General features: G+C 38.7%; 1 protein-coding gene and 1 pseudogene across 1 annotated transcript; one reads left to right on the forward strand and one right to left on the reverse strand.

Moving 5' to 3' along the window:
* The first annotated feature begins 11,292 nt into the window (after nt 1–11,292).
* LOC132772145 (leucine--tRNA ligase, cytoplasmic pseudogene) lies at nt 11,293–12,031 on the forward strand (annotated as a pseudogene).
* An 802-nt stretch (nt 12,032–12,833) lies between these two features.
* Nucleotides 12,834–109,813, reverse strand: MICU2 (mitochondrial calcium uptake 2). Its single transcript, XM_060770942.2, has 12 exons — nt 109,574–109,813; nt 58,809–58,956; nt 54,921–54,952; nt 54,734–54,809; nt 47,734–47,781; nt 38,451–38,533; nt 33,050–33,115; nt 28,722–28,819; nt 18,774–18,945; nt 18,431–18,539; nt 15,823–15,980; nt 12,834–13,165 (listed from the first exon to the last, which is right to left on the reverse strand). Exons 1-12 carry the CDS (start codon nt 109,793–109,795, stop codon nt 13,061–13,063), a joined length of 1,317 nt encoding a protein of 438 aa, XP_060626925.2. The 5' UTR covers nt 109,796–109,813; the 3' UTR covers nt 12,834–13,060.
* Nucleotides 109,814–142,112: the final 32,299 nt, after the last annotated feature.

The following is a 142,112-nucleotide window of genomic DNA, read 5'->3' on the forward strand; positions in this document are numbered from 1 at the left end:
ATCTGTTCTCATAGCTCCAGCACTGAAAGCTAAACTGGGCATATGGTCTTAATAGAGAATTGTTATTTAGTTAAAGGTATTCTCCATTAAATAGAAACAATTTAACCATCCTACAGTTGGTTAAAAGATCAACATAAGGTGCATTTTGAACACACTTCTAGTTTCAATTGCAGTGGACACAGTTCTTCCTGTCTGGTAGCTGTGTCCCAAAGATGGATTTGAGCAGAGTTTCTCAAACTGTGCTCCTCCAGATGTTTTGGACGAACACCGTTTGAGAAACACTGCTCAACACCATCTCTGCTCAAAACTCTGCTACCACAATTTCTAACGGTAAGCTGGCTGGAAGAGCACAGTTTGAGAAACACTGGTTTTGAAGGTCTACTGGCCAGCACTATTGTGAAAGTAGCACAGGGATCTTCATGAAGGTGCACAGGGATCTTCATGAAGTAAAGATGTTTGAAAATCATGCCAAGGAAAATATGTGGCATTCTTACAGTCACGGGTCTACTACATCTTCCTTGCTTGAGAAGTCATAGAGGGAAAGTCTATCCAGAAAAAAACTTCAGGCTTTGACTTCCTCCCAAAAAGCTCTGACTGAAATGGAACAAAAACAATAAAACAAGGCAGTTAAATTCCCTTGTTCTATTTGCAGCCACAAAGTGCCTTCATTTGGCTCTGTATCATGTGCTGCATGAGGATATAGACCACTATGTTAGTAGTGTGCAGTGATAATCTCAGGGCGCACCTGTGCTGTCAGGTCAGGCGATAAATTTAGGCATTGCAACAGGCAGAGCATGCCACTTGGGACTAAATTAGATTGCTTTATCTTTTGCTGGAAAATCAGGAAAGGATAACACACGATCCACACTCAATTCAGGATTCCTCAGTCCAGAAGCTAAGCTTGTTGTATTCAGACCCAAAATTATAATCCTCCAAAGGTTCTTCCACTTATATATAGTTGTTCATTCATTCAGTTGCTTCCGATTCTTCATGACCTCATGGACCAGCCCTTGCCAGAGCTCCCTGTTGGCCATGGCCACCCCTAGTTCCTTCGTAGTCAAGCTAGTCACTTCAAGTACAATCACAATATCCATACATTCCTGACCTTACCACAGAAACATAAGAACATTGACAATAGCAAGCCCTATAGAAATGAATGACTACTTCGGGAAGATATAGCATCAAGCTGGAAGACCTAGAAAGTTCCCAGAGGAATGTCCTCTCTAGGAATTTGCCGGCATCTCTGGTAAATTCTGTTGGAAATATACCTTAGAATTTCCCAGAAGACAAAAAATTCCTAGAGAGGACATATTTTGTTAGATACAGATCAGTGAAATGATGGATAGTAGCACTGTGTCCAAGCTTGTGTGTGTGTGTGTGTGTGTGTACCCAAGTTACAAACTAGATAGATTCTATTGGCTTGTTCTTAAGTTGAATTTGTATGTAAGTCAGAACAAGTACATTTTTAAAGTGTGGCTTAACACCCTTGTGGTGTTTGTTTTGCTGTCTGTGCCCCTGTTCAGAAGATTTCACTTCGATTTTGAAAAAATTGACTTGTGGAAACAAGGATTGGTAATAAAGCTTCAGTGCAGCCACTTTCCACCTTTTGTCCCCATGATAACTCTTCCAAAAGCGAATTTTCCTTCCTGGGATAGATTTCTCTCACTTCCTGTTGTCTCACCCCCGTTATTAAGTATGAGTCGTCTGAATGTTTGTAACTGCCTATATATATATATAACTGTTTTTCTCACTCTGCATGTGTGCGTGTGTGTGTGTGTGTATATATACACACACACATGGGCACATACGTACAGACATATACTGTCATATAAATGGCTGTTCACATACACATATATGTGCATGTACATACACAGCTGAAGGATTAGATCAGAAATTGGGATCTATATTTTTATTGTGATTTTGGCCTCTGTCACCAAAGAGATGAGTTTTGGTGTCCTTATTAGCATTGAGGCCAAATGTTAATATTGTGCAGTGGCACAGAAAGGATTCATTCTCTTAGATATTTTTTGCTTTAGCATGACAGCTGGAGAACTGGGAAAAGATATTATGCCTGGGAACAGATTGAGTGAAAAAATGTCCTTTAGCAAACTGCTTGTTCAGCTTGGGCAGGGGAAGAGGGGTATGTTTACTTCTGGACTATGTAAGTCTTGCCTGGCAGCAGGGTGCATCTCAGCTCAGGGGTGCCATGGGTAACCCGATAATCAAACAGAGATTTGTTGTCGAAGGCTTTCATGGCCAGAATCACTGGGTTGTTGTGGGTTTTTTCGGGCTATATGGCCATGTTCTAGAGGCATTCTCTCCTGATGTTTCACCTGCATCCTCACTACCCCTAAATGAAATAAAGATAGATCTCACTACCTCTGAGGATGCTTGCCATAGACACAGGTGAAACATCAAGAGAGAATGCCTCTAGAACATGGCCATATAGCCCAAGGAAACCTACAACAACCCAGAGATTTGTTGTTAGTGTTGTGTAGTTTCTCATCATTTCTGACTTATGGAAACCTGGATGCCAACTTACCACAGGGAACTGAGAGTGTGTGACTTGCCCAGGAGCACCCTGTAGGTTTCCATGGCCAAGTGAGGCTTCAAACTCTAGTCTCTGGAGTCATAGTCCAACACGCAAACCACGATGCCATGCTGGCTCTCCATTCACAGATGGTCCAGCTAAAATTAGTTGTTTAGGGGCTCATTTCCATCATTGGCTTTGAGGAGATGCAGATCCCATCAGCAAAGAGCTAGAAGACATATCTGCTGTATATCATCTGCTACATCATTTACTATCAATAAAACGTATCCTAGAGCAGTAACATGTGTCAACGTTTGCTGCCAAATAAAGTCTTTGGGAGGCTTGGGACCGCAGCCAGGTCCACAACAGAACAAGGTCGCTGTAGTAGGGTTGAATGATAATACTGGACTGAACCAGAGATGCAAAGAATTTAGTTCATGGGTGACTCTAGCTTCGAAGCTACCAAGTGATGTGTTCACTTAATTTCACTGGCTTTCTCTGACAAGGTTTCAGCCTTTACTCAGTGGAATCAATACAAGCTTATCTAATGAAATGTACTTGACTTTGGTGCAAATCCAGAGATCCTCCTTAGTATGCAGAACAGCTATTAATCTTGCTCAGGCAGCTGCTTATGCAGGAACTGGGCTGCCCAAGTTTTTTTTTCCTGCAGGCAGAAGTATATTCACGATAGCTGACTAAGCACATGGCTCTATCCAGCTCCTTGAACACCTATATGAACACTACGGAGTTTATTATTAAACATGATGATATATAACTTGCCAAAGGGCCCAGTTAATAATCTTTATAAGAATATTATTATGCTACAATAGTACAAACTATGGGTTGTTGTGAGTTTTCTGGGCTGTATGGCCATGTTCTAGTAGCATTCTCTTATGACTTTTCTCCCACATCTATGGCAAGCATCCTCAGAGGTTGTAAGGTCTGTTGGAAACTAGGAAAATGGGGTCCAGGGTGGGAGAAAGAACTCTTGTCTGTCTGAGGTAGGTGTGGATGTTGGAATTGGCCACCTTGATTAGCATTTAATGCCCTAGCAGTTTCAAGGTCTGGCTTCTTACTGCCAGAGTGCCAGACCTCACTGGGGGAATCTTTTGTGCAAACAATGCTTTGGCTTTATGTGATTCACCTTAGTATTCCCCCCCCCCCCATAATCTAATTTATATTAATAACAGTATCAATTTAATTGATCAACATACCAGTCTTTGTTATTGGAATTAACAAACAGGAATTAACAAACAGAGATCTCCCATATCATGAAAGATGCAAGATGTCTTGCCTTAAGGGATATAATGCTCTCTTCATCTGTCTTACATTTTTTCTCTGGCTTCACACAGAGAACATAATTAAATTAATTGCTGCTAAATTTAGGTCAAAAGGAAAGTGAGTTGGAAAGCACATACACACAATACAAAGAAGTCATTTCTGCAAAATGTGATGGGAAGTGTATTGACAATTTTCAAAGGGGATTTATCAATGCCTTGAAGATGTGCCCCTTTACACCCAGAAGTCCTGCCAACCAAAATTTGAAGTGTAATTAGAAGTGGTGATAATTGTCCCCATGTCAAGTATTGTGGAATTTAAATATTTAATATGACCTAAGGGGAATATTGATGTTATCCCTACCTGCCGTTGGCCATAGATCTGGAAGCTTCCAGATCTATGCCGTTGGCCATAGATCTGGAAGCTGTTGGACTCCTAAGAAACTCCTAACTGATACAGCTTAATTGACCAACAACAATGGACCTACAAACCTCTCAAATGAAGACATGGAGTGAAGAAATTATGTTGATTTCACCTAGGTTTCCTTTAAAAAGCAAGTAGAGATGTGTTATTTATCCCTTGAATTTCTAAGTTTATGAGATCATTTATGAAGGGCTTATATATTTATCGTGTCAGAAGCAAATTGAGGGTACAGTTATAATGTACTTAAAAACACAAAGTTAAAAACTTGGCATTATATGAAATGTCTTTTGACCAGAAGCTGGCCACGTGGAGTGCCTCTGGTGTCGCTGTAAGAAGGTCCTCCATTGTGCCTGTGGCAGGGCTCAGACTGCATTGTAGTAAGTGGCCTGTGGTTTGCTCTCCTCCACACTTGCATGTCATGGACTCCACTTTGTAGCCCCGTATCAAGGACTGATTAGAACTATCAAAATCTCTTTAAAAAGCAGCAAAAGGAGGAATATTCTCTCCCAAGGTCATACACCTTTACTTTAAAATGTTATTTGTTTTTATTTCTTTACTGTTGCTGCTGACTATATTATGTTTATAACCCAGTGGATTCAAATTATAAGAATTGTGACAACTTTTGGAACAACTGATAATGGTAAGAAATGTTTGACAGTGGAATAGAAGGTCTCGGAAAGCGATAGAACAACAAGTTTTAAATGAAGAATAGATGACTACCTTTCAAGGGTGCTTTAGCGATGGATTTTTGCGCTGGCAACAGCAGGTCTTTGGGGTCTCTTTCAACTCTGCGATTCATTGACAGGCTTTCCTATTATAAGTGCTATTTACTGGAACTTATAATAGGAATTTATAAGTGCTATTTACTGGAACATTAGTTCAACTCCTGGTGGTGAAGCAGATTAAACCGCTGAGCTGCTGAACTTGCTGACCAAAAGGTTGGTGGTTCGAATCTGGGGAATGGGGTGAGCTCCTGCTGTTAGCCCCAGCTTCTGCCAACCTAGCAGTTCAAAAAAATGCAAATGTGAGTAAATCAATAGGTACTGCTTTGGTGGGAAGGTAATAGCACTCCATGCAGTCATGCCAGCCACATGACCTTGGAGGTGTCTACGGACAATGTCGGTTTTTCAGCTTAGAAATGGAGGTGAGAGTCAGACATGACTGGACTTAATATCAAAGGGAAACTCTTACTTTTTTTACCTTTACCTAGTTCTACTCCTCTTATCAAACATGTTAGTAGTTCAGTAGCATAGTTCCCCTGAAAATTAGGGATAGCAAAGGAGCCAAGTGAGAAATAATTTTAGAGTTTGGCCCCCATGTTTATATTGTTTCAATTTTATAACACTAGCTGACTCTTTCATCTGGTGAATAATGCATACAAAAAATACTACTAGTAGCACACTGTAGCAAAAAATTAAATGAGACACAAAATAACACCTACCTTGAGGATGTTGCACCATGTAGCAAGATTCTAGACAGGTCTCCTTGAGGTAAGATACTTTGAGTCAATGAGACATTCCCAGATAAACAGGCATAGATTTGTAGCCTGAAGTCCCATTGAAGTCAAAGAAACACATTTACTTAATTGTTTGTTTATAACCAGAGCCACTGCTCCTAGATTTCGCTGGATTTTATTTATGGGCTAGATTTTCAACATAATTCAGCACATTAAATGTATATTCTCCATTTCAGAAACAGTTTACAGTAATTCATGAATACATGAACTAACAGGGGAATGAATCAAAGGCCTAGGGCTCCACCATGTGGGAATTTGGAATATATTTTTTTCTTCTCATCAAACTCAAGACACATTTTTTCAAAAAGGATCACAGATAGTACTCTGTTCTCTGCGCTTCTTCCAATCCCCTGGCTCTATACTATGCTGTTTTCCACTATCCCATACCCAGTCCTTTTTTATAACCTGATCATGTCCATCTTAGTATTTCTGGCTATTGGTTTTTGTTGTGTATTGTCTGAGTAAGTTTGAAGGTTGCTGTTTGTATACCCCGATTGTTTATTTAATTGTATTTTAGCTGATTGTTATGTTTTTCTATGTTTTATTTTAATTGTATTTTTGTTTTTGATGAGTCGTTTTTGCTTTGATGTTCTGTGGACATTTTGTCCCATGTGTAAATTGCCCTGAGTCCCTTCGGGGAGATGAAGGCGGGGTATAAAAATAAAAGTTATTATTAGTATTATATTCCACACGGTTCATTGTATAAGGACCACTTTGTGAAATGCTTCACTTAAAACATGACTGCTGTCTGCAAAACCCACACTATTTTTAATATGTTTTATTGCATTTATATGTTTTAATTGTTTTATCATTTGATATGTTATATTTATTATTTGTTGTATGATGCGGCATTGAATGTTGCCATAATCTGTAAACCGCTCTGAGTCCCCTTCGGGGTTGAGAAGAGTGGGGTATAAATACAGTAAATAAATAAATAATAAATAAACAAACTGTCAAACTGCTGTGGTACAAAGAAGCCTTCTCTTTCATCATGCACATGTATGTTCCTTGTATATTCTTGCTACTAGGAAAGGAGACCAGGGAGTCCCTATTAGTATAAAATAGTCAAAAGGGTGTATACTTCTGGAGGTTGAATGTGCCAGGGAAGGGAAAGGTGGGATAGGTAATTCAAAGTTGTCCTTTTTTTCAGTCTTTCTATATATCTAAAGATCCAGGTTGCCCTGTCATCCTCTCCTCTGGGGCTGTGCAAGGAGGTCTGGAGTAAAACAACTACCAGCCATGACTTGGTTTTGGGTGAAGGGGGACTTTGTTACCGACATGTTGGTGGATTGGTACTTAGCACCCCTTTCAGCACACCCTTTCCTTTCCTGTCACAGTATACTGGGGCATGGCTCTCATTTCCCTGGGGCTATGCCCATCCTAAATGTAGCATTTCTTTCTCTCTTGTTCTTTTAATCTCCAAACGTATGAAAGCTAGTGGCCATTTTCTCATTTATAAACAATATCTCAACACTGCAGGTTTGGGCATCAGCAAAAGCCTTCTTGCTTCTGTCTGTTCGACAATACTTTTTAGTATATCATTTTTATTCAATATCATTTACACTCGCTGTAGTTCCAGAACCATGCCCTGGAAAAACCTTAACCTACAGCAGATGCTGGTAATCTGCATTTAAGAGGCCTGACCAATCCTCTGGCAGTCACTAGAAAGGATGACATTGCTTGAGGAATTGACATGACCTCACTACCTCTGAGGATGCTTGCCATAGATGCAGGCGAAACGTCAGGAGAAATGCCTCTAGAACATGGCTCTATAGCCCAAAAAAACCCACAAGAACCTAGTGATTCCAGCCATGAAAGCCTTCGACAATAAATTGACATGATGTTTGTCAGATTGGGCAGTCAGATAGCTGCATGTACGAACAACCCTTGGAGGCCTCTCATCTCCTCCTTCAGCAATCCTCAAGGGTAACAGTCATTTCTGCATGCCCTCTTTCATTTCAATTTGGGTAGGCCATTAATGTACTCATGTACATTACCTGCCTTGTGACATTGAATGTATTATTATTATTGTGACATTGAATGTATTATTATTATTATTATTATTATTATTATTATTATTATTATTATTATATTTCTATCTTGATTCACCTATCACTATGCAAGCAATTAACCAACCTGGATTTACAGATATTTACCAGTTGGTTCAGAATCTAGCAGGACAAACAGACCACTCAGATACAGTAATCTCTATCCTTCTGCCTACATTATTGCCTCCTGGGAGAAATTATGTTGTTTCTTTAGCAGCACTCACTGCTGCTGGCTTGCCAGCACTTATGACAAGTGCAGCAGCGACACCTGAAGCCTTATGTATGGCATTGCAGCAGTCATGACACACATTCCCCCCTGCTCTGGTTTCTGTGTAAGTCATCATTGCAGCATCCAACAGCAGCCTCTAGTGCAGGGTTTCTCAACCTTCCTAATGCTGTGGCTCCTTAAAACAGTTCCTCATGTTGTGATGACCCCCAACCATAACATTTTCGTTGCTACTTCCTAACTGTAATTTATGAACCATAAAATTAATTTTGTTGCTACTTCATAACTGTAATTTTGCTAATGTTATGAATTGCAATGTAAATATCTGATATGTAGAATGTATTCCAGCTTATCAATATCTCTCTTCCACTGTGGTGCTCAGAATTGGACACAGTAACGCTGTTGTTGTCTAACCAAGGCAGAATACAGGGGTAACACAGCTTCCCTGGATCTAGATACTATACTCCTATTTATGCAGGCTGCGCATCCCCCATTCCATATCTTTGGATTTCATTTTTTCTGCCTAAGTGGAATATCTTGCATTTGTCACTGTTGAACTTCATTTTGTTAGCTTTGGCTCATCTCTCTAATCTGTTAAGATCGTTTTGAATTCTGCTCCTGTCTTCTGGAGTATTGGCTATCCCTCCCAATTTGGTTTCGTCTGTAAATGTTCCAGTTGTGATTGATTGAATCTGTGGGAGACAAACCCATGGAAATGGAAGCCAACTGCATTTCTGGTGACTACTGTGAGCTTAATATTAGGATCAATTAATTAAAAAAAAATGAAACCTGAAGCAATTGCTTAGTCTTTTTCCTCTCTAACTCCCATCTCTTCTGTGGAATTTGTCAGGACATTTATATTTACCCACCAATCTACCTAATAGTCAACTACCTACCATGAATTTACAGGCAGAGTTGTTTTTCCTTTAGCATACCTTCCCAAAATACGCTTTCTGGCATAGATGGAAGGAAACTGAGGTACTGCAGATCTGCTCCCTCAAAAATGTTCTCAATTAGCAAATGCAGAAAAATCACCAAAGGTAAAACAAGAAATGTGTTTCGAAGGCCCCTTCTACACTGTCCTTATATCCCAGGAACTGATCCAAGATTCTGCTTATTCCAGATTATATGGCAGTGGAGAATCATATAATCCAGTTCAAAGCAGATCACCTAGGATCAGATCCTGGTATATAAGTGTTGAAGGAGCTTAATTTAAGGACACAGTTGAGCTACAGTACCTGTTTGATCAGAATATTAGGATTCTACAACAATAACAAGCTAGCTAGGACTAACCCAAAGTTGTGCAGCATGCAGTATTTTAGAAGAGTCTCCTCATCCTGCATATCGAGAAGTATTAAATATGTTGAGCAGACCTGGTCTTACATGAAGGAATACAATACAGTAGAGTTTCAATTCAGACAAAGCTGCTTCTGTCAGTGGAACTGAAAGGGTGGAGTAAACCCATTATGCATACTTTCAAAACCAATTCTAAAGGGTTTGGTGATCAATGTGTTGTCAAAGGTGTTCATGGCCAGAATCACTGGGTTGCTGTGAGTTTTCCAGGCTGTATAGCCATGCTCCAGAGGCATTCTCTCCTGACATTTTGCCCACATCTATGGCAGGCATCCTCAGAGGTTGTGAGGTCTGTTAGAAACTAGGTAAGTGAGGTTTATATATGTCTGGAATGTCCAGGGTGGGAGAAGAACTCATGTCTGTTTGAGGCAAGTGTGAATGTTGCAACTGACTACCTTGATTAGAATTTAATGGACTTGCTGCAACCAGCCAGGCTTTGAAGCTGCAAGGCCATTAAATGCTAATTCAGTGCTTGATTAAATGCTAATCAATGTGGCCAATTGCAACACTCACACTTGCCATTTAATTAGCATTTAATGGCCAGGCTTTGAAGCTGCAAAGCCATTAAATGCTAATTAAATGTTTGATTAAATGCTAATCAAGGTGGTCAAGTGTTCTTTCTCCCAGACTGGACATTCCACAGATATATAAACCTCACTTGCTTAGTTTCCATTAGAGCTCACAACCTCTGAGGATACCTGCCATAGATGTGAGTGAAACATCAGGAGAGACTGCTTCTGGAACATGGCCATACAGCCCGGAAAACTCACAGCAACCCAGATTGGCAATCCTCTGGATCATAATTTCAAAGGGTGAGTGTAGGGCTGCAGATTGTATAAGAGGAGAACTCCCACAGTATGAATAGACTTCTGCTTGTGTGTTGTTCAATTTTACTCTAGGTCAGCAGTTCTTTTTATTAGGCTACATTTTGCTGGTGAGTTTGTGCAACCTTGGTTCCCGTAAAACCCAACAATCAACTGAATGTTAAGTCTCCAGTTTTTTGCACAGTAAAATTTGGATTTATAGTTTGCAGTCTTTTACTTGCAGTGAAGTAACACCTCTCCCCCACATTCCAGTTTATGGTATTTTGAAGTCCTTCTTTCTCCTGACACCCACTCCTGAGATAACCAGGCTGTGATGAGGTAAAATGCATACTGTAGTAGTAAGCCAAGGCAGAAATGTATACATTTAATCCTGATGGAAGCGTAGGAGTAAGCAAGGCCAGAAGCAGTTTCATTTATATACACAGGAAGACTTGCTTTATTTAATTTCGGAGCTGTATTTGAACTCCTAGTTTATACATTTTCACACAATTTGCACATTTGAAGTTTATGTAAACATTTTTGCATTTCCAGATTGGAGTGAGAGATGCAAACCCTATTGCAAACAAAGCTCAAAAAATGTACGATTATAAGAATGTAAGCAGGATACAATGATGATGGTGATAACAGGATTTCCTAGACCACAGAGATTTCAAAAATCCACTCGTTAATGTATTGGAAGCTCGGCCTGTCATTGAACATTGAGAAAACCAAAGTGCTCTTCCAGTGGGCACCAGCCAAACCGTCTGCAATGCCAGAAATACAGCTTAATGGTGTAACATTAGAAAATGTTGACCATTTCTGCTACCTTGGCAGCCACCTTTCCACAAAAGTCAACTTTGACATTGAAATACAACACTGCCTGAGCTCTGCAAGTGCAGCATTCTTCCAAACGAAGCAGAGACTGTATGATGACTGGGACATCCATAGGGAGACCAAGGTGCTTGTTTATAAAGCCAATGTCCCCCCAACCCTGCTAGAAGTCTGCGAAATGTGGACTGTCTAAAAAGATCACACTCAACTCCTGGAACGATTCTATCAGTAATCCTGCAAATCTTTTGGGAAGACAGGTGTTGCAATGACACGATAAAGGAAGAGAAGAGTGAGCAGCTGTCGGCAGACGGAGTGTCAAGGCGCGATGACGGAGCGGAAGGGAACGGCTAAAGTAGACTTCTTGAAGAAGATTGAAAAGGAAATCCAACAGAAATGGGAGGATGAGGGAGTGTTTGAGGTTAATGCTTCAGATGCTGCTAGCCGAAAAAGCAATGGGAAATACTTTGCCACCTTTCCGTACCCATATATGAATGGCTGGCTTCACCTAGGACACACATTTTCTTTAAGTGTGAGTTTGCAATTGGATTCCAGAAGCTAAAAGGAAAAGCTTGCCTCTTCCCTTTTGGGTTGCATTGTACTGGGATGCCCATTAAGGCATGTGCAGATAAACTGAAAAGAGAAATGGAGCTGTATGGCTGCCCACCAGAATTCCCCGATGAAGAAGAAGAAGAGGAGGACGACTCCAAGGAGGAAGAAGTTGTCATCAAAGACAAGGCTAAAGGCAAAAAGAGTAAGGCTGCTGCCAAAACTGGCTCTTCAAAGTACCAGTGGGGAATCATGAAATCTTTAGGCCTTTCTGATGAAGAAATAGTGAAGTTCTCAGAAGCTGAGCATTGGCTTGATTATTTCCCGCCTTTAGCCATTCAAGATTTAAAGAGTATGGGGCTCAAGGTTGATTGGAGGCGTTCTTTTGTTACCACTGATGTCAACCCTTATTATGATTCCTTTGTACGATGGCAGTTTCTCACTCGGAGAGAAAGAAATAAAATAAAATTTGGGAAGACAGGTGGACAAATGTCAGTGTGCTGGAAGAAGCAAAGACCACCAGCACTGAAGCGATGCACCTATGTCATCAACATGTTGGCCAAATGCCCGATCACCATCTCACAAAGCAGTTACTATATTCCCAACTCAAGAACAGCAAACGTAACATTGGTGGATAGGAAAAGAGATTTATAGATGGGCATAAAACCAAGCTTAAAAACTGGCATGGACACCAAGAACTGGGAAGCCCTGGCCCTTGAGTGCTATAAGTGGAGGTCAGCTGTGACTAGCAGTGCTGCTGAATTCGAAGAGGCATGAATGGAGAGCAAAAGGGAGAAATGTGCCAAGAGGAAGGCGCTTAAAGCCAACCCTGGCCAGGACCGCCTTCCACCTGGAAACTGATGTCCTCACTATGGGAGAATAGGGATCCACAGCCACCTATGGACCCACTGCCAAGACCTTACACTTGGAGGACCATCATCCTCGGGCTATGAGGGATCGCCTAAGTAAAGTAAATCTAAAAGTTGAAAACCACTTCTAAAATTCATTATGTGCATGATATTTACAGTAAAAGTGGATGTCTTGCAGTCATTCCAGTGCTAGTGAATCCTACGAGGCCAGTAATCCATGGTTTGAGAATTACAGTCTCAAAATGGTTTTGGCATTACAACATTCATTCTGACATTGGAGGTTTCATGCTTTTCTTCTCTTTAAATGCTTAAGGGACGGAAAGGCATTTTGAGTCATCTGGTGCTGTTAACAAGACTTGCCACCTTTAAGAACAGACTCGTAATAATCTTAAAATACCCGTTTGTTAGAATTTCAATACTACCTGAAATTCAAACTCTTTTAATGAAAGCTATAAATCACAAAACCCTTCATCTTCCCTTCATTATACTGATGGATACAGTGAAATTATATTGAGAAAAACAAATATTCAACATTTAACAGTATTATAAAATGATTGCTTTGCATATAAACATAATACAGAAAAGAGAGGCAAATCCAGACATTCATAGTAGCAAAATGACATTGTTATGGACGTATTTAAAAAGGACTTTTCCCTGTTCGCTTCCAGACTTCCTTTGCTCCTTTAATGGTCTCTCTTTTCACACATTTCCAGTAACCCTCGACTCCTTGCTGCTGAGGTACCTGTTTTTTTAAAAAAGCAATGGTTATCACTTTGGATTTAAGTTGTATTTTTATAGCTGAATACATGGGATGAAGCAAATCTACTGATTTGGCTGACACAACATTCCTAGTTCTGACTCCAATATAGCTCTGTTCTCTGGAATGAAGAGGTCTCTGTGTGGTCTTCAGCATCAGTATCTACAGACGTGTATACACATAATTTCTTGTGGTTCGTTTATAGCTCTTTTATAGTTGTTGCAGAATCCCACAAAACTGCTAGGTTCTGCTTATTTGTCATTGCTGCTCATTAAGGCTGGACCTACATTGCCCAATATCCCTGGATTATATGTTTATCCCAGATTATCTGGCCGTGTAGACTCACGTAATCCAGTTCAAAGCAGATAATCTAGGATCAGATTCTGGGACAGAGGGCAGTGCAGATCCAGCCTAAGTCAGTCTTCCTTAAGGCCGTAACCACAGTGAGAAGAGACAGTGAACTCTATGCTTTAATAAGAGTACACGGTGAATTTTGTCCTTAGAACTGAACTTTAAAAAACAAACAAACCAAAGATAATTTATAACTTGCCTAAAGATAACAATAAGAAACACTCTTACTGATCTTCTAATTCAAACCTTCAACTTCTTTCTAATGAATCCTGCACTCCTTGACCTGTTTCTTGTATGCAGACTTCATTTCCTGCTCTAGAAATATGCAGCTGTTTTTCAACTAAGATTCTGGGTCAACAAAAAGATGAACCAGTTTATTCTCCTTGTTTTTTCCCAAGTGGGCTGTGAAAACTATCTCCTTTGACTTATTATTTAGTTAGCTGATGCAGCAATTTAGTAGACATTGTACACGAGGGATGGTTGCCAGTGGGATATTTCAGAGAAGCCTTATCATTTTAAGGCATCTATTGGTCAAAAACATCAACATTCTAAAAGTATGAAAATTTTTGAGCTATTGGACAACACGGGCAGGCTTCCCCAGGCTCCCCTTCCACTCAGTTTTAGGGCTAAGGTGGTGAAAATCACCACACATGGAGGGCATATCGGCCACGTTTAGCCCACCAAGTTTTATAACAGCACAGCAGCAGGGCAGTATTCCTTCCTGCCAAATGTAAAAGATGCTCCACACACACAGGCCAATGCCCAGCCCTACTATTTCTCTTCTTCTTTAATTGGCGCCAATGTGTGTGTGTGTGTGTGTGGGAGGCGAACTCTCTTCCCCTTCCCATCATTTTGGCAATGGCATTGTTTGTCCTTATTTCTTTCATTACGATCTGGATTAAAACGATCAGAGTTACTTAAGATACCACTCCTCCTGTGATGCTTTTCTCTCTGTCTGTAGAAAAGAACTGGGGTTAAATACAGGGCTTAAGCTACTCCTCCTCCTGTGAAGCTTTCCTCTCTGTCTGCAGGAGAGAACTGGGGTTAAAGACAGGGCTTAAGCTACCATTTCTCCTCTGATGCTTTTCCTCTCCATCTGCAGAGGAGATGAGCGGTGGGTGGGTGAGGCAAGGCAGGCAGCAGGCGAGGAGGATAGTATTATTGCCCCCCAATTGGCCCAACAGGCAGGGCTCAGAGGGAAATAGCACCAGCAATTCTCTGTCAGCTGTGTGGGAGGAGCACCACATGGGCCGAAAAGCAGGCAAGGAAACGGTACCCATTCCTGCTTTCTTTTGTGTCGAGGTTATTTTCATACTGGAGGGGAGCGGGACTGTTTTGTGCCCCCCAATGAAACAAACAGAACGAAAACACGAATAAAATGGCACAAATGGTTACCGCACACATGACTAGAAGATACTTTGGGAAAAGTGGTACTTTAATCTCTTCTGTTCTGATGTGTCCCCCCCCCCCAATCTGCCAATAGGCATACTTGCTATTCATAGCACTCCTAAGTGAGTAGCACACACAACCATGAAGGACATGTAGCTAAGCTGTGATTCTTTACATCAGTGGTTCTCAACCTGTGGGTCCCCAGGTGTTTTGGCCTACAACTTCCAGAAATCCCAGCCAGTTTACCAGCTGTTAGGATTTCTGGGAGTTGAAGACCAAAACATCTGGGGACCCACAGGTTGAGAACCACTGCTTTAAGTGATATTTATGCCTTTTACACAACTGACCTTCTTCTCTATGGCACATCTGTGTTATTTTTTTTTATTTAGGAAGGTGACTTTTCCACTAAATGGAGAAACTGTTTTGTGTTCCTCTCTGGAATTGTGTTACTAATCCCAGTTTTGGTCTAGCATTGGTTTCCGTTTGTAGCAGAGTGAACTGAAGCCTAAATACAACATCACACCTCTTTTGAGTAGGCCCTTTGAAATAAATGAGAATGTCAGATACTCCTAATCTCATTGCCCTTTGATCTACTAAGAATACCGGATTTAGCCTTGAATTATGCAGACTAATCTCAGAGTGTCGCTTTATATTTCTAAGCATTTTAACAGAAGAATATTGATATGGCTGGGTGGATCCACATTGAAGATTAACTAACAACTATAGAAAACAATGTAATGTGCTAAGAAACTGACAAAAACATTGGCTTTCATTAGAAAACTCTTCAAATATCTATTTTCACAATTGTGATTATATGGTCTGTACATTTTCTCTCTATTTGATTAAGTATACATACAGCTAAACATTTTTCCTGAACATTTTAGGGAAAAAGTTTCTGTTACCCTTAATCCTCGATGCATTCTGTTCTTCAGAACGCCAAGGAACTCTGTGTGGCTGAGGCAATTGTCTCCATCTAAATCAAAGATTTTAAAGATGGTGTCCAAAATATTTTCTGAGAGTTCCAGCCCTGTAACCACTTTCACAGCTCTCTTGAATTCAGCTAGCAAAAGGAAAAAAAATAACAATAAAGTAACAACTGAGATTATTGGTCAATTTTATGGCACTACTCAGTGGAAAGGTGCCCTATAAGTAAGAAATAAATTATTCCTCCCGAACATATACAACATTAATATGAGCTGTGATAGCCAATAAATTATTAAAATATAAATCCATGAGGGCTACTGAAATCGCTTTACTGCAGACTATGAGCATTGCATGAGGACTTTGAAGAAGTAGGAATGCTTTTTACAGAAGAAGAAAGATTATTAGGTTTGAATAGTCCTTTTTTCAAATGAATTTGCATTTAGGTTACAGTGACTTGTTCAACAAGTCTTTAAAATTGCTGTAATATCACAATGAACTACTTGTCTTCTTTATAATGTCTTTCTGAATGACATGGCTGTTTTTTTTTTCTAGAGTGTCTGCAGTATTCAAAAGACCTGAAATTTGCTTCCCCCCCCCCCACTTCCCCCTTATTTTATCTTTGTCTGGAGCTCCAGGACTCCTTTTTCAGCACAAAGTTTTGCAATACCAAGTTATCTGTACATTTTTCTCGCATTTTGTAAAAAACAGTACATAGAATATAAAAACAACAAAATGGAAAGAAGTATAAAGCTTACATCCAGCACATTATACATATTTAATAATACAAATCAAATTCAAATGGGGTTTATGAAACCCCATTTAAAACCATCAGGATAATTCAGTATCCAGCATCAATGTAGCTAACATCTTCTTCCCCTTCTCTCCTGTTGCAAAGCAAAAGCCCCCCAAAATCTAGTCTAGATCATGTTTTAGAGCACATGGGGAATTGCCAGGAAAGGGACATGGCAGTTCTAAGGCAATGAGATCCTAAGGAAATACACAATCAGATCTTGGCGTACATGTGCATAACCAGAAGGACAGGTATGGCAGAAGAGATTAGAACAGTAGCTCAACATGCTGCCTGTGGAGCCTGAGGATGTTGACAGGAACCCTGGAAAGGGGAGAGTCATTCCATGTATTCTGAATCCTTGCCCTTCCTGACTTCCAGGCCAGAAAGAGATTGAATGAGTGGGTGAAGGGGGTAGTCCATGGCTTCTTAGAAAAGCTCCAGCTTGCCTAAAGAAGGCAGATGTGAGGCCTGTATTTAAAAGGCCATCCCTGAACATTTCTGTAATGGATGATTATCAGCCAGTGTCCAACTTTTTGTTTTTGAGCAAGGTTTTAGAGTGTTTTACAGCAACTCCAGTCCTTCCCGGAAGGGCAAACCCAAAAAGTGGTGCTGGGGGACTCCTGTTTGAACCCCTGGCCATTGACCTGTGGGGTCCCTCAGGACTCTATCTTGTTCCCCGTGCTATTCAACATATACATGAAACGACTGGAAGATATGATCTGGAGTTTTGAGGTACGGTACCGTCTACACCCTATAAGCTTTGGATCCAACCTATCTTCAAGACCGCATCTCCTTCTATGAACTGGCACAGGCTCTGAGATCTGCTGGGGAAGCCCTCCTCTCAGTCCCACCACCGTCCCAAGTAAGATTGGTGGGGATGAGAGAGAAGTCCTTCTCAGGTGGCCCCCCAGCTCTGAAATGCCCTCCCTCGAGAGATTGGGTTAGCCCCAACCCTCCAAACTAGTCTAAAAACATGGCTTTTTAGACAGCCTTTGACCTCGAGTAGATTTCAATGGTTAGACTTAGTGAATGCTTCACTCTGACACTTTGGATCATTAATTTGATGACAGCCAACTTTATCCACAGGGCTTGCTGCATTTTATTAATTTTACAAATTTTATTATATGATGTTTTATGTGTGTTCGCTGTTGTAAATTTATGTTGTCATAATTTATATACTTATGTATTGTTTATTTTATGTGTGGCAATTGGAGTGCTTTTGTGAGCCGCCGCGAACCCCTTCAGGAAGATGATGACAGGGTATAAATAAAGTTTATTATTATTTATTATATGCAGATAACTCAATTTTATTATTCCTTTCCACCCAAACCCAGGAGGCTGTCCTGGTCCTAAACTAGTGTCTGCCATCATAATAAACTGGATGAGGCCAAACAAACTAAAACTTAAACCAGACAATACAGAGGTGTTCCCGGTCAACTGGAAAGCACATCAGGGAACAGGGATTCCGTCTGCACTGGATGGAGTTACACTCCCCTTGAAGACACAGGTTCGCATTTTGGGTGTGGTCCTGGACTCCATGTTGAACCAAAAGGCTCAGGTTTTTTCAGTAGCCAAAAGTGCCTTTGCACATTTAAAACTTGTGCACTAACTGCTACATTCCTTGAGGGACAAGATCTGGTCATGGTAGTACATGCCTTAAGAGTTTGGTAGTCACTGACTAAAAAGAACTAAGAGGTAGTGGCACAAAAGAATTATATACAACATGGTATGAGAAGGGGCTTCCAATGCCATTTTCTTTCTTTGTAGATTTAGAGCTGCGAGGTTCATGTGCTTACCCTGTTTAACTGGACGGCTAGCTACTGTAAACATTTTCAAGGCAATTGAAAAGTCTTCTAAGCGGTTTGTAAACTGGCAGAATGTTTTAAATTCCTCCATACTGATACTCTGGAAGAAAAGAAACAGATTTAACTTGTGATTTGTAGGCAATAGATAAAATAATCTTAAGGATTTAACAGACTAATACACGATTAGGCAAATCAAAAAGATTGTAACAAAAAAATCATAAATATTGCAACAACAAACTGAGAATAATAGTTTTATTATGCTTTAGAATTGATTAAAATGCTCTTCAACAGGACTTTAAATAAATTAATTTAAGTTTAGGTACACTATACAAACCTCCCCTGCCTGGATTCTTTCCTTCACATTTTGCCAGTAAATTTCATTATTCTCCTCTTCGGTGAAATACAGCAGCCACTCTACGAAATCTTCCTTTCTCATGCAGGTTAGACCTTTAGCAAACTGAATGAATTCCATTTCTTGCACCTCTGTTTGTAAATTCTGCATAAACCTAACAAATAAGAATTACATCATAATTCAACATATACCAAAGAATATAAATGACTTTAGTGGGAGGATTCAAAGCAAACTCGCACATTTCAGGTGTATAATGATATCACTATATACAGAAATAACATCAGGTTGCTTCACTATTTAAACAAAGTCAAACAAGATCCGAAATCCACAAAAAATATATCATTATATTGAGGATTCTTCTGTTGTAGCAAAACGTGGATTAGAGTAATGCAAGAAATGCTGTATACAAAGTGCTGGCTCCTAAGTATGTAGAAATGCCAACTTCTATAACGTAAAACACATTAGAGAGCACCAGAAATTATATAAGGCAAAGTAAGAAATTTATTATTTACTGATTCATGTAAGGTGAGTTTTTTAAATATAAAAAGCAGTAAGAGCAAGGATGTGCGGTTATTAACTTTTGTACTGTAGTTCTGTACATATTTTCCATTGAGTAAATACATTTAGAGCTGAACTGTTAATAATGTAGTTTTACTTTTATGAAAAAAAAGGGTTCTCGCTGTGTTTTTAGCAGTTCTGCCACTAGGGTGCTCTAAATCCACATATATGTAATAGATGTTGTAGATATGGGCTGAAAAATACTACTTAGGTAAATGGCTATTTGCTGAGAATTCCTTGATAAAACAAAAGCCTATGACATTAGTAGGGTTGCCATTAGTTGACAGGCAATTTGAAGGCACATAGACATGAATGTATGTTCAAGTATTACTTGAATGACAATGTGAAAAATGAAGGTCAGCATAAGACCTATTTAACTAACTAAGCAGACATCACACAGAACCATAAAACAAGTCAGGTGGTCTTAAAATACAGATTATTTGGGAAATGCTATCAACAAAAAACTTAGGACATTATGAGCCAATTTTATTTTTTCCAAGGTCACCAAGCTCAGTTTTAAGACTCAACTGAAATGTGGACCTTTCAAATCCCAGACCATCTTCTATGCCCCATTAGCTTCCATTTCAAACAAAGCTAATTGTTACAGAAGCACTCTATATTATATTTTTTATTTTATTTTTATATCTAATATTACGTATACCTAGGAACTTTACAAAATGAATACCGTGCAAAGGCCATACATATTTTAGAAAAATCATTTTATTTATTCATTTCTAGAGTGAAGATAAAGTTTCTTTCAGTTTCATCTATGCTGAGGATTGTGCCATCACCGCTTAAGTAGGGAGCTTTGAAATGGTTCAACAAAAGCTCTCTGAAGCTCTAGGTGCTCTTACTGCCTATTACAGGGAAAACCACATGATTCCTATTCCATCTAAAACACAGACGTGTGCCTTTCATCTCAAGAACAGACAAGCATCCTGAGCCCTGAGGATTACCTGGGAAGGAATTCCATTGGAACATTGCAGCACACCAAAATACTTGGGAGTTACTCTGGACCATGCTCTGCCTTACAACAAGCACTGCTTGAATATCAAGCAAAAAGTGGGTGCTAGAAATAATATCATATGAAAGCTGACTGGCACAATCTGGGGATCGCAACCAGACACAGTGAAGACACCTGCCCTTACGCTTTGCTACTCTGCTGTTGAGTATGCCTGCCCAGTGTGGAATATATCTCACCACATTAAAACAGTGGACGTGGCTCTTAATGAGACATGCCGCATTATCACAGGATGTCTACTCCCTACACAACTGGAGAAAATATGCTGTTTAGCCAGTATTGCACCACCTGACATCCATCAGGAAGTAGCAGCCTGTAATGAAAGGACCAAGGGACTGACATCTCCAGCTCATCCTCTGTTCAGGTATCAGCTGGAAAGCCAATGCCTTAAATCAAGAAATAGCTTCCTAAGATCCACAGAGACACTCAGAGGTACACCTCAGTAAGTGAGAGTCCAAAAGCGGCAGAATAAAATCCAGAATCTCAATCAGTAGCTGATGCCAAATGAGAAACTTCCACCTTAGCACACAGAAGACTAGGCAACTTGGAAGACATTGAACAGACTGTACTCTGGCACCACGAAATGCAGAGCCAACCTCAAGAAATGGGGCCACAAAGTGGAGTCCACAATATGCGAGTGTGGAGAAGAGCAAACCACAGACCACCTACGACAATGCGGGCTGACCCCTGCCACATGCACATTCTTACAGCGATACCAGAGGCACTCCAGGTAGCCAGGTTCTGGCAAAAGGAAATCTATCATCAAGTTTTAAAACTTTTGTTTGTGTCCTTTAAAATATATTATAATTGTACCACTTCTGACACGATAAATACATGACTTTATCATTTTTCAAATTCTTGCAAACTGTTTTTAAAACTTTGCATATATGCAAGTGTGTCCCCAAGTCCATGGACCCTCACATAAAACAACTAAGCAGCTTTGCTTTCTCAAACTCACCACATAACTTGAACACCAGCTAGAACTTACTCAAAATTAGCTGAACAAGAAATGACATTCCTCATTTCCATCAATATGCATTTTTAATATAGAGAGTTTTGTGTATCATTCTGCCAAATATGATTTATTGGCGTAGTTGTGATTTACTGTGTATTTGTGCTGCCTTTCCACTAAACGAAAGGTTTTTATGGTGCACTTACTGTTTATGTTAATGCATTTTAATATCGTAATTGCTGTGAGCTGCTCAAAGAACATAACATTTGTGGATTGCATATGCACATTCAATAAAGGACAATTTTAATCATTGTATTCTGGTAAGGTGCCTTGTTAGACAGAAAGATGAGTTATCAGAATACATCAGAACACTACATTTAGTTTTCTAGCAGGTATCTGCTTTGGAAGCTACTAAGAAAAAAGTGCAAAGAACAAGCTATTTATTTAAAGATTAATTTCAGATCAGTTTGAATAGCATTAACAAAGAGAAAGGTAACATTTGCACATAAAAGCAGTATTTAAAAGTACATGTAGTAAATGTAGATAATGCAGAAGAGATTTATCTCTTTACAACACCCCTATTAAAACAGCTCCACTGGCTGTCAATAAGTGTCTGGTCCCAATTCAAGATGCAGGTAATGACTTACAAAGCCCTAAACGGTTCAGGCCCTGCCTATCTTCATGACTGCGTTGTTGTTGTTGTTGTTGTTGTTGTTGTTGTTAGTAACATTTGCAATGCTTTCCACAATCTGATGACAGGTTAAAAAGTTCCAAGAGATGGAAATAGTGGTGAGGTACTTGATCTGGATCTAACTTTTTCCACCAAAACTGGCAACTGCCTTCTATCCTGGATCCTATCCTGTTGCTTTTCAAAATGCACTGTGGATGGCTGGGAGATTGGGTTGTTGTAGGTTCTTCTGGGCTATATGGCCATCTTCTAGAGGCATTTTCTCCTGACGTTTCGCCTGCATCTATGGCAAGTATCCTCAGAGGTAGTGAGGTCTGTTGGAAGTAGGAAAATGGCTGGGAGATTCTTGGGAACAATGTTTTAGAGTGTAAATCTATTTTTCATATTTTCTTTAAATTCTAACGGGATATTCTTTAGGTTATATTTTAGTACAATTATTGATTTAATGTCCTTCTTCAGCTTTATTGTAATTTTTGATATTAGCAGTTCATGGCCTGTGCCACAATGTGCTTGTGATCTTGTTTTTCAAAAGAAGAGCTTCTTTCATCATCAAATGATGTAATCTCTTTGGTTCATTGAAGAATGTGCTTGAAATTAAAAGACTGTTGGTCTTACAAAATTTAATCAGCCACTTTCCAGCTTCATTTCTTAATCTACAATCTTCAATTCGGCTCTGTTTCTGATTTCACTGCTAACATGTCCTGTTTTAGTGTATGGTCCATTTCCTCCAGGATATAGGTGTTGGCTCTTTCGGTTTCTTCCACTTCAGCCTCAGTAGTTGGAGCATAAACTTGGATTATGGTTATATTAATAGGTTGACAGAGAGACTGAGCTCAGGAAGCAAATGCTACTATTGCCTTTTGGAGAGGAAGCCAGCAAGAAAGGCGAAGGGCGAAGCCTCCAAAAGCATTGCTTCCCTGGGATAGAAAGGGTCCATGCATGACAAATGGAGAAATTTTGAGGACTGGACAGCGAATAGGGCACAGGTGCCCCAAGTCTGCTGATGGACCAGAAGCACCCAGTTTGCTAACTTCACCATGGCTGCCCACTCAAGCTTGTATAATGAACAGAGGAATTTGCTCTGCATCCAAGCAAAAGAGAGAAGGAATCAGGAAGCTCACCAAGAAAGTGAGATATTCCCTGGAACCATTCCCCTATTTGAAAAACCTTACAAGATACACAGAGCAGACGAGCTATCCAATCGAATTCAACTGTTTAGTCATATTAATACATTTTTCCTGAAGTCTCATTGGTATTATTTGGCCAGGATTTGTGTTATATTACTTGACTGCTTTTGCTATCTCTCTCTTCGCTATTAATGAATGCCACCCCACTTGTTCTTAGTTACTTGAAGTTACCTCAATTTGTCTCTCTTGTCCAATGTTACAAATAAATGTGAGTTTAAAAGACTGCTTAACCTTTCTAAAAAAATATTAATAAGCTATTCCCACTCCACACATTTTAGCTTGGCTATTTTTTTTTTTTTTTGTAAAATAACCATGATAGCAGACAAATGTCACTTCAGTGGAGTACTCAAGAGAATTATGGTGATAAGACCCAAACTCTATAAAGTGATTTGACTTTTGCCTCAAATCTGCCTTTGTGTGAAATTAATTACACCTTGAGCTTTTTGTTTTTAATTATAAAGCATAGTTTTTTATGTAGGGATTTTGCAAGCAAAGAGGACGGTGGAGAATGCAAGATTCAGTTGTGGAATGGATCCACCTATTAGTAATTTCCCTGCCAAGCTCCAAAGGGCACCAGCCACTACTGTGGCATGATTTACAGTGGCAAAAAACTGAACACTAGCCTAGAGTTATGTGTTGCAAACAACAAATCAGTCTATGAATTAGGAGACGCAATACTAGGCAATTTTATTTTAGCATTTTGGAAAAAAGGGAGAATTTATTAACCACACATAAAAGCCATTAAGCCTTATGAATGAATCCTTCCCCCCACCTTGCCTTCATGTGAAGGAATGTAAATTACACAGGTAACTATATCTAAAGCTTGTGTGACAGGTTTTAAAGCAGCCTAATCAAACGTAATCACTCCTGCTTTCTCTCGCTACTCCACTGATCAATGGAAAACCTTTCTAACAAGAACTTGGAAAATGATAAAAGCATTCACCATCATTTTCCCCCTGCCTTGACAATGATCTATGTCTGTACAGCTCATCAGTCATCTCTTGTAAAAACATCGTTGCACTTTGATCAAAAAGCCAACAATGGCTTCCCATGTGAGGTAAAAATGTTGTGAAAAGCCATCAGATAGAAATCACATTTTCCCTGAACAATAGAAAGCCAGAAATGATGTGCTTGAGTTACTTGCAAATAAAATAATGTGAAAAGTGATATCTCCACAGAGGGAGACACTGATCCTTTCATTCACCTTTCTGTGCATTAAAACAAACTTTACTGCCATGTCACAATGCAGATGGAATGGGTATAAACGGGAAGTGATAAGGAGACACATTCCAAGTGCACGAAAAGCAAATGCCACTGTTGAAAAATTACCTGTATTAAACCCTATGCTTATCCCAACACTTTAAAAGCAAAATGTGGGAGTCCAATTTTGATTACATGCTTCTATCTGTGAGGTAGGCAAAGGTCTTTAACCTACATTTGTTGAATGTAGTAGGTACACAGTATTATCAGTGTTATGCCTCACTGGGTCAATGCAGGATTTTATCTAATTACCCGAGACATTCCAGTTCACACTATAAACGCAAACAACCTTTTATGGGTGCACTCTGGCCTTTCCTTTGTTAAGGGGCCCTACTGTATTTACAGAAAGGCAAGCAAAAGGAGTGTTAAACTTATTTAGAGTTCTCCAAAGAACTTCAAAGGCTTATTTCCTTAAAGGCTGGCATGCACCTGAACCACAAGAAGAAAATCATTTTCACAGAATTTGAAGGAAAAAAACCAAAACAAAAAATCCTCTGTTTTGTTTTGGCTGGATGAAGATAGATAGCTATATTGATCTATAAGGGGGATTAGGACCTTAGGTAAATAAGGGGTAATATTTTTTAAAAAAATAAGTTTTATTGAAAACCAAACACATTTTCAAAGATAATTAAAACATTCGGGTAAGGGGAGAGGTAGTCGGGTAAGGGGAGAGGTAGGGGAAAAATGTAGGGAAGGAAAAGAAGAAAAGAAAAAAAGGAATAAAGGATTGTTGAAACTTCCATATACTTCGTTTAGGTCTATTCACTGTCCATTTGAAAAAGAAATAAAAATATAAGTTCTCAATTTCCTCCATCCCCCTTTTCTCAAATGTCCTGTGAAAACAGCTGTTCTATTGGTCTTTTCTATAATTATATTATTATCTTTAACTTATCTTGCTTCAAATAATCTTTTGATAGGTTTCTATCCGGGTTGTTGTAGGTTTTTTTCAGGCTATATGGTCATGTTCTACAGGCATTCTCTCCTGATGTTTCGCCTGCATCTATGGCAAGCATCCTCAGAGGTAGTGAGGTTTCCCCCAGTTTGGGTCTTTAATTTTCCTTGATTTTATGTCATCAATCAAGTTAATTTGTCCATATTCATAATTTCAGTTATTTTAACTAGCCATTGTTCAGTTGAAGGTATTTCTTTTATTCTCCAGTTCCTGGCATATATTATTCTTGTTGCTGTGACCAAATAATTGAAAAGTATCTCTTTATTTCTCTCTTTTCTATATCCAGCATTCCTAGACAAAAATATTCTGGCCCCAATTTCCCTTTCATATTTAACATTTTCTGTATCATCTCCTGAACCTGTCTCCAAAATGTTCTCGCCACTCCACAGGCCTACCACATATGGAAGAATGCGCCAACGTGCGACTCTCATTTCCAACACTTATTTTGTAACACTTAGCCAGTTTCTGTGGAGTGATGTACCACTAGTACATCATTTTATACCAATTTTCCTTTAAGTCATATGCATAGGTATATTTTAATTAGTGATTCCACATTTTCCCCCTATCTTCCATCTTTATTGTATGACCTATATTTTTTTGCCCATTTTGTCATACTTTTGTTCTGTGGCCCATTCTAACAATTTCTTATACATTTTTGTAATTACTTGTAATTTTTACAATAAATTAAAACCCTAAAATAGTAAGGATTTTCTTGAATTTTCCAGAACTTCAATTTGAGGACAAAAGGGTTTCAGTGGTGGAAAGAAATTTGTTTTTGGGAATAGTGCAAAAGACAGTTGGGAAGAATCTACAAAACAACTGCTTCCTGATAAAGGAAGGAGCCACATACTTCAAAAGGTCCTGTGCTCTACTTGCCCTTGGCCTTATGATCTCATTAGATTGGAGCCAGAGTCTAAGTGGACAGATGCCTCCACTCACCCAGGGATAGATTCTGTTCCCAAGGGTTTGCCCACCCATCAAAATATAAAGAAAAGATAATCTTACTAGCTGTACCCGCTATGCATTGCTGTGGCCAACCTTCCCTCCCTCTTTCTCAACTTCTTTCCTTCTATCCTTCCTTCCCTCCCTCTTTCCTTCCTTCCCTTTTTGCCTTTCCTTCTCTCCTTCCTTCTCTACCTCTTTCCTTCCATCCTTCGCTCTTTGCTTCCTTCCTTCTCTTTTCCCTTCTTTCCCTCTTTCTCTCCTTCTTTCCTTCTCTCCTTTCTTCCCTCCTTCTTTCCTTCCATCCCTGGTGGCGGATGAGGCTCCCCTCCATCAGACTCACCATTGTGCCATCAGTTCCTAGCTCCTGCTCTGGCTGGAAGAGGGAGGATGGTTGGTGGTGCTTCTCGTGCTTGCTGTGTCCTTGCACAGGAGGCAGCGGGGTCATGGAATGCATTTGCAAACATGTGCTGTGTCAGTTTCTAACTTTTTTTTTTGATTTTAAAGTTATTTTCACTGTGTTTTTGGTGATTTTTGAGTGATGTCACTTCTTGGGATAGTAGGTGTCTTGTGGCCAAATTTTGGTGTCATTTCATCCAGTAGTTTTTCAGTTATGTGAGTCCCACAAGTGAACATTACATTTATATATATATAGACTAGCCGCCCCCTGCCATGCGTTGCTGTGGCCCAGTCTGTGTATATGTGTTTTGTGTGTGTATATATGTGTGTATATGTGGCTTTGCGCATGAGCTGTAGTGTTGTTTTGCATTTTTGGCTTTTTAAGTCTCTTCCACAGTGTTTTTCAGTGTTTTTATGAGTGATGGTCACTCGTTGGCCTGATAGGTGTCTTGGGTCCAAATTTGGTGTCAATTCATCCAGTGGTTCTTGAGTTATGTTAATCCCACAAACAAACATTACATTTTTATTTATATAGATATGGATTGTCACCTTGTCATGGGGAGGAGGCTTGCATGTTCCAATGATCCTGAAGGTGTAACCACCACAGTCATGCACTGCCGTGGGGGGGGGGGGCAGGGGAGGTTCCAGACCGAGCACAATCTGAAGACCTCCAAGGCAGATAAGGTGGAAGATAACATGGTACATGTTACAATGGCTGTGAAGGCAGAAGAAGGCTGCAACAGACTGAGAAGCCACTGTCCTTGTGTTAACCACGCCACTGGTTGGGACCCTCAATCTGTGAAGACTGTGTGTTGATTGGCTGTGCATTGATCCCAACACTTAAAAAAACCTCACACACAGGTGTCTTCCAAAAATTTGGAAGGCCATCATACTCAGACAATGAGGGATCACCTAAGGGAATTTGTATTTACGTCTGAGCATACAGAAAAACACCACCTAGTCTTTGCTTCTCAGTAAAATACATATAGGAGAATACACACATATAAAAACTAAAGAGATCAGGTTGGCCCCCTCCCTCTTGTCCTTTCGAAGGATGGTAAAAACTTGGCTGTGAGACCAAGCTTTTGGGACAGGGCAATAAAGCAGCAATGGGAAAAATTATCAGGCCAATTAGATTTCTGTTTCTTAGGGAATTTTCTTTGCTTAAGTAACTGCCTAGAAAGATGAATAGCTTCAAATCAGTTTCCCTCCATTTGGTAAATACATGATTTTTAAATGTGTTTTTTAACAGTGTTGAAAAACTGTTTGAAGGGCTTTTGAATACCAAATTATGCTAATTCAACCCTACATAGCCTGGGTAAAATCCCTTTAAGCCCCTCTTTTCATGGAACGACTTCTTCTCATCAAAACGAAGGTGGAATTGATTGGGTGGTTTCCTCGCCAGCCCTCCCTCTTTGATTTCTCAATATATGCTCTAGAGAATAAGGAAACTCTCTGGAGCCATTTTTTTGTGGGGAGGACCTAGGTAGCTGCAAGATGAGAACTATGTTTACGTAATATTGCATTACACCCTTTCTACTAAATATTTTACTTAAAGGGAATAGCATGACAATTCTTCATTTCTGAAAGCAGCATAGAACATGAAATAAAAATACAGGTTGAGTACCCTTTATGCACAATGTTATTTAAAATATTGTGTATAAAATTATAGCTAAATATCAAAGGTCTTATTGAAATTTAAGAACGAGATATTGAGCAGGTTCTTCTGGGGAAGATATTCATGGCTGCAAGTACCAAAGATGTGAACACATAAAGAACACATCTTACATGAAGATATAGTATTCAGCTGTGCTATCTGTCTGGATATTAGAAGAATAAGAAAACTATATTTAAAAAATCAGTAAGACTTTATTCATGTGGGTTACACACACTCCATAGACTCTAATATCTCACAACATAGACAAAACAAAATGAGAGGTAGGTATTAAATAACAGCTTTTATAACTCTACCTGTGGAATTCACAATAATGAAGCTTTTCTTTTCCTCGTCTTCCAAAGAAATGAACCAGTAACATGGTATTAATACCACAATCTTCCAATTCTGGCTCCTGAAAAACACATATATGAACCAGCCTTTAAAAAAGCGATTTCACAATTTAATAATAGGATTATTCTACTTGCAGCTAACAATGAAGATTCCACAAAGGAAAACAAAAATGCTTGAACAACTTTTGACTAAGGATCTAACCAGAATTTAAGAACTGAATTAATGTATTTGTGATCTAAAGTGCAACTTGGCACGCATCTGGAAACACCTATGGTATTTAGTACTTCTTATGGGCTACTAAAATCCTTCTCCAATATGATATATGATTTATTAGAACATGGTCTTTAGTCCTTTTCATCAGATACAATCAAATGTAGGCAAAATCTATCTAGGACAGATAAAATCCTTCCAACTAAATGTAAACAGTAGGATTTTTGTAAGAGACACCAGGGATTAATTTTATGAAGTGCGCCTTAGTTCGGTGCTACTAAACCAATCCATGGACTGGTGACAGCCTGTGCACCACTGATTGTGATCTGCGGTGAGTTTTCAAGAAAGAAAGAAACAACTGTAGCCAGTGAGCAGAAAGATGGTATCAATTCCATGAAACATTGGAATGTCTACCATATCAGATAGCACTGTCTAAAACCCATTATGGTGTCTCTAACGTTAGCCTGTTTCTGGGTATATTTGATCTGGGTATATTTGACCCGGTCAGCTCTACTTTTTGAGATACAGAACATATGGCATCTACCAGTTGCCATCTGCCCACCCATAGAAAACCATAACCATATCTAAGAAACTAGAGCTGATGTGGTCTATCCAATGCAATTTTCTGAACCAGTGCCCCAAATAACACCAGGAACAGGCCTAAAAACCAAGCCACCAAGATGTTGTTGTTGTTGGCTGTATAGCACTTGCCACAGTTCATGGAAACTCATGCTATAAAAACGATTTAGTCTTCAAAATGTCAGAGGAGTCTGTTTTTGTGGCAATGGTTAGCAAGTATTTAAAAGTTGTGAACCTTGGTTAAGATCCCATAGACAAATGTAGTTATCATCTAATGACCAGAAGTAGAAAGTCCAGCTTTCTTCACATCAGCAGACTTCCATGTCATTGAGAGATATGACCAACATACAAATATCATTGTGGGGAGTATCTCTTTAAAAAGTATATTGGAATATAAATACTGAAGAAATTTTATCTAACTTAAGGTCATTCCCATGAATGATATGGGAGACAGCAACTTTATTTACTATTGTTACTCCCCATCTCCCCTTCTGCTATCCTCTCTGGAGTTTTCCATTCTGGTGGACATCAGCAGCCATTAGTGGTGTGAACCACAAGAGACAGCAAAGAACAAGAGGGAGGGAGAAGCAGTAATAAAAAGAAGCCTTCAGCATGTTGTCTTGTGTAGTGTAGTGTTCCAGAAGCATTCTCTCCTGATATTTCACTGACATCTATGGCAGGCATTTTCAGATGTGATATATAACCTCACCTGCCTAGTTTCCAACAGATCTCATACCTCTGAGGATGCCTGCCATAGATGTGGGTGAAACATCAGGAAAGAATGCTTCTGGAACATGGCCATGCAGCCCAGAAAACTCACAGCAACCAAGTGATTCCAGCCATGAAAGCCTTCGACAACACACTGAGTGGATATATCTCACAGTTTAATTTTTTTTACTACCAGAAAAGATAGATCTATTTAAAACAAAACATGTATTTTACTTATCCCAGTTATTAATTTACCCATTCAGAAGCCTAAAACCTAAGTGCAAGATTTCAATGTTTCTAGATATGTCTTTCATCACTTAGGACTAAGTGGTATTTCTGTTAATATAGTTACCCACTAAGCAACATGGAATTCAGAGGAATCTCAGCAGTACTGTACTTACGATAACTAAATAGCTCCTACATCTTTTATTCTGCTATAGAGGCAAGACGAAAGACAACCATCTACTCATAACATAAAATATTAATGTTGGTTTAGTTTCAGTAGTATGCACAAGATGAATTATGATCACCGAAAGAGAACACTTTTAAAGCCCAGGTTGCACTCTTGATTTGTTGCATGTCATTACTGATGTTTATAATACTGAATGACTGGATCTATTTTTACAAAGATTTGGAGGAATAAGAACTTTCAATTACTGTTTCCTAAGGCGGTACTGAAAATGTTAAACAGAATGAAACACAGAATCAGCCGACCCCGCTGGACAGGTGATTTGTGCAGGCTGGAGCTGAACATTGTGTCTGTGATTATTGTTTATAGTTTTAATGGTTTTAATCTATTATCATATGCTGTTGAGTTTATATGTGATGTTTTTATATATGTGAGACATTGAATTTTGCCATTGATTATGTTGTGAATTGCTTTGAATCCCCACAGGGGTGAGAAAAGCAGTATATAAATGCAATAAATAAATAAATCTTCCAAATACGGTTATGACTTAATTAATTTATTCAATGAGGTTTCAGGCTGAAATCTGAGGTACAGTAGAAAACATATTACCTCAAGAATTAGAATAATTTAAGTCTACAGCACATAGAGAAGTTGTGGGCCTTCAGATATGGGTGGAACCCAGTTTCTATCAGCAACAGACTTTTTTTATCAATACGGAGGGATGAGAAAAACAGTAGTTCATCCACCAGCTGAAGGTTCCTCACCCATGAACTATAGATTTGGTATTTCAGACATGCAGTCTTGTGTTTGTTTGGGAATAAGTTCCACTGAATTCAACATTGTGCAAAACAGAAGGCTTTAACGGGAATCCTGTTGGCGAATTACATTGATGGTTGTACATTTTTTTCTGACAGTATTATGTAATTTACAGTGGTGGCAAAGGCAGACACAACATTTCTCCAATTGCTTAGTCCCTTCACAGTTATTGCACCCACAGTCTTTTTCCTCCTGCCACCATTGCTTATGTTGGTGTTGTTGCACTAACACAGTGCACGATCAGCACTCCAATTTTTGGTTGGCATTCTGTTTGAAATGAATTAAAGCATGTAACTTAATTTAATATACAGTTACATATATTTACAAATATTGATGCACCACTTACATGAATATGTCTGAGTAATGCACAAATGACACTGAATAAGAGCATAACAAATATTGCATACAGCTTAAATTTAAAACAGCATGGCAATGGGGAAAGAACGGAAAAGATAAACTGTCCTCCCAACAAAAGTTTTTGAAACAAGTGAATACAATGAAACATATTTTCTTAAATGCTGCTAATATTTTTACATTACATGGTGAAAGTACTTTAAAAACGCTTTATAAAATAACTTAAAATAATATTTAAAATGAAAGGCACTCCTTACTGTATTTTATCTATGTAGTATTCATGTGAATTTCAGGAATGCTGATAAGGAGTGAAAAAAACCAAAACATTTTGACACTATAGTTTTGAGTCAGCAGTTCAAATATTTCTTAGAAAGTTTTTGATGGCTCAACTGGCATTTGAAAAGTGGAAGAACATTCGTGTATTGCACTGTAGCTTTCAAAGAAATACTCCCGTAACTGGCCTAGTTCAGTTTTTTTGTGTCAGGAGCGACTTGAGAAACTGCAAGTCGCTTCCGGTGTGAGAGAATTGGTTGTCTGCAAGGATGTTGCCCAGGGGACGCCCAGATGTTTTACCATTCTGTGGGAGGCTTCTCTCATGTCCCTGCATGGGAAGCTGGAGCTGACAGATGGGAGCTCACTTCACTCCCCGGATTTGAACCGCCGATCTTTCAGTCAGCAGTTCTGCCCGCACAGGGTTTAACCCATTGTGCCACCGGGGGTTCGGTTAAGCATAATCTTAGAGAGTTTATTCAACAAATGCTTATGAATACTAAGGTGGTGTGACTACTTATTAAGTAAATGAAATCAATGTGGCTCTCTTAAAAACCAGAACATGAACAAAAGCCAAATATAACTTTTTATGTCATGAAAATGCAAATGTAAAGTCAAAAGTTCAGTCACTATTATTTGATTAATCAGAATAGGTAATATGACAATTGACTATAAGCCAGTTGTTGTTGTTGTTGTTGTTGTTGTTGTGTGCCTTCGATACATTCCCAACCCTAAGACCAACATATTATGGGATTTCTTTGCAAACTTTGTTTAGAGGGGATTTACTATTTCCTTTCTTTGAGGCTGAGACAATATGAATTGTTCAAGGTTTCCCAGTGGGTTTTCCAAGACTGAATAGGGATACGAATGCTGGTCTCCTAAGTGATACTCTTCTTTAAAAAAATTCCTTTTTAGAAGGAAATCAATGGTTTTCTAGAGACTTACCAAAGTTAGTGCCTCCTCTCCTGAAACTTGGTTAAATTCATCTTGTTTTCCAATTATTTTTTGAAGCTGAAACAAAAAATATTCAGTCAATTGTCATCTTGCTTTTTATTTCAGAGTACACATCTCTTAAAGCTACCTCATAATTATCAAAGTCTCCACACATAGAGAGAATAAAAATGCATGTAAGTGTATACATGCATCCCACATAGAGATGGTAATATGGGACAACTGTATACGGACATAAAAGCTGTTGTTAGTCCCAATCAGTCGATGACAACAACTTGATAAGTAAACACTGTTTTCCAGTGTTTAGCAGGTCTAACTCTTTGTGGGACTAAGAATAGAGTTCATATGTCATGGTTTGTACATACGAACTGTAAACTTCTCAGCACAAACTACAAGTGAAGAGACGACATATAGGCTCATGTAATGAATGATGATGGGTGTTCACATTAACCCAGTATCTTCCTTACAGTAGGAAGTGGAATGCAAGATGGGAATCAACTTTAAGATCATATATATTACTTCTGATTATACTTCTGATACAGGCTTCCAATTGAGTAACCAGGAGTTGGATCATGTGGTTATAGGAAATGGTTGCTTGTCCACTTTCCTCACATTTCTTCACTAAATGTTTCCCAGATCTCCTTGTACCATTGCAATAAACAGCCTAGGCTGAACAGGAGTACTGCCACCCCACTGAAGATCTACTGTATGGCGATCCTCTTGTTTTTAATCAGAAGTCTTGCAGGTTTTCGGAAATAACCAAATAAGTGGATGAACTATGAAGGAAACCAATAAGGAGTCTTCCCCAATGTTTACTGTGAACTAGTGAAACACAGTATGGCTAAAGAGACAATACAGGAGTCCCTGTGTCAAAACTTGCTTTTGCTATGAGATCTTATTTGGTGAAGATCTCTGTTGAAACCTTAGGCAAGGTCCCTTTTGTTCCATTTCTGCCTTCCAGTCCATGCCTTGGTTACACCCAGATTGGATTACTGTAATGCACTCTATGTGGGGCTGCCTTTGAAGATGGCCCGAAAAATGCAATTGGTACAAAGGTTGGCGGCCAGGCTACTAACTGGAGATAATTATAAGGAGTGCATGACGCCCCTATTAAAGCAGCTCCACTGACTGCTGATAATTTTCCGGTCCCAATTCAAAGTGTAGATGTTTTTATACTTCAATGTTATATTGTTTATTTTATTGTAATTTTGTATTTTTTCTTTGTATTGTAATTTGTTGTTTGGGCTTGGCCCCATGTAAGCCGCTCCAAGTCCCCATTGGGGGAGATGGTGGCGGGGTATAAATAAAGATTATTATTATTATTATTATTATTATTATTATTATTATTATTATTATTATAGGTTATGACCAAAAAAGCCCTAAAAGGGTTGGGCTCTGCCTATCTTCATGACCGCATTTTCCCCTATGAGCCAGCAAGGGCTCTAAGATCTGCTTGGAAGCCCTACTCTCACTTCTACCACCATCACAAGCATGGTTGGTGGAGACAAGGGAGAAGGCTTTCTCAGTGGTGCCCCCCCCCCCGACTTAGATTAGGCAAGCTCCCACACTGACTATCTTTCGTAGGGACCTAAAAACCTGGATGTTCCAGTAGGTTTTCAAGAATGATTAATCCCTAGGCCCAGTCCCAAAGTCTTCAGTTAGTACTCTGTTCTGCACTTTCTCCACTTCCTTGGCCCTATGATGTGTTGTTGCACTATCCCTTGCCCAGTCCTTCTATAACTGACATGCCCATTTTTTAGTTCTGGCCACAGGTTCTATTCCACCTCATCTGATTGAGTTATAATTGCAATCTGTTTAAACTTTTATTCTTATGTTTTAACAGGATTTTTGTGTTTTATGATTATTTTTTTAATCAGCCTGTATGATTTTCTTCTTGGCAATTGAATGTTTTGCCTTATATGTTGGAAACTGCCCTGAGTCCCTTTGGGGAGATAGGACAGTATACAAACAAACAAACTATTATTATTATTATTATTATTATTATTATTATTATACCATTTTCATATAATTCTTCCTATATGTCTACAGGGCTCAGTGCAATAAAGTTACATGCTTTATTCATGCAGAAAGACTTATGTTGAACCTTTCTTTGGCATCTCTGATTAAAGCAGGTAGGATACAGTTATCCCCCTTCCCCCAATAATTTGGTCTTAAAGCTCTCATAATACTTCACCAATGGCTAGAGTTCATGTAATTTGTAAGCCAGAAAATAAAATAAAAATCTGGAAGATCACACTTGCACACGTAATTTACAGGGTGTCAGACCTCAGAACTGGAGGGAGCTGAGACTGCAGCTAGGCAGTACTGAATTAAAGTAGTTTGGCTCTGGACAAAGCAGCTTTATGACATTACTGTAAGGATTATACAGACAGTGCATGTTAATAATTGTGAATGGAGAAACAGCCCCGTTTTAAAAAAAATCAGAATATGATCTAGTAAATCTGTACTCTACTGCCATTTAACACGTTCAGATCCAGAAAAAGATCTCTGGCAAATTTACCCATTTGCAGCTTACTCTAAATCTCTCGCAAATCATTCTGCAGACTCCTGGCATCAACCTCTCTTACTGAAACGTTTGTAATTACTCACAGATCTGTGTGTGTCTAACAAGAGATTTAGCATAGCACACTGCAAAGCTCACCTACCTCTTAGAGATGTTAGCACCAGTCCTCAAATGGACAGCAAAAATGAAAGAACAAGGGAATTTATTATTTACGACAACAGCATGGATTCAGACCGAAAGCAGAGCATTTAGAGCTGCTTAGGAGAAGTGCTTTTAAAAGAATGTTTATCACAGTGAGACAAGCAGAACATGGTTTTCCTTTTTGAATAATGAAACTGTGCAAGGCTCACAAAGCCTCCTAGTTAAACCTCCACTCTAATTCCTCATGCCATGATAAGATCATGTTTTGGACAGGTTAGGAAAGATGTGGCAGTACAGTATTCTCACTGCACAGCCTGAATCTGGTCATACTAATAGAGTGGTACACACTGAATCTCAAGACGATCAAAATTATCCACCTGATTTGTTATTCTAAGAAAGGCAGGTTGGGTTAGGACATTCTTTCCAGTGTTCCTCCCAATTTTCTAGTCCTATTAAAAAAATAGCTCATCAAAGTAAGAGGAGATAAATGTGCCTGTGGAAAAGCTACCACCATATATTACTGGGAAAAATTAATACATTAAAAGTAGTGTGATGGGACATGATTTGTCGCCCAAGGAATGCATTTCCAGAGGAGTATCCACACTGTAGAATTAATGCAGTTTGACACCACTTTAACTGTCATGACACAATGCTATGGAATCATGGGAGCTGCAGATTTAAAGTGTTTTAATCTTCTTTATCAAAGGGTGTTAGTACCTCAACAAATGACAAATCTCAGGATTCCATAGCATTAAGCGATGGAAGTTAATAGTGGTCTCAAACTGCATTCATTCTACAGTGTAGATCCACCCTAAGTCAGTTGTGTACAACTATCATGTGAACCTGCTTCCAAGCGTAGGTTTAATTATTGTATATACAAGTGTACAAGTAAAAACATTTTTTTCACAAAGACATGACTTATATAGTGGTCAATGTAAGTACTTAATCAGCAGTGCCTTTTTTCAATGTCTGGGCATAGTGTGTGTGGATGTAGTGGGTGACACCAAAATGACTGCCACTGTTTCAATCTCCAGAATCCCCAACCCATGTATGATACATGGTGTCATCCCCAAGGATAACCATTTGCACCATAATTCCTCCACCGTCTTTGCTTCTTGGTGGTTTACTCATAAGTAAGCTAGTGCCCAGGCTGCCTCTCATCCTATCCACTGCTATGGCCCCAACGGGTCTCCTCCTCAGCTGACAAGACTGCAAGCTCATACTCCCACTCTGGCACATTCTCTGGCTCCAGGGCTGATAGTGATGTTGCAGAACTGCTCCTGAGCTGCCTTGGCCACTGCTGTCATTAGCCTTCAGGCCCTCTGTGGTCATCCTGCTGCCCAGGAGCGAGAAGAGAGAAGCATGGCTCCCTCACTTTAGAAGTTCTTCCTTCTCCTTTCTTTATGTCCCATACTTAATCCTCATTCTACCCTTTCTCTTCTCCCACCCTGCCCCCTTTACTCTCTTCTATCTTTCCTTTATCCAACTGCATACATGCCTGATGCAAATTTGAAACTGGAATTATATATAACTATAGATATTTGTGTGTATATATGTATCTGTATCTGAGAGAAACAGAGAGAGCAAGCACGGGTGGAGAAAGGTCCCTCAGGTGGGAAAAAGACAGGGGACAGTGCTGGGAGATAAGCAGAATTTGCTGGTGGGACTGGTCTTCTGAGGCAGCACTTGTGCTTTCCCCTCTCCACAGAATGATCCTGGACTTATCCATAAGTCATATATAATTATCACCTCATATCTTGCCCTGAACTGTTACATGAGTAGGTTGAAGGATAAGCTCATCCTGAGAGCCGCTACTCTCAGCCTCACCTCCCTTGCAGGTGTGATTGGTGGGTACGAGAGACAGGGCCTTCTCAGTGGTGACTCCTCGACTATGGAACTCCCTCCCCAATGAAATTAGATCAGCGCCCTCCCTCCTGGCCTTCAGAAAAAAGGTAAAGACTTGGCTATGGGACTAAGCGTTTGAGCAGTAAGCAATACAAGGAATGATCAGGGATTATGTGCAACTAATATTTGACATCTGGAGCAGCCTTGGACCATGATGTCTGGATTGTGTGATTTTAACGTCTATATTGAAATGCTTTTAACTCCACATTTTAATAAGCACATTTGTTATGCTTCATTTCTTTCACACTAAAATTGAAGTAGTTTTATCTCCGCAGAAAGTCTTAAAAGCAGAATACAAATTACATGCAAGCTAACTGATGGTATTTTGTTTTGAAATGAAGCATGTATGTTGTATCATTAACAAAAACATAAAAATGGGCATTTAAGAAATAGAAACAACAAAAAGCTTCTGTTCATTCTGTGTGTGCCCAACTGTGCATAAATTCCACATACATATGATCAAAAATCTGAGGACCTTTAAATTAAATACACTTTTCACCTTAGCTTGTGATACTAAAGCACCACCCTTGACTAAATTAAGCAAAAGGAAGGGCAGGTTTTGTCATACATTCTTTGTCACCTGTGACCAAATGCAAAAATACCTTATCTGGTTTACAGTTAAAAGAGTGATCTCAGCTTAACTCAGAACTTTTTAAAATGCAGGAGGTTTTAATTTCCTTGGTAATTCTATCAAGGATGTGATCTTTGTGAGTAAAGCAGATGAGGAAGGGATATTCTTCAAATGGCCGCACCTTTCATTTGGTAGTGAGATGGAATTCCAAACACACGAAATGAAAAGGTTGTTTTAAAAAAAGATGGTCATACCTTAAAGAATTCCTTTTTCTCCACTTGTTCATTCCCATCTGCATCCAACATTTTAAAAGCAATATGAAATCCAGTCTGTGGTTCTGCAATGAATCATAGCATACAGATTAGTTCAGAAATATTTTATATGCAAGGCAATACCACTTGCTACTCAACTTCCACATAAATAAGCAGATGCCTCAGTTTCATATAAAGGCAGAGGGGTCACAACCAGCTATATAGGGAAATCTTCTGAAATCTTTGAGAAGTATTGAGAACTTAAAACAAGTTTGTTCTTTATTATTATGAACAGGAATTAAAATGCAAATGGCTTGCAGCAAATAAAAGCAGACATTTGAAACATGTCTTAGAGGAGCAGAGCATTCAAACTTAACCAGTCTATATCAACAATATGCCAGTACTTCAGCTAAAACACAACATCTTTACTGGTGAAGCGTACAGGGAACATACAATCTCATGTTACATCAGCTCCACTGGCTGCCAGTCTGATACCAAGCACAATTCAAAGTGCTGGCTTTAGCCTATAAATCTCTAAATGGTTCTAGCCCAGTTTATCTGTCCGAACGCATCTCCCTCTATGAGCCACTATGGGCATTAAGATCTTCTGGGGAGGCCCTCCTCTCGGTCCCGCCTCCTTTGCAGGTACGGTTGGTGGGAACGAGAGGCAGGGCCTTCTCAGTGGTGACCCCTCAGCTGTGGAATTTCCTCCCCAGTGAAATTAGATCAGCCCCTCCCTCTTAGTCTACAGAAAAAAAAGCAAAGACATGGCTGTGAGACCAAGCCTTTGGTCAGTAAAGTGATGCAGTGCAAAAAATGAATAAAGAATATGTACAATTGACAAATGAAATGGCTTTGGATTACAATTTTGGATTGTGTGATTTTAATGTTTATACTAAGTTTTAATTTTTTTTGTCTTAATGCCGAAATGTTTGTTATGTCTCAAGTTTTAATATGGTCAATGGTTTTAATTCACAGTGTTTAGATATTAAGTTTTGGTTTTCACGTGTATGTTTGGCATTGAATTTTGCCAGTATAATGTTGGAAACCGCTTTGAGTCCCCCGGGGTGAGAAAAGTGGTATAGAAATGCAGCAAATAAATAAATAAATAAGTAAATAGGCTGCATTTTAAAAAGTAGCATAAAGGTATATGGGAAGAAATAAGGTACTGATGTAGACTTTTGGTATTAGATATACATATCGAGCATCCCTTATCTGAAATTCCAAATTCCGAAATCCTCCAAAATCCGAAATTGTCCATCTGGCAGATGAGATAGTCACATCTTTGTTTTCTGATAGTTTGATGTACCATCAGAACACTATTTCATGAAAAAAATATTAAAATTATTGTATACAATTATCCTCAAATTATGTGTACCAAATGTGTGTGAAACATAAATGAATTTCGTATTCAGGCTTGGGTTCAATTTCAAACATATCTCATTATTTATGTATATGCAAATTACACACAATACAATTTTTTAAAATTCCAAAATCCAAAACACTTCTGGTATCAAGCATTTTGGATAACGGATACTCAACCTGTAAGTATTTGAACCAAATCATATTGCACATAGTTTTTACGTAGTTTTCCAGTATTACATACAGTTGCTACAATTAAACATGCTATAAACTGTTAGTCCTTTTAAGAGGATTAATAAGACGATTTTCAGTTGGGAATACATAATGTTCAGAATCTATCTGAAAATATTTCAGAAAGAGGACTGTCACAGGCTGGAGAATCCATTCAGAAGGACTGAGGATGATAGCTAATTTATTTTCAACTGAATGTTTCATTCTAAACATTTTAAGTCAGTAAAACTATGTATGCGGTCTATATTACAAGAGAATAAAAGCAGAATGATTTGTTCTAAAGTGATACATACCATCTGTTGCAACAAACTGATAAGGAGGTAGCCCCACGTAATACATAGGAGCTAAAGCTGTTCATACAGCTCACAAGATGGCATTCTTATCTGATATGATGCAACTCCAGTGATATGTATTTATAAAATAAGTGGGGTTCAAAGAAAAGCGCTGCACACTTGCAGTTAATTACCCAGACAATAACTAATGTTGAAAACCGTGCTGGTTGTTAATAGGAGCTAGATTTGGATACTATCTATGAAAAGAATGCTTCCCTTTTCCAAAGGAAAAAAAACCCCTCTCAAATGTGATTACTGAATCGACAAGGCAATCCAAATTAACTTAAAAGCTACACAGCATTTCTTTTAGAGCAGAAAACATCTTAATCATTCTTTAATACAGAAATGAAACAGGTATCTTAAGGAAGGGATCTTTCTCATTTGTTTTAATAGGTGCTGGAAAGCATATCTTGTGGGAACAGAACTTTTCGTGATAACAGAAAGGATCCTCAAGCGAATGGCAACCACTTCAAGGATAAGCTCATGCTCTCTTCAGATCATTCTAGAGCAGTGCAAAGAAACCCTCTATATTTAAATCCCTGCACAAAAGTAAAAAGGTTTATTTTAAATACAAGCAAGAATGCTAAGAGGGGGAAAAAATCAGGAAAAATGAAAGGGATCAAATTGGGAAGAGAGGAACCAGAATCATAGAGTTGAAAGAGACCTCATGAGCCATCCAGTCCAACCCCCTGCCAAGAAGCAGGAAAATCAAATTCAAAGCACCCCCGACAGATGGCTATCCAGCCTCTGTTTAAAAGCTTCCAAAGAAGGAGCCTCCATCATACTCTAGGGCAGAGAGTTCCACTGCTGAATGGCTCTCATAGTCAGGAAGTTCTTCCAAATGTTCAGGTGGAATCTCCTTTCTTGCAGTTTGAGGCTATTGTTCTGCATACTAGTCTCCAGGGCAGCAGAAAACAAGCCTGCTCCCTCCTCCCTGTGACTTCCTCTCATGTATTTATACATGGCTATCATGTCTCCTCTCAGCCTTTTCTTCTTCAGGCTAAACATGCCCAGCTCTTTAAGCTGCTCCTCATTGGGCTTGTTCTCCAGACCCTTGATCATTTTAGTCAGCCTCCTCTGGACACATTCCAGCTTGTCAATATCTCCCTTCAATTGTGGTGCCCAGAATTGGACACAATATTCCAGATGTGGTCTAACCAAGGTAGAAAGAGGGGTAGCATGACTTCCCTGGATCTACACACTATATTCCTATCGATGCAGGCCAAAATCCCATTGGCTTTTTTTTTGCTGCCGCATCACATTGTTAGCTCATGTTTAACTTGTTGTTCATGAGGACCCCAAGATATTTTTACACGTACTGCTTTCGAGCCATGTGTCCCCCATTCTGTATCTTTGCATTTCATTTTTTTCTGTTTAAGTGGAGTATCTTGCTTTTGTCACTGTTGAACTTCATTTTCTTAGTTTTGGCCCATCTCTCCAATCTGTTAAGATCGTTTTGAATTCTGCTCCTCTCTTCTGGGGTATTTTTACATAAATATTTGCCCACATCATATCTACAGTGCTTTAATACAATCAGCAAGATTGCCCATCATTCACTAAGAAAACAAAAATATATTAATAAGTTGGGGTGAGAAGGCTGGAAAATAAATATTGTAAATAAATAAATAACAACTTCATTCAGCTACTGTAGTAGTTAAATCTTTACACAATAAGCCAAAAAAGAAATCGAAAAGGAAGGTATTAGTGTGGAAAAGTTCACAGAATTGAGGAGGTATGTTCTTCACTGTCATTGCTGACGTTATGGTCACTCCCCTGACCACTTTCCACAATCAAAGATGGAAAAGCCATGTTTGCTGGTGCTCCCAGGATTGCACTGCTAGCTTACAATGCATTTCCTTCATTAAGTGATATGCTGAGAGGATGGGAGGAAAAGCAAAGACATTGTCATTTAGAGTACCTAAAAGCAGGACTCTTTTCCCGCGACCAACCTAGGCCCACATCTGCCTTATCTTCTTCACCGTTGACAGGGGGGAGAAACACATTAGTGCCTGATCAAGGAAATGGAAATTGCTGAATGCTCTACTCCTAATGGACAAGATTCATTGAATTTCAAGTTATGTACTGGTTACCTTTTTGAAGAGAGGTACTGGGATTCAAGTCTGCCTCAAATAAATCTATTTTATAGTTCCATGGGAGTAGAGGAGGAGAAATAGCAGCAGCACAGCTACTAAGGCAGCTGCTTTGAATGATCTAGTGGCGTCTAATAAACTAATAGGATTTCATAAATATAAACTTCAAAACTATGGTGTATCAAGAAAGGAACATGAAACCTGTTAGATGCAGATGGAGATACTAGCACCTGTTGACATTTTCTTTCAAAATGATTGATATGATAACTCAAAACAATAGGGGCACTGGATTTTTCTCCACAGACAGAGTCTTCTTTGTTTTTGGACATTCAATCAATTTCAAATACCAAAGAAATAATCCCACCCAGTTCTTTTTTAAAAAAAAAAATGCGAAAGAGATTGTCTGGGTGCCACTTAAAGTTCCTCCTTTTCAGTGTATGAATATTGGTTACTTTATTGCACTGACCCTAAAAATTCCAAAGCTTCAATGTCATTAACCAATCCATTTTGAATTCAAATTATGGTATAGGTAAATTAATCTGAAATAGGCTGTTCATATTTAGCACACAAAAATGAGAGAAAAGAATCGCAATCCCATCAAGGATGCTATGATAATGGGAACCGGTGAACTAAGTGAGTGTAAGGGAGGCCAGGCGTCTTTGTGCTGTCACTAATTCTGCCTTGAAGCTCTGAGAACTCCAACAGTTTAACTGCAGATTGCTTCCATGCCCAACAGTGCTGCTGTTGAATATCAAGATAGTAAATAGAAAGACAATGACCTAAGACTGAGTATGTATTCTAGTATACATACTATGTGTACCTGAAACCTGGCTTCACGAAGAAAAAGGCACAATTCTCAGATGCATATATCTGGTTACCAGGCAAAACATCAATCCCAGCTTAGTGGAGGTTTCATCTTCTTCTAGGCCTAAATATGGTGGAGCTGTGTCTGCATCATCCATAATCAGGGCAGTGGCAGTTAGGATGGATGAAGAGCCTTTCATATGCTTCTGGGCCTAGATATTGTGGAAGTCTGCCAGGGTTGGAGCATATTTATTTATTTATTGCTCTCATATACTGCTTTTCTCAGTCCTGGGGGGGACTCAAAGTGATGTACATCAAGTAATGGCAAGATTCAATGCCAACATATATACAAAACCAAAGCATAATAACTAAGATGATAACATAACTATAAATTATGTTAGAAATATGGGTTTACCACAGGCATGGGCAAAATTCAGCCCTCCATGTGTTTTGGACTTCAACTGCTACAAGTTGAAATCCAAAACACCTGGAGGGTCGAAGTTTGCCCATGCCTGGCTTACCATATGGAAGGAAGATGTAGTCCCCACTGTAACTAACGAGACCCATTGATGTTAAAATCCTTTTAGGATTTGATTCTAAGCAGATTTTCCCCTTCATCAAGTATACTCAGGTTGAAATTTTTTCAAAGAGGTTAGTGTGTTGTAGCAAAATAAAGAGACTTCTGTGGCACCTGTTATACACAAAGGTGCCACAACACTCTTTTTTACTCCAGAGTAACAGAAGGAGAAAGCCAGGTCTTCTGTGATTGATACTGATCAGCTTGATCCACTTGTATTTGAATTCTGGCCTATTTTGTTTGCCAAGCTTACTTATCTTTAAGAGAGCCATGGGATACAACTATTATTCCTTCTGGATTCCTGAGGGACTATGAATCATGATATCCCCTGGGCTGCCTGGCCAGAGTAGGACTGGGACAAGGCCATCGCGTTATGATGGCTTTCAACAAGGACATATCTAAAACTTGGTGCTTCTGTTCTATGTCTCAGTGGATGCCTCCAGTTTGTATTCTATTACCCCACCTCCAAACATTGGTCATGCTCTTTAACATCTAAATAAAACCAACAAATAAGTCATTTGAAGGTTTGGCTATAGTATTACAACTACTACATAATTCTGCCTCTCTTTTTTGACAACTGATTCCAGGGAGGCTGAAAAAATCTTGGAAAAGGATTGTGTCTGGGGCAGATGAGGACAAGTAACGTTGTTAATTATATGGAGATTCCCAAGATTCAAACCCAACTTCAATCGACACATTCTCCCCCAACCACATCCTGAACAAGGAGTTAGTGTTTAAGACATCTAGTTCAAAGATCAGAAAATAAGTTTAGTGTAAAGGTTTAGTTTGACATGACACAGAAGAGGATTCTCTTAATGCAAGATTGAGCAGTCCTGGAGAGTCTACATTATTTAGGCAAATGGAAAATATTTCTTACATACATTGGCTTTATAGACTCTTGTAAAACATGTTTGTGTGGTCGCATATTTCCTCCACATTTTGGTTTGACGAGTCTCCAAAATACCAGCTTTCATTTTTTTAAAAGCCAACAAAAACATGATCCTTAGCTTTTATAACTACTTAGCTAACCTTCAAAACATGACTCAGGAGTAATTAAAATCACGGTCTAAGTCTAAGAAAGCTTAGAAAGAATAGCTTTTAGGAGCCTGTACTACAGTGGTTCTCAACCTGGGGGTCTCCAGATGTTTTGGCCTTCAAGTCCCAGAAATCCTAACAGCTGGTACACTTGCTAGGTTTTCTGGGAGTTGTAGGCCAAAACACCTGGGGACTCACAGGTTGAGAACCATTGCTTTCCCAATATTTCATTTCAGAAGCACTCACAGACACAACTCACCAGACACTAAACCATGTATCTGATTAAGATTACATTCATCAACAGGCCTGGATATGCTATGCACGATGTTAATGCAAAGTAGCTGATGGCTTAACAATACAGGGGAAATCAAAGAGGTGGACTAAAGAGAGACTTTACCTGATTAACACATTACCCACAGATATGGCTACCACCACATCTATACTTATTGACACTCAAGTATCTTAACATTTAACACGTCCTTCCACTCATGTGGTTTATGACAGAAGCTTTATACTTGGTGGACTTATAAGTGGAAGCAAGAGGCATAGTAACTACCTCATGGTTTCAAATTATTTGTCTATCTAGTCCTCCATTAATCTTGTCCATTTATTGTAATTATTTACACTGCTGCTCTAGGGTCTCACACAGAGAAACTTTTCCATTACTTTCTAACTGCTATTTTTGACTGGCTTAAGACAAAACCTGGGATCCTCTGCCACTGAGTTGTGGCTTTCCCCCTAAATTTTGTCAAAAAATGTTCAAATCAGGTTTAGCTGGTCCTAATTCACAGTATCAGTTTACATTGATGAATTCTTACACAAAAGAAGGTTGAGGTACAAATAGTTAAAAAAAAATCGAACATTTGCTTCTTGAATCCTGTAGTTGGACTATTTTTCTCTTATCTGCTGTCAGTTTAAAGTGGTCTTGATAAAGACTGATGGTGTTCATCCATTTGTGGAGGAAAGAAACACACCTCCAGGTTAAAATGTTGTAAAGCAGTGGTTCTCAACTTGTGGGTCCCCAGGTATTTTGGCCTTCAACTCTCAGAAATCCCAACAGCTGGTAAACCAGCTGGGATTTCTGGGAGATGTTGGCAAAAACATTTGGGCACCCACAGGTTGAGAACTACTGTTGTAAAGCAGTAATTTTGGGTTGGAATGATTAGCCGTTTATAAGAAACGTTGCCCAGGGAATGCCCGACTGTATTTACTCAAGTTTGAGGAGGCTCTTTCCATGTTTTTTCTGTCTATTTTTTTTGTCTAAAACTGTTCACCTGCTTTTGCTCCCTTTATTTTATCACTTTTATACTTATTTATTTGTGCAGTGCTTTTGATATGAAATAAATAAATAAAATCTGCTATCAGTTGCAATAATTCATGGTATATCCTAAGAATAAGCAGTAAGAAGTGATGATTAACTATCAGTAAGTAGAACTACACCTGTAGGTTCTATTTGTTGAGACTGGAGTGGGCAATTTGTGGCCCTCCAAATGCTGCCGAATTGCAACTTGGTCTCTTTTAGCTCTATGATTAATATATGACTTCTGAGAGATCCAGAGGTCTTTGGACTAGCAATCCTATGAAATGTTGACAAACCAAACCAAACAAACCAATTACATAAAGGAAAAGAAGTCTTTAATGGCAACTTTTTTTCTTCAATTCCCTCAATAACAACCTTGAGTAAGCTATACACAATAGGGAATCACTACAGTACTTTGTTATAGGACCTTAATTGTTCAACGTGATAGGTTACTCATGTAGTTATGAACTTCAGCAGGGTCATCAAATTTAAGATATTGGTCTATACATACCTGATACTCCTTCAGTTTGAAAATATTTGTAAAATTTGGAGACACAGACCATTTTAACTCTTTCCCACAACACATGTGCTTCAAGGATATATGGATTATTGAATGTAGTGTCATAAGAAAACATATTCATGATGTAGACAACATCAGTTGCTGTACTGGGTAACAGATGACATGCTCTCATTTATATAGCCCATATATTATAAATCTCTTCAGTGCTCTTTGGTCATCTCATTCATTTACTTCCACAAAATGAGGAAGCATCCGCATGCATAGAAATATGTTTATTCAATGCAACGTACTTAAAATATTTTCTTCAGGAGGACTCTTAGCATCCAAGAACACCTCCTTATCAGAGAAATGTATTTGCCACAAGTATTCTACAAACTTCAATTGAGCAGGAACATCTATTCAATTGTGATTGCCTTTGTTCTAAAGCTTGTCATGACTGTTCAACCACATCATTACCTACTGACATGCTAAAACCAAACTTTTGTCAAGTGACACAAGATCCATTTACTTTACATTTTTCTTGTAACTCAAGATGCAGCTGGATGCCGCCCTAGGCTTGGATTATGAATACTGGTAGCTCATAGTGTGCAGTTCATATGGAAAATAAGCATTATGATCCTAAGCCCTTTCGAACTGGGAACTTCTCATTCTCACTTGCTTCCATACCTCCTTCGTGTCAGCGTCAAATCCCCCTCCATCAATTTGTTAGCGCTACTGTAACAGGGCAAGATCCTGGGAAAATTGCCGGAGGGACAGGAAATTCCCTCTTCTTCATGCTTCTGAGTTAAATCTGTATTTACTAAATAACATAAATTGTCTTGGAAGAACATGAGTTATTTTCCAGCTTCAGGGGAAATAGTTCAACACAGTTAAGGCTGATTTCAGGAGAACTATTTCATGTATGCATTGCCAATTACTATGCTAACAGCTTTGTTTCTTCATTAACTGAACTCTGAAATTGTAATATGTTGTTATATTTTTTTCAAGCAAACTGAATTTATACGCTACAGTGTATGAATACTACAATATACTTACTTGTGAGTATTGTCAGCAAAAACAGGTACTCTGTGTAGGATATCAACCCTGAAGAAAACAATAAACAGTGAATGTTGTTAACTATAAACATTATAAGCTCTATTTAAAGCACAGGTTGCACAATATGACTTCCTTGTAACAATTCTTTATCTCAATGTAATGTATCAGCTAAAGCAGCATTTCTCAACCTAGGGGTCGGGATGCCTGTGAGGGGGAGGTCACAAGGATATGTTAGAGGGATTGCCAAAGATACAAGTATTTTTGCTGTTGATCACGGGGGTTCTTTGTGGAAAGTTTGGCCCAATTCTATCGTTGGTGGGGTTCAGAATGCTTTTTGATTGTAGAGGAATTATAAATGCCAGCAACTACAATTCCCAAATGTCAAGGTCTATTTTCCCCAAACTCCACCAGTGTTCGCATTTGGGCATAAGGAGGATTTGTGCCAAGTTTGGTCCAGATCCATTATTGTCTGAGTCCACAGTGCTCTCTGGATGTAAGTGAACTAAATGTAAAGGTGAAGGTTTCCCCCTGACATTAAGTCCAGTCATGTCTGACTCTGGGGTGTGGTGCTTATCTCCATTTCTAAGCCTAAGTCTATAGACACCTCCAAGGTCATGTGACCGGCATGACTGCATGGAGCACCGTTACCTTCCCGCCGAAGCAGTACCTATTGATCTACTCACATTTGCATGTTTTCGAACTGCTAGGTTGGCAGAAACTAAGACTGATAGCGGAATCTCACACCGCTCCCCGGAATTGAACCTGCAACCTTTCGGTCAGCAAGCTCAGCAGCTCAGCACTTTAACCCACTGTGCCACCAGGGGCTCCTGTAAGTGAACTACAACTCCAAAATTCAAGGACCATGCCCACCAAACCCTTCCAGTATTTTCTGTTGATCATGGGAATTGTGTGCCAAGTTTGGTTCAATTCCACCATTGGTGGTGTTCAAAATGCTGTTTTATTATAGGTCAACTATAAATCCCAGCAACTACAACTTTCAAATGACAAAATCAATCCTCCCCCAACCCCAACAGTGTTCAAATTTGGGCTTATCGGGTATTTGTGCCAAATTTGGTCCAATGAATGAAAATACATCCTGCGAATCAGATATTTACATTTTGATTCATAAGAGTACCAAAATTACAGTTATGAAGTAGCAACAAAAATAATGTTCTGGTTTGGGATCACCACGACATGAAGAACTCTATTAAGTGGTCATGGTATTAGGAAGGTAGAGAAATACTGATCTAAAGGAAGTAATAGGTATTATTTATCAGTCAAGTCAGACTTCCCTGTTTCCATTTCTATCTTTCTGACAATGAACTGCTTCCACAATGCCTTTTACGTTGATGTCTCATTAGGAGACTTGGGTTTATTTGGTATTAATAAAAGGTCTGCACTAAATCTTTCAATTTTTACAGAAAATATTCAGTGTTTATACAAAGGATGAATAAATTAAGTGTGCTTTGTCATATTTAGTACCTGGGAGGAGAGCTACTCTAAAGTTACTCTGAAGGATCAAAGTATTTCATCCTTTGGCGGTCTCAGAAAAGTGAAGACCAGATTTTCTCTCCGTCTCAAGGGGGATATGGCAACACAAAGCTGCCAAGCTGCTAGATTGTGCTGATAGGGCTGCTGGGCCCGAAGCCAAGAAGAGGCTACACTTAGGGAAGGAAAAAAAGAAATCTGAACACGTCCTTTCTGCAAGGTGAAAGTGTTTTTTTCTCTTCCTTTTTGAAGGAAAATTCCAGCATTTCCCTTTGAAAGGCCGACTTAGACAAAGGGGCTCAGCAAACACAAAGATGCAACAGTGTCAAAATAGCAAAATGCCAGCTAAAGATAGAGAAGTATATAAGGAAGATCGTTCAAACAAAAAGAATCTGAAGTATGCCTCCCAGAAGAGCACTTTGAGGATTGGTGGGGGCAGGGGAAAGTCTTTAAAAAGTAACAAAAGAAATGCAAGCTACTTTTAACATGTGAACGAAAATCCATTGTGCATAATGGAAGAAATGGTTGAAAGCAGATGTTTGAACTCCCCTATCCACAGGGAAACAATTTCTATGATTTACATTTAGCTAACTGATAGGCAGAGTGTTCCCCAGACAGTAGTTTGCCAGAGGTGATTCAGAATTGATTTGAAAATATCTACTACATTCAGAAATATTTCCTACATTAATTGGAAGAGGTGTAAATACTCTGCCACTAAAATCCGCTTATCAGTTTAGATTTGTAAGATAAACACTAAGACAGTGGTTCCCAACTTTCCTAATGCTATGACCCCTTAATACAATTCCTCATGTTGTGGTGACCCCCAAACATAAAATTATTTTCGTTGCAATTTCATAACTGTAATTTTGCTATTGTTATGGATTATAATGTAAATATCTGATATACAGGATGTATTTTCATTCACTAGACCAAATATGGCACAAATACCTGATATGCCCACATTTGAATATTGGTGAGGTTGGGGACGACGACTGATTTTGTCATTTGGGAGTTGTTGCTGCTGGGATTTATAGTTCATCTACAATCAAGGAGCATTCACAACCCCACCAACGATAGAACTGGGCCAAACTTGGCACACAGAACACCATGACCAACAGAAAAGAATGTGTTTTCTGATGGGCTTTGGCGACCCCTCTGACATCCCCTCGTGACCCTCCCAGGAACCCTGACCCCAGGTTGAGAAACGCTGCACTAGGACCTTCATCCCCATCCTGAACAACCCTCTGTACAGTATGCAGCAAGACATTTTTCAGTCTGTCTCAGCCACCTCATATGTCAGGATAAATAAAAGTGGTCACATGTGTGTATGACTGCAGCATATATTCAACTTTAAATTAATGTTCAAGGCACTTTTTTGTGTGATCCTCCCGCAGAGCTTCTGAAACATTTCTAAGCTCAGAACTCAATGGGCACTTCAGAAAATGATATTCTTGCTGAGATATATATATATATATTCTATTTCAAAGGCAGAAAAGTAACTAAGAAGGAAGTTGGACTACTGGATGTCAATCAAGTTAAAGAAGTATAGGATAAGGAAAGGTAAGAGACAAGTTAAACGAATGATCAGTCTGTTTCTAATGAAGACAGTGCAGGTAAAAGGTACTGCTACACATGCCTGAAATGACATTTTTATGAAAAGACATTCAGGAACTGATGCAAAGAATAGCAAATATACATATATATGAGATTTTAGACTTAGAACAGACACATCTCTAGGTCAAATTGGGTTATTTTCTAAATTGGTGTATGATGTTTTTAGTTGATTATGTCTTTTATGTATTGATGTATATGTAATTATATCTTTTAATACTTTGTATGCCGTTTTGAATCCCACACACGGGAAAAAGAGGGATAGAAATGAATAAATAATAATAATAATAATAATAATAATAATAATATCAACAACAACTATAGGTCTAGGTTGTTGTAGGTTTATTGGGCTATATGGCCATGTTCTAGAAGCATTCTCTCCTGACGTTTCACACCTAGCTCCAACAGACAAGAGTTCTTTCTCTCACCCTGGACATTTCACAGATATATAAATCCAATTTTCTTAGTTTCCAACAGATTTCACAACCTCTGGGGATGCTTGCCATAGATGCAGGTGAAATGCCAGGAGAGAATGCTTCTAGCACATGGCCATATAGACCAAAAAACCTACAACAACCCAGTGATTCCAGCCAGGAAAGCCTTCGACAATACAATAATAGGTCTAGATTGTTTCAGATAAATTGATTGAAAGCATCATATGAGTCAAAATTACTGTGCATGTAGAAGGATAAACCTCTCTGAAGCATAATCGACATTGCTTCTGCAAAGGTAAGTTCTGTCTTACAAATCTTCAATGATTCATTGAAAATGTCAGTAAACATGGCCTCTAGGGTCATCATTCGATCATTTATTGGATCTTTAGTTTACCTTTCTCCCTGAAAGTGGAATTTGAGATTTTGTTTAGTCTGATAACTAACTAAAAGAATTGGAAGCAGAGAGCGAGAAATAAAAGGCAATTCTCAGAATGGAGGAATGTAAACTACAGGATTAATCTGAGATTGTATTGAGATCAGTGCTTTTTAATCTGTTCATAAATGATATGGACTGCTGGATCAGAAGCTCAGCAGCTCAATTTGCTGATGACAAAGAATTGTTTACCGCAATTAAAAGAAAAACAGAAAATATCCAGAATCAACTGAGATCTGAAAATCAAAATGGCTAATCAAGTTCAGTGAAAACAATTTTTAAAAGATGCAAATTGAAACAAAAAAAATATATTCCCAAATTCATAATATTTACTTATGGTCTGACCTGGCTGTGAGTGACAAGCATGGGTCTCGGGAGTTATAGGGAATAGCTGAATATGGAAAAGGGATGCAGGAGATGTTTAGAAAAGGAATATTAAGTAGACTCCGGCTATTGCATATCAAAACTGGATACTGGAAGATTAGAAGAATGGTAGTCATCATAAGTATAGGTTACTCTCCAGTGTTAGGGGACAGCGCTTCGTAGTGCCAGTTGCTATGCCTATCAGCTCCTCATAAGTATATTATTGGCCAATAAAAATGGATTAAATAGAAAAAAAAACGTGTCAGACCAAGGAAGATCTGATCTAGAAAGGCTATTCTTATTTTTCTCATGATCAAGTCACAAAATTCAGCATTTTCTGCAAGCTGCTGTGTGGTAACAGGCCTTTAAACATTACATAACCACTGCCATGTGAACTCATGGTATTCCTATAATGTTAATTTTTTAATTTAGTTTGGGATTTTCAGCCAGTTTGATACCCTAAGAATCCTAACATTTCCTTACCTCATTCTGCTACACATGGCTTTCACTTACACTGCATAGGATTGAATGTGAACACTGATAGTCATGTGGTTACTGTTGAGCTAGAACACAAACTTGTATCTCAGTTCAAGCTGAATACACCTCCAGACCATTTTGGAAATAATTTCAGTGGAAGACAGATTTTTATAAGCCTCATATAGCAAAGCAGTGTGGAAAGGTGTACTCTTGGGTAATACTGCTCCTGAATTCATCTCCTTCCAATGAAATAATACCATCTTATACTTAAAATGATGAACTCCCTGGCTATTTGCAGTTTCACATTGCAATACAGTAAGAAGCCAGTGTGCAGTAGCATATTTTACATTTTTCTTGTTTCTAGCTGATCATATTAGGGTCAACATACACCTGGCTGATTCAAAACACATTTTTATTGTGGAATCAGTTCCATAACAGATCATCTCACTTTTACTTAGCTATACCACAGACTCAGCAGATATTTTTAACCAAAGTTAAACTGAATTCCTTTTTGGAATGTGTTTTAATTCCAAAATGGATAATATTAATTTTATATATAGGCAAAAGGAGAAAACTGAAAAAAGGAGAAAAGAAATCACATATACATGTAACTTTTATTTACAACTCGTTTGCATACAGTAAGATAACATCATTACACATATGAACTGGGCAATCTTTTAAAGCAAATGCATCTAGCAACTCCAAAATATATGCATTCTAATATCCCAGGTTCAATATCCCTTATCTGAAATGCTTGGGAACATTTTTTTAAAGATTTTGGATTTTTTTCCTCATATTGGAATACTTGTGTTTGCATATATGTATATAATAAGATATCTTGGAGATGGGACCCAAGTCTAAACACGAAATTCATTTTTGTTTCACTTCCATCTTGTACACAGAGCCAAAGGTAAATATTTTAAATAATTTTGTGCATGAAACTAAGTCTGTATATAATGAATCATCAGAAAGCAAAGCCATCCATGTGGACAATTTCAGATTTTGGAGAAGTTTGAACTTCAGAATTCCACATAAGGAATGTTCAACCTGTATATAAATCAATAATTGTAGATACTATTATGAAATGGAGTTAAAGAGAACCCACTAGGAGGCACAATTGTCTTCAACCCAAAGCTAGTGAATGTTCACTCTTTACACAATGAACTGGGATGGGAAGGAAGCAACATGAACAGCATATTTATTTAAAAAGTGTGGACTCAAAATCAGCTTCTGCTTCTACATCTGTAATGCACAAATCATGAAAATAAACTATGAAGTAAAAGTGAAGTGTTGTGATGAAATCCAAGTTATAGGCAGTCCCCGAGTTACAAACATCTGACTTACAAATTATTCATAGTTAAGAACAGGGGGAGACAACAGAAAAATCTATCTCTTGGAAGGGAAATTCACTCCTGAAAAAGTTATCATGGGGGAAAGGTGTCTCAACTGAAGCTTTATCACCAATCCTTGTTTCAACAACAAGTCAAATTTGTCAAAATACAATTATCACAGAGGCAGATAGTGAGGTGAAATCTTTTGACCAGGGGTACAGACACCAAAACAAACACCAGAGGGGTGTTAACCCTTCCCTATGCTATTCAAAGCCTATATATCTATATCTATATGGCTGGAGTTACACTGAAAAAATGTATCGTACCTGTTCTGACTTACAAACTTAAGAACCTACAGAACCAATCTTGTTCATAACTTGGGGACTGCCTGTATATTCAAACAGCCTGAGAAAATTAAGCACACATGTGAGAAACTAGGTGATTCCATGCTTCTACCTGTCAAATCAGCAGCTCTATAAAATGGAGATCCATCGACATCATCCTGCCTATACAAAGATCACAGATTCACAAAAACATTTTAAGAGAACAGAAAATGGAATTAAAAAGTACCCGTGGCTGAATGTTCTGTCGACTGGCAATGGGACTAGTTTTCTAGTAAGGCATATTACTTTCCCCTCTGCTTCTGTCTTCATTTTGAATGGCCTTTTATATGTGTGCCATACCTTTTGTGTAGGTGTTCAAGCAGCTTTACCTCATTACTGGGAATATCCCCTTTGTGATTAATTTAATTCAATTCAATTCCATAAAGCCTTAAAATTAAGCAAAGGTTCCATAAATTGAAGCTTCCTCTTTAAGAGTGAACAGAATTTTCCAAGAATTCTACTAATGGCATAAACCATTACCTTTATCTCCGAGGTCTCTAAAAAATGTTGGCCCTGGTTTAGCTTTTGCAACGTTTGCAAGTGCAGAATCTCTCTCCTTTAAAAAAGCCAAATAAACAGCAAGTCAGTTGTGAGAAAGGAATCCATTAAAACAAGTAGCAGAAAGAACAAGAGTTCTCTTGAAAATCAGCAGAAGCACTTTGCTTACCTTTTTTGACAGTTTCTTGGCCAAAGTTTTACCTGTTAAATAAAAAAAATGCTACTCAATAATTTTACAAGTCAAAACCTTGATCAAATTCTTTGAATTTTTAAAAATAAGGAGAATGCAAGTAATGCAAAGCAGAACAAAACTACCAGCTTCAAAACAGTCTAATCCCCACAATGCACAGGAAAGCAATAGTCAAATCTAATATGAATAGCCTGTACAAGTGATCCTGCAACAAAAAGAACAAAAGAATGAGCTCTTTTAATTACTTCTGAACCTTTGTTTGATGTAACCTCATAGTACTTTACATGTTTTGCCTAAAATCATGAAAATTAAAACAAGTCATAAGGTAATAAGAAGTGATAGTGAAAGACTATCCCTCTCCTGAAGGAGGAGGGTTGTATACCAATGAAGTAGTGGCCAATGGGCCTTTCTATATCTTTCTTTTCAATTTGTGCTTTCCATCTACGTAATTGTGAAACTGGAAGCTACCTGGGAAGGCCAAGAGGTTGAACTCTGTTCCCGCCCTAAATATCTTGGCGTCACCTTAGATTGAACACTAACATTTAGAAAACACTGTGCAAACACCAAGCACAAAGTAGCTACACACAATAACATCCTGCGGAAACTTACTGATAGTGCATGGGGTAAAGACTCAAAATTAATAACAAGATTAACCCTGGCCTTGTCTTACTCAACTGTGGAGTATGCCTGCCCCATCTGGCATAAATGTGCCCATGAGAAGCAAGTGAATAGCACTGAATGAGACATGCAGTATAATCAGATGATGTCTTAAACCTACGCTGGTTGATAGACTCTATAAGCTAGCTGGCAGTGTCCCTCCTGATATGCAATGGGAAGTTGCTGCCAACTGTGAGAGAAATAAGGTTGAACACTATGAAAGCCAACCACTGCATGGCTATTGGCCTCCTCCCAGTAGATTTATTTATTTATGCAATGTTTTTGACACAAAATATATATATGCAGGGGGAGCTCTTCTCTTTCTCTTCCTCTTGCTACAGCAGAGACCAAATCAATACTGTCTAAAAATATAAATCAAGTTTGACTGTGCATTTAATTGAACACTGCTTCTTTGCAAATTTTGTATTACCATCCCATATCCTTTGACTGTCATTTTGCTTTCTAAAGCTTCGCTTGGACTTGATGATCCAACCAACGCCCATAATAGAATCCTATCTGGGCTGAGAAAGGCGGTATACAAATATGGTAAATAAATAAATCTACATCATCTTATATAACAAACTAATCTCTAGTGGGAAGTAGGAAAGACTCTATGTTGAGGAAGAGTAAATGATTCATCTGAACCTCAAATAATTTTGTCTTCGTCTGAATATAGTATTTTCCACTCCAAGAAATAAGTGAAGTGTGGACAAAAAGACATTTCTACAAGAAAAAAGTTGGGAATCTGTCCTTCCTTTTTCAAAGGATTATAAGCACTTTGAAGTCATCTTAACAAGAGCAGTGCCACTGAATTAGTGCAATCTGCAACATGAAGCTTTCAATCTGTGCAGCTCTTGGAAGAGTACAACAAATAGAGATTTATTGTACAATATTCCAGTTTTCTGAAAGTGTGAAATCTATCTGGACTGCCATTTTATAATGGAATTCTACCACACCCTGATTGAGAGGCAACTTATATACTTCTGGGGATACTAGGTTTTTTCTACTATTTTATTGTTTTCACTCCATCTACTTTCACTCATGCAAATTGAAGGGAAAATATGAGAAAACTTACTAACCGCAATAAAATGTAGCTTTAAAATGTAATTTGATTTTTTAAAAAATGTTTTAAACATGAAAGAATGGAAACTTCAATCCTCAGCTCTTCCAAGCCTGCAATGGAATTTTGGCTCAGTGAATAAACAGAATGTTTTTCAGAATATCTCCACCTCTCTTGGACATCCCATTATACAGATTTCAAAATAATATACAGCCGACCCATGAAGTAGCAACCAAATGGATGCATATCATGTTACTGTTGAAAGAATCAAGAGATGGCTGCATTCTGGCTTTTTTCCTCACCAGAAAAAGTAACTGTTTCTGTCTTGACTTTGCTGTAGGCAGGTATGGTATATTTAGCAACTTTATTTTTAAAAACCCAGACATTTCTATCCTCTCCCTGCACAAAGATTCAAAATTATTCTGATCCCAGGTTCAATATTCTTTGTATTGTCACTTGAGAACATCAACATTGGAGTGAATGAGAATATATCTTATAATTAATGTTTATATCACTTCATCAGCAGGACAGGGCACTGTTTTGGTTCCCAGGAGAAATTTGGCAGCTGACATGATGTCAGAGAGTGGTCTTATCCCCAAGCTCTTATCTTTCCCCTGAAACCAGGGCCCATTTCATATTTCCTCTCACATGGAGAGAAGGCTTCAACTTACATGTCCTTGTCCAAGCACCAGCTAATTCCCTTTACGTGGTATGTTCTCTTCCAAGTGGCATACTGCACACTGTTCTGTCTAATCACAATGGGAAGAACAATGATCTTTGGCCATTTCTGATTTTTATCCTTTCTGGATGTTTCCTGCCCTGGTGCAGTTGTAGTAGAGTCTGTAAGTAACGTTGCAAGTGGTAGTATGGATGCCAGAAGGGGGAAAAGGGGTGTTCGTGAGCAGGAGTCAGATGAGGAACAGCAAAGGAATAGGATCCGGGATATACTTATGGCACCTACCGATGAAGACTCATTCAAAGGGTTCTCTGGTGACGAAGTGTCAATGAGCGAGGGAGAGGAAGAAGATACAATGGATGGCAATCAGGGAACAAAGAGGGTTACTCGGGAGCAAGAATCGGATGAGGAGCGTCAGAGGAAGAAGATCCAGGATATACTTACTACTCCCACAGAGGAAGAATCATTTCAGGGTTTCTCTGGGAGTGATGGATCTGGGAGTGATGAGGATGGGGATGACACATTGGATTGGACCAAGGTAAAGGAGGTTCAAGATGTATGTGCAGCGCCAAAGTCTAGTGACACATTTATGGGGTTTTCGGGTAATGAGGACTGGCAACCGGGAGATACATCTGAGTCTTGGGGAGATCTATGTCTTGACAGAAGATGGCGAAGTTGGAGGGATGGAAGCAGACGTTCACGTGTGGAATCAAGTACAGCTGCAAGAGTTAATGATGGGGCGGAGGTCAGCTCATCTTCAGATGATGATGTGCAAGATAAAAGTAGGCTCTGAAATGGGGACTCTTTGCAGAAGGCAAAGTGTCGGTTACGTTTGTGTATCGTGTGGATTTGTCGCTGCCTGTTTTCGTATTGGGCTGTGGGTCCGGGTTCTGCAGCCTGGAGTTCCTGTTCCTGTGTGTTTCGACTTGGATTGACTTCTCGTGAGTGCGGATTTCTCCCTTCCTGAATCTTGGACTGACTTGACGACGGCGCTTCTTGACGGACTTGGAGACGACGCTTCTTTGGACTACTTCTACGATGACTTTTGGACTTCGTCTGGCTTCGGTTTCTTTTCCTGCGGTTTCTGCTTGCTGTTAACTGTTTGAGTGCTGCGCTGTTTGTTTGCTGCTAAGTACTGTACTTTAATCCGGATTTTTTCCTCTGGTTAATCTGGATTATATTTCCGTTTGCTTTTTGAACCAAGTTTGGTTAGTTTTTTTAGTTTTGGCCAGAGACACTGAAGGTTAAGTGTTTCTGAGCTTCTGTTTTTGTTGCAATAAACTTTACTTTGGGACTTATACAATGTGTGGCCCTTTAAAGCGTCTGTGTCTCGACAGGTGCATCCAACAAATTTCTTATATTCCTGTTACACACACACAATCTACATACATACATACATGCACACAAGAGTATATTAAATAGATATGCATACATGCACCTTTATATTATAAGTGAATAACACAGTAGCACTTACGCCCTGATTTGTCAAACATTACTGAAAAAAGGAAGTCTCTTGGAGTCATGTAATATTCTCCTTCATACTCCAACGAAGCAAACTCCATAAAACGTTTTTTCCGTATGGAGAGCTTTTCTGCCATCTCTTCATCTATACTCTCTTCCTTCTAAAAGAAATAAAGAAAGGAAGAGAAAAAAAGAGAGAAAAGGCAGAGATCGAATTAACTTTGTAGACTTTCACAACTGTCATTTAGGATTCAATAACATAGGTAGTAACAAAACAGACTTTCACACATTGTTTTTGAGACTGCCCATCTTTGTTTTTTTAAAAACAACAACAACAACAAAAGTTTATGTTTTGGAGTTTGACCCACAGCAGCTACCATTTTGGTGGAAGTAATTACAGAAGTAAAGTTGTTCTTGGAAAGTTCCTTGATATTCAGGGGTTTGGATGCTCTTTTACATTATTTAGCTATTTCATGGAAATTAACAAATAGAAACAGGAGTGAATTTTCCACACTCTTTTGAATGCTAAAAGATTGACACTATTTTATTGGAAAGATAATCCTTCTCTATCTATTATCCAATGGATAACAAATCTAACAACACTTGCAACATTTGAAAGAACGAAACACAGATAAAACTTTTACACAGACTTATATTTGGTCAGGTTTTATATTGTGGTTATTATTCCTCCTTTTGCATTGTTGTTTTCCTGCTTTTTTATACCAGAATATTTTTCTGCATGCATGCATTCCTCAGTCCCATTTTTACTTGTGCATGGAGACTGCACCTGCAATTTAAGACACTGTGGAAGGGCAATGGGTTCTACTCCTAACCCAGTTTTACTCATACGAAAGCTGACGGGGTATAGTCATGTTTAAATATTGGAATGATGCCATACTGAAGGGGGTGGGCACATTATTTCAGCTGCTCTGGAGACTAGGACATAGAGCAATGGATTCAAATGGCAGGAAAAAAAAGATTCCACCTAAACATTAGGAAGAATTTCTTGACAGTAAGAGCTGTTTGGCAATGGAATAGGCTGCTTCCTTGGAGAATGGTGGAGTCTCCATCTCTGGAGGTTTTTAAGCAGTGATAGGATGGCCATCTGTCAAGGATAATTTGATTGTGTGTTCCTGCATGGCAGGAGGTTGGACTGGATGGCTCTTGGGGTCTCTTCCAACTCTATGATTATATGAGCTGGAATGAATTGAGAATTAATATCATATGATAATTCACGAAAGCTCATACCTTTACTACAAAGATAGATTTACTCAGAAGTCCGATCGCAAAATATGTATTACAAAATCTACTTTCCTAAGGCACCGATATGACTGAACATACACAGATTTCAATACGATGCTAGTATACAGTTCTAGGCTAAAACATGTCAGCTATAATGAAATGTGTTCAGTTAATGTTAAGTGTAAATTTTCACGGAAAGAATTCAGAAAGAATTTTATTATGTGTAGATCACATGGGTGTTTCCAAATATCATGAGTTCCATGGTGGCAAAGCATCACAGATGGGGTTTCAGACCATAACTTTGAACTGTAGCTGTTTTGTGGTTTTAATCAGTATCAACCAGTAATGTTAATAGAACATTGTATAATGCCTAATGGTGAATTAGACCTGAATGACTTCAAAGAAATCTCCAGTGACGCAAGAGTCTTCCCCTTCCATTGACGTGTCAACTGATCAGCTGGTAAGGAGCAATTTATGCCTGAGCACTATTTGAACTTCCATACAACCTGGGGCTTTTCTCTGTGAGCTAATTTTTAATTTGGGCTATAAATCTTCTTCAGTTAATTGATTTTATGTGAAAAACACACACAATGTTTTTCTTCCATGTTTAGGTTTGCGTAGGAAATCTAGCCTGAGGCAGCTAGATGTTTGCCCCCTGCAAAATCTCCTGTTAGGCCTATTTAATTTACCTCTGGGGAGAACAATGGTTCTTAATCATAGGCCATTTAGTGAGAGCAAAGCAACAAAATAAAAAGGCGTCCCACTTAAAAAAAATTAACCTGAACCATAAGTAACGTATTTCATTGTTAGCTATTAAGAATGTAGCATTTGTAAATATTTTCCAGTTTTGCAAGAATGCATTTTACACAAACCTGTATAATCCATGTTCAAACAACAATGGAAAATATCTAGTATTCATTCTTTTCATTCTCTCTATATCCACACACTTCCCAACAAGAATACCAGAATGAAATGAGAGTTTGCACATATTCCCTTGACTCATGTTAATCTGCATCTCTATTGCTTCTTTTTCCTTCTTTTCTAATACCATTTTATTAAGTTTCGAATTATATTCATTACCCATTCCTAGTAACTTCTGATCAGTTTAAAACACTTTAACATTCATGCTTACTGCCAAAATGCAGCATGATGCCACATTTACACTCATATACAGGCAGCAGTCCTGGAGTTACAAACATCCGACTTACAAATTACTAATAGTTAAGAACGAGAGTGAGACAACAGGAAGTAAGAGAAATCTCCTCCTAGGAAGGGAAATTTACTTCTGAAAGAGTTATCATGGAAAAAAAGATGTCTCCACTCAGGCCCGTAGCCAGGATTTTGTTTCGGGGGGGAGCTGAGTTTGATTCGGGGGAGGGGGGGGGGGCGGGTCTGAGTGAAAGAGAGTCTACCTTAGCAAACCTTTTGTATCGTTATCCCAATACCCCCATGTATATGGGATATATTGAGCATGGTGATCAGATCATGATATGAATAAACATAACTGTTTAAATAATGTACCAGTAAGGCCTTCTCGCAGACCACCATGAGTATTTCGGGGGGGGGGGGGGGCTGAAGCCCCCAAGCCCCCCTCCTGGCTACATGCCTGTCTCCATTTAAGCATTACCATCAATCCTTGTTTCCACAACAAACCAATTTTTTACAAAATCCAATTATCACAGGAATAGAAAGTGAGGTGAAATCTTCTGCAGAAGGGGAGAGATAGCAAAATAGACACCACAGGGGCATTAACCCTCTCCAATGCTATTCAAAGCTTACAAATATATATATATTGGCTGGAGTTACACTAAAAAACGGACCTGTTCTGACTTGCATATAAATTCAACTTAAGAACACATTTACAGAACTTATCATGTTTGTAAATTGGGGACTGCATGTATTTGAAAATACAGTTTTCTTCTACTCATTGTTGAAAAAGAATTACATCTGGTGATTGCAGGCAACTGATTGTGTAAGACCCAGTATGTTTTACTGCCTTTTAAAACTCCCTACTCCCACAAAACATTTCATCTCATAACTTAATCCACTGGCATGGGTTGTTTACCAAAGGCTGCCACTGCCAGGGTCTTGCAGGTCCTCTGGATGATATAAAAACCAAATTGCAGGAAGCTATGGTAAAGAAGTGCTGCTATTTACTCTAGGACATCCAATTTTTTTCAGATGCTTTTAAGAAAGCATGTTGATCTATATACTGTACAAAAGTTCCACAGTATGGATGTATGTATGTTTGCTTGTTTGATCCACAAAGGCTCCTACACGGCTTCATGGATTTGGATTGCACTTGGAACACACCCCCTTCATTCCTTAATTTAAAATACAGGTGGGGCTTCAGCTAAAAAAAACAACCCTAAATAATAAAGGGGTATGCATGTATTATGTGGCACTCAGTTGTAAACACAAGAGGGCAGTGTGTGTGTGTGTGTGTATAGAGAGAGAGAGAGAGAGCAAGAGCGCAACCCTTCAGGCAACCATAGTCTCTCCAAGTTTCAGTAACCATCAATGTTTCAACCCCTGTAATTTATATCTTTTAAAAACACACTTAAGAGGAGGGTAGGCCTAATAATGCTGTTGGTGGCGGGAGCACCCCAAAATAGCAAATAAATAAATAAATAAAAGCCACCAGGAATGACATGAAATCACTTCTGTTCACCAAAATGGCAGCTGAAGATGTGAGGTGGTACTCCAGAGGACTTAGTAGACAAAGCAGAACAACCAACAACAGCTTTTTCAAATGGAATGTCCTTCTCAAGTTCTCCAATGTAATTTCTAGTAAACTGGGGTCCCAGGAAAACGACAGATTTCTAATGAAACTGAAAAGACAGGTGAAGAAAACAACTGTCCCACTTCTGTAACCTTCCAAGGACATTAAACCCTGAAACTACGCCTTTCCTCTATAGCGAAGGCTGGAGATACAGACTGACATGGAAGCCCTCTATTATGAGCCCAATAGCTTATCTTCTTCCGAAGCCCCTTCCCCAAACAGAGAAACTCGTATTGGTGGTATACCACTCCTGCCTTTGGGGGTAATGAGGGCTATTATGCTCTGTACCAGACCTTGATGTCTCAGCCCCTATCAAGCCTGTCCCATGTCCATTTGCACGTTTTTAGCTTTCTGGCCTGGTAGGGCATAGAATCAAGTTGTCGGGAAGATTTTAGCTTTATCTCTTCCTAGGTTACTTGGCTGGGTATGTGTGACAAACAGGATTAGGAACTGTAAAACATACAAGCACTGCCTCGAGAACTCTTAAAACAGAGCACAAAATACAAGCACTTTTGCAAATTATCTTTCCTTCAAGCAATTTCACATTTTTCAATATAGATACAAGCCAATTTTCTCTCTTCTGCTCTTTCTTTCAATGTAGGGCATGTGTGGGCAACTGAAAATGGTCTGGAGGCAGGAGGGGGACACAACGATTGCCAACAAAACTGGAAATTGACTAGAACTCTACTTCTTGTTTTGAACAACAACAACACAACCCAGGTATTACTAGCATGTTGAACAATATGAAGTTATTTGATATATGGACGAAGACAATGGCTTCATGGCCCCATTACATGTATTAAATCACAAGGAATTTTCTAAGAGTGTTTTGAGCACAAGTAAACTGTTTTTGTGGACTTATTGTCTACAACACCAACAGTAACTGAACACTGTAAGGATCTAGAAAGACTATATACAAGGTTGGGCAAACTTTGGCCCTCCGGGTGTTTTGAACTTTAACTCTCACAAGTCCACAAAACCTGGAGGGCCAAAGTTTGCCCAAGCCTGATGTATACCTTGCCCAGCTCTTTGAAAATTTGGAGCAAATGACATGATTTGCATCTTTCTGGGTCCTACTATATATGATTCCAAACCTTCAACTGTATATTTTACACTGGAGGCCTTAATTTCATTCTATACTGCGTCTGAAACATTTTAGTCACCAAAGCATATGCTAAAATAATTTAAAAAACAGTCTTAAAAGTTGCCATATTCCTTTTCCCCCTCACATTCCTTCCTCTTCTTTACACTGCAAGAAATGAACACAACTACGTATCTGAAACCTACCACAAATGAAAGAAGGAACCCTCTATGATTAACAGAAAATATTAGAAGTGATGCTAATCTATATGAGAAAGGGAACCACGTGTTCTATAACATTCAAGTTTCCAATTACCACCATAATGTTCAGTCTGTATTCTGGAAGCTATTGAATCAGGAATAAATGTCTGTGTCATTAGTATTATATTTTTACTGCTAAAAAGCTTTACATAGTTATTTTGTTTTGTTTTGTTTTTTTAATCCAGCAAGCTCTGGCTTGGTTCAGATTCTTCCTGAAATATAAACCAGAGGAGGTGAGGAACAAGAGACATCCAAAGAGAAGACAAAGGCAGAGAAGCTTTACAAGTTCTAACAAGCCAGGAGCGGAGTTCTTTAACAAGCCATAAATTTACACCCCAGTCTGTAAGTTATCACTGAACTACTTCAAAACAACATTACAATAATCACTATTTGCACATACTTATTTTAAAAACCTTACACATACATCCACGGCAAGGAAACAAATGTTTTGTTTGTTCTTGAGGCGTGAGCCAGATTTGCTTAGGGCCATTTTGCAGAGCGAGAAATGTGTGTATATGACAATGGAAAAGGGAACTGAGCTCTCCTCTGGGTATGTTTCTTTTCTCTTGTGCACACACACCTTCTAGGAAGTGTCTATTTGAGGAAAGCCGCCAAGACATAAGCCTATGTGGAAGTTACAGCATCTGAAAAGAAATGTTTTCCCCAACGGGGAAAAAAGAATTCCGGTGGCACCTTGAAGACAAGTATTTATCATGGCATAGGATTCTGTGCACACACCATCCATCTGATGAAATATTGTGGTTAGCTAACATATAGGAATAGGAATAGCCAGAAGGAGAAGGCTTTACCTTCTGTGCTTTGTTGTTTCTAGACATTGAATGTTTGCCTTTGTGTGTGTGTGTATGCTGGAATTCTCCCTGAACAAATAAATTATTATTATTATTATTATTATTATTATTATTATGACCTATAATGAAGCACTTTCATTGCTCATGGCCTGATTATTTATATTCTGTGTTCCAGTATGTATGAACACATATGCATACAATGACTGCTATCTTACTGTAACAGGAGCTTTTGACAATGAATGCTTCTGCCTCAATAAATCCTGCTTCTTTTAAGATATCTTAAGACTTTTGTTTGCTGCTATTACCTCTTGAAAATAAGCTACTTCAGTGCCAACATGGACCTAGATGGGCAAGTCAGTAATTTATTATGTTGATCATTAACATGTTACATACAGTATTTTATTCCCTCACCACCACCCATTTTAAGCTTTGAAGAATAAAAACAGCTCCATTTAAAAAAACAACACCTTGATTTGGGAGACATCTCACCAAAAAACCTTCTTTTACATTCCTTTTTATCCCTCTTTTATATTCTCAGCTTCGCAGTCCTTCCTTTAGCTTACTGAAGCCCAAGTGAATGTCAGGGGAAAGACCAGAGTTAAGAGCTTGTGAATTCAGTTCCATGTGGTGAATGTGGGGCCTCTTTGTAGTGGAGGATCATCTGAAAATAAGTAATACCAGACCTTTGGAAGCTGTCCTTAGTGGAATCATAGTGTTAGAAGGGGCTACATAGGTCATCAATCCACAATTCGTACAGGGACCCCATTGGCATCCTTCTTTTTTTTCCCTGTCAGGAGAACTTGAGAAACTGCAAGTTACTTCTGGTGTGAGAGAATTGGCTATCTGCAAGGATGTTGCCCAGGGGATGCCTGGATGTTTTACTATCATGTGGGAGGCTTCTCTCATGTCACTGCATGAGAAGCTGGAACTGACAGAAGTAAGCTCACCCTGCTTCCTGGATTTGAACCACCGATCTTTTGGTCAGCAGTCCTGCTGGCACAAAGGTTTAACCTATTGTGCCACCGGGGGCTCCACCACTACTGGGGGCTCCTCCACTAGCATCTTTATTGGGTATCGATTCAACCTCCTTCGAGCCAATATTTAGAATCATAGAATCATTGAGATCAAAGGGGCAATCCAGTCCTTGTGGGTTTGAAACCTTTTAGGCTTGGGATCAACGAAAGCAGGGGTCCTCAAACTAAGGCCCGGAGGCCGGATACGGCCCTCCAAGGTCATTTACTGGCCGTCGCTCAGGGTCAACCTAAGTCTAAAATGACTTGAAAGCACACAACAACAATCCGATCTCATCAGCTAAAAGTAGGCCCACACTTCCCATTGAAATACTAATAAGTTTATATTTGTTAAAATTCTTCTTCATTAAACCGCTCCAAACCTTCGGGGAGTGGTGGTATATAAAATTGATAAATAAATAAATAAAAAAACTGAACATTTAACATCTTTCAGGTTTTTTGTCCAGACCTGGGGAAAATTCTTTCTTTTTCATTCTAATCTTTCAGGGCAACACTCATACAAGCACATATCAACCAGAATTTATTTCAATTTTTGTGTAACCCCCCCCCCCTTTTTTTTTTGCACAATTCAATTTTACTAATTCAGGAAAGCTGATGAGCTGCATATTAACAAAAATGAGTTTTTAAGTGAGGAGAAAGTTGTATGAAATTATGTATTAAGGTATTTAGTCTCCTTTTTGGTATTTAATTTCATATGCACTGCAAGAGAATCTACAACTTTCTGAAGCTCTCCTAATTTTACATATATAAACAACAGAGCACCACAACCCAATTCTCCTTGTGGCAACCACCCTGAAGTGGATTTAATCTTGTAATTTGGCATAGTCAAGTCATTAATTTATTGATGACTCGATTACTATTGACACACTAGCATTTTATTTAAGCCAGGAGACTGTCTGATTAATGCAGATGTCAATTCCATGATGTAACCCAGTGGTCCTCAATCTGTAGGTCCCCAGGTGTTTTGACCTACAACTCCCAGAAATCCCAGCCAGTTTATCAGCTGTCAGGATTTCTGGGAGTTGAAAGCCAACATATCTAGGATGTACAGGTTGAGAACCACTGCTGTAATCAATTAATTTGTATTAAAATTCATTAGAGAAGGTGGGTCCTCCTTTGACCAATCCAGTAATACAGAATGTCCTGAGAAAGAGGGCTAAGACTGGAGAAAATGCACCGGTCTGATTCTGTTGTTAGCTGTTTGCTGTATCATTATCGTATCCAATACTGGACATTTATAATGTTTTTACTCATTCTTTGGATGCCTTCTGCTTATTTACAGAACTCTTATCTGAAAGCCTGGTTTTTGTAAGCAGTACAAGCTAATGTTCACACAAATAAAATATTTTCAACAGTGTCTGAATATGCAGAATTCCTCACAAAATGTGTTAACTATGAAAAGTCTTGCATTTTCATACCCATACACTTTACACATTAATATTCAAAACGCAACTATTACAAATATAAAATGTTTTAAATTAAGAATTTAACTTTGATTTTTTCTTTCTTGGTTTGACTAGGATTTTATTTAAACATGATTCCAAAGCATTATGCTTTCTTTAGGGGAAAAATCTTAATATGAAAGCTGTTGGTTTCTTGGAAACATTCAGCTTATCTATTTCTCCAACTATAGGTTTGTGTACCAAAGTTTTGCTTATAATTACATGAACGAACATGTGTTTTTAAGTGTACATTAGACAGACATGTGCAAATACATGGTGGAAAAACAGTATTCTTAATTTTCAGGAAACCACTTCACATTACAATGTGAAAAACAAGTGGAAGACTTAAAAGAAAAAGAAAAAACCAGAGCTGAGAATTCAGACTTTTGTCTTAGACATTTATACATTTTTAGTGCACAGTAGTTCTGGGAATGTGGTTCAGTCCTTACCAAAGAAAACTCAATCAATAAAAGCTATCATATTACCAGCTTGGTCCCTTTAGTATTCTGGTTAAAAGCCCCAATTACACTAGTTATTTTTTGTCTCTAAGGAAACATTATCTTTTGCAACTATAGTAGGCAAGGGCAATGATAAATCCAATCCTTATTTTTACCTATACTGTAAGTTATCCTTCTCACTGCATCAGACATGAACATTTCACTTGGAAAGTCAATTTTAACAATTAAAAATGTAGTCATAAGCTTCACACTATATCATTATAAGTATAATCTTAAAGTCCACCTGAGCTCTGCGAGTGCAGTGTTTTTCTGAATGAAGCAGAGAGTGTTTGCGGATCGGGACATCCTCAGGGATACCAAAGTGCTTGTTTATAAAGCTATTGTCCTCCCAATTCTATTATATGCTTGTGAAATGTGGACCATCTATAGACGTCACACTCAATTCCTGTAATGATTCCATCAGTATTGTCTCCAAAAAATCCTGGAAGAAGACAAGTGGACAAATGTCAGCGTGCTGGAAGAAGCAAAGACCACCAGCATTGAAGTGATGCTCCTACGTCATCAACTCTGCTGGACTGGCCACATTGTGTGAATGCCCGATCACCATCTCCCAAAGCAGTTACTCTACTCCCAACTCAAGAGCAGAAAATGGAATGTTGGGGGACAGGAAAAAAGATTTAAAGATGGGCTTAAAGTTAACCTTAAAAACTGTGACATAGACACCAAGAACGGAGAACCCCTGGCCCTTGAGCACTCTAACTGGAGGTCAGCTGTGACCAGCAGTGATGCAGAATTAAAAGACACATGAATAGAGGGTGGAAGGGAGAAACATGTCAAGAGGAAGGCACATCAAGCCAACCCTGACCGAAACCATCTTCCACCTGGAAACCTATGCCCTCACTGTGGAAGAACATCCAGATCCAGAATAGGGCTTCACAGTCACCTACGTATCCACTGTCAAGATATTGCCCTTGGAAGGCCATCATACTCAGAGAACGAGGATTGCCTAAGTAAGTAGCAACTCACGATGTTAGCACTTCATGAATCTAACAGTTTTGATTCCAGAGGTTCTGGAACAATTTGAAATCAGGGTAAATAAATATAATGAAGTTGAAAAGCATTCCAAAGATTCCTCTCCTAAGAAAGATGGACCATCACATTGCAGTACAATCTATATTAAAGGCAGACTAACTTTATGAATCAGCACATTCTTAGGATTTTGCTAAAAAGACTGCCCTCTTAATTACTTTCCCTTTTAAAATTGACCTCAGGTTTGCATTACTGCCTCATTTTAAATGTGAAAGTTTTCAGCTGCAGAAAAGTTGTTATTTCAACTTTAAAAAATGGTGCCTGTAAAATTGTAACTTCAAGCCAATAAAAAACAAGGGACGTACTCTTTCTCAAATGAGAGCAGTAAAGCTGCTGCTTCATCCACATCTTGACGGGAAGTGGATTTCCTGTCCTGTGTCTTTGATCCATGATAGAACATTTTTCGAGAGTAGATCATTGGATTGCACAGCATACAAATGAATATATATGTAAATGAAAATTTCACTGAACATTTCAAAATAATTTTCTATATTTAAAATAATCTTTATTAATGTTTCATAAAAACATACAGTAGCTGGGTAGAAGGGGGGGGGGTATAAAAGAATAGGAAGGGTAGAAGCATAGAAAGGATAGAGTAGTCTGATTTATGGCTACTGGAAATATATAGTGTGCCGGGTGTAGAAACAGAAATTTGGAGAGAAAAGGAAAGAAGGAAAGAAAGAAAAAGGGGAGATTGTGGGGGAAAGTGGGGGAGGTGGGGTGTGCATGTTTTGGATCTGGTGTTGACTTCCCGGTATCTTTTGGAGGTTCTTCCTATTCCTTCATTCTTTCCCTCTTTTTACTTTTCCTCTTTCGTCTTTTTTCTGCTCTCCCCTTGTTTATCTTTTCTTTCGGGTCTTTCATGTGATTATTTCCATATTTTTTTCCTCTGCTAAGTATATTGTTACTTGTTTCCGGTCTATTCATTTCAAAATAATTTTCTGACGCTGTTTCCTTATGTCATTTAGCGATGAACAAGCCATATCCAGAATAGTACAAATCCTACTCTGGCCTAGAGTAAGGCTGGTGGACAGGGCTGTGAAAACTGATCAGTGTTGACTTTGTTGAGTTTCTTGGAATTCCAATAGCATTCTCATTATATCTTAGTTATATATTTATTGTGCTTCCTACAAGTTATTGTGCACATGTTGGTTTGCATTCTTCTTGATGTATACTTTAAACTTCATTTCCTCACATTAAATAAAGCAGGTTGATGGGCATCTTTCAAACATTTTTATTTGCGGGTACAATCCAGTCATGCACATGGATTGTACCTATTTGCTCTATGCAATAATAATAATAATTTTATTAACGATCTCACGATCGTGTTAAAAAACAAAGTATGGATCATTGATGTTGCAATCTCAGGTGACAGCAGGACTGAAGAGAAACAGCTGGAAAAGCTGACATGATATGAGGATTTAAAGATTGAACTGCAAAGACTCTGGCACAAGCCAGTCAAGGTGGTCCCAGTGGTGATCGGCACACTGGGTGTAGTGCCTAAAGACCTTGGCCTGCACTTAAACACAATCGGCGCTGACAAAATTACCATCTGCCAGCTGCTAAAGGCCACCTTACTGGGATCTGCACGCATTATTCGCCGATACATCACACAGTCCTAGACATTTGGGAAGTGTCCGACGTGTGATCCAATACAACAGCCAGCAGACTCATCTTGTTGTGTTTCAAATAATAATAATAATAATAATAATAATAATAATAATAATAATAATAACAACCTGCCTCTTTTGATGGCTTGAGACATGATACAATTAAAACATATATACATAAAATATATACAATAAATTACATAGATAAAAACATTAAAAAATAGAACTGGACTACATGTTTCAGAAACATAGGGATTGCCAAGGAAATATATTTTTGTGTTGTTGCTAGTCTCAGGTTAAAACAGATATTCTGGTAAAAAAGGGGGAACCCAATAACTTTGTTTTTTCTATTTCTGAGATCCATTTCCCAATTGAGGAGTGCTCCAAAGCAATTTGTGTCCTGTAAGACAAAGGCAGCTTTGTTGGATCTAGCCCACCTAATCTTGTATTTTATTTTCAAAAACTGTATGATTGATGTTTCTAGGAAACACCCAAGCAGGACATGAAGCAGCGGCTTGTCCTATTTGTCCCACAGTAAAAACGTATGTTATTAAGAACACATCTTGAAAATTGCTTTTTTGGGGTGTGTGTGTGGATTACTACTGATACATTAACTAAAGTGATACAACCCTTGACATTCACTGGGGTTGTGTCACAAGTCCTCTACGAAAGTGGAAAGACAGTGAATTAAAAACACACTATTGTTTTGTCAAAAGTTGTACACAGAATTGTGCCAGAGGATCTTGGGATTCCTAGAAAGAAGAGAAAAACTATAGGAGGACCTAAAGATTCCTAGACATAACATTTTTTAACCATGTCCATGAATAATTAAATATGCAAAAGTAAAACCTGCAAATGTAGAGAGCTAACTATTCCAAAAACCGATTGAGATTGAGTCCCATTTAGTTATACTAAAAGGATGTGAGACATCTATACTCCAGGTATTTTTTCAAGTCTTCAAAACCTTTCTAAGTATCTGGTCATCACTATAACTTTGAATCAGAGAATAATAAGAGTTGGAAGAGACCACATGAATAATCTAGTCCAACTTTCCAGCTTGTCAATATCTCTTTTGAACTGTCGTGAGGTCTAACCAAAGGTGAGGTCTAACCCAAGCAGAATACAAAGGCACAATGACTTCCCTCACTCTAGACATTATACTCCTTTTGATGCAATCCAAAATCCCATTGGCTTTTTAAACAGCTGCATCACACTGTTGGCTCATGTTTAACTTGCTGTCCATGAAGACTCCAAGATCTTTCTCACATGGACTGTTGTTGAGACAGGCATCACCCATCCTGTATCTTTGAATTTCATTTTTTTCTACTTAAGTGTAGTATCTTCCATTTATCCTTGTTGAAATCATTTTGTTAGTTTTGGCCCAGCTCTCTAATCTGTTAAGGTCATTTTGAATTCTGATCCTGTCCTCTGGAGTATTAGCTATCCCTCCTAATTTATGTCATCTGTAAACTTGATAAGCATGCCTTCTAAACCCTCATCTAAGACATTAATAAAGATGTCGAACAGAACTGGGCCCAGGACCGAACTTTGCAGCACTTCCACTAGTCACTTCTTTTCAGGACAAAGAGGAACCATTGGTAAGCACCCTTTGGGTTCAGTTGCTTAACCCATTACAGATCTACCTAATAGTAATATTGCCTAGCCCACCATTGACTAGTTTGCTTGCAAGAAGGTCAAGGGGGACTTTGTTGAAGGTCTTACTGAAATGAAGATATGCTATATCCACAGCATTCCCTGCATCTACCAAGCTTGGAACTATACCGAAAAAAGAGATAAAATTAGTCTGGCATGACTTGTTTTTGAGAAATCCATGTTGACTTTTAGTAATCACAGCATTCCTTTCTAAGTGATTGCAGACTGCCTCCTTAATGATCTGCTCCAGGATTTTTCCTGGTATTGATGTCAGGCTGACTGGATGGTCATTGTGGAAATTCTGGAAATGAATTTGGGGAAATCCATAATCCTGTTTGTTTTAGATTGCTGATCAATTTCACTGGATCAAAATCAATTTTTTTTGGTAAAAAGTTCTTTCAACGTTATTCATAATTTGTATACAAATGCAAGGGTTTCATCTTTAATTAATTAAAAATTAATATGAAATCTTTACTATTTAACTACCATTCCCTTCCCTTCCCTCTGCACTTGCATATAGCCCAGTGGTTCCCAATCTTCTTTTGACCAGGGACCACTTGACTAGGGACAACTCTGACCAGGGACCACGTGAACAGGGAGCACTTTCACCAGGGCCCACTCTCCAACATTAGTACCAAAGGGTTGCGAATCAGGTTTTGGTCAACTTTAGATTTTGTTTGGTTATTTTGAATGCTGATTCAGAAAATTGCACTGGATAGACCACATCAGCTCTACTTTCTTATACAGAACTTATGTCATCCAGTAGTCACAATCTGCTCACCCACAGAAAACCATATTTAATAATCTAGAGCTGATATGGTAGTAGTAATTTTTCGTGGGTAGTCAGCCTCTCCCCTCCTGACATTCCCGTTGCCTTGGCACCATAAGAGGATTTCATGAGACCAGTCGCTCTTGCTGCTATGTGGTTATGAGGCAACAGTGTAGTCATGGTAAGGCCGTGGACCATATTTTGTTCTTGGGGACCACTGGTGGTCCATGGATCACAGGTTTGGAATCACTGATATAGCCCAAATGCTTCCATGTTCTTCTGCAGTCCTCCTCAAAATGGCGACGCATCAAATCATGCTGATTTTCTTACAAAATAATTTGGGAGATTGGTGTAGGATTTCAGGGACCATGAAAGTAGGGGTCACACTGTGCTCACCTTCACTCGGTACATTACTATTTCATATATTTAAAAATGAAAACATTTTGATAGTTCACAAGTAGAAAGAAGAAATACTCCTAATAATTTAGAGGCATAGTCACACACATATACCAGCCTGCCGTTTCTTCCCCTTTTAATGAAAATGTAAAAACAAGGGCTTAAGCTGGGCAGCACTATAGAACAATTCAACCTCTTCTTGTTAGAAGAAACATACTTATGTTACTGTTTGAGGGCATAATAGTAATGTTAAGTTTTAATTCAACCTAATGGACTGTTTTTGAGGAAGAATGTGTAACTTCTCCCTTTTTAGGCCTCCAGATTTTTAGCACTGAAGTTGTTCTTATCAGGAGCTCCTGTATTCTTGGAAGTGAACTGATAATACTCCATTAAACTTCCTTGGGAGGTCCAGAATTCAAAGCAAAGCAATGCTTTTCACCTCCTGCTAAAGGTTTTCAACACTATTCACATCTCGGTATCTTTTTTCCTCAAAAATAGTTGCTGTATAATGTTTATTTGAAGAAGGATAACGTTATGCATGAAACAGGTTTAGTCAAGTTACACATAAATTGGTGCCATCTCCTCCTGCTCAATAAATGTATCCAAACATCCCAAGACTTCAGGTATTCCTTCATTTCTCAAAGCTGTCAAACTATTTAGTTATAAATGGCGGTAGTATTTTTAGCTTTTACCATAAAGAATGTTTCTGCTTTACTCTTCCTGGAGCAATTTTGACCAAGAAAAAAAATTGTTGTGAAGAAGTTGCATTCTCTTCTGTGTCACATTTCCATTATGCGATAATTGTAGACATAATAAAATATAAAGTGGCAGAACTGCAGCATGATTTCATTTTGATAGTGATGCCCTTAAAAATACCAAACCATTCTTAAGTTTCAGCATCTCTATTTCTTCTGGCATATTTGGAAATAAGCTGTTATTCCCATCCTTGAAGTATAAATGAGAGTTACTACCTATTTTCCATGCCGCCAATTTTCTAGTTCTGCTTGTAACCAAAGTTAACAGCTGCTATTACCATTATACAGTTTGTAGATGAAGTATGGAAACTATATATATATACACACACACATGTATGGCATGTTAACAAAGCCTCTCACAAAGAAGATCCTTTTTATAAAGGCTTTTTGCATCTGTCCGACCTTCTCTTAATATCCTGGTTTTCTTGCTAGCTGGAAGGTTTTTTATGCAGCATCAGTTCTGCAGGATTATGATAACTGAACAAACAAATGTTGTGTTAGGCTGTAGCAGCATGTCTATAGCAATCAATTAAATAAAGCTTGAGCTGAAAAAATAATGGGCCAATTCTACTTCAGTTTTGTGTGCCCTGCCTAAAGCAGGCAAGGTAAACAGCAGCTGACTCTAGAACTGTGATTCTCAACCTATGGGTCCCCAGATGTTTTGGCCTTCAACTCCCAGAAATCCTAACAGGTGGTAAATGACTGGGATTTCTGGGATTTGTAGACCAAAACACCTGGGGACCACAAGTTGCGAACAATTGGTCTAGAACCTCTTACTGAACATTATGCCAACAGCAAAAGAGAAAGGAAAAAGATCTGCCAAGCATAGGCTTGCATGAGTTGCCGTGAGTTTTCCGGGCTGCATGGCCATGTTCCAGAAGCATTATCTCCTGATGTTTCACCCACATCTATGGCAGGCATCCTCATAAGAGTGAGGTCTGTTGAAAACTAGGCAAGTTGGGTTTATATATAATCTCTGAAGATGCCTGCCATTAATGTCAGGAGAGAATGCTTCTGAAACATGGCCATACAGCACAGAAAACTCACAGCAACCCAGTGATTCTGGCCATGAAAGCCTTCAACAACACATAGACTTGCATGTTTGACATCAACAACAAAAATAAGAAATGTAAAAGGTGTTGAAAGAAACAATCATATCTTGAAGCAATAAACAAACAGAAGCAAAAAACCCTACCAATCCTAGTTTTAACAATGTGCATGTTTAATTCATAGGATTTACAGACAGATAAGTATTTTTTTTATGGGAGGCATTGTATGTCTATCTGTAATGGATTATGCAAATCACATAATTAAAAAATGACACAGGGGTGATAGTACAGATATAACAAGATGCAGAGAATTGTGTTTTCCACCACAGTTCTATCATACTGTTACACTGTTGGTTCCACAAATACTACCAAGTCAACAATATACCCATTTCCTATATGTGTAGCAGGAGAAAGCCAAAGCATCTGCTATTATAGCTTTCAAGAAAGTATTTTAGCAGACACTGGCAACACTGAAGTTTTTTAAAACACCCATATCATTATTTTTGGTCTCAAATATTTTTATATAGAAGATATGTTTCCTTTATTGCACAACCTGTTTGTTCAATACATACTATTTTCCCAATTGATTATCATGCTAAATTGTTACTACTTTATACTAAATGGTACATTAGATGTGGTTTTCTATCTCATTCTCCAAACTACCTTCAGATTTTTTACCACAGTTAATTTTTAAAAGTTTGACTAGTTAAAAGCTGGTGTGATTTTATTGCCACCTTCAAGATCTCAGGTGCTTTTTCTTAAAGTCCCAGCTGCTAAAAAGCTTGAGTTTTCATTAACATTCCCTCCCCCTCAAACTCATAGGTGTTAAAGACAAACATAGTCCTGCTGTATGCCATAAATTCAACCCCTTCCCTTCTCAGCTATTTTTCAAAAGTAATGCAAGCGAATCACATGACTTTAAAAGTCAGACAAGTTATTTTCTGCTCATTTGTGGTTGGCACCTATTTATACTGTGGTATGGGATCTTCTGTCTTAAAGGATTTCAGTTAAACATTTTAAGGTCACATACATAACATATATATTTTTCCCCAAGTAGAAATAGAAACTTGATAAAAATAGTAACAGATCTAACCCATCTTTTTTTTTAAAATCTTTACAGTTTAATGTTGTTTTGGAGAGTGCATCAACACTTGTAAGTTTTCAATATAACAGCATTAATACTGGTTTGTACATTAATACACGGCCTGCTGTACATGAAGGTACCCCAAAGAAAGCTATTCAGTCCAATTAATGTGAGTTGCAGGAACTCTCAAAGATCCCAAATCTGTTTTATTAGCAACACTTGGGATTAAACCCAGGATTTCCTTGCATTCATCTCCAAATTTGAGCCTCTGCTGCCGTCAAAGAGCCAACATAAAGCTTACCCCTGAAACTCCACTGAAAATATTTGAATGCCACCTGTTAACATCTAAATTGGCTGTTATTCTGTTAACATAAATATTAATCTACAACTTCACCTTGTAATATATTTAAGTCGTCATTCCTTATGGCACACCAATGAAATGTTAATATGACAAATGTTTAGGCAAAAAACTTTATAGACCATTTCTAGATAATTGTATCCTACTGAATTATTCAGTTATATACACTGCCATATTTTAGCTCAAAAATTAAGAGTGAGTCCACTCTGGAGCTACAGATGCATCTGTGAAAGCTACTTTTCCTACATAGATGTGGGAGAAACTGGAGAAGCCAAGTACGTTAAAGCTGAACTAGTTTCTGATCAATGTAGATCAGGATTATAATTTCAATTTTTGCAACCAAGCTGTTTTAAGAGTTGTTCAAATCAGTGGGATCCAGTGATGGCTTTTTCAACAGACGTTTTATCACAACCCTTTTTAGGCTCGTTGGAATTTTGCCTTCCCTTTTACACCTGCTCACCCTTTATATCTTGGTTCTCAATCTAAAAGGTTTTTTAGCCGCATCACTTTGGGAGGATGAAGAACCAGGACTGCGTATACAGACACTGTGAGTCTGGTTGTAGCAGCATGTCTGCGACAATCTATTTCATTTCACTCACACACACACACACACACTTGCTAGTTTTAATTATTTTTGTTGAAACATATTGATTATTATTTCCATGTTATTTTGCCTTTTGTACCAACTTTTCTGTTAAAGAAATTTTGTCCACTTCATTAACTGAGGTATACTTGTAATTCAGCAAGTCTGCAAATGAAAACAGCAACATAAAAACTACTGCCATAGTCTCAATGAATTGGATGGGTTGTCAAGAAGTATGTTACAGTGCTTATTTCTACTGAAGTCAAATTTTAAATGTTGCCCAAAGGGCATATACACCAACCTAAAACAATTACCTGGCACACAAGTCTTATCAGTGACAGACATCTTAAGTTTTTCATGTATAAACCATTTATGTAATGTAAGAATGCGATGAAACAATGATGTGAGCTATCTCATCTCTTTCCCCCATAAAAACATTGAGAACTGAGTCTATGGAAGTCCTTGTCATAAGACTGTCTCAAATACACAAAATTTAATTGCTGCCACAGAAGGGAAAACCTCTGTACCTTTTCAATACTCAATTGTTTCTGCAATTTAGGTATGAGATTTAATTCACCAGTAGAGAAAAAGATGAAGATTTTTTATTATGGGTATTCTTCACAAAAGTGAATAAACTATCATTCTTTAAACAAGATGAAACTGCTTAAATATAATTAGCTATTTAATGTTGAAAATCTCTGGGAACACGAACACAAACTGTTTCTCTACTAGTCATTTTCAAGCTCAGCCTTACTTCTCAGCAACCATAATGAAGGTATAAACTAAGGCTGGATCTACACTGTCATACAAACCAGTTTCAGAATGGAGGTTAAATGCATTGAACTGGATTATATGAATCTACTCTGCCATATAATCCAGTTCAATGCAGTTAACCTGCATTCTGAAACTGGATTATATGGCAGTGTAGATCAAGACTAAAACACAATACAGAGCAGCAAAGCTACGCTTCTGCAATGTTAATGCTCAGCTACTGCCTTTATATGTATTTTAGCTCAGTTTGGCCAGTCTGGTCAACATTGGTAATTGAGACAACAGCTGGTGCCAAGTCCAAGTCAAGCTTTCTGAGGGAATTCTAGTTTCATATCTTTGTTCCTGTTTCATGCTTTCAGGTTTGAAGGATTGTTCCTGGAGTTTTGTATTGGATTTTATGCTGCCTTATATTTCCTGGTTTCTTTGCATTCCTATACTGGATGTTCTGTTGCTTTGGGATTCTGGATTATTCTTGTACCTTGAATCTTGTGGACTATTTTACACATATAGACTTTGAAGTTTTTGCTATTTTTGCTGAAGTGTTTTTTATATAATCTTCAATAAACTGCTTTGCTGATTTAACTTGGACTGGAGCAGGGTGGTTAAGTACAGAGGTGTTTCCTGGCCTGGAGTGCAACAGTCCTCTATAAAAATATGCATGGTCAAGAGCCTGATATCTTCCACATCAAGATTTTCACATACAAATAACCTACTGTTTGTAACATCTTCCCTGAAAAGATTTGAAGATTCCCAAAATGCATAGATATTTGATTGGCCCTACTAAAACTAATGACTGCCTATGGGTTAGGCAGTTTTCCTCATAAGATAGCACTGTTTGCTACATAATCAAAATCAATTCCATATCCTCACCAAAACAAGAGCATGAAGATATCTATGTAAGAGTGTGCCAGACAGAAAAAGGTTCCATAATTACACAGGGTTAAATGCCAGGGAAGTAGAATTGGATAGAAGCATCTTTGACTGGAGTTTCATCCACAGAAAGTCTGATCTCCCCATTGCCTTGCTTCAGAGTCTATCCCAGCATTTATATGGGGTGAAGGAACTCTCCTGGGGAAAAGGGATAGGGGAATTTCCTGTTGTCCTGGGTGGTTTTTAAATGAAGATCCTGCTCATGAAGACAATTTGGATAAGGATACAGTATAAGAGTTCATTTCCCACCAGTCTGCATGCTGCATATGTCAAAGAAAAGTCTTAATATGTTTCAGCATTTCGCTCTGCCTCTTGACCCCAATGTAGTTCTCTTCAGTTCCATTTATTTTAGCAAGTCATTCATAATAACAGAAGCAAATTTGTGAGCCCACACAGCTGGTTCATCAAGGACAAAATTTCTTGGAAGAATAAAGCGACGGAGCTCTCCTTTCAATTCACCCAGATTTCTGGGGAGCACTTATTTCAATACCCTACAGCAACGTAGCTGCTTTCAAGAGACCCTCATTTCATTGTTTCGACACATATGGCAAGAGGTTTGTTTTTCAAACAAGAGCCTTTATAGCGATTTTGCAGACATCAAAGCCACTGCTAAGTATACATACACACTCCACTCACACACAAGCCATTAGCCACAGAAGGTAACAACTAAAGATTGCTGCTTCTGTCATCTATTACAGCAGACAAATGAGTTTTCTAAGAAAAACACCTGGTAAAAAGACTTACCAATGCCCAAAAAAAGGGTCTTGAAATTTAACATTAGATATAATTCTTCTGAAATAAAGATACAAGGTACTTGAGTATCCCTTACGGATAAACTAAACTCCCTTTCTGATCTCTTTTGTTAAAATGGAGGACTGGTGGCTAAAAAACCCCAGACCATTTCACTTCCTATTTATTTATTTGTGAGAAATTTCTTTATTGTCTTTCTCCAACGGACTCAAGGTTTACAACAGCATTAAAACATACAGTATAGAATAGACCAAATAGCATTAAAACATACAATTAAAATTATCCTACTATGAATAAAACCATTCTAAACATTCCCCAAGGAGATAAAATATACTTATAAAGTACTTGTTTTATTCTAAAAAGTACAAATATACACAAATCAAAGCAAAGAGAGAGTGACACCCCCGTCTTTTCCTATGGTCCCTGGTCACAGGTCAAAGTCTCATCCGAGTCTTGCATTAAAGTCCCCCAAGAAGATGATTTTGTCCTCCTTAGGTATCTCCGATAGGTCGGTGTCCAGCTGACAATAATTTTTTCCTTGATGTCTTCATTAGCATCTAGCGTTGGTGCATAGGCACTTACGATGGTTGCCTGTTTCATTTTTGGCAAGAGTAATTCGGAGGCTTGAGAGTCGTTCGTTAATGCCAGTGGCTGCTTTGGTCAGGTGCTTCACCAGATCACTTCTGATAGCAAAGCCAACTCCGTACATTCTTCGTTCTTCTTCAGGCAGTCCCTTCCAGAAGAAGGTGTAGCCTCCTTTTTCTTCCTTCAGCTGTCCTTCTCCTACTCTCTGTGTCTCCTTAAGTGCTGACATGTTGATGTTAAAGCGTCCCGGGTCCCTTGCAATGATGGCAGTTCTGCGTTCAGGGAGTTCGCTAATCAGCATTGTCTATCAGTGTCTGTACATTCCATGTTCCAAAGTTCATTTTTTCTTTTTTGGCCTCAGGGTGGTGACCCCACTGGACACGGAAGTCCAGTCAGGGATAATAGAGGCAGACTATGTTTAGGGCACCTTTTCTAGCCCCTTCCCCATGTGGGGTGAGCAGAGTGGATCCTAAAAAGGGCTGCTCGGTCATGGATACGGCTGCCGAACTGCTCAACTGCCTCGGACCTTGAGATAAAATGAATGAGTCCGTATCCACCGCCCATGTGCCAGTCTGTGACTAGGGGCTTCCAGATTTCACAGACCTGCCCCTGTCGCCACTCACTGATTGTCATGGGACATTTTGTTGGTTTGTTTTATTTTTCTTGGAAGGCTTAATTAAATATACTCACTCTTCTTAAAAAGAGTGTGCAATTTTTATGTAGGCTACTATGTGTTATACCATGTTGAGTCAGGTTGTGTTTGGGTGCATATATATAACACTGAATGCACATGCCTTCTTTTCTGTAAAAAGCCACCAGGTATTATTCCATAACAATTGTGAACTTGGCTGCATTATGAAAAACTGCACAATCAGTTGGCAATATTAATTGTTTTTATCAAATCTCTATACATTTATGATAGTGCCATGTTAGTATGAATTCCTTCTGGACACACAAAAATACACACTGCTTGCTCTCCACCTATTTGGGAGGAAAGGGAGCGGGCCATTTGTTTAGCTGTGGAAAAATATTGCAATTTTTAACAGTCCTTTAAAAAGTTTTATTTGAGAAGATTCAATCAAATCTTTTAAACTCATGCAGCAAAATGGAACAAGCCAAGTACACATTATAAATCAAACATATGGTTTGAAAATATTTAAGAGAAATGTACCACTTAATCTTAAAAAAAAAGGATTTACTTATCTAAGACAGGATTGTTGGCAGCACAATAAAAAGAACCTTTGTGATGGAATCCAGCTTGAAAATTCATAGTTTTTCTCAGACTTATCAAATTTTCTACTACTGTTTATCTATCTAAACCGAATGGGTTGGATCCAAATTTTTCACCTCACTCATGGAAGGATTTGTCATAATATCTTCCTATATTCTTTTAAATATTGATAACAAGATGTAGCCATGAGAAGCTATTTTTTTCAATACAGGCCCAGTCTGTGCGGGTATGGCAGTAGGTTCAAAGGAGTTACAAAAAGAACATAATAGGGTTCAGACTTCAATATTGTTCTGAATATTTTCTGACATCATTCCTTGACATCAGTAGAATTTTCATTAACTGACAGCTAAACATTTGATATACCGTATATACTCGAGTATAAGTCGAGGCTGAAAAAAGCACACACACCCCCAGCTTATACTCGAGTCAAAGAGATTTATTATTTTACTCTGTTGTTGTTGTTGTTATTATTACATTTATTATTTTACTCTATTTATGATTATTATTACATTTACATTATTTTACTCTATTATTTTGATTTCATGTATTATTTTACTCTATTTATTATTATTATTACATTAATTATTATACTCTATTATTACTGTTATTATTACATTTCCATTATTTTATTATTATTTCCATTATTATTATTATTATTATTACATTTATTATTTTACTGTATTATTATTGGAAGGATACGTAAGCACATTTACATTGAAGAAGATTAGAATAATGGTTTAATCAGAGTTAGACAGTCTTATCTTAAATTACAGTTTTATGAAAATATTCAAAAACATTTAACCTACTGATACTTCAATTAATGTAATTTTATTGGTATCTATTTTTATTTTGAAATTTACCAGTAGTTGCTGCATTTTCCACCCTCGGCTTATACTCGAGTCAATATGCTTTCCCAGTTTTTTAGTAGCAAAATTAGGTACCTCGACTTATATTCATGTCGGCTTATATTTGAGTATATACGGGTAATTGCAGAAATACTTGGCTCAAAATACTTGTAAGATATTAACAGTACAACCTTGTGAACTATACTGCATCTTACTGTACAGCCTGTATTTCAAATCTTTACTGAATATTGTGCCTTTTTCCTGCTTTGTCTTGCACTTACAAATAGTCAACAAAATAAATGATGAACTTTGATTTATGTGCAAAATGTTTGTAGTAAATAGCATAATAAAGAGTCGAGTAAAGGAAGCAAATGCAGCCGTCATATATTGGAGAGATGCACGTACTTGATTAATGGTTATCACCACATCCCTAAAATAATGAATATATGGTAAACTGAACCTAAGTAAATTTCATGTGCAATTTCATTAATATCGCTGCTCCGATTATCGACTGTTAGATTTAAAGAGTTTTCGCTGATTTCTGTGCGCTAGACCCACTGCACTGACATATTTTAAGAAAGACAGGATTATGTAAAAAGATAGGTAGTCATATCATATGATTTCTATTCTGCCACAATAAGAACAGTTTAAAGACATTCTAAATCTCCTTTTAGATTTTAAATGCAGCATACTTTCTAAAGCCATCCGTAAAACAAAGGTTGCAAGGAATAAGCTAATTGTAGCTGTTTTTAAAAGGAATGTGTTTTTTTTTATCTAGATATCTCCAAATGGGTGTCCCAGATTCCCAACACCAACTGTTGTTTGCAAATCAAATCTGATCTGAGAAAACAATGTAAAGTAGTGATAAATATTGTATGAAGTTACAAAATTCAGCTTTATTTTGAAGGGTTCATTTAAAGCACATCTTGTTTTTACAGGGTCTGAATCTTCTTTAGCCATAGGGATCAAAATCCTGCTTGCATAACACCCTGAAATTTAATATGATGATGAGTGATATGAAAATGTTTCTAATATGAGGAGGGCTAATATAAAAATGTTTAGAGTAAATTATATGGACAAAGCAACCATACATGTGTAATATTACATGCAGGACAAAAGGGGTCATTCATAATCGCATCCTTCAATAGCAAAACTTTTAAAAAAAAACCTACAGGTAAACCCTAGTTAATGAACTTGATATACTCCTGGGTATTGCGATATTTCTTTGGTACCAGGTAAAATGGGGAAAGAGGGATAGGTATGTTCCCAATGAGGGGAAAAAAGTATTTCTGAAAATTGATTCAAAATTATTGATGTGCACATGGGAAGTGAAACAAGATCAGTAAGACTAGTATCATAAACAAAAATATTTTTGTTTATGATATGCCACCACAAAAAGGCTTCTTCCAAAATAGTTCCAGGAAAGATTTTTTCTTTCACTAGTCCCAACTTTTCTTATGACAGCAATTTCTTTTTGCAGCCAGGTGTATAGATCTATGCATTTCTTTTTTTTTCTTAATCGATAATTTTTGTTGTAATTTTCAAATGGGCAAGTTTACATAAAATAGGGGTAGAACTATTGAGCAGAATTATGAGGAAAACTAGAATTTCTAATGTATTGAAGGTAAGCTTGAGGTGGTAAGATACACTACTTAACCAACCTCCCCTCTTCTCTTCATGCACAATCAGTAAGGAATTCTGGAGGCTGCTGCTTTCTATCTTGCCCACTTGTTTTGGCCACAGCAGAATCCATTCTTTCCGAGCTCAAGGTTTCTTGCTATTTTTTTTTTTCAAATAATTTTTATTAAACATTTTATAAATCAACACAGGGAAAGAGGGGGAACAATAACAAGAGGATAGGAAAGAAGGAAGGGTAGCACAAAAACACAACAGAAAAAAAAAAACACCTAAACTAATCTAAAATGACTTCCACTCCAACCTCAGGATCTTCTCACTCTACTTCTCCAACCTACTTATCTATTCTTATCCTCTAATACTTTTATCTTTAAGTTTCTTTTCGTAGTCATAGAAAAGGGTCCAGTCTGTTCTCTTTAGCGATTTTCCAGTATTTCTTCTCATCAAAAAAATTAATTCGTCCATGTCTCTTATTTCTTTAACTTTCTCCAACCATTCTTCGATGGTCGGTGTTTGATCATTCTTCCAGTATTTGGCAAAAACAGTCCTTGCCGCTGTAGTGTAGTATGTAAATAATTTGTCTTCATTCTCATCCAGTTTAAAATCCAAATCTGTAAATCCCAATAAGTAATATTCAGGTTTCTTTTTGAACCTCTTCTTCAACATCTTTTGTGTTTCTTCATGGATAGAAGCCCAGAACTTAGTTGTATCCTTACAGGTCCACCACATATGGTAGAATGTACCTGTTTGTTCCCCACATTTCCAACATTTATCTGAGACATTTTGATACATATGGCTAAGTTTATTCGGTGTCAAATACCATCTATAAAACATTTTATACCAATTTTCTTTCAGGTCCATGGCATACGTATATTTCAACTTTTTGTTCCATATTTGCTCCCATTCTCTAAACTGAATGGGTCGTCTTAAGTTTTCGGCCCACTTAATCATACATGTTTTCACCTGTTCAGTTTCCGTTTGCCATTGGACCAATTTATTATAGAGTATTGTCACTATTTTCTTTTGTATTTTTAATACTTTATCCCATGTGTTTTCTTCCCAGTCAAAACCAATTTTTTGATCTTGTTTGAAATATTCTTTAATTTGTAAGTAATGTAACCAAGTTATATTGCCATAAGAGTTCTTGAGTTGTTCAAAAGATTTAATCTCCATTTTCCCTTTTACCAGGATGTCCTTATATCTTGGCCAAACCCTCCATCCTAACAATCTTCTTTGATGTGCCTCCATTGCTGAGACCCATAGTGGTGTGTTTTTATAAAAGAGGGCTTTGTACCTCAGCCATGTCCTCAGTAGGGAGGCTCGCACAAAATGATTACCGAAGTTTTTTTCTTTTAGTTCTCTGTTATACCAAACATATGCGTGCCATCCTACTCTCAGGTCATGACCTTCTAAATTTAAACATTTTTCTTTGTCTAACGTCATCCAGTCTCTTATCCATGACAGAGCACATGCCTCATGATAAGTCTTCAAATCAGGAAATCCCAACCCTCCTCTAGATTTTTTATCTATCAGGTTTATATAGTTTATTCTTGGCCTTTTTCCTTTCCAGACAAATTTCAATAAGTCCTTCTTCCATTTTTTGAATAGGGTTTGATTTCTTATTATCGGAATATTTTGAAATAGAAATATAAGTTTTGGTAAAACATTCATCTTTATTAAAGATATCCGGCCAAGAAGTGATAGGTTTAAAGAATTCCATTTTTGTACATCTTTTTGAATTTTCTTCCAAACTATTTCGTAATTATTCTTCAGAAGTTGACCATTTCTCGCTGTAATCCAAACTCCGAGGTATCTAATTTTCTTAACACTCTCTATCCCCACTTGTTGTTGTATCTTTACTTGTTTCTCCTTTTCCACATTCTTAAATAAGAGTTTTGTTTTCTTCATATTCATTTTAAAACCTGCCACTTTTCCAAATTGTTCTATTTTGGTTATCCAATTTTGTAAATTTTTCTCTGGGTCCTCAATTGTTCCTAATAAATCGTCCGCAAACGCTCGTATCTTATATTCAAATTTTCCAATTTTCGCTCCTTTTATCTTTTCATCTTCTCTGATTTTCTTCATTAGGATCTCCACTGCCATTATGAAAATCAATGGGGATAGTGGGCACCCTTGCCTGGTACCCTTTGCTATTTCAAATTCTTGTGTCATTTGGCCATTTATTTTCACTTTGGCTTTTTGGAATTCGTAGATCGCATTAATTGCATTATTAATTTTTTCCCCCATGTCCAATTCTTGTATTAGTATTTTGAAGAAATCCCAATTCAAATTATCAAAAGCTTTCTCTGCATCTATTGATAGAATGGCGAATTCTTTTTGATGGTTCATCTCATAATATTCCAAAAGATCTAGGACGTTGCGTATGTTTTCTTTCATGTGTCTATTTGGCAGAAAACCTGTTTGCTCTTCTCCAATCCATTTGTTTAAAAATAATTTTAATCTTGTGGCCATGATGTTTGCAAATATTTTATAATCCGTGTTTAAGAGAGAAATTGGCCTATAATTTTTAATATCCGTTTCCGGGGAGCCTTCTTTGTGTATCACTGTGATCTCCGCTTCCTTCCAAGACTCTGGTACCTTCTGATATTTCATCGCTTCATTTGCAATAACTTTAAGTGTTGGTAGTAGCTGTTGTTTAAAGGATTTATAAAATCCCGCCGTAAACCCGTCAGGTCCAGGGGCCTTATCTGCATCCATTTTATTGATTTTCAATTTCTTCCTCAGATATCTCTTTATTCAGTGCTTCTCTATCTTCATCCGTTATTTTATCTAGCTTCATTTGGCCTATGTACTCCATAATGTCTTCTTTCATTATATTGTCCTTTGTATATAATTGAGTATAAAATCTCCTGAACTCCTCTATGATTTCTTTATCCGTCCTCAAATCCTTATCTGCAGTTGTTATTTTAGATATATAATTTATTTGTCTTTTTTTCCGGATTTGATTTGCTAACCATTTACCGGGTTTATTCGCATTTTCAAAAGTGTGTTGTTTTAAAAATTTCATTTGTCTTGACTGGAGTTCTAACTCCATATGGTTTTTCTCTTGTTTTAGTGCCAACAGTTGTCTCTCTATTTTCTTCGATGGTTTTCGTTTTAATTCCATTTCCTTGGCTGCTATTTCTGCTGCCAATTCAGTTATTCTTTTATTCCTTTCTCTATTCTTCCTTGATCCTTGTTGTATAAAATGTCCTCTCAAAACAGCTTTAAATGCATCCCACACCACTCGTGGCTCCATTTCATCCAATTTGTTTATTTGCAAAAAGTCTTGGATTATTTTATTGTAGTATTCTTTATCTTCTTCTGTTTTTATCAGGTTCTCATTTAGTCTCCATTTTCTGAAACAGTTTTTGTGATTGATAACAATTTCTAGAGGGCAGTGGTCTGACAGATCTCGTGGTAGTATATTGATCTCCTTGACTTTTGCGGAGAGATTCCTAGTTATCCAAGCCATGTCTATCCTCGACCAAGATTGATGTCTATTCGAGAAGAAGGTATAGTCTTTTTTTTCTTTATTTCTGTTTCTCCATATATCTTCTAAATCAAATTCTTTCTGAAGGTCTGTAAATTTTTGTGGAAGTTTGCCTTCCTTAGACTTTCTAGTCTTCAAACTTTTGTCCATTTGGGAATCCATTACCCCATTAAAATCTCCTACCAGAATCAATTCATCAAATTCCACTTCTTTCAATTTAACATTTAAAAATTCAACAAATTTTGTCTTTGAACCGTTAGGCGCGTAGATGTTACAAATCAAAATTTTAGAATCTCCAATTATCATCTTTACTGCAACACATCTTCCTTCTAAGTCTCTAAAAGCCAGTTCTGATTCTATTGTTTCCTTTACATATGTAACTACTCCTCTCTTCTTTTTCTCGTATGACGAATGATATTCTTTTCCTAATTTTTTGTTCGGGAGGTGTGCTGTATGTTTATCACAGATGTGTGTCTCCTGGAGGGCTATTACGTCATAACTAGATTTCTTCAAACTATTCCAGACTTTCTTACGTTTTTGGGGGGAATTCAATCCATTAATATTGTTAGAAAAACATTTTATTTGTCGCTCCATCTTGTTATTCGTTCTGATCTAATCCCAGTCCTATGTCGCCTAAAGCCGTTTCCGCTATTCCAGTTGTTGGTTGTTCCATACTCTGTCCTTCTTTTCCTTCTTTTTTTCGTGGTGTCATTCTCTGTGGTTTTGGATCTTTCGAGAAGTAGCTATAATCCTTTGGTGATTTATATCTTGCTTTTTTAGCTTTAATTCCTTTTCTGGGGGTGGATAATCTTCTTTCTTCAGCTCCTTCTGTCTCTTCTTCTTCTTCTTCTTCTTCTTCTTCTTCTTCTTCTTCCCCCCCTTCTCCCATCTCTTCTTCTCCCTCCTTTTGACTCATAAGTTTATCATAAAATACCTTTGCCTTATGTTCAGATGTCAACCAGAGTCTTTCTTCATTGTAAGTCACCATTATTCCTTCTCTTCTTTCCCACCTGAATCTTATCTCCCTCTTTTTCAACTCCTCTGTTAGGAAAAAATATTTTCTTCTTCTTGCTAAAGTCATCTGCGGAAATTCCTTCAAGACCACAACTTTCTTTCCTTTATAAAGGATTGGGTTTCTATTACTATTATACAAAATGTCATCCCGTACCTTCTTTCTTGTAAACTTCACAATCACATCCCTATCTGTCTTATTTCTCCTGGAATAGAATGATGAAATCCTGTAAATTTGATCCACCTCTTGTTCCAATTCATCTACCTCACACTCCAAGCAACTTGCCAGCATTTTAATTACCATTTGTCTTATATCTTCTTTCTCCTCCTCCGCTATATTTCTGAATCTTAATTGGAAGTCCATTTGCATTTGCAGCAGTCTCTCTTGTTCTAATTCCATTTTCTCTCTTTGTTTATCCAGTCCTTTTATCTTCTGCACCATTTCTAATTGAGTTCCCTCAATTTTCTCTTTAGAAACTTTTAATTCCTTCACTTCCCCCTGTAATTGTGATATATCTTTTTTGATCTGGCCAAATTCTTCTTTTATTTCGGTTTTCATTGCCTTAAATTCCTCTGTCATCTTCGTAATAATTCCCTCTTGTTTCTTATAGTATTCCTCATGCTTAGTCTTGACCTCCTCCTTCAATTCCACCTTCAATGCATCTTGTTTTTCTGATATCTTTTTTATTTCTTTTAGAAGATTGTCCATTTTTGGGTTTATGTCCAAAGATCCCCTCCGGGACTCTGGTTTTCCTTGAGTTGTCATCTCGGATCCCTTCTCCCTAAAAAAAAAGGAGAGAATCTACTTTCTTCTTCTGCTTCTCCCCTCTACTTTATCCTTTGTACTCGTCTACTTCTCGTCCTCGATTAATCAGGTTTCGTCTGCTTCTCGTCCTAGTCTTTGATGCCCTTCGCCCTTCGTCTACTTCTCTTCCTCGTCACCGCCGTCGTCGTCTACTTCTCGTCCTCGTTTCGTCTGCTTCTCGTCCTTGTTCTGTCTCCTCCTGTCCTCTACTCCTCTTCTCTTCCAAATTTATCAAAATTTTGTTTCAGAATAATCCTTTTATTACAGATTTATTCTCAATTTTATTTCTGGCCGCTCTGTATCGGACTTTCTCTATGGTTTCCAAAATGGCGTCTTCCCTCCTTCCGCCCCGTCACTTCCGTCACTTCCGCCCTTCCTTCCTTTCTTTGTTTCTGTATCGGACTTTCTCTATGGTTTCCAAAATGGCGTCTTCCCTCCTTCCGCCCCGTCACTTCCGCCCTTCCTTCCTTTCTTTGTTTCTTCCGGTTTCTCGTTCGTCCCTGCAATCAACCTTCCGTTTCGTCACTTCCTTCTCCTCCACTCAGCCTGCTTGTTTATGAAGAAGGTTGGAGCTAGACACAACAATTATGGCGTCAAGGTCGGGCACACTATCGCTTTTTCCCTTTGCTTCCCCAGCGGGGGGGGGGGGGGTGGTGGTGGTGGGGGAAATATCCCGTCTTCTTATACTTTAAATTTAATTTAGGTTTTATTTAGGTTAAACAGAGCGGCCACGTTCACTATTTGCTAATTTAGAAAATCATTCAAATTGTCCCAATTGCCAAAATATCGTATTTAATCTTAAGTAGGTCTTAATTCAGTCACTCTACTCCTTTAATTCCTTAATTTATCTATCGGAAAGCCAATTAATACAATTGCTTCTTTGTTAATTTCTACGACTTCTTCTTTGATTCTTTATCTTTCCATATTCTCCCCAGCTATTTCTAGCTTGGCTTTTTCTTCTTTAAAATTTGGGAACAAGTTCCCGTTACCTGAAGATGGGGTCTTTCTTGTGTCTCTCCCCAGACTGGGGCTTCTTAATTCTTCTTTCTTCTTCAATTTGTGAATGGATTGGCGGCAGTTAAACAAGCCTTGCGGCTCGATCCTTGTGGGGTGGCTCGCTTTCCCCTGTGCTGCTCGAACCCTCCCGACCTCTCCTCCTTGAGGGGGGAGAGATCTCTGGGGTCTCAAGCCCACTCTGGGATTCGCGACACCTTTGCAAACTCAATCCGGCAAAAGGGGGGAGCATTCAGCTCAACCCAGCCACCACAACACAGGTCCTCGTCGGGAGCTCCCTCTCGACGAGGCTATCCCGTCGCCATGTCCACCGGAAGTCTCCAAGGTTTTTTGTTGCAGAAACCTGCCAGTACCGAAAGCCTATATTTCTCTACCCATTCTTCATCATCCTCCCAGTGCCAATCTGGGTAAAATAAACTCCAGGCTAGACAGAGCATGGTAAAGAGGAGAATAAAAGGAGTTTAATTGTCAGAGGCTTGCTGATAGAATTATGTCTCTTCAGGGGATCACCATAAGTTGAAAGGCGACTTAAACAGAGGCTGGATGGCCATCTATTGGGAGTGCTTTGAACACGATTTTCCTGCTTCTTGGCAGGGGGTTGGACTGGATGGACCACGAGGTCTCTTCCAACTCTATGATTCTATCACTCTAAAAGCACACACACCCACATTATCCCATAAGTTTGGGCATCATGGCCAATTTCTGCCTAGATTTCCACAATTAGAAATACAGTTGGCTCTCCATACCAATGGATTATTCATCCATGGATTCAACCATCCATGATTTGAAAATATTTTTTTTAATCCTCAAAGATTTGATATTCATTGGGGATCCTAGAACCAAACTCAAGGAGATACCAATGGCCTGTTATTATTGTTGTTGTTGTGTTGTTATTGCCACTTTGTTTCTATTTTACAACAACAACAACAAACAACTTTTTATCTATTAAAAGAGAAACGAGGCGGCTAACAATGCTAAAAGTAATACTCAACTCACCTTTTCCAAGTTCTAAAGGAAAAGTTGTTACCAGATTTCTCTATCCAAAGTACCTCTGACTTATCTGATTAAGTTTCAATTACTTTATCCTCATTCATTCCAATAGTGTTTTTACAGACCTATTCAGGAGTCCCATAGTCTCCCTAGGGACTAGTAGTTGGAAAGCAAAGGAAGTGGTGCATGACAACATAGATGAAATTACATTTCTTAGTGGTTTTATGTAGGAGTTAAATAGCATGGGGGATTTTGAACCCAATAGTACTCTATAGGCCAAAGCCACAGAGTTAAGAGGAAATAACCCCTAAGACTATTTTTGAGGCTGACCAACTAGGGAGGGCAGAAGCCTCCATTGTGTATGCAGATAAAAACATTCCAACAAACTGGGAACATACTGTGATCAATGGTATTATACTTACAAAGAGTTCTATGAGAACGAATAGGGTTGATCTCACCCTGTCTATTTCCTGGTATAAGTAAGTCATGAGTTGATCAAGGCATCTGTCCTCAAACCAGGAGTGAATGCCAAAACTACTGTTTCACAACCATAAGATAAGTTAGGAGACGAGACACAGGGTGACAATTAGTACGGATTGTAGAAAATGTGCATTTTTATTTTTCAGGAGCTATCTAGATACTGCTTCTTTACTCAGAATAGGCACCATTCCTTTATTCAAAGAAGCATTTGCAATCGGCCCTCCACTTTTGTGGGGGTGACCGATTGCTCACTGTTTTTCTCGTGCCCAGAAGAGGAAGGCTATAGCACAGGGCATTCCTTTCTTCTCCTGTTGATATCTCAATGCAGCCAGGATATCTACGGACCACACAACTGGAGAAAATATACTGTTTAGCCAGTATTGCACCACCTGATATACACGGAAAGTAGCAGCCAATAATGAAATGACCAATAACAACAACAACAACTTTATTTATATTCTGCTTTATCTCTCTGGAAACATAAAAGGCAAACATTCAATGCCCGAATATAACAACAATACATCCATGCTAGCAAAATTTAGCAACCTAACATATAAACACAAATTATGACTTAACAACTAAAATTAAATTAAAAATACAGCCTGTTTTAACAGACATAAGACAAAACAGCAAACATCGAACAGAAGCAACAATTTCCCAAGGAAGTGACATCTATGGCCCATCCTCTGTTTGGATATCAGGCAAAATGCTAATCGGCACCTTAAATCAAGAAATAGCTTTCTAAGTAAGATCTACAGATATACTCGCAGAAACACCTCAGCAAGCGAGAGTCCAAAAGTGGCAGGCTAAAACCTGGAACCTCAATCCATGTCTGATACCAGATGAGAGACTCCGCCCTGGGCACACAGAAAACTGGGTGACTTGGAAGGCGCTGAACAAACTGCACCCTGGCACCAAGAGGTGTAGAGCCTATCTTCAGTAATGGGGCTACAAAGTGGAGTTCACGACATGCCAGGGTGGAGAAGAGCAAACCACAGACCACTTACTACAATGCATCCTGAGCCTGCCACTTGCACAATGGAGAACCTCCTTACAGCAACACCAGAGGCACTCCAAGCGGCCAGCTTCTAGTCAAAGGACATTTAGTATAATGACAATTTTTTAGCTTTGTGTAAATACATTATAACTGTACCCTCAGTTCGCTTCTGACACGATAAATAAATAAGTAACACAGCCAGAATTTCAAGCATTCATCTCTTTTAAGTTTCTGTTCAATTAAAGCATTTTTAACTATTTGACACATACATCCCACGAGCTTTTAGCCAATTATTTTTTAAAACTGCAAGAACGCAAATCAATGTCTTCACCAGAGGTAGACCCACATGGTACAGATTAGGTGACTGACCGCGAAGAAAAGTTTGGCAAACATTTAACTAACACTTAAGCAGTTCATATCTAGAAGTGTTGAAATATTGCAAAGCACTCACTCTAGGGGCTACTTCTTAGCTGTGAGCACACACTTTTGCTGAATTTTAACAGAGCCAGTACAATTTTCTGTAGGGCATTTCCAAATATTTTGTCATGCACTGAAGCATTGGTTCTTAATATCTGTAGAGAGGCCAAGAACACTTCTTCAGGTAGGAGAAATTTAGTTCCTGAATTGTTGTCCCTCCACATTTTTGGTTCTGACTTTTGCAGATTTAATTATTCACGGGATTTGATTAAAATGTTCTCTCTAGAAATCTAGGTCTTCCTTTGTGACTCTATAGTCAATTTCTTCCAGTCATATTGGAAGACCTAGATATTTCTACAGAGAACACCTCTCTAGAAATCTCTAGGTCCTTCTGTGCTATCCTAAGCAATTTCCAAGAGAAGTCAACCATAGGATCATGTGGGAAGATACATACATTCTGAGTGAGGTATTCTCTCAGGTAAAAAACCCAGCAATTTCTTTATTTGCAGGTTTTCATTGTCATGTGCCCCAAACTCCAGTAAAAATGGAGGGTTGATTGTACTGAACCGGATACATCTGGTTCTATTTCTAACAGGGATAAACAGTGGCAGTTCTAGATAGTCTGTTTTCCTTTTAATTAGCTACTTACTATGATTATTTAGTCCATATGTTGCACAGCAGGACTAAGCCAATATTTACAGATTCTGACCACAAGAAATAGTTCTCTCCTCTTTGCATAATCACACAAGCATAAGCAAACACACTAGTCCTATGCTCAAATGCTCCTTAAAATGCTGGTGCTATTAACTAAAAAGTAGGAAATGTTCTGACCAGTATCACTAAGCCCATAAATAGGGATCTATTAAAATATGTTCTTTTATTAATAAGTGAAGTTTTGGGGGGAAAAAAGTAAAGATTTAATAGATATAATAAAAATGAGATACCAGTTGTTAGATTTTTTTAAAAAAATCTTCAGTCGTTTCAGTATTTAAATTGGATACCAATGCTTTTATGTCAAGCTGCTTTGAGTACCCTTTGGGGAGATAAAGCAGGGTATAAATAAATAAATAAATAAATAAACAAACAAACAAACAAATAAATAAATAAACAGTGGTTCTTAACCTGTGAGCGGCGGACCACCAGTGGGCCGTGGGGACGAAAATCTGGTCTGCGAGTTTCCTTCCTCTTTATTTATTTATTTTATTCATTTTATTTCCAATCTCTCTGCGCTGCCTGCCACTCCTTCCCTGTCACTGATCATGACATATGTTCTGTATCAGAAACTAGAGCTGATGTGGTCTATTCAATGCAATGTTCTGAATCAGCATCCCAACTGGAACCAAAGTTGACCAAAAACTGATTTGTAGCCCTTTTGGTACTAATGTTGGAGAGTGTTCCTTGTCAAAGTGGTCCTTGGTTGGGAACGACTGCTGTATAAGTTGATCTCAGGCCAGGTTTTAAGGGCAAAATTAGTGATTTTGATATGATCCATGGATAACTTGAGGGTCATTTTGCAAAGAGGGAAAGCACCAATACTGCTTCAGACGCCCCTGGTTGCTGGCTTTTCCGCACCCAGATTCAAGAAGGCCAGAAATGGCACCACAACAGAGAGAGTAGTGGAAGTTTTGACTTCTTTTAGGTTCTTTCAGGCATGGGCAAACTTTGGCCTTTCAGGTGTTTTGGACCAACTCCCACACTTCCTAACTGACTAATACATAGCCAGTATAAATCACATTGCATATAGCTACTTTGAAATCCTGATCAGACAGCATTTATGAAGCTCTTAAACATGAAAGATCACAAAATTATTTAATTAGTTTGTTCAATTATTCTCTTGTCTGTGTGGACAACTCATAGTACCTCTGTGGTTACAACTTATGTCAGAAAGCTAAAATGTGGTTTTCCTGTATTTCATTAGCCTGCGCAAACTACTGCTGCAATCTTTTCTACTTAAATATTTGCATTTAGTGAAGCTGTTGCTTTGTGTGTTTCTCCCCTCTCCTTAAAACTATGTATCTACAAGTCAGGCGTCACAAGGAGGGGGGTGGTGTTGTCAAATACTTTTTAAAAAAAAGCTGAACATGTTTAAGTAGATGTGTCAGTACTGTAATTCTATTATACAAGCAAAGAAAATGTAAGACAGCCTCTCATTCATACAGGACAAATAACTGTGCCAAAAGCACAAATTACACCTAATTACAGGGTATAACTCTGTCATCTCTCTTTTTATAACCTAGCCGTTTACACACTTTGATTTTTTACTTCCATTTGGGTTTATTAACATCAAAGCTTTGTCATCACTTATCTGTTTCCACAGAGTTTTTACTTGGGGCAATAAAGAATAAAAACTTCTTTGCATTCCAGCTTTTCGGATGCAAGAATGGTTTAGTCTGCATTGTTCTTATGATGTTTCATACAAAGATTTTAATAACCATGTTGTTAAGTTTATTGCCCTTGGTGGAAAAGTCTTAAACTGCACTATAATTTAACCTCCTGTTGCATTTAAATATATTAGTACAGTACTCTGAAATTATATTCTTATTGTTAATATTATTTTCATAAACACGGCTATGTATGTAATTAATACAGATTTGAACGGGAGTGTAATAGTTTAATTTTAGATGTTTTGTAGGCTTTTGTAAATACTACCTGCCAAGATGTTGCTTATATTCTTCTGGCAGATTGGTCAGTCATAATGTAGAACATCTCACAGTTAGGAAGATATGGGGGCTATAATGGGTTTACCCTGCAGGCATTTCCTCAGTCTTGTGTGAGAGCCAAACCATTTGGCTCTCAATTCATGTCTGTATTGGAGAGCAACACATTACTTTTCATGGTTTCTGAAGCTACAGCCTCAATTATTTTGTTTAAGCATTATATTGACAATAATTTATTTTCAGCAAATCCAAATTTGATGCCATAGTTAGCTGCTGTCTTATAAATCTTGGCTTGCTTTAATCATAATTTATTGGCCCAGGCAGTCCTGGGATTCTGGACCATTTCTTGTTTGTTTGGCGGCCCTACCCTTCTGCTTACTAAGCAGAGGCATTCAGCATATGATGAGGGATGGAAGAAGAGACTGAAATACTTAATATTTAGGTGGAATCTGTTTTCCTGTATCCGCTGCTCCCTTTTCTGATCTCTGGAGCAGCAGAAAATATGCTTGCTCCATCTTCAAAATTTCAAATATTTCAAATATTTATTTATTTATTTAGTACACTTGTATACCGCTAATATCTCAGCCTGTGCGGCGACTCATTGCGGTTTACAACATATTTAAAAATACAATATTCACTTTAAAAATATAAAATAAAATATAAAAATACATACATATACATACATAGTATTGGGCCACCAATACAGACCGGAACATCTCATAGTTAAAGTTGTAATCCAATTCGTTATCCTTGATTGCTAGTCCATGATCAAAACATCATCACATCGGAATTAGTTGAAAACTTGCTCGAACATCCAAGTTTTCAGTTTTTTCCGAAATGCCATTAGCGAGGTGGCTGATCTTATTTCAGTAGGGAGGGCATTCCAAAGCCGGGGGGCCACCACAGAAAAGGCCCTATCTCTCGTTAAAACATGGTTATCATGTCACCTCTTAACCATCTCTTCTCCAGGCTAAACCTAGTCAGCTCCCTAAGCTGCACTGCATAAGGTATGGTTTTCCGATCTTGGACACTTTTGGTTGCCCTTTTCTGGACATGTTCCAGCTTGACAATATCCTGCATCACGATATGCAGAGCTAACCTTAAGAAATTAGATGACAAAGTGGAGTCCACAACATGTGAGTGTGGAGAAGAACAAACCACAGACCACCTACTACAATGCAACCTGAGCCCTGCCACATGCACAATTGAGGCCCTTCTTGCAGCGTTACCAGAGGCATTCCAAGTAGCCAGCTTATGGTCAAAGGACATTTAGCATAACGCCAAGTTTTTAAATACATGTTAAACTGTACTCTCAACTTGCTTCTGACATGATAAATAAATATCCTAACTGAATAGTGGTGCCCAGAATTGGACACAGGTCTGACAAATGCAGAATACAGTAGTACTATTACTTCTCCAATCCAGTCACTGTGCTCCTATCGATGAAGCAAAGAACCTTGTTGGCTTTTTCAGTATTTGCATAACACCGTAGACTTATGTTGTTGTTGTTGTTTTTGTTATGTTTATTTATATCCCACTTTATCTCTCCTGAAGGAGACTCATGTTCCACTTATAGCCTACTAAAACTCCTTGATTTTTTTATATGTACTGTTGTCAAGTCATTCTATATCTGTGTATTTCATTCTTTTCTGCCCAAGTGAAGTCCCTTACATTTCTTCTTGCAAAATTCAGTAATTTCTTCCTAATGTTAACATGAAATCTCCTTTCCTGTACTTTGAAGCCATTGTTCCGCGTCCTAGTCTCCAGGGCAGTAGAAAACAAGCCTGCTTTCTCCTCCCTATGACTTCCCCTCACATATTTATACATGGCTATAATGTCTCTTAATACTCTTAATTCTTCCTGCTAACAGGTGGTTTGCAAATTCTGAGAAAGTAGTGTTCAACAGTTTTAAAGATACTTCTGTGTAATAATGTTCTTTACCCTGGGATATCTGCCTTTCTTCTCTTTCTTCACCGCTTGGTGTGTTGAACATACAACCTGAAGGTCTAATCTCTATAACAGTTCTTTGTTGGAACAATCCTTGAAAACCTCATACTATCCCTCTGCCTTAAGGAGGTTATCAGTACTTTTTGAAACACCAAGAATAGCTAGCTATTATTTCTTCTCCATCTCATCTCTGACCTCTATAACTTCTGTGTGATTTGTCAGTACCTTTACCTTCAAGTTTAGTCTTCCATTGTTAACAGTTGCCTCATTTCCTATTAGACCTAGCAGCAAACTCAGTTGAGTGAGCCAGAGACGATGGAGCTTACAGACCTCACACACTGCTGTTAGCACCTCATTTTTGTCTTATTAAAACACCAGCCTGTTTTAATAGCTGGATATTCCCTTCCCTCATTCAGATTAATGTACTCATATTAGATAAGTCCGCACCTCCCAATCTGCAACAAAACAAGCAATTCTGGTAAAGCCAGCTATAAGCAACAGTAACAATTTTAAAACAATTGAGTTTTTATAACTCTTTTTCTTGGGTAGTTGCTGCTGTTGTGGGCCTTCAAAACATTTCCCGTTTAGGATAAGAAGGAAAAAATTCTTCAGATCTAAGGATGGATTCAAATAATATACGGAGTATGCCAATTTTTGCTTCTGGCCAGGCTGAAAATCCCTATGTGTTTTAAGTCAGGTAACTATTGTTATTGTGTTTCTTCAAGTCATTGCTGACATATGGTAATCCTAAGGCAAACCTATCATTCCTAAAAGAAAAAGTTTCCCCGCCCCTACCATATCTTATCAACATTACTTTCTTCTGAGTTGGAAAGGAACAGATATGATTCATGCATCAGTGTCTTATGCATAGCAAAACACAGCATTGTTCATGTTTTACTATTGAATGAGGAAGAAGGTTAATGTAAAAATGACAATATTTTAACTTGGTATTTTAACTTTGCTTTCCCTTTCAGTTAGATGCCTAACTACTTAAGAACAAGTTGACTGCACCATCCTTTATATTATACTGTATTTATTTTTTTAATATTTTGTGGGAAAAGTACTTGGGAAGGCAAAAACAAATCCGTCAACGGATAAACAAGAGAGGTAATCCTTGTAACTAACTATTGTGATACATGCTTGAAAAGGCTTCCCTGAATTTCCGCATGACATTGGATAAAGTGAAAATACGTTCCAAGATTTCTATCACTTTGAAATGTTACTGCATGCGTTCTTTCATAGGATAAGGGTATGTTAGTAGTAAACTTAAAGCTTCGGTTGGAAATAGCCCTTTCTTCTGGTATGCCAATGCCTTGATTGTTGCACAGCAGGATACCTGGTCTACCTTCCCAACTTTACAGGAGATTTCTAGTAAATAGCTGTCAACAAGCCTGTGCATGACTGAAGTCAAATTACTACTACTATAGGAATAAGTGTTTGAACTTCGTGCCAACAAAATATCATGTATCTAATCTATGGAGGAATTACAGGCCTCAAGACTGCTATTATTTTATTAGCCATACCACCTTCATTTTGATCTGTTCCAGTAATTTTGTTTGAACCTGCTTGTCAGTAGGACCTTTCTTTGCCATTTAAAGCACACTGCATTTTATGCTCCAGAGAAGCTGTGATCCCATTCTGACATTTATGGATTTTATAAAGGCTGGCATAATTTCTTACATTTAGACACATCCTATCATCAGAGGCATAGAAAAGATGTTTTCAAATGACTAAAATACTGTCTGTCCTACAGCTAAGTAAACACTTTCTTAATGATAAACTCAGATTGAATTTAATGGATACTAGTTCAAGGAATACCTTTCCTTATATTTAAAAATATTAAGGGGAAAATTTTGTCAACGAAGATATACTATAATCCCAGATTCACAGTTTTAGCAATGCAGACAAGAATACACTTCTGATGTTATTTATTGAAATGTCCATTTTCCCAAAGTTCAGAACAGAATTCAATGAAAGGAATTAAGGACCGATTTTTCAACAACAGAGTGCATAACTTTGGATAGACGACCAGAATGCATGTGTGACAACCAGAAACACACACATTATGAAAAATAATTTTACGTCCTGATAACTATCATACCATGTTTTCAGTTTTTGCAGTTTGAGTCCTTATTTGGCCCATGTTCATATTTCTTGAGATGTGTTATGTAAACTTAGTTTCATAAAATAAGGGTAAAGGTTTCCCCTTGATATTAAGTCTAGTCGTGTCTGACTCTGGGGAGTGGTACTCATCTCCATTTCTAAGCCAAAGAACCAGTGTTATTCATAGACACCTCCAAGGTCATGTGGCTGGCATGACTGCATGGAGCGCCATTACCTTTCTGCTGAGGTGGTACCTATTGATCTACTCACATTTGCATATTTTCAAACTAAGTTGGCAGAAGCTGGAATTAATAGAGGGAGCTTACTCCGCACCCCAGATTTGAACTGCCGACCTTTCAGTCAGCAAATTCAGCAGCTAAGCGGTTTAATCTGCTGCGTCAGCACAGCGGGTTATAATATTGAGTTTCATACTCAGTATTATTAAAGTAAATATGTGCAAACTGATGAACCTGTGGTTCACTCAACATAGAATCCGACACTGTTGACACCAACACCTCAGTCATTTTACTGCTATGGCTTTATGCCTTTGGGATCACTAACTATATGCCACATCCTCATGTTGTTTCTGCTATAAAATCACCACAGCAGATCCCCACCACGTTGTCTCAGGGAAAGGTAATATACTGCCGGGGGAGAAATTGATCTGTAGATCAAATTACTTATTAGGTTGCTAAATAACAAACTACAAGGAGGGACACCCAACTATTTGACTGATGCTGGGTTTACTGGGACACAATCATTTTGAGGATTTAGGATAACTTTCTTTTCACTACTGGAAAGGCTTAGGCCATATCATGTTCCTCCCTAAAGGGAGTTAAAGTGTTCAAGCACATTTTATGGGAGCATGGGCCTTTTTGGTGGCTGTTCTCAGACTATGGGACTCCGTCTCAAGAGAGACCAGGGTGGCCCCATCCCTGCTGGCCTTCTGCAAGCAGGTCAAGACCCTCCTCTGTCAGCAGGTCTTTGGGGAAGGATAAGGGGCACACTACTGTTGTGAGGGGATTTGGAGGGGGATTGTGTGTTATAAAATGCATTTTATTGTATTTATTTATTGTATTTTAATCTAGGTTTTTTTTTGCCTTAATCCACACTGTATTATTTAATTGTTTTTAATGTTTGTATTGCATTTTTAAAACTATGCCCAAAGTGTGGGATTTCTAGCTGCATTCTGTCCCCATGGGGAGAAAGACAAGGTATATATAAAGTAAGTAAGTAAGTAAGTAAGTAAGTAAAGTTTTGTGAGAGTAAGTCCAGCCACCATATGACAATTCGGTTAACAATACTAGTACACAGAGACCTGTAACCATATATGCAATTTGCGGATATACATGAGAACTTAATGCCTGTTTATACAACAAACACAACTCTTTCTTAAGTGATGTTTCTATCATGAGCACACAGAGCTCTGTAACCATATATACAATTTGCGGATATACGCAAGAACTTAATGCCTGTTTATACAACAAACACAACTCTTTCTTAAGTGATGTTTCTATCACTATATTCCCCACACAACACCTATCAGCTCATTACGGTCTAAAAGGACCAAATCATTGACAGGGTACTGACTGCACTTGACAGTACACAGCTGACTACTACAAACATCAACAATGGTCACATAGCATCTCTCAAGAAGGAGCCCCTGGTGGCACAGTGGGTTAAACCCCTGTGCTGGCAGGACTGAAGACCGACAGGTCGCAGGTTTGAATCCGGGGAGAGCGCGGATGAGCTCCCTCTATCAGCTCCAGCTCCTTATGCGGGGATATGAGAGAAGCCTCCCACAAGGATGATAAAACATAAAATTATCCGGGCATCCCCTGGGCAACGTCCTTGCAGACGGCCAATTCTCTCACACCAGAAGCGACTTGCAGTTTCTCAGGTCGCTCCTGACACGACAAAAAAAAATCTGGGTTGTTGTAGGTTTTTCCGGGCTATATGGCCATGTTCTGGAGGCAATTTTTCTCCTGACATTTCACCTGCATCTATGGCAAGCATCCTCAGAGGTAGTGAGGACCTCACTACCTCTGAGGATGCTTGCCATAAATGCAGGCAAAACGTCAGGAGAAAAATTGCCTCCAGAACATGGCCATATAGCCCGGAAAAACCTACAACAACCCAGTGATCCCGGCCATGAAAGCCTTCAACAATACAAAAAAAAATCTCTCAAGAATACCAGGTCTCAAGGTAGATATCTCTAAGAATGCCCATAATTAACTTAGTCCAGTACCCCAGTAATAGCCTGGTGTAACACTAATTTGTTTTGATGTGGAGCAAAATAATTAATGACCAAAGTTACCAAACCCATGCCATATAGACCAGGGCTTCCTAAACTTTTACACTAATGACCGTTTTTCACCTGAGAAATTTCTACATGACTCTGGGTGTACAGGTATATAAAATAAGGATTAAAACAAGCATTTACTGATAGGGAATCAGCATTTGCAAGGCTTACTAAATAGGTTGATTTTCCTTTTTATGAAGTCCATTTGAAGCATCTTCTTCAAAGTTCACTGTAAAAACTGCACAACAAAGTCATGCAAATGTCTAACACAGCTACCAAGCAAAATTTAAAAAATGTTTACTGTTGCCAAATTGAGCTAATGGCCCCTCATTTCAGGTTGGAACCCACAGTTTAAGAAGCAGTAATATAGACTATTTATTTACATCAAATAAATTTCTACAGAGAGACAGAAAAACCAATACCCTTAAATATACTAACGATAAAGACCAGAAAATCCTATCAGTGACAAACCACAGTAGAATAATTTTTGTACCAGAGATTGAAAGGAACATCAAGCATGATGAGTACTGTGTGGTATTTCCAAAGTTAAAGATTCATGTTATTTATATCTTGCATTCAAAAAGCTGTAAGTGATACTACATTGTGAAACAAGTGCAAAGTAAAATATATTCCTAAAATTAAACTTAACAGTATGACCTTACAGATTCCATACTTGCTATATTATTGACTGTTTTGGTTGCTTAGCACAATTTTCCTATATCAGTAATGCAAGCTATGACCAAGTTATTCAAACTCCATGACTATCTGAAACTTGAATAACCTGCTAAACACTTTTTGATAAAATGCAAACAATACATACTTCAGTTATAATGTACAATAAGCAAACATTTGACAAAGATTTCAGCCGCTTTTCAGTTTAAAAGGAAACAATCTGTGTTAACATTACTACTGAAATACTGTACTTAAAAACTAGAGAACATGGCTTGCAACGGAGAATACTGCTCACATGAATAACTAGATAATGATAGATAATTCCTAGAAAGAAAATGTTAACAAAGCTATAGTACTATAAGAAAATACAAGGTATGCACGCAGATCATTATGATATAGTTTGCACATAGTTGGGAATTTTGTTCATTTTGGTCAACAGCGTATGCAAATTGGCTTGAAAAAAATAATGAATTTTATTTCCCATGATGTGGACTAAATGGGAACTCTGAACTTTTCTCTCATTGGTTGATGTTTTATGGGGTTCAAATGGAACATCTGAGCTTTCCCATCATGTCAATTCATTCATCAATCAGTTGGAAGATGTTGGCAGTGTATCAAGCACTTGTTCAGACTTCACAAATATACTCTCTAGTTCTGTGAAGCATAATATTGCTTTGTGCCATAGAATATACAGGGAGAAATAATTTGGTTAATGCAACAGTTATTACATTGCTTTGAAAACTTACTGTTGAAATTAAATGCTTTAATAGCAGCTTTTCAGGAGACATCTTTATAGTTGTAACAATCTGGCTCCAGTCAATAATCTTATGAATATATGCTAATCATGTTCCCTGCCCCAGTTCAAAACAGATAGTGTGAGATTGTCTGCCCTGATATTTTGGGTTATATGGCTGCGTGGAAGGGCTCCGAATGTTGTTTGGGAACTTGTAACTTAGGTCTCTTCCACACAGCTATACAACCCAGAATATCAAGACAGAAAATCCCACTATATCTGCTTTGAACTGAGTTATCTGAGACCACACATATTCCAGACCAAAGCAAATAATGTGGGATTTTATACAGCAGTGTGGAAGGGGCCTTAGATACAACTAAAAAAATAATGTTCTGCATATTAGCTGAAATTCATTTGCAATATAATATTTTAACTGTACCATATTTCTTTGATTCTAAAAAGCCCACTCATTTCAGTACTACCAACAGAAAAAAAAACTTTATATATATTAAAAACACTTGTGGTTCTAAGGTGCACCCCATTTTAGATATTTTATATGGATAAAAGTGATTTAGAATTGACAAATGCAGGATTTTCACTGCCCAAAGTGCTCTATCATCTCTGAATCATGTGATTTTGTAATATGATGGAGACAGTACTTTTAAAAACTTTAGAAAGCAAACTGAGAACATCTGACCTTTTCTTATCCAGAAGCAAGAGTGCATATAGAACACTTAGAAGAAGCATTAAATGCAAAATAAATCACACTGCCAAAAAACCCTGGCTGAGTTCAAGGCTGCAGGCCACAAAAATAAACCCTTAAAAGCAAGACACCCAAATTGCAGTAGTTTGTTTATTTTATTTATTAAAATATTTATATCCCACCCTATATCTCAGTATCTATACGGTAGTAAAGATCTCAGTGTTAATGACAGAAGAATGGCAAGTTAATGCTGAGGATTGCACGTTGCCTGAAAATAAACATTAAGTCAAAGCAGCAACAGATGTTTGCTAGAAGCATGTCGTCTCTAAGCCTTCTGCAGTACATTGGAAATACAGTGCTAAAGATACACAACTATGCAGTATCACTATGTCCAGTATTCAATACTGGAAAAATGACTGTGCTAATTGCTACACAATGCCCACACAGAATAAGAAAGTTTATTTCAAGCACTTTAGAAGTCTGCTTCACAGTTGGTCCTTTGTGTCTGTAGATTCTACATCCATGGGTTGAAAATATTCAAAATAATAATAACAGTACCACAAACTGCAGAGCTTGATTTTGTCATTTTATATAAGATTTTGGTGTCCCCAGGGGATCCTGGAACCAAATGCCAGTTGACATCAAAGGAACACTGTTTTATCTTCATGCTAAATTCTAAAAAAAGAATGATGTAGCATAAAGAAAAGCAAACCATCAGTAAAATTGTTTATAATTTGAAACACTCACATTTAACAGCATTTTAAAATTCCAGAAAGAAAATGAAGAAAGTTGTAAAATTGGTTTTGGAGGTGGATATCACTGTGTCTTAACAGCACGGCATTTATATAGATCAGCATAGTTTAAACATGCACAATGTTTTGCTGATTCTTATAAGAACCACAGGGAAATACATGCTTAGCATATTCTAGATTTAGCAGAGACAGGTGCTTGGTTTGAGAAACAATAGATTTTCTGAGGTTTGTTCGCCAACTCATGGTTAAAATTCCAACCATGAACATCCCATCACCCGACTCTTAGGTGTTATGCTACCAACTCTTTTATTGTTGTGTTGCTAAAAACAGATGCAGTGCTCCTGGAGAAGTAGGGCATCTTACCTTGCTTTTGGCAAGAAACAGGAAGTAAATCCAGGCACCAACCACAAAATCGTGGCTTTGTAAGTCCAGGGACAGGCAGAGAAGCTTCTCAACGATTTTTAATTTTAAAAATCATTTTAAAAGAAAATGATTTTTTTCATACTTATTTTTAAATTTTTATATAGAAGTGCTGGACTGACCTTGAAGGAGCTGGGGGTGGTGACGGCTGACAGGGAGCTCTGGCGTGGGCTGGTCCATGAGGTCACGAAGAGTCGGAGACGACTGAACGAATGAACAACAACAATATATACTGTGCTGAGAGATCAGACAAGATATTTACAAATAATAGAAGCTCATGGCATTTATATTCTTCTATAATGCAAATGAGAACAGGCACTGTCCAACAAAGAAATATAAGAAAAAGCTCAAGTACTTTCCTGGTACTTCGTTTAACACATATATATGAAACATGTTTTCTGTATCTAAAAAGGGAAGTCTCTCTCATGGCATACCTATATAAATAATACATGCCTACCTGGAAGTCTGTCTCATTACGTTCTATGTGAATGTCTACTCTGACCATCTAGGTCAGTTTCAAACAGGTACTGAAGAAAACAGTTTTGCTGTACAGATGTTTCCACAGGAAATCCTGGAACCGGTCTGAAGCCCAGATGGCCTTGCACCAGTTTTAGAATCTGTGGCATCCAGAGCTTGACAGAGAATGCGTTTTCACCCTACCTCACTTGTGGTGGTGAGAATCACATGGTGGAGAACAGAATAGCCTCACACTTATAGGAAAACAACTACCCCCATGCTCATCCCACTAAAACAACTGCACTGCTTCTGGGCACAATTCAAAGTGCTGGTCTTAACTTATAAAGCCCTAGACAACTTGGGCCCAGTCTACTTAAAAGACCACATCTCCCTCTATGAACCTGCATGAACCCTGAGATCAACAGGAGAGGCCCTTCTCTCAGTCCCACCATCATTGCAAATATGATTGGTGGGAACGAGAAAGAGGGCCTTCTCGGTGGTTGTTCCACGGCTCTGGAACTCCCTTCCAAAAGACATCAGAATGGCCCCCTCCCTACTAACTTTCAGGAACCAGATAAAAACTTTTCTTTGGAATCAGACCTTTAATGAAGATTATTACAAGAGTGATAGGCGCCATAATAACATCTGGGGCTGACCTTTTCTGTGCAATACCTTATGGACAAGTAGCAATGGGAAAGATAAAGGCTTCTGTTTATGTTTATTTAGTTTTAACTATACCTAAAGTGCTAGTTGTATTTTAATCTGTAATGTGTTTTATTATGGTTTAATTGTCTTGTTGTGTTTTAATTGTTCTTATTGGCTATGTTTATTTCCTTTTTGTCCTAATGGACCTGTAAGTTATATACCTTGTTGTTAGTTGCTTTGATATAAATTAATAAATAATAATACTAATCATCATCATCATCATCATCATAAATTAGACCCACTGGAGACTTTGCAAGTTGCTGCAAGGGGTCATATTTTGCAAGCTACTGCTCTAGTAGAGCTGGGCATTTCTCCTGACCTGGAACTGCATCCACCAAAAATAAAGAACTGGTATCTTTCTCTCCTGTTTGCTAGAGCCACTATGGTGTAGTGATTTGAGCACTGGACTACAGCTGCATTTACACTGTAGAATTAATGCAGTTTGTCATCACTTGAACTGCCATGGCTCACTGTTATGAAATCATGAGGCTTGTAGTTTTACAAGCTAGTCCCTCACCAAGCTACAACTCCCAAGGATCTCACAGCATTGAGCCATGGTAGTTTCTAACTGTATTGTGTCTACAGTGTAGATGCACCCAGAGAAAACAACTTGAAGGTTCTGGCAAAGCTTATTTGCAAAACCACATCTCTGTTAACAAACCAACATGGGCACTGGGGTCAGTGGAGGATGCCCTGTTCTCAGCCCAACCCCATCTCAAGTGCAACTGGTGGGGACAAGAGATGGGCCCTTCTTTGTGATTGCCCCCCCCCCCCCAACCTCTGGATCTCCCTCTCTAAAGAATTAAAAACACTCCCCTCTCTCCTCTCCTTTTAAGAAGTTTTTAAAAATCCAGTTATGCACTTTAGCTTACAGAGAGGAAGAGGAATAGTACATCTTTATACATCTTATTGTTTACATACTGGAATTCTACCTCAGTCCTGTTGGTTGCCGAAAGTCATTCAATGTTTTAATGCTTTTTAACTGCCAGTTTAATTATGTGATAAATATTTTGTGATGAATTTATTTATTTACTGACTATATTTATATACCACCTTTCTCACACCTGAGGGGAGTAAGAAACGGGATATGTATCATATTTTGTTTATCTAAGACGTTAATTTTGATAATTTTTCATTCTTTTAGGGATTAACTTTTCTATACTGTGGTTGCTCTTATTTATTGTTTAGAATTTATCTGGAGTAATAATAATAGTATTAACAGTAATAACAGTAATATAATAAAACTTTATTTGTATTCTGCCCTATCTCCCCGAGGGGACTCAGGGCGGATTCCAGCATAACAATGGCAAACATTCAGTGCCTACATAAAACACACGATACTAACATAAAGTCCCAGAAAACACACACATATAAAAGTAACATTAAAGCCTAACATCAAATTAAGTCCTAACATCAGTAAATTCAACCTGACATCAATCAATTAAACTACACGTAATCAGACAAAATTCTATAATAATATAAATCTAAACAAAACATCCACAGTAGTGTACAACAGCCAGCGGGGTTCACAAAATGGTGTGGGTTGGTTAAATAGTCAAATGAGGTCATTGGGCTGTCGTGTTTGTGTTATTGGAATTGAATGTTTACCTCTTTTATTATTATTTATTATTAAACTAGCCATCCACTGCCAGGCAATGCTGTGTATATGTGTTTTGTGTCTGCATATCTGTGTATATATGTGTGAATACGTATATATGTGGTTTTGCACATGCATTGTAATACAATTTTTGTTTTTTGGCTTTTTAAGTCTCTTTTACTGCGTTTTTCAGTGTCTTTAAGAGTGATGGTCATTTGTTGGCCTGAAAGGTGTATTGGGTCCAAATTTGGTGTCTATTCGTTCAGTGGTTTTTAAATTATGTTAATTCCACGAACAAACATTACATTTTTTTATATAGACAGAGCCCCTGGTGACACAATGGGCTGTGCTGGCAGGACTGAAGATCGACTGGTTGGAGGTTCAAATCCAAGGAAAGTGTGGATGAGCTCCCTCTGTCAGCTCCATCTCCCCATTCGGGGACATGAGAGAAACCTCCCACAAGGATGGTAAAACATCGAAGCATCCGGGCAATGTCCCCTGGGCAACATCCTTACAGATGGCCAATTCTCTCACACCAGAAGCGACTTGCAGTTTCACAAGTCGTTCCTGACTTGAAAATATGAGATTTTTTTTATAGTTTTAATAACTGTTTTGATATTTGGTAATGTACTGTTTTTAATATGATTTATGTGTGGTTTTACAATTGTAGTTGTAAGGCATCGAATTTTTGCCATTATCTATGTGTAAACCGCTTTGAGTCCCCCTAGGGGTGAGAAAAGCGGTATATAAATACTGTAAATATAATAATAATGATGATAATAATAATAATAATAAATAAATAAATAAAATAAAAATAATAATAAAGTAATTAAATACCCTGAGTCTCCCAGGGGAGATGGAGCGGGTTACAAATAAATTATTATTATTATTATGGTATTACTATTAAATGGCGCAACAACAAACCCCTAAAAACTGGAGAGAATAAGGCCCCATCTACACTGCTATATGATCTAGTTTCTGAATGTGGATTAACTGCATTGAACTAGATTATGTGGCAGTATGGAATGACCTGCCAGAAGAGCTCTGACAGCTAAATGAGCTGTCAAAATGATCTCTTCTGGCAGGCCTACCGTCCCAGTCAACTTTCAATCGTGGGATTTGATTGACATTCTATTGCTACTATATGTCAACTCTATATATGTGTTTGAGTTGTTGATGCTGTTGTTACATAATCCAGTTCAATGTGGTTCAATCTGAATGACGTGACTGAACTCGATTACACGGCAGCGTAGATGGGGCCTAAGAGTGCCTGAGGAGAGCACGCCCGCTCCCTTCGCGATCCCGAGAGGGCTGGGGAAGCGTTACCTGAGCCAGGACAGTCAAGAAGCCTCCAGGGCCCCCTCGCCACCTTCGGAAAGAAGCGTCCAACAAGGCGGCCCCTCCGATGAGGGAGGAGGCGGCGGCAGCAGCGGCCAGCCAAGGTCCCGCTCCATGCCTGCGGACCCGGGGAGCACTCAGCCCGGCCGCCCCTCGCTTGGCGGAGCCCCTGGCAACCGCCGCCAAAGCCGCAAGCCCGGCCGCCGCCATTTTCCCGGAAGTAGCCGGGCCGACGGAACACCTATCGGGAATCATAGACTAAATTTAGAGTCCCTCACGGCCTGCTTATGCCCGACTTCCGGGTTCCCTTAAGACTGAGAGCTAGGCATAGAAAGGAGGATATGAAGCAATGCAAGCCAATGATGCATAACATACCACTCACTTCTTTCTCTACTTTTCACTATGGAATTAATGATACTGAAATTCAGAAATCAGTTTCCCAATGTGGATATATATACACACCAGGCCTGGGCAAACTTGGGCCCTCCAGGTGTTTTGGACTTCAACTCCCACAATTCCTAACAACCTACCGGCTGTTAGGAATTGTGGGAGTTGAAGTCCAAAACACCTGGAGGGCCCAAGTTTGCCCAGGCCTGCTCTATGGAAATGGCTTTTAATTATGTTCTTATTGATGCTGTTTAATATGTCTTTATTAGTCTCTTATGTTGTTGCTTTATATGATTGGTTTATTAAATACTATTTAATTGCATTTACTCAATTTATTGTACTGTATGACATTGAATATTTGATTTTCCCTGTTGTAAACTGCCCTGAGTCCCCATGGGGAGATGGGACGGGGTATAAATAAAGTTTGTTGTTGTTGTTGACAAAATAAATTACGTTCAAAAAGAATAAAAATGTCTGTCATTCCTTTTATTTATTTTTTATTTATTTATTTAGAGCAAGGGTCCTCAAACTTTTTAAACAGAGAGACAGAGAACAAGAGACAGGGCCTTCTCAGTGGTGGCCCCTCGGCTATGGAATGCCCTCCCTAGAGATATTAGATTGGCCCCCTCCCTCCTAACATTTTGAAAGAGAGTCAAAACATGGCTGTTTGAGCAGGCATTTGCAGGCACAGTGTAACAGACTAATTGAGATCCACGGAACGACTGGATGATGCGACGGAAAAATGATTTCACAGAATCATAGAATCAAAGAGTTGGAAGAGACCTCATGGGCCATCCAGTCCAACCCCCTGCCAAGAAGCAAGAATATTGCATTCAAATCACCCCTGACAGATGGCCATCCAGCCTCTGTTTAAAAGCTTCCAAAGAAGAAGCCTCCGCCACACTCCGGGGCAGAGAGTTCCACTGCTGAACGGCTCTCACAGTCAGGAAGTTCTTCCTAATGTTCAGATGGAATCTCCTCTCTTGTAGTTTGATGCCATTGTTCCGCGTCCTAATCTCCAGGGAAGCAGAAAACAAGCTTGCTCCCTCCTCCCTGTGGCTTCCTCTCACATATTTATACATGGCTATCATATCCCCTCTCAGCCTTCTCTTCTTCAGGCTAAACATGCCCAGCTCCTTAAGCCGCTCCTCATAGGGCTTGTTCTCCAGACCTTTTATCATTTTAGTCGCTCTCCTCTGGACACATTAGTGATGAGACGCTGAGGACTTGTGTTTTATGGTTTTTGTTTTATTGCATTTACAACTACAACTACAACAACGTTTATTGATTAGCCAGTTGGCCTTATCCAAAACAGACAGTGGAAACACAACGTACAACATACGTCTGGTCCTCTTAAAATAGAATACAAATATATATGTTGTGTTTGCACTGTCTGTTTTTGATAAGGCCAACTGGCTAATCAATACAAATTGTTTTTTTTAAAAAAATATGGTTTATATTATATGCAATGTTTTTAACTGTATTTATGTTGTTTGGAAGCATTGACTCCCACCCAAAGATTAACCAGCGCGACCATGCTGAGCTTCCTATGCGATCTGGTGTCTTAAGGGTGTCCTATCAAAACACAGCCTCCTTTCCTGCGCATGCGCAGTTTTTAAAGGGGGAAGAGGAGCGCGAGAGGGCCAAGATTTAAATTAACGGTTATCCCAGGCTTGGGCCAACCTGTATCCTCCAGGTGTTTTAGACTTCAGCTCCCACATCTCCTCACAGCCTCAGGCCCTTCCCTTTTCCCTCTCAGCCGCTTAAGCCTGGGTTATCCTCAGACTTCCTTTATGTTTATTTATTTTTCGATGTTTTTACCTCAGGTTTAGAGTGGGATTGTTACTGAATAATAAGCCTTGACTTTTGAGGTAGACACTTAACTCTAAATACTGAAATTGACAAAATACTAATTGTACAAAATACCAAAAACTAATTGACAAAATTAGCAGCTATAAAAACCCCAGAAGTAATGGGAAAGTCTGCACTTGCTTGAAGTGCATGCAAACATAACCATTCAGTTTGAAGTGCCATTGTAATTTTGGTAGAAATGGCAGTTCTTACCAGAATACGTGGACATTAGGAAGAACTTCCTGACTGCGAGAGCCGTTCAGCAGTGGAACTCTCTGCCCCAGGGTGTGGTGGAGGCAGGGGCGGCTCAACCCATTACGCAAAGTAAGCATTTGCAGTATAGTTGATTTTGCCCAGGGGCGCTCTTGAGGGAAAATAGACCTTGACATATGCGAGTTGTAGTTACTGGGATGTATAGTTCACCTACAATCAAAGGGCATTCTGAACTCCACCAATGATGGAATTGAACCAAATATGGCACGCAGAACTCCCACGATGAACAGAAAATATATATCAGTGATTGGTTGGGGGAGGGCGCCAAAATACTGTTTGCTTACCATTGAAAATTATCTAGGGCCGCCTCTGGGTGGAGGCTCCTTCTTTGGAAGCTTTTAAACAGAGGCTGGATGGCCATCTGTAAGGGATGCTTTGAATGCAATGATGACAGAATACATGGACATTAGGAAGAACTTCCTGACTGTGAGAGCCGTTCAGCAGTGGAACTCTCTGCCCCGGAGTGTGGTGGAGGCTCCTTCTTTAGAAGCTTTTAAACAGAGGCTGGATGGCCATCTGTAAGGGATGCTTTGAATGCAATGATGACAGAATACATGGACATTAGGAAGAACTTCCTGACTGTGAGAGCCATTCAGCAGTGGAACTCTCTGCCCCGGAGTGTGGTGGAGGCTCCTTCTTTGGAAGCTTTTAAACAGAGGCTGGATGGCCATCTGTCGGGGGTGCTTTGAATGCAATATTCCTGCTTCTTGGCAGGGGGTTGGACTGGATGGCCCATGAGGTCTCTTCCAACTCTATGATTCTATGATTCTACATTAGATGGTTAAGATATTATTATTTCACTCCACTCCCCCCCTCAAAATTGAGACACACTTAAAGGTTCCAAAAACAATTGAGTAATTATTATTTTCTCCTATATTTTTCTAAATCAAAACACAAAAGTGCCTCATATTTAAAAAGTGACACAATTAACAATGTACAAAAGGTAAATATTAACATGGAGCTAAACTTATACAAGCACTGAAGCACTCAAATACAATTAAATTACATTAGAAACAGATTTTAAAGCCAATTCACTAGGGTTTTAGACTTGTAGGGCCCTTCCACACAGCCATATAACCCAGAGCCCTTCCACACAGCCCTATATTTATTATTTCTTTATTTAAAACATTTATATTCCGCCCTTCTCACCCTGAATGGGACTCAGGGCGGAGCACAGCATATACACGGCAAACATTCAATGCCGGGACACAAATTCACATACACATAAATAAACATTAAAAGACATTTCTCAAAATATTATAATTGTTGTAGGTTTTCCGGGCTATATGGCCATGTTCTAGAGGCATTTTCTCCTGACATTTTGCCTGCATTTATGGCAAGCATCCTCAGAGGTAGTGAGGTCTGTTGGAACTAGGAAAATGGGTTTATATATCTGTGGAAAGACCAGGGTGGGACAAAGGACTCTTGTCTGCTGGAGCAAGGTGTGAATGTTTCAACTGACCACGATTAGCATTTAATGGCTTGAAAGTGCCTGGGGGAATCTTTCTTTGAGAGGTGATTTGATGTGCCTGATTGTTTACTCTTTGTTGTTTTGCTGTTGTAATATTTGAGTTTTTTAATACTGGTAGCCAGATTTTGTTCATTTTCATGGTCTCTTCCTTTCTGTTGAAATTGTCCACATGCTTCTTGTGGATTTCAATGGCTTCTCTGTGTAGTCTGACATGGTGGTTGTGAGAGTGGGCCAGCATTTCTGTGTTCTCAAATAATATGCTGTGTCCAGGTTGGTTCATCAGGTGCTCTGCTATGGCTGACTTCTCTGGTTGGAGTAATCTGCAGTGCCTCCCCCCAGCAACAATATAGTAATATATAATACTATTATTGTGCTATGCTAATAATATAATATATTGTATACACATATAATATTGATAATATTATAATGTAAATAAACAAATAGTATAGAATAGAATAGTAGAGGCTAAGTTGAAATACTTTGGCCACATCATGAGAAGAAAGGAAAGCTTAGAGAAGACAATGATCCTGGGGAAAATGGAAGGAAAAAGGAAGAGGGGCCGACCAAGGGCAAGATGGATGGATGGTATCCTTGAAGTGACTCCTTGAAGGAGCTGGGGGTGGTGACGACCGACAGGGAGCTCTGGCATGGACTGGTCCATGAAGTCACAAAGAGTCGGAAACGACTGAATGAATTAACAACAAAAATAAATAAATGTCCTCTCAACCTGCTCTATGGAAAGACATTTCTTTAGGTCACTCCTTCTTAAACTGTGGGTCTCGACCCCTTGGCTCAATGTTGGGGGTCACAATAATTTGGCAACAATAAAAGGTTTCCAAATGCAACCCATTTACACAATCTGTTAGCAACAATATGTGGTGTTTAGAATGGACTCCATAGAAAATGTTTCAGCTGTGCTTTATAGAACGGAAAGTCTGTTTGCCTTGTTTAGCAAGCCTTGCAAATAATGTTTTATTGTCAGTAAATGTTTGATTTTTATACCTATTTAATATATCTATATACCTGATGTCATGTAAAAAAAAATTGGGCAGAAAGGGGTCACGAGAGGAAAAAGTTAAGAAGGCCTGCTTAAGGTGACCTTCCCCCATGGTAAGATGGATCCTACCTCTACCCTTTGTTCAGTTCTGGCCAACGGTAATCCACCCCTGCTCTGCCTGTTAATTCCCCCTTAGCTGAACCACTTATCTTTAAAGAGAAATTTATCTAATTTTATTTTTTTTATTCCCAGGGAACATCTACAAAGCAGCAGGAAAAATGATACAGAAATTAGAGTATGTGAGAATCCTGAATGTGGACTAAGCATAGCACCTACGCTGTATAAATTTCCATACATTGTGCAACACTTTGCCCTGTGAAGTATGGACATCTCCCCCTCTGGCTTATCTTTTACTGGTTGGGAAAAACATTTTGATTCCATCAGGCTGTTGCCTGGTAAGTACTAGATACTGTTTTATGTGGAGATTATTTTTATCTGTGATGTTCTTATGGCAAGCAATCCTAAGCCCTCAAACCTAATTACAAAACTCCCAGATACATGTTATCTTACTTGTAAAATAACAATACATGTCCTCGTTCTTGAATTTCTTGAAAAACATATTTGGAAATGAGTGAAAATAGAAATTAATCAAACAGCTAAGTGCTTATATCTAATCTGCTTTTTAAACAATATTTAAAGATCTAAATGTTTGTAGTGTTATATTTTTGGTCAGTTTGGATGTATATTTATTGCTCCTTCTCACCTACAATCCATACTCCAGGAAATAAAGCTCACTGGAGGGAAGGATACTAAAGGCAAAGATGAAATACTTTGCCCACATAATGAAAAGACAGGATACCTTGAAGAAGATAATGATGCTGGGGGAAATGGAAGTAAAGAGGAAGAGGGGCCGACCAGGGGCAAGATGGATGGATGTTATCCTTGAAGTGACTGACTCAACCTTGAAGGAGCTGGGGGTAGTGACGGCTGACAGGAAGCGCTAGCATGGGTTGGTCAATGAGGTTACGAAGAGTCGAAAACGACGGAACGATTAAACAACAAAACAACTCAGCTACAGCTGGCCCTCCATATATACAGATTCTACATCCACAGATTCAACTAACCAAAATATTTGGGGGGAAAGTCCCAAAAGCAAACCTTGTTTTTGTCATGTGTCAAAAACAAGGTTTTACCATCCTTGTGGGAGGCTTCTCTCATGTCCCCACATGGGGAGCTGGAGCTGACAGAGGGAGCCCATCCGCGCTCTCCCTGAATTCGAACCTCCGACCTGTCGGTCTTCAGTCTGACGGCACAAGTGGACTCCAGGTAGAAGGTTAGAAGTGTGTTCTTCCATCATTATGTCTATATTAATATTGTTATGTTGCCCATAATAAAATATTAATAATAGTGAATAGGCTGAGTAGTAGTAGAATAAATAAATAAATAAATAGATTTTTCAGATTAGTGTGTGAAAAAAACTAAAACTTTCAGATTTTTAATATGTAAATAAACTGATAAAATCTTGTTTTTTAAAAGAATCTATTTAAAGGAGTAAACTGCATTATGCTAATAGAGTAGAGATGGAGTATTGTGGTTACCGGTGGTGGGTATTCCAGTCTAAAAGCATGTGGGGACTACAAACTGTCTACCCCTCATCTAGACATTTGGCTAGAAGGAGGAAGATTACGAAAAGGGACAGCATTTTTCTGCACAGATGGGGCTAGGAGATACCTCCCCCTTTCTTCACACTGTTTATCCCATGAAGTGTTAAAGCCTGAATATGACTACTGTGACATTTCACTGTAAGAAATCTTCCACTAACACTAGCATAGTGCATACAAGTTCATACAATAGCTATAATTCTTTTTCGCCTTATGCTCAAGTTTATTTAGGCGCAAGCCTTTATTTCTTTATATACTTATCATTTTCTTTCCTGATGGACCAGGTTAACATATTTGAAATATACTATAGAAGAAAACACATTATATGGTTAAATCAGAAATTATTTAACCTTTGTGCAAGCTCTGGATATTTAACTTTATATTTATTTTAATAATTCTGTGGAGAATTGTTCTCGTTAAATATGACTTCTATCAAGATCTGACATCCTTTGGATGCAACCTGTTGCACATACTGGTAGTGTAGTGTGCAAATTATTCTGAAAGAAATGGAAATACGTTTTGTTTTTTAAAGGCTTTCTGCAGTATGCCACACATAAATGAGTGAGAGAAATTGTGCTTGGGGCTTCAAATAAAACAAGTTGAGATTAGTGAAGCTAATTTTATCTCTTTAAAATAGCAGAAGTATTTATTAGGAGTTTTGAAGCCTTAAAATACAACGTGAGCAATGTAATTTGGTGTAATTATAATGTTATGAAACTATAAGATGCAGTTTAGGCTTTGAAAAGGCTTAATTCAGAGAACTATCACTCCTTTGTGTTAGTAATATTAATAGTTAGAGTGTGGACATACTGGGACAAAAAACAGATTAAGGGAACAGGTGTAGGTTCCTTAGTGGAACCTGGGTTCTTGGCAATTGCAGAAATGTTGTAATGTTGTGGGTGGTACCTGTCACTCAGATTTTACAGACTGGTAGAACTGAGGTCTAGGCATCTATGATGTCCTTGTGGTGTCATTAAGTTTTGGTGAATCCTATTCATCATTAATGTCAGACCTGTAGCGAGGGGGGGGGTTAGGGTTCAACCCCCCCCCCCCCCGAAATGTTTCAGATTTTTTAAAAAACCTGGTTTACTCCTGAATTTTAACTGGTTAACCAAATTTCCATGCTAAGTCTATGAGATGCAAAAAATTAAGAGTCCCTCCAGAACTGCAAGCACTATCTCAGGCAAATATTGACAATTTATTCACACTGTCATTACTTGCAGCAATAGCCGATGTAGTGAAGCAACCAAGTTGGGTGTGTGTGTGTTGAATGTTCTCATTAAGGAGGCCAGACTTGGTGGAGGTGGTTGACAGGGGCGGAGCTGCAGGCTATTGAAGGCTGCTCTGCCCCTGCTGTGCTCTTTGCTTCAGTGTGAGCTAGGAGGCAGGTTTCAACCCCCACTGCTAAATTTTCAACCCCCCCCCCCCCCCGAAAATTTCAACCCCTCTCTAATTTTTTTTCTGGCTACGGCCCTGATACATATGTGTGTGTGTGTATATATATATATAAAATCAGATTTGAGCAGTGCCCTCAATATTACAAATACTGCGAAGAGCATCTCCACACCTGCATGTTCAGTGCAGGTGTCTCTGGATTGAAGGCCTTTGTGCATACAGCTGATTGCACACAAGCTGTAACCTAAGGGTAGCATTAAAAAAAAATCTTCCTACATTGATTTTAGTTGAATGACAATGCTTTGTGCTAGTTCCACAGCCAGAAATTCCACAGCCTGCATCTTTATTAGGAACATAGTGGAAGAGCATAGGATATAGTTATAAATGTGCTTCTCTCCTGTCTTTCCTCACTTATAATTCTATTACATTTTACTGGTGCAGTTGCACTGAACTGGGTGGCATGGTGGCACATAATTTCTGTAGTGTATCCAGATAGTTGTGGCTGAATATATTTAATATCTATAGCCCTAGAGCTGGAATATCTGAGATGGCCAACTACAACTGATTTGGTTATTCTGGGTTCTGAGATTGTTGTGCCCAGGTATATAGGGATTAGGTGGGTTTACACATTGCACATTTCTACTGCCAATTAAAGATTGTTTGCTGAGGTATTTTCTTAGTTGTTAATATTTTCATATATCTCTGTTTCAAATGGAATTTACTGTTTTTGTACACTTGAACATTTTACACTTTTAAATGTTTAGGTTTTTCTGCATCCTGCCAATGATACAAAATACACTCACATTGCCCCTATTCAAATATTAACATTTTGTTTGTGAGTGTCTTTAAAATACATACCATTTTCTGCTAGGGAATAACCCAACTCTTTACTTAAGAAAACATCAGCTGTGTTTTGTTGTTGTATGCTACTGAGTTGTTTTTAACTCATGGAGACCCTAAGTCAAATCTGTCATGTGATCGATCCTCTCTCTCTCTCCTTCCCCATGTGGGAAGAAGGAAGGAAGAAGGGAGGGAAAGAAGGAGAGAAGGAGGAGGTAGGGCACACACAACACAGAGAAGGAAAGAATGAAAGCCCCCAGAAAGTGCATGAGACAGAAAGGAACAGAATATACTGCCTATCTTCCTTCCCCTGTGAGAAAAATGTAATGGTAGAAATATTTCTCAAAGGGGCATTTCGGTTCCGCTCACAAATTGCATAATTGTATCATTTTAAAGCTGAGAATGAAGAATACCATCACATGACAGAATTGGCCATTTTGCCCATCTATCAGGATAATTTGCAACAAAGTCACTTGTCAACCAGCTTAGAAAACGTCTGAAAAGATAACCCTTTGCAACCCTTTTAAAACTCCAAAATATCTCTACCCTACACTTGAAGCCTACGCCATGTGATGAACACAGTAGGTTGCTGTTTCTTAAGTGGGTGGCTCAGTAGCCTTTAATACATGTGATGAAGGGATATGAGATTTTTATTTTTATTTTCCATTCGGGCAGAGAAAGATGGCTATTTTCTGTGCTACAAACTAATTTCTAGCATTCAAAAGTCTAATTTCAATTGTTAGCCCCTACAAGAATAAACCCATTGAATAAGTGAGAGTTGCATAAGTATAGACTTAGCAGTCAACAGTTGATTCATTGGATCTGTATTAGTTGGGACTGGCAATTGGATTTGGGCCATAAATTCCAAACAAAAATCGCATTAGAGAAACTGATAAAAAGTGGGTCTTAGTAAAGTAGTGTCTTTGTTACTTTGCAAAATGTAGCTTTAAAAACAAACATAGGTTTACAGAAAGGTTTTTAATTAATGGTTTAGTAGTGTGTAAAGCAATACTTACAAAATTGTTATTCTTCCTCCTGGATCATATCACTAAGCAAACTTACAAACCCTCAAATCATTGTGGGAGAATGACAATGCTAAAATATTAAACTATTTAAAACGAACCAGTTCAGTTTCTCCCTCTTCTCTTGCAGCTGTAAAAACTCACGAGCCAAAAATAACACAACATTTGATGAATGGGAGATGTCCATGTGCAATAAAATGTGATATCCTTGTATCTGAGTTTTATAAAATATAGTTCTTATCTTGAATCTAGTCCTTTAATTTTAGAAATCTTTCAGTTTTATCCTATCCTGTCCCTCCACTGAGATGACAATAGCAACGAAGAACTGTGGATATACTGGTATTAGCATTGTCTTAAACAGCTGCAAATTAAATAGAACAGTCTGATCTGGTGTGTTGTGCTGACACTTTGGAAATCACAAGTATCCTGATTCCAATTCTAAAGAATTAGGGTTCTGCATTCCTTGTTATGTTATTTAGGGATATGAAGAATACATGCAATTTTTTCATTCTTGGGAGATGGGGTAGAAGCATTCAAACAATGTGGCATTTTTTTCTATTTTGGAGCTTCTGTGTCAAACAATGCAAAAAGAAAAGAAAATTAACCCTCAAACAAACAAAATAAACAAACCCAAACCAAAACAAAACCTCAAAGTCACCATATATATAACAAATAGATTTTGTACAAAATGTTCTTCATACAAGAAGGAAACAATTTAAACTTCTTGTACATGCCTGCCTGCGTGTGCCTTCAAGTCACCTGTTGATTGCATAGTGCTTTCTTAAGGAAGGAATACTCAGAGATAAAGTTTCAGTCTGTTTCAGTCTGACAGACACTGGTTTAGGACTAGGACAACCTTGTTGGATTAGGGTGGAAAGGAATAGTAGAGTTGGGTGTTATTTTCATATTGAACGCATCACATCCCAAAACTCTGGACAACCTCTCTCAGCAGTTTAATGTTTTTGTTGAATAGCATGAGGGATGAAACAAAGCATGGAGGGGCCCCACAGGCCAATAATAGTTGTAGTAGTAGTAGTAATTTCTTATACACCTCTCCTCATGGCTCGAAGCAGGTTACATTGCTAAAACACACATTCACCTAAAAACATTCTTTAAAATACGCATGTTAAAATGTATTTTCACAATATGCCAGAAGAGCTGTCAAAGCTCTTCTGGCATATTGTTCTACAGTCTAGGGGCAGCTGATGAAGAGGCCCCCTGGGTGATGGTTGCCAGATGCCCCCCAGAGGACCTCACTGGATTGTATGGAGGAAGCCAATCCTGTAGGTAACCTGGACCCAAATCATGTAGGGCTTTAAAGATCAAAACCAACACTTTGTACAATAGCCAAGGAGTCAAACATACGTCCTTCAGCACCATCTTACGGGGCTGTCCTTTCCAGGTAGGGATATTGCTACTGTAAAACAATCCCTCCAAGTCCCATCCCAGCAAGGCAATCCAGAGGGCAGTGCCAGATTTACCATTTTGCTTAGCTGTGCTTAAGCACAGGACCCCATTAGTCAGGAGGAATTCGCTTATGTGGTGTAATTCTAAATTTGAAGTCATTCTGCTCCAGAGCAATTCCAAACATAATGATACAGTTGATAGTCTATGGGAGTGTGCCACAAAGCAGGCAGTGTAGTCCTACTGGGCCTACCTCCTTCAGGGCCCAAGTAAAGGGGCTCAGAATTTAATTAGCACTAGGCCTCATTTATCCTTAATCTGGCATTGTCAGAGAGATACCATGGTCAATTATATTGAAGGCAGCTGATAGATCCAGCAGGCCTGACCTATACCATTACTCGGGATTTATGCTTGTAACACTTAGAAAATGGTTTGCTGATTTGTGTTTATAGCATAATAAAATATGTAAAAAAGAAAAAAGAGAGAGAATATAAAATGTTTTCAAAATAGAAATATGTAAATTTCTTCTACAACTGACAGCAATATTCTGTTCATCCCAGCTCTAGTCCATTTTGCTCCAGCATGGAAAGTCTTGTTTCCGATTGCCTGGCAATCCACTCCTCTCACTGGGGTAATGCCTCTGTCTCCCTCTGTCTGAGGGTAATGCCAGTTAGAAACCTCATGATTTACAGAATTTTTTTGTTGTTGCTCATGTGATTGCAGATGTTGGGGAAACTATTCAGAAGTGATCCCCATACTAAGGAGTTACAGTTCTACAGCCTAGAGTTTGTGGTTTCCTTCCTTAATCTATGGTTAAGGATGATTTGTTATCCTATACCCCTTGAGACCATTTCAAGGAGACCTTGATACCAACTGTCTCAGATAAGTGATTATAATTCATATTATTCCCCTTAAGTCAATGCAATATTTAGTTTTCTTATAAATAACTTCAAGAACACTGGTAATTAATGGCTGTGTTATTTCCTAGTCCAATAGGAACATAGATGTGTGAGGATCTCTTAGATTGCATTGACAGCATTAAATGTTCTTCTGGAATGGAAACTGTCAACATATTTTGAGGAGCAGATAGTATAAATCTGCACTTAGGGTACAAATCACTTAAGAGACTGAAGAGCTGATCAACTGTTCCAGTATGCTAAAAAAGAGAAAACTATGGTTAGTTTATTGATTTTCTCCTTCAGAACTGTTTTGGAATAAATGAATAAAGGATACAACAGGCTGAGAAATAAGATCCCAATTATGTCACCACAAATAATATTCTTTGATTCTTAATGTAAGTAGAAGGAGGTTACAATTACATAAGAATATCCCTTGTTTCAGTGATACAGAGTACAAGCTCTCAATTATAATGTGCTTTATTTCGTATTTTTCAGTGCCTTCACAATGTCAGGAATATGATTAATTATCCTCAGCAAGATTTGAGCTACCAATTAACGCATGGTTCTGATCATAGGCAAGCAATGCGTGGGAGCAACCTGAGGCATTTTTGGCATGTTTAACATATGCTCTTTCTTATCTGATATCTCAGAATATACCCTATGGATATAAATTACATGAAACCACATTACAACAAGGCAGTGAGCTCTGGTTGATTGATAATGGGATTATTACTCCTGTACTTAAGCCATGACACTTAAAATCACGTAATCACTTTATTCCCAAAGAGTAAAACAGTTCTCATTCTCACCATGAGGATGAGCCAGCTTTCTCTATGGGCTTATGCCAGTTTCTCGAAGTGATAAAACATAATTATGTCACAGGATAATCATGCTGAGCATAGAAGTGCAGCTGTAAATCAAGTCTAACAGTAGAAACAGCAAGTTTGTCTTTGAGTCCTTTATGCTAAGAATTAACTAAATTATCTGCGAGAATTCTAGAAGCTGTATACATTGTCCACATATAACAGAGGATCATGTCAACAACCTTGGAGGAAACCCTTAGAGAAGTGGTTCCCAAACTTTTTGACTTTCAGAGCTCTTTTTTAGAATCAATTTGTATGGCGGAGCATCTTAGGCTTCCCCATGCCTTAAAAATTAATGGTGTTTGGGAATAGTGTTACACAGGGAGGAATTGGGGATAGATAATAGGTAACTGTAAAATAAAAACATATCTTAAACAATTGTGCAATGTCCATGCAGTGAAATTGTATTTTAAAAACTTGAAAATTTACCATAATATCTCAATTTATTCTCAACCACCACCAATACACATGATATTGGTATGTATGGCCCTGCTCAGACTGCTCAGCTTCATTGTTTGACCATGCGCCCACTGCTAGAGAAGGCACAAAATTCAAATTGGCAAATTTCTGTTCAGAATATAATTTCTAGTTTTCTTATTTTGATGCTACTTTTGTTTCATATCCTTTAATTTAATTTAATTTTTATTTATTTTATTTTTCTGGAACAGCCACAGAACCCCTGGGAAGTGCACCTGGAGCCCATAGGGCAGTGGTTCACAACCTTCCTAATGCTGCAACCCTTTAATACAGTTCCTCATGTTGAGGTGATCCCCAACCATGAAATTATTTTTGTTGCTACTTCATAACTGTAGTTTTGCCACTGTTATGAACTGTAATGTAAACATCTGATATGCAGGATGTATTTTCATTCACTGGACCAAATTTGGCATGAATACCCGATACGTCCAAATTTGAATACTGGTGGGGTTGGGCGTGTGTGTGATTTTGTCATTTGGGTGTTGTAATTGCTGGGATTTATAGTTCACCTACAATCAAAGAGCATTCCGAACCCCACCAACGATAGAATTTGGCCAAACTTCCCACACAGAACTCCCATGTCTTGAATAGACTCAGTGGCATGAGGCTCCAGCCTCACATACAATCCCTTGCCTGCACATGTGCACTATGCTGCCGTGTGCCGAGCATGCCTGCTCTCCCCTCCCCACTTAGAGTCTCAGAAACAGCCTTCCCCTTGGTTGATAGGATCCTATGATAGAGATATAGCTGAGTAGGGCTTTTGGTGGAAGGATTCACTATCTGTTTCCATAAAGGGAAAAGGACAGGCAGAGATCTTCAGCCTTCCCTGCCAGTGGGGCTCCTGAGATGGTCTTAGGAGCCTGATGGTCTTTGACAACCCCTCTGAACCCCCCCTCATGACCCCCCCAGGGGTCCCAACCCCGAGGTTGAGAAACGCTGCCTTAAGGGCTCCGAGGAGCACAGGTTGGTAACCACTGCCTTACGGGTTTGTGGAAATATCAAAAATGTTTTAGTAAAACCAAGCCTCAATAAAGAGGCAAAAAAAGTTCAGAACAGCTAAATGAGAATTGAGTACATAACAGATTTTTCAAGGAAAATGGAAGGGGAGATGAGCTGCCATCATCACATCTCATACTTTTAGTACAGTTGGTCACTATCAGGAGTTTGTGACTAAGAACCAGTACCCTGCTCCCTTTTTAGTTTGTGAATTAGACTCCAAGCCTGATAGGCTGGGTTACTCTTGTCTGTTATTTATGAGAGACCAAGGAAATCTGTTTTGGCTGAAGAGCAGGACAAAATGCTTCAAATAAATAATTAGAAAGAACATTTCATGATCATGGGCACATTAGATCTCACAGGGCAGACTGTCAAAAGTAATCAGATTAACATCACCCAAATAAGAACATTACATAGGTACTGAAAAGTTGCCTTATTTGTAGTTGCAAGTCAGGAAAAGTCACAAGGTGAATTATATCTACATGGCAGGCATGTAGCGGGGGGGGGGGGGGGGGCTTGAGGGGCTTCAAACTCCCCCCCCCCTCGAAATTCTCATGGTGTCCGCAAGAAGGCCTTACTGGTACATTATTTAAACTGTTATGTTTATTCATATCATAATCTGATCACCATGCTCAATATATCTCATATGCATGGGGGTATTGGGGTAACGATGCAAAAGGTTTGCTAGGGTAGACCCTCTTTCACTCAGACTGAGCCCCCCCACCCGAATCAAACTCAGCCCCTCCCAAATAAAAATCCCGGCTACGGGCCTGCTACATGGTATTTTGTAATTCAATCACCTTTTAAAGTGTATCAGTGAATAGAAAACTTAACATTGATACTTGTTCTCCTAGACTGCAGTGGATGCTTTTACGTTATGGGCACCACAAGATGAGTTTTTAACATACATCATTCCTTTTATTAGTGCTGAACATTTTAACTGCTAAAATGGTCAGCATTGTCAAAGGATACTAAGTTAGTTTACTTAGAGTAGTTGCTGGAAATGATAGTTTCTAGGGTATTATTAAAGTTGAACATTTTAATTGGTTACATGGTAAACATTATCAAAAGACACTGAATTAGTTGAGTTAGTATAATTGCTTGGACTGATCCAGTTCCTAGGATTTGGTACAAATACGGTCATCTTTCTACCACATATCTAATACAATGAATGGTATGTATTGCGCCACATCTCTGTTTATAGAAAAGCATTTTGTTGTATGATTTTTCCTTCTAGCTCCTCAAAATAAAATAAAATGGTTAATATTATGCAAATAAGATTCATGTATTTACCAACATATGCTTTTATCATACATCAAATTAAGTTCAGTGATGGAATGGTTATGTAAAAGTGAAATTATGGTTTTTGAGCAACAAAGCTCTATTCTTTAGTTTAAAAAAACTCTGAATCAGAATAAATTATGCAAAGTACAGACACAATTCAGCTTTTGTTTGATAAGTGAATTGACTAGTTTTCATCATTGCAAAATAGCACAGTAAAGGAAGAACAGCAACTTACCTGTCCAAACACATTTATTTATTATTATTTATTTGCTGTATTTATACCCTGCCCTTCTCAACCCCGTAGGGGACTCAAGGCAGCTTACATATATAAACAACAATTAGATGCCAAAAACACACATAATAGAAACATAAGCATTAAAACATAATAATACCTTAAAACCACATCTCTCCTTATGAATCTTACAGGACTTTAAGATCGTCTGGGGAGGTCCTGTTCTCGATCCCGCCTTTGTCACAAGTACAGCTGGCGGGGACGAGAGACCGGGCCTTCTCAGTGGTGGCCCCTCAGCTATGGAATGCCCTCCCTAGGGATATCAGATTGGCTCCTCCCTTTTAACATTCCTGAAAAGAGTCAAAACTTGGTTTTTTGAGCAGGCATTTGCAAACACAGTGTAACAGACATAGGAAAATAGAATGGTTGGAAGATGTGATTGGATAATTTTTTAACAAGGAGACCCTAATGATATATGTTTTTATTGACTTTGCTATGGTTTTATATTATCTGAATGTTTTTATTGTATTGTAATTGTATTTTATGGTCTTGGTACCAACTGTAAACCGCTCCGAGTCGCCTGGGGGCTGAGACAGACAATATATAAATATAGTAAATAAATAAATAAATAAATAAATAAATAAATAAACTAATTGAATGATTGGCAAGAAAGAGTCAGGAAGCCTGAGGCAGAGGTTTACAAGAAGTGACAGAAGCTGTGAAAAATGAAGAAGCTATTATCCTAGCTACTGAATGCACTTCCCAGCCAGGATGTATCTGTATGATCCTGAGCTCTAGGATCATAGAGTGGAATGTTGCTGAGGCTTGGTGCACTTTCTTGCCTTCTGTCATGGCAGAAATGCCCCCTTTGGGAGAAGAGAAATTATATCATGCATACGTGCACATAAAACAGAGAGAGTATGGAAAGCAGGACACTTTTTCACATATTGTGCCTTTTCATGTGTACATGAGAATTCTTCTCTCCCAAGGAAAAGGGAGGGAGAAAACCTCTGAAAGTCAGAGATGGAGAATGCAACCAAGCTCCAGCAATGTCTCACTATGTTGGTAGTCATGGGTATTGACTAGTATAGATGATGTGTTTGGGTCTCAATCTTTTGTTTGGAAGAAAGCACAGTCCTCACCCACCCCCACCCCCAAACAATACCATTTAATTATTTATATATTGACCTATCAGGAAGCCAAGCTTGGGAGTGATCCTGGACTCCTCGCTGAGCCTGGAACCCCAGGTTTTGGCGGTGGCCAGGGGAGCTTTTGCACAGTTAAAACTCATGCACCAGCTGCGCCCATACCTTGGAAAGTCTGATCTGGCCATGGTGGTCCACGCTCTGGTTACATCCCGAATAGATTACTGCAACGCGCTCTACGTGGGGCTGCCTTTGAAGACGGTTCGGAAACTTCAGTTAGTTCAACGGGCGGCAGCCAGATTACTAACTGGGGTGGCATACAGGGAGCATACCACCTCCCTGCTATGCCAGCTCCACTGGCTGCCGGTCCATCTCCGAGCCCAATTCAAAGTGCTGGTTTTGACCTATAAAGCTCTATACGGTTCAGGCCCAGCTTACTTGTCCGAATGCATCTGCCCCTACGTCCCACCTCGCAATTTAAGATCATCTGGGGAGGTCATGCTCGCACTCCCGTCAACAGCGCAAATGCGGCTGGCGGGGATGAGGAGCAGGGCCTTCTCGGCTGTGGCCCCCGCCTATGGAACACACTCCCAAAGGAGGTAAGATATGTTCCCTCGCTCCTGACCTTTAGAAAAAATCATAGTTCTGGGACCAGGCTTTCAGACAATAGATGTATGCAGCTTTTAGTGGGACAAGGACTGGAACGGCGACTCGATTAATGAGATTGTTTTATGGTTTTAATAACTGTTTTGATATTTGATGATGTACTGTTTTTAATATGATTTATGTTTAAAGTATGGTTTTAATATTGTAGTTGTAAGGCATTGAATTTTTGCCATTATCTATGTGTAAACCGCTTTGAGTCCCCCTAGGGGTGAGAAAAGCGGTATATAAATGCTGTAAATAAATAAATAAATAAATAACCTCAGCTGTGAGATTCGACTGACTGGTCATCCTGGCATGGGAGGTAAAACGATGGGAAATGTCTCCTCGTTTCACTTTTTTAAAGGTTTGCTTTAAGACCATCTTTAAATCTCTTTTACTGTCCACCGATAGTCTGTTTTCCATTCTTGAGTAGAGAGTAAAGTAACTGCTTTGGGAGATGGTTATCAAGCATTCAGGCAATGTGGCTGGTTCAGCAAAGTTGATGGTGGAGGATCATCACTTCAGTGCTGGTGGCCTTTGCTTCTTCAAAAATGCTGATGTTTTTCCATCTGTCTTCCCAAGAGATTTGCAGGAATTTTCAGAGGCAACTCTGACAGAATTTTCCAGAAGTTGAGACTGATGTTTGTAGATGGTCCATGTTTTGCAGGAAGGACAATAGATTTATAAACAAACATCTTGATATCCCTACGAATGTCCCGATCCTCGAACACTCTCTGCTTTATTTGAAAAAAATGCTGCAGTCACCGAGCTCATACGATGTTGTATTTCAGTGTCAATATCAACTTTTGTGGACAGGTGATTTCCTAGATAGAGGAAATGGTCAACGTTTTCTAGCGTTGCACAATTAAGCTTTATTGCTGACTTTTCACAGGAATTGGTTGGTGCTTGCTGGTAGAGCACTTTGGTTTTCTTTATGTTCAGTGAGAGGCCAAGCTTTTCATATGCTCCTGTGAAGATGTTTAAAGTGGCTTTGTAGGTCTTCCTCTGAGTGAGCACAGACTACGTTATCATCAGCATATTGGAGTTCAGTAACAGAAGTTGTTGTGACTTTACTTTTGGCTTTCAGCCTGCTGAGGTTAAAAAGTTTGACATCTCTCTGATAGATGATTTCCACACCGGTGGAATGGTTCTTGTCAACAAGATGTAGAATCACAGTATTGAAAATGGAAAATAAGGTTGGGGCAATAATGCATCCCTGTTTGACACCCAATCCCGCTTTAAATGGGTCACTTTGGGAGTTGACCATAATTTCTCCCCCAAAATAAAAGAAAAAAGATCAGGCTGAGGACTGGAAAAGTCTTCTACATATGGCCCATGGTCAGTCCTAGTCTGAAGAAGTGTGTAGCAGAAGTTGGAGCAGTCTTGGACTTTGCTGTTCAGAAGGAACACTAAAAGTAGTAAGTGACAAGTAAGCATATTTTGATGTATTGTTGAAGGCAGATTTTGGCTAAATATTACGATATACGTTGTAATTTAACAGTATGTTGTTGTTGTTGCTGTTGTTGTTGTTGTTCATACCCTGCCTTTTACTCACATTTGGGACTCAAGGTGGCATACAAATTAGAACAAGTAAAATATTATTAAAACATACCAAACACAACAACATTAAATATAATTAAATTATTAATGACACTAAATCCAATGTAAAATATAATTAAAATGGCTAAAAGCCATTTTAAAAATAGTATAATTACAACAGTACAGCATGTTCTAATTGCTCTTTCTTTAACAGCCTTCAGTTCTCAAAAGTATGCCAGAATAAAAATGCCTTTGCCTGCCAAAAGAAGGACAGCCAGGAAGGAGACATTTTAGCCTCCGTAGACAGGGAGTTCCAGTGCTTAGGTGCAGCCACTAAGACCTTATAGCTGTTAAATGTGCCTATGAAGGTAGTGGGATTGAAAGAAGGGCCTCTCCTGAGACTCTCAGGACCCAGTAAATAAAAAATCAAAAGTGCTTAGTAGAAGAGTGATCGTGGGACTGTGCATCACCAAAGCAGCACCATAGCATGATTACAGAGAAATGTGATAATAATTTCAATAATAATAATAATAATAATAACAACAACTCACAAAAACCAATAATAATTTCCGTATCAGTTGATTTCTATTTGCTTCCACAGCATGCTAATTACTGTGAGATAACTGTTTGATGTGTGAAAACAATGTCTGTAGCGCTTTGTATCATCTGACATTTCCAACAATTTTCAATGGAAGCTGCACCTAGAATGTTACAGTAATCTAAACAGTCATGCAAACATTGCTGTGGTCAGATCAAGCATCTCCTGAAACAAGTGCAGGTGGCACATTACCTTAAAGGCACTCCTGGCTCCTGTAGGAATTTAGGGATAGCATCTCCTTAGCGATACTAAGTCTTAACAACACTGTGTTGTCGAAGGCTTTCGTGGCTGGAATCACTGTGTTGCTGTGAGTTTTCCTGTTTATAGCCATGTTCCAGAAGCCTTCTCTTCTGACGTTTCACCCACATCTATGGCAGGCATCCTCAAAGGTTGTGAGGTCTGTTGGAAACTAAGCAAGTGGGATTAATATGTGTGGAATGTTCAGGGTGCGAGAAAGAATTCTTGTCTGCCTGAGGCAAGTGTGAATGTTAAAATTGTCCAGCTTGATTAGCATTGAATAGCCTTGCAGCCTGGGGCAATCCTTTGTTGGGAAGTGTTAGCTGGCCCTGATTGTTTCATGCCTGGAGTTCCTATTTTCTGACTGTTGTAGAGCCCAGTTTAGGTGGTTCAGTTCACCATAGAGGAGCAGATTCTTTGTGCACAGTCTGCCAGGGCTTTGATTGTGCCTCTTTTTTTTTACTTGGGTGATGGTTGGAGTTTTTATGTAGATATCTGTGTGGTGGGGTTTTCTGTAAACTGTGTTGCCCAATTGTTGATTGGGTTTGTGGATGACTAGTACATCTAGAAATGGCAGTTTTCCTTCATTTTCTTTTTCCACAGTAAACTGGCTGTTTGGGTGGATGCTGTTGAGGTGGTCCAGGAACTTGTTTAATTCTTCTTCTCCATTGCTCCAAATGGTGAAGGTGTCATCCAGGCCCGTAGCCAGGCTTTCATTTGGGGGGGGGGGGGCTAAAAAATTTTCAGGGGGGGTTCGGGGGGGGGGGCTGAGTTTTGGGGGGGGGGCTGAGTCTGAGTGAAAGAGGGTCTAGCCTAGCAAACCTTTTGTATCATTACCCCAATACCCCCCATGCATATGGGATATATTGAGTATGGTGATCAGATCATGATATGAATAAACATAACAGTTTAAATAATGCACCAGTAAGGCCTTTTCGTGAACCACCATGAGAATTTCGGGGGGGGGGGGGGGGCTGAAGCTCCCCGAGCCCCCCCCCCCCCCCCGGCTACATGCCTGGTGTCATCCACAAATCTGAACCATATAGTGGGCTTTTTTGTTGCTGTTTCCTATTGATAGTGTTGGTTTTGCTGCATCCAGCATTGTTGCTCCTTCTCTTAATGAGAATTGAACACTCAAAAAGTGTATGATTATTTGAAAATTGAAAAATGTTGAACGATGTGGGGCATATAGAAGTTACTTCTACAATCCCCTAGGAGATTCTGGGAGTTACAGCTTAATTTTTTCCAATATTTTCCAAGCTCTGAGGGTTACCATTTCCAAATGCAAATCCCCTTGTCTCAATGAGGCTGCTCCTGAGAAGAATCAATTTTTAGAACCCAACTTTTCTTTCTTAGATGTTTTAGTTTCCTTTGTCTTAGAATGAGAACTTGAAAAGGTTATTTTTGGGAAATATGAGTCTCAAAATATTCAAGGGAATGTTGGTTTTGCTGGGTAGGGGATTCTTTCTCCATGTTTAATGCTAGCCATAGATATGAGGATGTGTCAATATTCTCTATGTTTTGTGAAATAAAAATTAAAATATTCCATTTCAAGTAAATAGAGTGTTTTGGACTATCTGTGTGCCAAATGGATTTTACTAAGGAGGAATCTTAAGAAATCTAATACACACCCCCCCCCCCACCCCCAAGTTAGTCATGAGGCCCAGTAACTTTATATAGAATTATGGTGGTTACATGCTAGCTATTATTGTCAGGCCAATCCTAGCTATTTTGACATGCTGGTAAAATTAGTTATGCTGTCTTCTTCCTAGAAGCAGAATAATACAGTATGTGTCTTACAGTTTATTACTGGAAAATCAACTGACTTAATATTAATCCAATTAATATTAGTATCACTGGTCATTTTCTTTATTATACTGTAAAATTGAGTTTTTCACTTTATAAAAATAAAAAAGAACAAAAAAACCCAAACAATATAAAACATAACCCAGAAAAAGTGACTCATGATGATTTGAGGTGAGAGAGAAAGTGACACACTTTACTTTGTCCGAATTGTTCTTGCAGAGTGTAATCAGAGGGATATGCTCATCTTACCTTTTTATACTAACCTTATTGTACTAACAAGTTTAGTGTCAAACATGCAAAGCAAAGACATATTTCTTCCAAGCATTTTTTTAGGTACAAATGGGAACTGTAACAAAATGTTTCAGTTTATTCAGAGTTCTGACCTGGAAATTCATTTTTCTGTCTACCTCTCCCTTTGTTTTACTGCTCCCAGAGGAAACAATCAACATTCATGGTTTTTGATGTTCACAGTGGGCTGGTTTATTATTATTATTTTTTGCATGATGATGGTTGTGGTGGTGGCGGGAACATGTGCTAGGTTTTTAATTATAGCTTTGTAAAGTAGGTTTTCCTGAACATGCCAGTGTCTTCATCTTATTTCTAGTGCTCCTGTTTTCTCTCCATATCTGTTGGTTCAGGGTCACTGAGTTTGCTACTACTAGGAATGATAATTTGGATATGTTCTGGAATCCACGTGGTTAGTCATGCTTAGTAGCAAACCTACTGAAATCAGAGGGGGTTTAGTTTGTTTAACTTAGTTTCATTCTTTTCAGTAGAGCTACTCTGTGCATAACTAAGTCAAGATGCAAGCAAATCTTGCCAACATCGATACAAATGACAAAGAAATTGTAGAAATGCTGATCTTCATGAATGAAAAACAACTATATTATCAAAGGTTTTCATGGCTGGAATCACTGGGTTGTTGTATGTTTTTCAGGCTATATGGCCATGTTCTAGAAGCATTTTCTCCTGATGCTTCTGAGGACCTCACAACCTCTGTGGATGCTTGCCATAGATGCAGGCGAAACGTCAGGAGAAAATGCTTCTAAAACATGGCCATATAGCCCGAAAAACCTATAACAATCCAACTATATTATCTATAACACAGGATTGTTTAATCTTGATCCTTAACTGGGCTCCCTCTTTTTTTTCTTTTTGTCAGATATTATTTCTTCCATATACATATGTAATGTATGTAAGTGTTCCTTTACACAACACTATTTGCAGTGTGACAAAATGTATTAAGTTGCATTACAATTATGTACATTTCATTTACATAATTATTCAATAGACATATTCCTTTGCTCAAGTGGGAAGTTTATGGGATGGTACTGTACAGCTGCGAGGAACTATGTGGATCCCATTAAGAGATAAATCTGATGAGTAATTATTGATTTGAGATAGATTGAAGGGGATAACTACATTTTAATGAACTAAAGTGAGAGAAGCACATTTTAAATATGCCTTTTTAATACAGAATTGGAGGGGTGGGATGCATCAACTGCCTGATAAAAGGTAATCCGGGAAAAAAAAATCAACATGAAACACCATATGTTTGTGGTTCTGTGGTAAAATTCAGACTTTAATGATTTCATTAAATATCTTAACTCAAGATGGAGGGCGCAGGGAGATTTGATATTATATAGCAGAAGTAGGCTTTTCATAAGATTTGAGTGAATACCATTTGCTTGCCAATGAATAACCATCACTTTAAATCCATTTCTGAGTGTTAAATTCATAAGCAATATAAACATCAAAGTCCTGGGCTAGTGGTTTGGTGATACTTTCGAGGATGTATGTATGTGTGTGTGTATGACTGTATTTATTTTTCTACATCATTGACTTTGAACTGAATGCTGCCCTATACCATTGCGTTTAAATCCAGACAGTCTGTTAGCTCATAGCTTGCCTGGCACATGTAACTTTCTGAAAAATGCAAACTGCAATTCTGTAATGCCCTGAAGGACAGTGTACTATATTTGGGGACAGAAGACTATTTTTTAAACATGAAACACACTGGATGATCTTGAGAGAAATAACTGCAGGTATTCCTCAATCCATTTTCAGTTAAGTAGGCTGCATTCAGAGTCATGGTGACATCTACCATGGTCATTCCTTTTGTCTGACTCTGCATATGATGTCTTCAGGAATGGCTTCTGGATCATTATGATCTTGAGCAGGGGTCCTCAAACTTTTTAAACAGAGGGTCAGGTCACAGTCCGTCAAACTATTGGAGGGCCAGATTATAATTTGAAAGAAAACATGAATGAATTCCTATGCACACTGCACATATCTTATTTGTAGTGCAAAAAACACTTAACAATACAATAATTAAAATGAAGAACAATTTTAACAAATATAAACATTAGTATTTCAATGGGAAGTGTGGGCCTGCTTTTGGCTGATGAGATAGGATTGTTGTTCTTGTTGTTGTTGTTGTTGTTGTGGTGGTGGTGGTGGTAATCTTTCAAGTTGTTTCAGACTTAGGTTGACTCTGAGTGAGGGCTGGGTAAATGACCTTGGAGGGCTGTATCCAGCCCTCATGGCTTAGTTTGAGGACCCCTGATCTTGAGCAACACAATCCAAGCTGTACCTCACACAGTAGTTTGCACCCTCCACTGGATGGATGTCTCCCAAATCATTAAATACATACATTTCATGCGCCTTATGCTTTCCCTGGCCTTCGCTGTATACACATCAATGTTTGATTGGGGTACCCACATTCTGGACTTGACAGTCACCGGATGTAAGTACCTTAATAACTAAATTTTACATTGTGTCACATCAACACAAGTTGACACTTCTAGTGACTGTGTTATATCAGCATCTCAAACTGCTTGACGTGTGAAAATCATGTCATGTATTCTAGAGGCTGCTTTGCCACAGAATCATCCAGGTAACAATAGACAAGATGACAGTAGTCTTTTACCCCAAACAAGCAAGGTACACACATTCTTGCACTCTCTTTCAAAGATTGGTGCATATGGAGGGGTATATTTCTCCTGGTGATGTACCTCACAAGTGTTGACAGTGTTATCTCTGATTATCTCAGCAGTGTGATCTTATCCTCCCACAAGTGGAACATGGACTCAGCCTTCCTCCACCATCTCTTCCATTATTGGGGTGCACCCAAAATAGAGCTCTTCACATCCCCAGCAAAAGCCCAGTACATTCAATTCTGCCACAGGACTAATCAAAACTCTAGGAGATCCTAATTTTTCGTGGGATAGTCCCCTACTGTATGCCTTTCCTACATTTCTGCTGCTTGCAAGGGATGACAACAGAATTTTTTTTCATTACCCTGTGTTGGCCCCACCGACCATGGTTCTCCATACTCCTCAGACAGTTTGATGGCAATTTCCGGAGCAATTAGATTTCCTCCCCTTACGGCATGGATACCCTTAGAGTAACCATGTGGAAAGTTCACTTGCATCAGACCTATCAGACAACATCATAATCATAATGTCTGCAGCTTGCAAGCAGGCAAATGAAACATTCTTATGCGGCAAAGTAGGTGCCCTGTTGGACAGCTTCTTGCTCAGACATGCACTTTGTTCCCTTATGTATTTGTGAGCAAAAGACCTCTTGTACTCCAGTGTTACACCTGCCCCAGCATCTGTCACTTTTTTCTGCCTAATGGAGTGCTGGTCCTTTCAGGAATAATATCACCCAAATGTTCTGATTCTATGGTGGGCCTTTCTTTTCTGCTTTATTTATTTATGACATTTATATGCCACCCTTCTCACCCCAAAGGGGACTCAGAGCAGCTTACTATACACACACACACACACACACGTACATACACACACGCACACACATACACACACAATATATTATATTATTAGCATAGTACAATATCAGTATTAAATATTACTATATTGTATTATACCATTATATTGTAATATTATTAGTAATATTACATGTAATATAAATATATATTATAATATCATTTTATTATTAGTATTATATTGCATTACATTATAATATTATAAATATATGTATATACAATATATAATAATAATAATAATCTTTATTTATACCCCGCCACCATCTCCCCAATGGAGACTCGGAGTGGCTTACATGAGGCCAAGCCTGAACAACAATTACAATAAAGAAAAACCGAAGACGCAAACCGAAAACGCGAACAATAACAACATCATAATTACATAAAACATGTGAATACATAACAATATAAAATTACAGTAAGCACAAACACAATGACAATGGGCAGGCTACATGTAATGATTTTAAAAAATATTACATTACATTACGTTACATTATTAACATAGCACAGGAGACAAAGTGGAACTGTCTTCTGACCCCTTTAGTAATTTGGGATGATAAATCAGTAGAGCTGTGGAGCACACACTTCCATTGGTAGCTCTGTCACCACACAACCTACCTGAGACAACATCTGTTGGAAAACCATAAATACTTTCAATACAATTCTCATTGACAGTGAGGGATTCACACACTACAAGATGTCTATAAATGTTGTAATTAAATTTATTTATTCAATCACCCTTCAGTCTTTGCAGATGCTAAGGCTAAATTCTCATTGAAAGGTGTATGTGAATCACATAGTTACACCTCCCTCCCCCATCCTGTAAGCAGTGCCCTCTGTGTTGTTGCAGAGTAGGGAATGAGTGGTGACATTTCCAGCTATTTTCCTATAGCCGAATGTGCCTTGATATGCATTGGCACAGACCTCCAGAGGTCCCTGCAGCATGTTCAAAAAATTATAGCTGAATGTGTCCCTCCTCCCCCATCCTTGACATTGCTACATTGTAGGAGATGTTCTGCTTACAAAATGTTTTGGGAAGGGATAGTGTCATGGGATGTCAGACCAACACTCCAACCTATACAACCTCTATAAAAATTAGTTATAAAGGTGAAAATCCAATTTACACCATTATATAATTTATATTGGTGTTACCAAGTCAATTACTTCAATAGGAACTGAAGTCAATGACATCTTGAGGGCCACAGGAGGCTAACCAGGGAGCATATAGCAAGGGTATTCAAGGAGGGCTAGGAAGAAGGTAGTGCTGCTAGTCAAAGTTAACAATACTGGAATAAACAGACAAATGGCCTGATTCAGGATAAGGTATTCTTTTGTGTTCTTATGACTACAACCTTTTGAATGATTGAAAAGCAGGTTGCATGTTTGACTAAAGGTGAATAAATTGATTCAAAGCTTTGCTGAAAATGATCCTCACAGCAAATAAAAATTGGGGAATGAAATTTCTGTACATAGGGGGTGGGAGCAGTGCAGACAAGATACAAGTTTCCTTGAGAAACTGGTAAGAATTACCTAATACGTCTTGCTTTTTGTTTAGGTAAATGCAACCATAGGAAATAACACAGAGGGTATTAGTCCAGCTCACTATTGCCTTAAGGCAGGAAAGTTGAGCTAAGCATCTTGACAGATGGCTTTCTAGCCACTTCTGGTCAGCAGGTTCTGCACTTAGTGGTTTAACCAACTGCACCACCACAGCTTCAATAGCTGAATACTTGAATAGCAAGTATAAATTCTGTAGATATCCCCAATTTTCTATCTCCCTATCTCCCTATTAATATTATCCTCTTTCTCATTTTATATTACACTTTTTTTCCTAATCCATTGATCCAAAAATTGTACTGTGGGTTCTTGGTATTTGCTGGGGTTTGGTTTCAAGACCCCTAGATGCCAAAATTGCATTCTTTTCAATCTATATAAATAAAAATGTAATGTTAGTTTGTGGGATTAACATAACTCAAAAAACCACTGGACGAATTGACACCAGATTTGGACACAAGACACCTATCAGACCAATGAGTGATCATCACTCATAAAACACTGAAAAACACAGTGGAAGAGACTTAAAAAGCAAAAAAAAAATCCCAAAATTACATTACAACGCATGCACAAAACCACATATTTATATATGCAAACACACATATACACATATACACAAATATATACATGCACATATACACACACAAAACACATATACACAGACTGGGCCACAGCAACACGTGGCAGGGTATGGCTAGTAGCTTAATAAAATAGTTGCCCTTAAATGAAATGGCAAAATCGAGGTTAGCTTTTTGGAATGTTTTTGCAGGTGAAGGATGATATTTTATAGCCATGGATGGCTTAATCCATGGATGCAGAATTCACAGGTTTCCACAACTGTATATAAATTGGTGGACTGAATCCTTATTTGTATTTCCAATAGAAACACAATAAGACTGAATTTCACAATGACTAATTTGAGTCCTATAAATGCCAGTGGGTTTCCCCAAAGAGTGTCTCTGTTTAGATCCAATAAAATTAATTTCAGAATGACAATCATAGGAGGTACAATTCAGAAGAAAAAAACCCCAATTTTTGTGTCCTGGTCATTTGCATATTTATTAAAATGTTCAGTGGGCTTTCTTCCAAGTAAACATGCTGTCATATGTTTTATATAAGCTGGTACATAATATTGTGCCTGTCACTTGTGCAAGCATCCTAATATAATACCTGTGAACATTGTTAAATGCAAATTCAAAAGCAAATGAAAAAAGACCCAAGCCATCAAATTTGCCTTCTCTGGTCTGTGTAGCCTTTCAATTTGATTTGCATGCTGTGGGAGAAATGAAATCGATAGGTCTATTATTTTTGTGTTTCTCCTTGACAGCTACATAGTAATCCACAGGACTGGCCCAAGACACTTACTATCTGAGGCAAAGGAAAAAAATGGTGTCCTCACCACTTCAGGTATAATGTCTGATTGGATTTATTTCGGTGGAAGCTGGTTGGCACCTAGATCTCACCCAACAGCTTGCTGCCTCTTCCTACCATCTGCTGCCTGAGACAAGTGTCTCACTCTGCCTAATGATAGGGTCACCCATGGATGTCTGATTCAAAATGCAGTTGCCATGGACTACTTTTAGCTGAACCAAGACCATCCTTTTAAATCATGCAGGATCCCCAAGAGTATTGAACTAAATCCCTCAATTATACAACGAGGTCACAAGGATATGGTCTCAAAAGGGTGAATTTGAAACAGTGTTTAGTCTCAGATCCTCTGGAATCCACATGCCTTCAGATCTGGAAATGTCAGAGGCCTTCAGACTGAGAAGAGATGACTCACTAGAAAGGGTAATAATGCTTGGTATGGTAGAAGGGCTCTTCATGACTTGGAAGTCTATCATTCATAGGGTCACCAAGAATAAGAGGCAGTTCACATCAACAACAAACTCTGGCCCCCAAATGTGAACAAGAAGAACCACTGGAATTTCTGCAATCATTTCCAAATGCAAGGCTTAACCCAGTGTTTCTCAACCTCGGGGTGGGACACCTGGGGGGTTCGTGAAAGAGTGTCAGAAAACACAGCATTTTCTGTTGGTCATGGGGGTTCTGTGTGGGAAGTTTGGCCCAATTCTGTAGTTGGCAGGGTTCAGAATACTCTGATTGTAAGTGAACTATAAATCCCAACAACTACAAATCCCAAATTTCAAGGTCTATTTCCCTCAAACTCCACCAGTGTTCACATTTGGGCATATTGAGTATTTGTGCCAAGTTTGGTCCAGATCCATCATTGTTTGAGTCCATAGTGCTCTCTGGATGTAGGTGAACTACAACTCCAAAACTCAAGGTCAATGCCCACCAAACCCTTTCAGTATTTTCTGTTGCTCATGGGAGTTCTGTGTGCCAAGTTTGGTTCAATTCCATCATTGGTGGATTTCAAAATGCTCTTTGATAGTAGGTGAACTGTAAATCCTAGCAACTACAATTCCCAAATGACAAAAATTAACCCCCAACACCACCAGTATTCAAATCTGGGCGTATCAGGTATTTGTGCCAAGTTTGGTTTAGTGAATGAAAATACATCCTACATATTAGATATTTACATTAGAATTCATAACAATAGCAAAATTACAGTTATGAAGTAGCAACAAAAATAATTTTCTGGTTGAGGGTCACCACAACATGAGGAACTGTATTAAGGGGTTGCGGCATTAGGAAGGTTGAGAACACTGGCTTAACCAGAGGATAGTCAAAAAGCTTCTCATGGAGGTTATAGTTTAGAGATCTAGTGCCATTGGCCTGAGAGCCCAGAACTTGGAAATATGTATTTATTGGACTGCAATCTCAAGAGCAGGCATGGACAACCTTGGAACCTCCAGGTGTTTTGGACTTCCACCATTCCTAACAGGCCCTTTCTTCAACTTAAGTGGCTGAGAGGGAAAAGGAAGAGGCTGTTAGGAATGATGGAAGTTAAACTCCAAAACATTTGGATGGAGGGCCCATGTTTGTCCAGGCCTGATCTAAAGGTTCCCAATCATGGAGGAAGAGTAGAGGATTCTGGTGGTAGATAGGTTCTCATGGAGAAAGGTAAAGTTCTCAGGCTCTGTCCATATTCATTCACTCTGGCAGTTGACCTGTACCAGGTATGCTTTTCAGATCTTGCTTGACCATTTATTTATTTATTTATCATGTCAGGAGTGAACCAAACAATTGTATTGCATTTTTAAAAAAACCACACACACAAAGTTTGCAAACTTGGCATTCTATTAAATGTCCTTTGACTAGTAGCTGGCCACGGAGTGCCTCTGATGTTGCTATAAGAGGTCCTCCATTGTGCATGTGGCAGGGCTCAGGTTGCATTGTAGTAGGTGGTCAGTGGTTTGCTCTTCTCCACACTCGCATGTTGTGGACTCCACTTTGTGGCCCCATTTCTTAAGGTTGGCTCTGCATCTCATGGTGCCAGAGCACAGTCTGTTCAGCGGCTTCCAAGTCGCCCAGTCTTTTATGTGCCCAGGAGGGAGTCTTTCATTTGGTATCAGCCATTGATTGAGGTTCTAGGTTTAGGCCTGTCACTTTGGACTCTCGCTTGCTGAGGTGTTCCAGAGAGTATCTCTGCAGAACTTAGAAAACTATTTCTTGATTTAGGGCGCTGGTGTGCTGGCTGATACTCGAACAGGGGTTGGGCCAGAGATAATAATGCACATAATGCACATATCCAATTAGGCCAGTGGTTCCCTTGGTACCTTTTTTTGACCAGGTACCACTTTGACCAGGGACCACTTTGACTCGGGACCACTCTGACCAGGGACCACTCTGACCAGGGACCACTTTGACCAGGGACCAGTCTGACCAGGGACCACTTTGGCCAGAGACCAGTCTGACCAGGGACCACTTTGGCCAGGGACCACTTTGACTCAGGACCACTTTGACCAGTGATCACTCTCCAACATTCGTACCAAAAGGGTTACGAATCAGTTTTTGGTAAACTTTAGATTCGGTGTGGTTATTTGGGGTGCTGATTCAGAAAATTGCATTGGATAGACAACATCAGCTCTACAGAACATATACCATCCAGTAGTTGCCATCTACTTGTCTACAGAAGACCATATTGAATAATCTGGCGCAGTAGACCTTATTTTAGGTCTTGTGGCCCACCAGTGGGTCTTGGGAACACTGAGTTAGGCAAAGTTCATTTTTTCCTTTCTTTGCCAATCTCTTCCTTTCCCAAATTTAGGGATGGCCGAATGGGGAAGATTACCATTAATTTCTGATGATATGCAGGAGAGAAAATGGCTCACTGGTTTCACATCTGGACATGTCACTTGGTGGGTCAGAACAATGTTGTTGGTTGTATGTTTTCAAGTAGTTTTCTAGCCTTGTGATGTGCCTTGGAGTCATTTCCAACTCATGGCGATCCAAAAGCGAATCTGTCACGGGGCTTTCTTGACATGGTTTATTTGGATCTCGTTTGCTTTGGTGTGCCCTGGGGCAGAAATGTTTGACATGCCCAGGGTCACCCGGTGTGGGTTTCTGTGGCTTGGCGGGGATCCGAACCCCGCTCTTCAGAGTCAGAGACAAACAAACAAAAAACCCTTTCCACTAAGCCTGTCGGGGTTGACATCTTGCGCCTTCCCTTCTTGCCTCTTCTTTCTCCATTTCGCTAAATCCCGGGAGCATTGTGTCGGAGAAGGTCCCCCTCTCATCCCGGTTTGACGCGTGGGTCGATCGCGTTGGGCGCGCCTCCCTGTGGAACACGTGCGCCGGACCTTTCTCGGGGCGTGAATCCTGCCCACCTGCGCTTTCCTCCCCATGAACCCGCCTGGGAGTGTATGTGGGCGCTGTTCAGGGTCTGGGGCGGCAGGGCAGGGACTCGGAAGTGGGGAGGGCTTGATCTCCGAGGAAGCCCGCCTCAGATCGGGCCCTCCGCCCCAACTCTCAGGTCCAGGGGAGCAGTAGGTCTAAATCGCCCCTTGGTTTAACCCTGCCTTGCACCGGGTCCCTTTGTGAGAGCTCCCTCTGTCAGCTCCAGCTTCCTATGAAGGGAAATGAGAGAAGCCTCCCACAAGGATGGTAAAACATCAAACATCCCGAAGTCCCTGGGCAACATCCTTGCAGACAGCCAATTCTCTCGCACCAGAGTCATAGAATTGGAAGAGACCTCATGGGCCACCCAGTCCAACCCCCCGCCAAGAAGCAGGAAAATTGCATTCAAAGCACCCCGGACAGA

This window comes from Anolis sagrei, chromosome 3 (assembly GCF_037176765.1).
Source record: "Anolis sagrei isolate rAnoSag1 chromosome 3, rAnoSag1.mat, whole genome shotgun sequence".
Lineage (NCBI taxonomy): Eukaryota > Metazoa > Chordata > Lepidosauria > Squamata > Dactyloidae > Anolis > Anolis sagrei.

Bases quoted from the DNA above. Each gene is read 5' to 3' on its own strand.
- MICU2 (XM_060770942.2), bottom strand. From the start codon at position 109,795: ATGGCGGCGGCCGGGCTTGCGGCTTTGGCGGCGGTTGCCAGGGGCTCC. The intron at 18,540-18,773 runs GTTTGTATAGTG...CTTTTCTTCCAG, and splicing joins AAAGAATCCAGGCAGGGGAG to AGTATCAGTATGGAGGAATT. The intron at 13,166-15,822 runs GTAACAGAAACT...TTAAAAAAACAG, and splicing joins GAATGCATCGAGGATTAAGG to GTACCTCAGCAGCAAGGAGT.